We start from the raw sequence: 144,179 nt of genomic DNA on the forward strand, positions 1-144,179 counted from the left end.
TCAGAGATGGGATGTTTCTCTAACACAGCTCCAGGTTTTTTAATGTTTTGATCTCGGTTGTTGTGCTAATTTCTCATTCTATACAGAAAGCTGACATATGGCAATATAAGATGTCAAAATATATGACATATATTATGGACTTCCCTTATATCCAACTTACATTTGTGACTTATGGACGTATATGTGACATATAATGGCCATTTTCAAATATGGGACATATATTTCAGTATTAGGGCACCTATACATTAAACTTACAGGAGCTTTTATGGCACCCTATTCTAAATCCTTCGGCATCAATATAGAGTTGGTCCCATTTTGCAGCTGTAACAACTTCCACTCTTTTGAGAAGCTTTCAACAAGATTTGTTTGTAGGAATTTTTGTCCATTCATACAGAAGAGCATTTGTGGGGTCAGACACTGATGTTGGATGAGAGGGCCTGGCTCACAATCTCTGTTCTAGTTCATCCCAGAGGTGTTTGATGGGGTTGAGGTCAGGACTCTGAACAGACTAGTCAAGTTCTTCCACACCAAACTCACCCAGTTGTGCCTTTATGGAGCTGCTTTGTGCACTGGGGCTCAGTCATGCTGGAACAGGAAAGGTTCTTCCCCAAACTGTTCCCACATTAGAAGCATAAAATTGTCCAAAATGTCTTGGTCTGCTGAAGCATTATGATTTCCCTACACTGGAATTAAGGGGCCTAGACCATAGCATTATCCCTCCTCCACCAAACTTTACAGTTGACACAGTGCAGTCAGGCAGGTAATGTTCTCCTGTCATTCACCAAACCCAGACTCATCCATCAGATTGTCAGATAGAGAAGCATGATTCATCACTTCACAGAACACGTTTCCACTGCTCCAGAGTCCAGTGATGGTCAGCTGATGCAGATGCTTGGCATTTTGCTTGGTGATGTAAGGCCTGCATGCAGCTGCTCGGCCATGGGAACCCATACCATGAAGCTCCAGGCGCACAGTTCTTGTGCTGATGTTAGGGCCAGAAAAAGTTTGGGACTCAGTTATTGAGTCAGCAGAGTGGTGGTGACTTTAAAGCCCTATGGGCATCAGCACTCAGTGATCCACTCTGTAACTTTATGCGGTCTGACACTGAATGAGTTGCAGTGGCTCCTAAATGCTTCAGTTTTTCAATAATATCACTCACAGTTAATCGTGGGATATCTAGGAGGGAATAAACGGTGCAACAGTGGCATGCTATTACAGTGCCAAACCCAAAGTCATTGAGCTCTGTAGATCAGCCCATTCTTTCACAAATGTGTGTAAAGGCAGACTGCATGGCTAGGTGCTTGATTTTATACACCTCTGACAATGGGACTGAATGAAAGACCTGAATTCAATGATTAATAGATGTGTTCCAATACGTTTGTCCATGTAATGTATACGAGGACACTGACAAATCCATTATTTTAGCTGTGTACATCATTGTATTGCAATTGAAATTGAATTAAATGATTAGAAGCGTCATCAATTTAGTGAGTAAGAGGTGTGTCCCAATACTTTTGTCCATATAGTGTATGTGTAACACTATATGCTAGAAACCATCATTCATATATGGATGGCATATATTACTCGATGTGCTAGCTTATGTGTTATGATATATTAGGTTTTTGCTTAAACTGAGGAGCTGACAACTTCTTAATTAAAACTCGGCTGCTCAGCTAGCTAACAGGCTAAAAGATAGCAAACATGCTAAAGAACTCTATCACGAATATAACAGACACTTTAAATGCCCATGCTTCAGTCCCAAACAGTTCCATATTCCCTAAATAGTGTTCTAGCTATGAAAGTTTTGAACCTTTACAGCCAAACAATGCATCATTTTTCAAGTTTGGATGAGTCTGAGTCCCAAATGACTATTTCTTAGCTGTATTTTGCTCCATTGGGCTGCAGGATCCAGTAGTTAAATTCCTACGTAGTGCATTATGTAGGGAGCAAGGAGCCGTTTGAGATTCAGCCCCAACAGAAGAAGAACCACTGGACTGGTGCTAAATAAGACTTGTGATGGTAATTTGGTAACCAAAAAGTACTTAAAAAGCGAAAGTTTTTGCTTTAAACAGTGTCGCTTTTTCATATGTTCACTGTTAGTTAAAAATTCATGAAATGACCGCAGTTTACCGTGATGGGTGACCGAACATTCTCCTTATTCAGCAGTCCATGGCTGCTTGGTGATGATACCAGACTCTAAAAGAAGCTAAATTTCTTGGCCGAATGCTTGTTTAAGTCCATTATTATAACAACAACTAAAATTATCTTCTGAAAAATTGTGTATTTTATCATATTTTATGATGCACTGTGATAAAACTGCTATACCTCACTGCCTCTCGTAGCTTATTGCTTGAATATATGCCTGACCCTGTCTGTTTGGGTCCATACAATGTCCAAAACCAAAGAAGCAAGTCTATTTGAGAGCGAGTGCCTCGTATCTCCTTTACAAAACTATTGTCTTCTCACATCAGATATGTCTTGACTAACTAAGTACATTTAGGGCTAAATGGTGCAAATGTGTTTTTTTAGCAAACAAATTCAAAGGCCATTTGTAATTGTACCTCAGCATGGAGCTAAGGTTTTTCAGAGGGCACAGCATAGACTCTTCCTCCAAAGCCATTCAGAGCATGACGCATTGTGAGTTCTGGAAAGTTGATAATAACAGCAGAACCTTTCCCTGAATTGTGACTCGGTCTTCTGAATAAAACGGCATCCATACGATTCCAATAAATCATACAATAATGATGTGGATTGATCAACCATTAGTTGACTCAGTGACTTTGCCATTAACTAATCCGGATGTGCAGTGGCTTGTCTGAGTAATGCTTAGGCCTGAACGCAAAACCATCTACCCTGTTCACTCTTGAGTGCATTACGCAATCGCTTAGGGTAGCTTTTAGTGTTGTTACGTAAAGCTTGTTTGAAATACAAGGACATCCAGGAAAGTTCAGTTAGCTGAGTTAGAGTAGATTGTGGCACTGGGTACATGGAAGTAACTGCCTGTAAACTGTGAGCCTCTTCTAGATCATATCATTTGCACTACTGCTGATGTGTGGCAATAGAGAATCTTCAATCTTGAATAAAATACAGAGTTTTTAACTAGAATTTAAACCGTCTCTTTCAGACAACATCATGTGTTCATCTTTTACATATGGATGAAATACAACCCCAATTGCAAAAAAGTTGGGACGCTGTGTAAAATGTAAATGCAATGATTTGCAAATCTCATAGACTCATTTTATTCACAATAGAACATAGAATACGCATCAGATGTTGAAAGTGAGACATTTTACCATCTCATGAAAAACATGAACTCATTTAGAACTTAATGGCAGCAACGCATCTCAAAAAAGTTGGGACAGGGCTGTGTCTGCCACTGTGTAGTGTCCCCTCTTCAAGTAAAGTACATTAGTGAGTAAAGAATCTTTTTACTCCATTACATTTTAGCCCTTTATAGTTTGAAACTAATTCCTTTATTTGTGTTTCATTCAGAGTGATTTCCCTCGTACTGCTTTGTGGTTTGTTACATCTCTGACTTTGGAGCTTCGTATTTAAGACCAAGAAAATCCCAAAAAGAGAAGAACAGACCTGCACAATCTTCAGTTCCTATGCTAATGAACACCGGATGTACTGAAAAGTTCCGCTTAGTACTTACGTAGCTTGTCGCCCTGTTTTGCTCACAGCATTCTGTTCATTTATGGCATTTGGCTGACGCTCTTATCCAGAGCGACTTACAATTTGATCATTTTTACATAGGTAGGCCAAGGAGTCTTGCCCAAGGACTCTTAGTGGTATGGTGTAGGGTGCTTGCCCAGGTGGGGATTGAACCCCAGTCTACAGTGTAGAAGGCAGAGGTGTTAACCACTACACTACCCAACCATAAATGATTCTCTAAGCCACTCCTGAGTCACCATGCCGTACTAAACCCTTGCAAGAAATAAACTGCAAGAAAGCTCACAACTTTCATAAAGCAATGTCTCAAGCATCGGGCACCATTTTCATTTTCATTTCATGCATTAACTTTCTGTGAGATACTATAGGCTTTAAAGGGTTTAAACACATTTGGTTGCTATCACCACCGCTATGAATAAGCTGCTCTAACCAAATCTGACTAGAGGAAATAATGATAGAGTGGCCTGAAGTCACTGTTGAAAGTTGAATGAATCAGAAATGGTTGAAATGGACGGTTTGAAAAAATCTAATTGGTTAAATTAATTGAACTTAAATGTAACTAGAGCCACTGTGTCAGTTCAGTTCTTTCAACATTGTCAGTAAGTTTGAAAAATGCTCTCAGCACTGTGGTCAGTACAGTACATCTGTATTGCGTGTGGAAGTTCTTCTCTAGTATGTGAACTATATAGTATTGTGGACCCTTGAGATTAGGTTGTACGCAAGCTAAGTAAGTTACAGTACCATTCCAGGACTAGCAGCCTGAGGGCACATCTCCAAAATATGCACCCAAATACATCTGGTTCAGTTCCTCCTCAAATTCATATTGTGGCCCTGAAACAATGGAAAGTGAACTGGGGGGAAACCCACTTATGCATGTATGTAATAATCCAATCAGTGGCAAAGCGAAGATTTACAGCTTTCTTGAACCTTTCCCGGTGTTGAGTTGAGACCCTTGCTGGGTGGAACCTGCCCCCAGACAACCAGACGAACCCAACTGGTGGTGGTGAGGAGGAAGGAGGGGACTGTCAAAAACGTGGGCACCTGAAAGCAGCAGAATAGGTATGAAAGTTGAATCATTTTAAAGACAGGTGTAGGCCCGTCATTGGTCAGAACCAATGAATGATTGGCATACCGTTAGTGTTCCTGGCAGAACTTTCGCCAATGCTTCCACTTATGGCTTTGGGTTTTAGTGTGCCACCCCAAGAGTTTCAGTAGCTCCATCTGGCCACCCCTATGAAAAATATCTGCAGGTACCACAGTACATTAAGCAGGTGGTCATAATCAGTGTATGTCTCATGATTTCTACCACTTTATCATAATGATTGACTTGCCTTGTTATTTTTTTCTCTGAAATTAGGGAAACTTTGGCAGAGATGCCTAGAAATTGCTTGTCACCTTCAGCTTCATACTGTATTGTAAAGGTAGTGTTGTGTAGGTATAGCCAATGTAAGAGCAGTATGGAGCAATGAATCATAATAATACAGTTTCAAAGGACTACACAGAGCCAGTAAGCAGCATTGATGTTCAAACTCAAATGCTACATAGATTTAAATAGAAATGAATAGATGGCATGAGTGGTTTGTTATTGCCAATTTCTTCAAGGATCATCTTGGATCATAGATGAGCAACATTTTATTTTGGCCGGTGAATGGGACCTGACCTTGGACTTTGTAACGGCGAGTTCTAATCCATGATGTCCTCAAATGTCCATTTCTCCAGAGGGCCTTGAGCCCTATTGCACTCCTTTATTCCAAAGTACTGCAATTTTTTCTTCAATGATTTAACCAATTAGAAATGTTTCCTTTTAGTAGCGAAGGACCGAGAGAGTCAGAACTTGCACCAGAATTTACACAACTTGCAGGCAGTTGTAGCTTTCGGTTTCTGTGAAGTAAATATATACACTATATTTCCAAATGTATTCATTTACCCATCCAAATCATTGAATTCAGATTGGGAGCGACAGCAACTAAGCCACAAAGTGCAGAGGTCACCAACTTTCTGCAGAGTCAATCGCTACAGACCTATAAACTTCATGTGGCCTTCACATCAGCTCAAGAACAGCACAGAGAGCTTCATGGAATGGGTTTCAATGGCTGAGCAGCTGCATCCAAGCCTTACATCACCAAGCACAACGCAAAGTCTGGAATGCAGTGGTGTAAAGCGCCGCCTCTGGACTCTAGAGCAGTGAAGACTCTGGAGTTCTCTGGAGTGACCAATCACGCTTCTCCGTCTGGCAATCCAATGGAGTCCAACCGTCCATCAGACTGTCAGATAGAGAAGCATAACGGATCACAGCGGTGAAAATGTTTCTACTGCTCCAGAGTTCAGTAGCAGCATGCTTTACATCACTTTAACTGATGCTTGCTGTTGTGTATAGTGATCTTGGGCTTGTGTGCAGCTGCTTGGCCTGCTTTGTAGTGATTAATGTAACAGAGAATAGACGTTTTTAACAAGCTGCATACTTCAGTGCTTGGCAGCCCTGCATTTTGAGTTTGCTATGCTGCTGTTGCTCCTAGCACTTACAGTTGACCAGGGCAGATCCAGCAGGACAGGAGATGCATGGCTATGTGCTTGATTTTATGTCTCACTTTCAACATCTGATATGTGTTCTATGTACTATGGTGAATAAAATATGGATCTTTGAGAAAAATCAGTGGAATTGCCCGAAAACAACTGAATGTGGTGTGAGACAACTGTGTGATCGGGGCTGCATGACTATTACACTAGAATAGTGTTACAGACAGCAGTAAAGAGTATTTACTGACTTGTAGTATAACTGAGTATACTCATTTATACTCAGTTATAAAAGAGTATAACTGACTTGGACCTCAGATGTAAATCTTTGTTCTGAGTGACTCAACATCTTAATTATGTTTATTCTATTAAAAAATAGTGAACATTCTATTTTGTCATCACCAAAACTATCATAACACGACTGAAACTTTACCCAGTGGTAGAGTGGCTGTTTCGGTGGTGACAATTTTTAGCTTATTTTGGGCAGAACTTGAAAAACACTAGCCAGGACATGACTAGCAATCACGGCTTTGAACACTTGAACTCACATAAAATCATAGTAAGTTTCATTAAAAGAAAAAAGTGTACTTGTTTGCAGAAAAGATGTGTTTCGGTAGTGACAGTCCTGATTTTCAGACTTTGGGACACATTTAGTTCAAAACAGTGGGATCACCATGTGGCCATGAGTGACCACTTCCACCTTTAAAATGTGGGGGAGTGGCTAAAAGTAAGCCCCGCCCACACACAGTATTATATGTGGTTAAAAAGCAGCTCCTGGTTTGAATCAGTGCTTCAGTAAATTGAGCTCATGATGTAATTGATGATATTAACAAGTCTCTGTGGCTGTGAAGGTGTCCAGGAAAAATATGGACCCAAGAAATTCTTGTTACTTTTTATTGTTTTTATGTTTATTTGAATTATGAATACGACTTTATTCTAATGCATATTGCGATAAACTCACTGCTGAGGTAAAACTTTCACACAGCACTGTATGTTCATGGTGGAGTGATACATGCAGGGTGTTATAAGGCAACCACTATTTTACCATCATCAACATTACACATAAAACTCAGAAGACATGTGCAGGTCATTAAGGATAGTAAATAAATTGGCTGTATTAGTGTTGTAGACATAGTGACCTCTGGTTCCTATCACTACCACATGAAATGGTAGGATTCTCTACATATGACCCATTTGACAGCAGACTGCTCTGAACGACTTACATTCCAACCACTAACTGATTAATGTTTGAAAAATCGGATGGATTTTCCTCTTTAAGAGAGGGATAAGGAGCAAAAAAACTCTGAAAGTAAAGAGGAGAGGTAAAAACGAGCAGGGGAGAAAAGCGAGAGAACCAGCCAAGAAAGAGAAGCAGAGAGAGGGAGAGATTGTTCATTAGTCTTGCTCTTACTGTCCCCCTCACAAGCTCCTCGGGTTTCGGCTCATCTGCATGAAGGCGGGCTTCTCAAGCCCCCGAGCCTGGCCAGAGCAGGCTGCTAATGAGCAAGCCTGGATTCAGTTACATTACCGAAACCCCCCAGCAGCACGGGCCTATCGATCAGGTTTACCCCTGTGAGTTTCACTATCACTGCCTGTTAGCTGCTCTAAATATTACTATTTGGGTGTCGATGGGCTTTTTTTCCTGGTACAGAGGAGATGCAAATGGAAAATAGGGCTTGAGACGGGGGAAAAAAAACACTTGTGAAATGGAGACAGCTCCATCCTACACCCCTCTTACGTAGTCGATCGATCTGAGGAGGGGCTTTAGCACCAGTGAACAAAACATCTTCCTTTTTAATGCCGTTGTTTAGCCTTTCAAAGCAGAATTGTTTCTTGTAGCCCAGTCTAATCTACCTGAACTTCAAGTGTTTTCATGTCCAGATGCAATCTTGAAAAACATCTTCACTTGAAGTACTTTATTTTCATAGTGCGCTGCAGATGTTTTGAACTGGAGCGTAGCCACGGGTAGGTACCCAATCAAGAAGGGAAAGAATGTTTATGAAGCTACGATTTGTTGTCTCTGAACGCAGTCCTTGTACAAGGGCTTGATTGGCCATAATACAGTTCTATTTTCAAGTTGGTACAATGCAAATAAAAAGAAAATGCAATTATGTGCAAATCATTTTGATTGTATATTTAATCTAAAATAACACAAAGACGACATTCAGTGGTTGAAACTGAGATTTGATGCCAGCAACACATTTTAAAAAACTTGGGACGGGTTGCCTGTTTACCACTGTGTTTTCTCTTTTAGTGTTTGGGAATTGACAGGACCAATTGCTGTAGTTTTGAGAATAAAATATTTTCCCATTTTTGCATAATATATGACCTCAGCTGCTCAACAGTTTGCTCAACTCTTTTCATTTCATAAGGCACCAAGTCTTTTCAATGGGTTACCTATCTGGGTTGCAGGCAGGCCGGTTTAGCACCTGGACTCTTTTACTACAGAGCCATGCTGTTGTAATACATGCAGAATGTGGTTTGGCCTTGTCTTGCTGAAATAAGGCCTTCTCTGAAAAAGACGTCATCTGGAAGGCAGCATATTCTGCTCCAAAACTTGTATATATCATTCAGCATGAACAGTGCTTTCATAGATGTACAAGTCCCCTTATACCATAATGGTTTTTGAACTGTGAGCTGATGACAAGCTGGATGTTCCCTCTCCTTTGTAGCCAGGAGGATGCAGCATCCATGATTTCCGAATCCACAGGACACTTTTACACTTCACCTCAATCCATCTTAAATGAGCTTGGGTCCAGAAAAGGAGGTGATGTTTCTGAGTCCTGTTTATATATAGTTCATTCTTTGCATGGTAGAGTTTTAACTTGCATTTGTTAATTGAATTGAAATACCCCATGGTATTGGAGGGGGTGGAGGGGGGTGGGGAGTGTCCCTTGTTGGCTGGCTACTCTAGCATTGGCTGGCTGCTAAATCACTCACCATAGTGGCAATGATGCTAACTTCAGTGATTTTTAGTTGCTGTTGTGTTGGTTGGTTAATTGCTATTGTTCTGAATTAGCATAGGGTGGAAGTGTAGGAATAGGGTGATGACTGCACTGCTGTAAAGAATAGGCTACAGCTTGATGTTATAACATTTCTGGAGATAATGTGTTTAGAAATTTTATTTATATCAAAGTACCCACTTTTTCACAGGCCTTCCCAGGTATTAATTTCTGCTCATGACCCTGATTTTGGGGATGCTTACCTTGCCTTTAAAGCCCCTCTTCTTCTTTCGGCTGCTCCCTTTAGGGGTCGCCACAGCGGATCATCTGCCTCCATCTTGCCCTATCCACTGCCTCCTCTACTTTTACACCAACCATCTCCATGTCCACCTTCACTACATCCATAAACCTTCTCTGAGGTCTACCTCTTCTCCTTCTACCTGGCAGCTCCATCTCCAACATTCTTTGCCCAATATATCCACTATTCCTCCTCAACACATGTCCAAACCATCTCAACCTGGCCCCAGGGAGCCTAAATTAACCAGATTTTACTAGTCATTGAAACAGATGGAATCTGTGAAAGAGCTCATTCTAGCGGCAGGGCTGCAGGTTGAGATGTGAAATGTGCACTGCAGGAAAGTTTTTTGCTGTATTTCATGGGTTTCAGTGTGTTTTTTTTCTGACTAAATGGTTCCTAAGTGTGCTGTTAATCTGACATGTCAGGCCTTCAGTTCAGCTCCTGAAGCTCATTTTGTTGCTCTCTACCAGAAAACAGAGCAGAAAAATATCGCTGCCGTCGTATCTCCAAAAAGGTAATTTTACAAGACAAGAAAAAGCGTTCTTGACTCTTAATGGAAGGAAATGGACAGTTTCTTTTTGTCCACTCATCAGGAAATTTTGAAACAACAAAAAGGGCAACTGCTTTCTTCATGTCACAAATGATGTCACAAAATGAAAAGCAACAAATATGGAGATACGATTTATTTGTCCAGACAGCAACGATATCTTGATTGGATCGTTTTCTGTTGGGCGTTTTAAGTTTTTACCCCAACCAAAATGCAACAATTAAGTACAAGTGTTACTAAAATGCTTGCAGAATTGCCCAAATGATGATTTTATCCAGTAAAATAGAGCAAAAAGGCTTGTATTTTTTCCATCATTAGGCCTTGTAGAAGGTTCTGATCTAATCTAACCCTCAACTTGAACCTTACCCCTAACCTTAACTTCAACCAACATGCAGCTGGTGGGCAGGCCTTTCTGTGAGGTCAGCAGGCCAAAGCGTCACAAGCTAGGCAATAACAAAGATATACTGTCCACCAACCACTGCAGGTGTAAAAGCCTTCACTTGTACTTGTTCCAAAAAGGCTTTTATGTTGGTCCAATCTGCCTCCAGAGTGTTCTGAGGCAGGACGTTAATTTGACAGGCACAGTACTGAGATCGTTTTTAATGTCTGGCAGACAAAACAACTTCAGCCAGGTTCTGTCTCCTGTATATTTTTGTTTTGCAGTAGTGCTGAGATTAATGAAGCTGAAAAGTAATTAAATCTTATGTATACCAACTTTTGCTGCAAGCTGTGTTGAGTTGTTGAGTCATCTCAAGTAGACTTAAACAGACTCAAATAGACAATATCCAGTCAAAATAGCCATTAAGTGCACGTTAATCATTTCTTATGAGATATTTTTAGCAGATTAGATAGAAGATAATCCACTTGCGCACAGTAGGGGGAAATCAAAGTAAAATAAGCGAAAAATAAAAAGGACTTTACAAAACTTTTCAAAAAATGATTAAAAGGTACACAGAAAATGTGCCTCCTAACAACTACCTGCTAGACCTGGTAGACCACCCGAACTACCCCCATCAGATAAACCAAGCTGCTTCAGATCTGAAAACATCCACAGTTTCTGTCCATCCTTCCACTGTGAGGAGATGTCTCAGCGCTACGGGTCTGAAAGGATGTGTAGCTGTCGAGAAGAACCTCACTGAGAAAAGGAGACGGACAAAAAAACAAAAAAAATAAAGAAGCTGCTGGTGTTCTCAGAACAATTCACTGACCACCAGAGAGTCCAGACCTCAACATCATTTCATGCTTAAACGCAACCAACTTCTACGAGTGAATTTTGGAGGTGTGAAAAAATATCCTTGCAGATTTCGGTGAAGAACTGAAAGCGAGTCTTTTGAAATGAATAGACACTGTAAAAAAGTGTTTAATAAACCAGTAAAAAAAAAAAAGTTTATTTATTTAGTTTATTTATATATTTATTTATCTTCTTTGCGTGTGAGGTCGCCTCACAGCAAGTGGGGCCTGGGTTCGATTCCAGGGTCCTTTCTGTGGGGGATGGGTCCCCATGTCTGCGTGGGTTTCCTCCAGGTTCTCCAGGTGTGAGTGACTGTGTCTGTCTGTCTGCCCTGCGATGCACTGCCGACCTGTCCAGGGTGTATCCTGCCTTTTGCCCAATGACCGCTGGGATAGGCTCCAGCTCCCCCGCGACCCAGGAGGAGAAGTGGCTTAGAAGAAGATGCTTGTGTCTAATGGCTGTTCTATTTTATCATTATCAACATGAAATATGCACTCAGAAACCGAGAAGGTTCGCTGGTGGTTTTGGATAGTAAATAAAATGCCTATATTTGTGTTGTAGACTATATAACCCCTGGTTCCTATCAGCGCCGCTGTAAAGACACCAGAGTCAGATTCTCTCCAGTCACATCAAACCACATTTAATGCTTTCTACAGGACTGAATGTAGCAGCAGTAATAAAATCAAAATATCAAACATCATCTGCCAAGTGTCAGCGGTGCAGCTCCAGCAGTACTTGACTCAGTACTGTCTACATTAAGAGAAGTCTTTCGTAGCCTTGATGCTACGTGAGTGCAGTCTGTGCCGAGTGTTTGTGTAAAGTGAATAAGCCATAGTCAGCGTAGCTACTCAATCATGCCTGTGCTTATGAAAGAGAGTCCTTGAGACAGACAGACAGTGATTAACAGTCCAATATTCAATCAGCCATGATCAGAAAAGAATTCAAGCATGGGGCCAAACTGTGCTTCTTCACAATGTGAGGCACATTTCTGTAATTAATGTTTTTAAAGAGCAGCTTAATTTAGACACTTTACACTCATAATATATAATAAGACAAACTGCACTAGTCTGGATTTTCCATGAGAGCATCTGGGATAGTTTTGCCATTTTAAACCTTCAATTTTTTTTTAATATTTCTGTCAGTCTGATGGACAAGTCTGGGTTTGGTGAACGCCAGGAAAACATTGCCTGCCTCACTGCATTGTGCCAACTGTAAAGTTTGGTGGAGGAGGCATAATGATATGGGGTTGTTTTTCAGGGGTTGACCTCGGACCCTTAGCTCCAGTGAAGGGAAATAATGCTTCAGTAGATCAAGACATTTTGGACGACTTTATGCTTTCAGCTTTGAGAAGACCCTTTTCTGTTCCAGCATGACTGAGCCCCAGTGCACAAAGCAAGGTCCATGAAGTCATGACGAGCCAGACCCTCTCGTCCAACATCAGAGGCTGACATCCCAAATGCTCTCTTGGATGAAGGGGCAAAAATTCCCACAGACACTCTCCAAAATCCTGTAGAAAGCTTCCCAGAAGATTGGAAGCTGTTACAGCTGCCAAGGGGGGCCAACTCCATATTAAAGCCTATGGATTTAGAATGGGATGGCATAAAAGCTCCTGTAGATGTGATGTGCAGGTGTCCCAATACTTTTGTCCATGCAGTGTAAGTAAATCTTTGGGGATGAAATCAAGAAATCGCACAAATAGGAACGACAGCAGAAACAATAGGCCTAATAAAATAAACATAAGCTAGTTGTTTAAGTCATTTACAATTTTCAGCATAATTCAGCACCGTAAACACCTTTCGGCATCTTAAATGGTTGTTTCCCAGAAGACAGCAAGCGGTGATGAGAAAGGCGGATAAGATTTATTTTGTGCGCATTGAATAAAAGCGCGTGGGCGGATTAAGGGGAAATGGACTGACAGCATGTGACGGGAAATGCAAAATAACAGTCAAGCTAAACTTTGTACATCACTGCAGGCGAAAATATTTGGCTGTTTAAAAAAACCAACACACATTGTGGTGGAGCTATTGAACAGTCTTCTAAATGGACCTGTCCTCTTCACTTTGAGTGGAGGGCTTTTAGAGGCTGGATAGGAGGTCCGATAGGGTCAGTAATGGCATCGCCAAATTGAAAGTTTTGCTCGGAGTGGAGAAGCACCAGAAAAGCAAGCAGTGCTTGAAACAAGCCATTACTTTAGGAAAGGCAGGCTGTTTTTTTTTTTCAATTTTGATTTCCCTGCTAGTTTTTTGTCCCAATAAACTGATATCACTTCAGCTTCAAGGTTCTCAGATTATGGTGCCGTTCTGCATCGCAGAGAACATTATTTAATTTATCTAACAGCCTTTTTATCGTGACCTTCTCATACTTCATGGCGGCATTTCTAAACCGGAGCGTTTTGATGTTTCCTTTGTGAGTGTGGAAAATGAGGCGTGTTGCTGAGAACAATGGCCTAATAGAATAAGGTTTGGTAGCAGGGGGAGATGGCTGAAAGTGGGTGTGGGAAATGTTCTGCCGTTAGCCCGTAATCAAGTTAGTCACTGCTAGGCTTGGTGGCCTTGAACTGTTTGTTAAGACGTCCTGAATTAGCACAGCTTATGTAGTGGCAGTTATAGCTCCTTCACCTTGGAAACACTTATATTAATATTTTTGTTATTTTATATACCTCCCAGCAAATGGCACGTTTTTTTGATTTTCTAAGCGAAGAACACACTTAAGTATGGCATTTTTGTGCAAATGTCAGTGCAGAGTTTCACAGATTAACATACTGGAAAAATAAAACATTAAATATAAAATGTGCAATACATTTAGCACAGGTCACATGACATTTTTTTCTCCAATATATTAAATTCAGCACGTAGTTGTGCATTAAAATGTAGGATATGCAGCTATTTTACTCTTATGTAAAGCATAACATCAAGAAAAATGTAAAATGTAAATTTTGAGACATTCAGGGGCTCCAAAAGGTTAATAAGGTATGTTTCGCACCTTGGTCACAAACAGATACATAAGGCTTTTGTACATACACAGAAGTATAGATTTGGCAACTCCCAGTTTATTTGAATATGATTTTGTCCCAACATCTAAAATACCTTCTCCACACTTCCATGTTTGACGAATGACAGGAGAACATGACTGCATTGTGCCAACTGTAAAGTTTGGTGGAGGAGGGATAATGATATGGGGTTGCTTTTCAGGGGTTGGCCTCAGACCCTTAGCTCCAGTGAAGGAAAGTCTTAATGCATCAGTTGACCAAGACATTTTGGACAACTTTATGCTTCCAGCTTTGTGAAGAACCTTTTCTGTTCCAGCATGACTGAGCCCCAGTGTGCAAGGCAAGACATGGCTGGACAAGTTTGGTGTGAAAGAACTTGCAAGGCCCTCACAAAGCCCTAACCTCAACCCCATCAAACACCTCTGGGAGGAGCTAGAACAGATAGTGTGAGCCAGACCCTCTCATCCAACATCAGTGTCTGGCATCCCAAATGCTCTCTTGGATGAATGGGCAAAAATTCCCACAGACACTCTCCAAAATCCTGAAGAAAACTTCCCAGAAGAGTGGAAGCTGTAATAGCTGCCAAGCGGGGCCAACTCCATATTAATGCCTATGGATTTAGAATGGGATGGCATAAAAGCTCCTGTAGATGTGTTGTGTGGGTGTCCCAGCCGAAGGCGTAATTGTAGGGAAAACATTACAGTAGTGGTGACATTTACAAATAATGCAGTGGACTTTTTTGGTTCCTTATTCAGGACTTCACTTTAATGTTTCCACAAAACATGTCATTCATTAAGTGGAGCTGTTTTCATTTTCAGAGAGGGGCAAGCTTGACCGGCCCTATATTAAAAGCAGCTGCTGATGCTACTGCTACAGTGCTGGGTGGGCAAATGAGATAAAAACCTGCCTGTGATTAGGCGAGAGAATAAGACATGATCTACAAATACAATAAAAACAGTGGTATTACTTGACTTATCTAAAGTTAGGTAGATAAGTCAGTGAACCGTATGGACTCGTCACAGGGTTCTATGTGCAGCGATTGAATTTGGTGTTGGCAATAGTACGAGGCTGAAGTTGGCTTCCTTTTTACCAGCTTCTTTTTTTTTTTTTAATTTTACCATCTTAAATGTTGCAGCACTTTTTGATGCCATAAAGTTTCACCTTAAACCATGCAGCATTTAACCATTCTGAGGCCTAAATTTACCCTTGCTCAAATGGAAATTCTGGCTTTGCCACTTATACAATTATCATACACTCAGCTACAGCTCCATTATAACACATAGACACATCTAGAAACTTTTTTTACAGTATCTTAATTATTTGAATTTTGGAAGTACAGGGAAAACATATTAAAATCATTTTATGCATCAATCTGCTTTTAAACTGCTGTAAATTGCATTGCTTAACAATTTTTACATGACGACTCCAGTGTGGACACCAAAGACACCTGATGTTTGACTCGTATTCTGCTAACCTCAAAAAGTTCTGCATAATGTGACACCACCTATAACGGTTAAATTTTCACGTTTTCACACTCAGTTATGAAAGGATGGCGACACGTCTTGAGAATGATCAGTGTCACACACTCACTCTGCTCAGAAGAATAGCAGTGAACGACGGCATCATCAGAAGAACAGCTCTTTGGTACATATCAGAAATAACACGGCTATTCTGTAGGATAAATGTGGGAGGCTTAACAAGGCCACTCTAGCCCATGCTGCAGGTTTAAGCTATTTCTAAACGAGCCAGGGCCGCATGGAAAAAAAATCGATGGGCTGCAGAAGCGCGGGAACACTGGGTAGATATAAAGAGGTAAACAACTATGGCAATAATAAAGCGAGGCGCAGAATCTATGAAATGGGCTTAAAAGCCTCTTCAGGAGCTTCTGCTTTTAAAGGAGCTGGAGAGATCCATCCAGGCTCCAAAGATGGCGTTTTAGGGCCACAGGATGGAACAGTACCGTAGATGGATTTGTCATTCCTCTCTCTCTCTCTCTCTCTCTCTCTCTCTCTCTCTCTCTATGGCCGTGTATCTATCCTTGCAGGCTCTGATGAAGACAGAAAGAAGCCCTGAACTACCACTGTCCTGATTGAGGCAGAAAAAAGGGGGCAATTCAGCTCCTGCCAGTAATTGTGGTCAGGGCACTATGACCTTACTCCCATGTGTATGGCCACTGAGAGAGCTGGGGGTTGGGCCTCAACGTTTATCCCCAGAGGAGGCCGAGGCTCCACAATGTAAAAACCCTGGCAGGGGCGTTCAGTATCCCAACAGGCATCCTTTCATGAGCACAAAACCTTGTATCTTTGAGTGCTTTTTTGTTGTTGGGCACAAGCCAGGAAGAAAGAACTTCTCACAGTAGGATCCCAATCACCCACTCGTCACTGCAGCTGACACACCGGATATCTCCATCAGCCTACTGCTCTTGAGCAACACTGCTCAAGGGTTGAGGTTGAAAAGTAGACGATGTTTTTTTTCCCCCACTTTTTTTCATGATCAACATTGAGTGCGGTCAATATCCAGTCATAACCGGACTTGGTAACACTTTATTTGGAGTGGTCCTTGACGATTGATCAACTAAATTAACAGATTACCACATTATTAACAACATATCAGTGAAGTAGCAGTAGTGAGGCATCTAAATACGTTGAAGTAAATATCTGGTAGATGTTCTGTTGATACATTACATACTAGAAGTAGACAAAACCTAACCTTACCCAACCTTACTCAACACCTAACCCTAATCCTAACCTTAATCCTAACCTCAACACAAAGGCTAATCTTAACCCTCATATGTTTTTGACATGATACTGAGAGTCTGTTGAGAGTTTGTTGCATCTAAAAGGAAATACAAAATGAAGTTTCACCTCAGATTACTACAGATGTCTGATTATGGTCATGTAAACAGTGTAATCCAATCAATTAGATCCGAGTAAGGTCTAGAAATCTGACTAAGGAATCTGATAAAGACACTGGATTTTAGCTCAGTAGTCAGATTTCTCAGCGCATGTGAACCCTTACTCACATGTGAGAAAACAGACTGCGGTACCAGAAATAAGCAAGCAGTGGTTAAGCCCACGAGACCCACGAGAAGCCTACTACATACTTTTGGAGTGAAGCTGAAACCTACATGAACCTACAAAATACATGCTTGATGAAAATGACTAAAATGTTTTTCATCTTCTAGATGATATATGCTAACTTTTTCGGGTAAAGTGGTGCAATGTTGTAATAAAGCAGCAGTAGAGTTTTTTAGGGTTTTACATTGCATTTATGTCCCGTCTTCTTCTGTGAGTTTATTGGCTGCAAAGCAGAAATCTGATTACTGCCTGACCCATGCAGATCCAGAGTTTTCTCATTATCTGATTCCTCAAGTGCATGTAAACGCGTTGGTCAGATTACTAACAATACCTGATTATTATGTGCATGTAAACGCAGTCAGTGTTGGAAGTGGGCTTCACACATGCAAGAAATATCATTACTATGCAATACAGCCACCTTACATTAAACACCATAGTACTGACTTTGGTCAAAACGGCTACTAAGCATAATTAGTCAGCATCTAAATGATGTACGTATGTGATAACAAACTCCCCTGAATGCAGCGTTAAGTTTGATACATTGTAAAGTCTAAGGGAACAATGTACATTGCCATGAAGGGGTGTACCTGGTCTGGGAATGATGTTTAGATAATTAGCATGTGTCAAACTGATGTCCACATGAGTGCCCGGACCCAGAGTTTCCCAGCAGGACATTGCCAAGAGCATCAAATTCACTCCACCGGCTTGTGGTCTTCCCACAGTGCATCCTGGTGCTATCACTTCCCCAGGTAAATGGTGCAAACATACCTGATCAACCATGTGATGTAAAAGAAAACTGGACTCGTCGGATCAGGCAAACATCTTCTATGGCCAGTTTCAACACTCGTGTGCCCTTTGTCAGGACTTTTGCCAGTGGCAGGAGTTAGCATGGGCACTCTGACCATTCTGAGCTACACAGCATCACACGCAGCAGGGTGCAGTGCACTGTGTTGTGACGCATTCTTCCCATCAAAGCACCAAATACGATAGTCTTTCTGTCTCTTCAGACAAAAGTGATGGCCTTTAATGCCCTTGTGGATCAGTGAGTCCCAGGCTTCCAACACCCTGTTACTGGTTGATGATTCATAACTCCTGAGACCTCTGATGGTAGAGAAATATTCATCAATGAATGCTTTTCACTTTACCTGTGATAATCATGTTTTGGCTCATCATTGTACGTGCGCAAGTTTCTGGTTATATGAGATCATTACTGACTCCAGTGATTAATATAACATGCTGGGTCAACTTACTAATCAAATAAATACATACATAAAATCCAGGCAGACATATTTTAAAACAACAAAAAGTATAATAAAGTTGATATTGTCTTTATATGAAGCCAAAAGAAAGAAATCTACGAGTTCAGGCTTGGGGGACTGGTGGAGGTGGGTTGGCTCAATGATGTTATTTAATTGTACAAGTTTTCTATCATCCATTCCATATTTCTGCGAGGATTAAGTTGACAGGTATGACTTCAGCTGTTTTCTATTTAAAAGTTCATTATACACAAAATTGTTATAAATGGATGCACAGCATTCTGGATAAAAGTCTTCACTCGTTTTATGCGTCTTAGGCTGATTGTGAAAAAATCAGCTGTAATTTAACCCCAAATGCAATGGAGACGGATTGGTAAGCGATTGCTCACACACTTCAGATGCAGCAGAGCCGAGTGTAAATGTATCTGTTTCTTCAAAACCGCATACGTAATCTTTCCTCTTCCCCGATGACGTCAGCACTGTATACAAGTCCACAGTAGATCACGTCAGATCAGATGTTTGACTCGCTTTAGTAAGCTAGTTACTCAGTCGCTGTCAGTGCAAGAGAATTCCTCAGATTTCCAGGTAACAGAAAAAGAAGAAGTAGGGATGCAAACCATATTTCGATCAATCTGAGAGGGGTTTATGTGTCCGGTTAAAAGTGGAATATGATCAAATCGTATCTGGACATTATCAGATGTGTAAATAGATGTGATGTAGAATGAATTGTTTGATGTTATTGCACATCCTGTGTGTATTGTACTAGATATTTTTTACACTCGAAGTGGTATTTTGGTGAAAAATCTTCGTTACTAAATTCTTATCCTGCTATCGGTGTTGGTAGGTACTCAAAATTAGTAATTGCTTACTAACTACTTCTTGGAAAAAGTCATTTCACTACTCGTGCCATCTATGTTACACTCTTAAACCAACCCAAATGTGAACCAAGTGGTAATCCAGTGGTCTATTCATTACTCTATTATAAAGTAGCAGAACTCAGATTTCAGGGGGTATGGATGCAAAGGGGATGACATCTCACCGGTCAAAAAAAATCCCCTTATAAAACCAATTTACCGCAAAGTTGGACTAGTTTGAAAATGCAGTCACAAGTTCAAAATGATAAAGCCGGTGGTTCCAAGGAGTTTGAGAGGGTAACTATGAAGGCACTCGATGAAGCGTTTATTTTTGTTTTCTGTCAAAACGTCAAGCTGATATATGTTCTCCTACATCAAACTCACATGACAGAAAAACGTTTGATTTTATGTGGTGATGTTGAGTTTTGGCTGTGAAGTCCCAAGCTAATGTCAATGCTAATGACAGTACATTTACTGCAGACTAAATTTAACATTTTAACATGTTTTCTACCCTCTTTTTGAGTAAATCAAGCAGCCACTATTTGTCATTTCGTATCCCATGTGAATCATCACAGATATCCTGTGGTAAAAATCCATAACCCTGCTTCCCTATGTAAAAGTAACCCTGTCAAAATAGGTCTTGAGTTAAGTGCATTTGGTCGCTCTGAGAGCACTGGTGACAACTTGGTGAGGCCTTGCTCCTCTAACTGATCCAGCTGTGCTAAAAACCTCTGGCTCATTTTTGACTAGTCCTTTCAATTTGATGGACCAATTAACTAGAGTAGGTTTTTTTTTTTTACACCCAATTTTCTCCCCAATTTAGTCATTTCCAATTCCACCTGCTTGTCACACAATACTACCAGTGCTAGGAAGTTGAAGGCAGCACAGGCTTCCTCCAAGACCTGCGGAACCAGCCACCGCTTCTTTATGAACTGCCGCTCACGCAACGTCACTGGACAGCCGAACGCGCTCGGAGGAAAGCGCCGACCGCCAGATCTGTCACATCAGCTAACAGACGCCTGCGCTGACTAGTATTGCGTTGAGTGATGGGGGAGAAGGGAGGCCATCCTACCCACCCAGAGAGAGCAAGACCAATTGTGCTCTCTTGGACTCCTGGCTACGGACGACTGCAGCATCACCAGGGATCCAACTCGCAATCTCCTGATGACACGGCCAACGCTTAGACGGTTGCGCCGCTTGGGAGCAACTAGAGTAGTTTTAATCAGCTGAGACCTGTTGCCAAACTGAAGAATGAAGTTTTCCCATTTTTACATGCTGTTATTACAAACTAGTTTGATTAACAATTGTCTCTTTAATGGAGTCAGTCAGTCCTTGTTCTCGTCTAAAATGCTGCCGTTAGGCTCCTCACTGGGACAAGGAAAAGAAACACCTGGCATCTGTACACCGGCTTCCAGTCAAGTAAAGAATTGATCTTAAAACTGTGTTGTTTGTTTTTAAGGCGTTAAGAACACGCCTCATTCATCCACTTAGTGTTATGAAAATTTTGTGGGGCAGTCATGGGCTGGAGTTTAGGGAACCGGCCCTGTGACCGGAAGGTCACCGGTTTGATCATCAGAGTCGACAGTCTGTGACAAAGGTCTTGAGCAAGACACCTAACCCCCAACTGTTCCTGGGGTGCTGTGGATAGGGCTGCCCACCGCTCCGGGCAAGTGTGCTCACTGCCCCCTAGTGCATGTGGTCACTAGTGTGTATGTGGTGTTTCACTGGGTTAAATGCGAAGGTGAAATTTCCCTGTTCTGGGACTAATAAGGGTCACTTAATCTTAATTACATGAACTAGGCTCCACAGTACATTTGTGTTATAATACCCTTCTGGCAGGAGCCTCTGATCCACTGCTTACTCTCATCACTCTCTCAATTAAAAGAACAATGATCAGGCGCTTTCAGTAGCTGCTCCACGGTTGAGATCACCTGCATCACTGATGAGCTTAAATCTTGCTTTAAGACTCATTTCTTTCTGTCCCTTTTTCTTCTGCATGATACTATGTAATTGTATTAGTTTTAGCTTGTTTATTTTAATTAGATTTTTGTTCTAACACATTCTGTGTACTGTACTATCAGTGTGTTCTGTGTTTTTACATCACTAATTCTACATCAACCTTGGTTGTTTTTAAAAGTGCCTTAGAAATAAAATTGACTTGATGTGACAATAAATGATTCATATAAAATATAATATTTTTATAAATAAATATGGACCATTCCGTAGAATTAGTGGAGGAAAACTTTTCAAATGGTTGCCAGATATCAGAAATGACTTGATGGCACCTAATAATAATAATAATAATTATAATAATAATAATTATTATTATTATTATTATTATTACCACCACAATGTAGGATGACATCTGAAAAGCCCCCACCCATTTGTTAGTGTATCATAGTACCCTTTACACTGCTTTCTATATTACAATACAACGACATTCCAAAAAGCAGAAAATCCTTTAAGACAAAAGATTAAAAAAAGTTTAGACACCTCGAAGCCCGAATTTGGTCCAAACTTGTGTCCGTTTTATAGATATCAGCATGCCATATGTGTCAGAAGCCACACAAGCAAGTCTATTTCAGATTATTTGCGTCATGATTCAGGCATGCGGTTTGCGCTGTGCTAGGTTATAAGCTTCTATTACTTGTTATCTACGTTTCCCTTGTGGCTCCAGTGTAAAGCTAATCAAACATGTCTTGGATCAACTACATTCAGGCTAAAATGAAAATGATGTACATTTTTTCCAGCTAATTGGTTTAAACTGACCTGGAGATTTTTCGTGAGATTGGGATTTGCTTTATCTACGACCTCTTCAAAGTTAATCCTCACTACTGCCACCTGTGGTCTTCATGTTGGGGACATTTTTTGTGTCTAATCCCTTGGTCTATGACTTGCCTCATCAGGCAGTGCTTGTCTCATCTCTCTTTCTCTCTCTCTCTGTACCTCTTGTTTTCTCTTTAAACATATCTGATCCTTCACTTCCGCACAGTTTGTTGGCTCTAACAGGTGGTGGCCTTGCTCTCGATCCCGTCCACCTGCAGCCTCCTTTCCCTTCTCTTCCCTGCCGCCTCAAATCACATCTGCCCAGCTCCCGCTCTTGTCCGGAGGTGTCTGATGACCACCGCTCTCTCTCGCTCTCCCGTCCCAACAGCTAATGGAGTGCCTTGCCCCTCCCCATCCCACTCTCCACCTCTGACTGGGAAGGCAGCGAGGGGAGGAGAGGAGAGGCAGCAGCAGCCCAACTGTTCCCCTGGGCCCTTGCCTCACTGCTGCTCCTGCAGCTCCATACCTCAGCTCACAAGCCAGACAAGTCTTTGCCAAGAGTGGAACCTGCTGTTAGCTGCTACCTTCCTGATTGCCGGCAAGAAGAGTGGTCACTGAAGAGTGTGCTTGAACTGATTGCTGGTTAAGCTTCACCATGGCTGGGAAGGCTGTGTGCCAGATGGCCTTGGCTCTGGCACTGATGCTGCCCCTGGCTAAGCCTGCTCTTAGTGGCTGCCCAGGAGCCTGCCGCTGTTCCTTCGCCATGCTACAGTGCCTGGAAGAAGATGGCATCACTAGTATCCCAGCGCTGGCACCACAGGAGAGTGAAAACGTCACGGAAATGTGAGTCTAGCTTGGGTTCCTGTGCATGAAGGTGGTGAGAAATTGTCTGTAGAGGGATTTGAATGACTTGTGAGTCAGAAGAGTGTCCAATTCTGGGCCTGAAGAGGGTAGAGTCCAGTGATTTTCTGGTGAATCAGGTGTGTTTGAGCCAGCTGCGCCAGCCTACGACCCTCCAGGACCAGAGCTAGATACCCTTGACTCATACAGATGATCATAGGACTCTAATTGACTAGATCAGGGGCTTTTGGCAGGTTCTGCTGTGAAGCTTTGAGTTTGCTCAGCCATAGTTTGACGTGTTGCTCAGAGTACTTAGACGTCACTTAGAAAGTAGGGCAAATCAAAATTACCAGGGAAAGGGAGAGTTTAATCATGGCAAATGTCCTTCATGCATTCACATGAAGCGAGAGATGCATGCTTGCAGATGGAATCTATACCATTATGCATTAATACATGCGTTTGCGAAGGCTGTGAACTTTGTACTCGGCGACCACTTCAATCAGTGAACAAGAATGAATACATTACCCTGTTGCAAAGCTGACTTTGTAGCTCAGCCAGTCTGATGAATGTGGACCACAGGAAATGTTTATTTTGTGAAGATATGATAGAAACTGAATCACTGGTCACTTGAAAATATGGAACTCCAGAGATAAACTACCAAAAGAGTGCCAGACCTGAGAGAACTGTGTGAGGCTTCACATGTTCACTGTATAAAGTTTAAGGCATAAATCTGTACAATCATTGTTTGTAATGTTAACATCGGTTTGGTTTATGGCTTTAAAAGGTCTTGTTTCCAATCTCCAAAATGTTTGAACATCATGTCCTGAGAACGGATCAGCGGTTAGTGTGACTTTCTGAAGACTGTGAGTTTAGTGCCAACTTCAAGGCTCTTCAGTATTGCTGAAGTTCTGAGACCTGAGCATCTCAAATAACAAACAGTAATGAAAAGCCCTCCTCAGCCTCTTCACAGTAATACAGTAATATCGATACAGCGTGCTCCTCTTCCACAACACATAATCCATCAGGCCATTATGGGAACTTCCACTATCATAGTGCGATAGCCTTGTTTATCTTGAAAGAAGAAGGAAGAAACATTCTCAACCTGAAAGTATGTAAATATAACATGAATTTAGTCCATTTCTGTTGGTCCATTTATGCCGAAATGTTCACTCGATGTAGGCCAGCTGGTGCTTTCAATCGGTATAATGAAATAAATCCCAAAAAGGTTTTAGAGTTTCAAGGTTTTATTATGATGCTGACAATATCCAACATGGTTAAAAACTGTCTCTCTTTTCCATCTTTCCCACTTTCTCTACCATCTCTGACATTTTCTGAACTTCTCAGCCTTTTCTCTATATATCTGCCTGTGTTGGATTCGAGGAAACTCTCACACTGCAGTGATATTTGTACCAACCATTCCGATCAATAGCCCGGAATGCTTTTTAGTCATCTGTTTATACAGAACACTTGTACCACGAATCGCAATGTGTTGGGAAGACGCAGATGCATTTAAACAAAACGGGAACGTAGCTTCTACTAAGCAGAAAGCGGGGGTCCATTACCTCCATACCAGCAGCAGGAATTCATCATGCATCATGCCCATAAATTCAATTCGGTGAATTGCCGACAAATGCCCAGCCGAGAACAATAGATGAAATATTACCCACTTGGCTCAATCAAATAAGAGAGGGCGGTTCAAGATCCTCATCCCACCTCCCCTGTAATTACATTACAGCCCTATGGCTCAATCAGACACAAATAAATATGTGTTTGTGCTCTGGACTGTGTAGCAAAATGCTGGACTGAAGAGTCTTGCTAAGAAACGGCAGCAGATTTTCCATTAGAAGAATGTTCTTCTGTAACTTTGACTGCTGATAAACGAATGATCATATTCTTCTTCATCCACCATCAATACTGACAACATTTTTTTCTTTCTTTGAAGATAAAGTCATAGTCATCATCATTGTTGTCATAGTCACCATTGTCCTTATTATTATATTATAAAGCTTAGCTGGGAGGGTATTTATGCCTTAAGCCTCCAGCGGTAGTACATTTATCCTGCATCCACTACCAACAGGATACGAGGATGGCACTTTTCTTGATGTCCTAAAACAAGTCATTTTTAACAAATGTGTTTGATTATTAGTCCATCTTGAAAAAGGATTCAAGACAAATACTGCTATTAATATTTACAACTCTCAAAACTACCACACTGCATATTGTCAACACTGTATCACTGGAATCAACAATGTCCTCTTTTATGAAAATTAAATACGCCCTCACATGAACCAGACGTTTTAAAGTTGCTATCAAATTGCATCTTAAACACTTAAAGAGTCACATTTTTATGGAAATTTAACAGTTGAGTCAAGCTAACAGGCTAACAGGCTCCTCCAATAATACGCACATTTAGGCTTTTGGCTGGAAAAATTGCTAAAGGATTCACTGTAAAACTCTAATATACAAAGTAAAAATGTGTTTTGCACATCATACAATCTTCAAAAGTCAGTGTTTGAGCTAGAGCTGTACAGTATTAAACACAGTACATCAGCATTAGCTTAGCGTCAACATGGCTAGCTGAACTTAGCATTATCACAGCAGTGGTGAACAGTGGTGAACAAAGTCCACAGGATACACTAAAATGCTGCAACAGCAGCATAAACGACAAAAAGAACAAGTCAATGAACTCACTTCAATATCCAGTGCTTTACTTTATGTCAGTACAGGCCGTGGTAGGTAAGCAAGCATGCTAGCTGGCTGGGTTAATGTTAGCTAGCTTTTCCACTGTTGCTTCACAGGTATTAAAGCAGCTCTCTTAACTTTTGCATATCGGAATAGTGAAAAGTGTTGAGGTGGAGACAGCAGTGCTTCAGAAAAGGACGTCTGTCTACTTCACTTTACTGTTTTACAGTAAAACTGATGTATTATTACTATATTCTTGTTATTCTGTTACAGTAGCCATGCAATGCGGTATTTGACACAGTTAAATCTGCCTTTACTGCATATCTTTTCCCAGAACCCTGCTGCAAAATCAGCACTGACCAGCAAGCAATTGATGCTGGTCTAGTGCTAGTCTGGTTCTGGTTTAACTGGTCATCCCACCCTGGTCATGCTGGTTAACCAGGATACTAGCATCAAAGCACAGCAAAGGCTGGTTTTGCTGGTGATCCTATTAACTTACATTGGTCTTGACCGTCACTCTAGCATCATTCTTACTTGTACTTGTTCATACGATGTTACAAGCAAAAATAGATTGGTGCACATAAGAAGAGCCATTCAAACTAAAACAGCTTAAACGCTCACTGATACTGAGTGGATATGGCTGTAAATGTGTTATAACTAACAGCTATTATTCCAATTCGGGCAGATAGTTAGTTAAATCTGCCTTTGTGGATTCATCAAGGATGTTGTGGTAGATACAGCATGTCAGAAATAAGGAATTGATAGAATCGTAGGATGAATCCACCAAAAACGCAGAATTAAGCACTCTGCCAATACTCGCAAAAACGTCCCTCGATCTCAGCAGGAATGGTAATGCTAAAACAATAAGAGTCCTATATAATATAATCTACTCTTATATAATAGAATCTACTCTTAAATGCAAGTTTTTACAATTTAATTAAATATTACTTCTACTGCTAAAAGTAATATAATAATAATAATAATAATAATAATAATAACAACAATAATAATAATTATTATTATTAGATGTAAAGCAGTAGTTTTTGTGGTGATAAAAGAACGTTGATCAAGATGCACCTAAATGAGTGTATATTTCAACTCACCACCCCCCCACCCCCTTCCCTACAAGGAGACTTGACTATTCACTCCTGGGTAATTTGAGTATGGGACCCCCGCTCTAAAATATTTCCCCTCGTTTGGTTTGTCACTTTTTTCCTGAACAATCCAAGGACGGCTGCAAACATTGAAGTCCATGTTTATTCATGTTCCTGAGGTCAGTGAACTCTGGCCTGTTTACTGCTTTTCTCTATACCAGATTCGTTCTTAGTCTTATTGCTGTGTTTTTATGGACTTCACACTTTGATAGTGCAGCAGGGAAAATAGCCGTTATTTTCATAATATATATCAAAATATATCAACTCGAGGCCTGTTAGTGGGAAAATCTACACTGATGTGCTGCTGCTGAAATGGCGTTACTGTGACTGATGCTTATGCTAACACATCTCTTATTCAGTGCTTGAAGTGATTAAAATATTATAATAATATAAACTTCTTTTTGTCTTTGATTAACCAGCTACATCGAGAACCAGTCCAACCTGGAGAATATCACAGACCTAGATCTTGCTAACTACAGAGAGCTGAAGAACCTGTGAGTATCTGAACAGTTTGGAATAAATCTGTAGCTTCAAGCACATTATCAACTTAGCACCACTGGAAAATCAATGTACAGCAGATCTTCAGCATGACTCAATGTCTTTGACTATACACTATATTTCCAAAAGTTTTCACTCACCCATCCAAATCATTGGATTCAGGTGTTCCAATCACTTCCATGGCCACAGGTGTATAAAGCCGAGCCCCTAGACCTGCAGACTGCTTCTACAGACATTAGTGAAAGAATGGGTCACTCTCAGGAGCTCAGTGAATTCCAGCGTGGTACCGTGATCGGACGCCACCTGTGCAAGAAGTCCAGTCGTGAAATTTCCTCACTACTAAATATTCCACAGTCAACTGTCAGTGGGATTATAACAAAGTGGAAGTGACTGAGAACGACAGCAACTCTGGGAACGACTGCATAAAATGACAGAGTGGGGTCAGCGAATGCTGAGGGGCATAGTGGGCAGAGGTCACCAACTTTTCTGCAGAGTCAATCACTACAGACCTCCAAACTTCATGTGGCCTTCAGATCAGCTCAAGAACTCAACAGCTTCATGGAATGGGTTTCCATAGCCGAGCAGCTGCTTCCAAGCCTTACATCACCAAGCGCAATGCAAAGCGTTGAATGCAGTGGTGGAAAGCACCGCCACTGGACTCTAGAGCAGCGGAGATGTCTTCTCTGGAGTGACCAGTCATGCTTCTCCATCTGGCAATCCGATGGACAAATCTGGGTTTGGCGGTTGCCAGGAGACGCTACTGGTCTGACTGCATTGTGCCAAGTGTAAAGTTTGGTGGAGGGGGGATTATGATGTGGGGTTGTTTCTCAGGAGTTGGGCTCGGCCCCTTAGTTCCAGTGAAAGGAATTCTTAATGCTTCAGCGCCAAGAGATTTTGGACAATTTCATGCTCCCAACTTTGTGGGAACAGTTTGGGGACGGCCTCTTCCTTTTCCGACATGACTGCACACCAGTGCAAAAAGCAGGTCCATTAAGACATGGATGAGCCAGTTTGGTGTGGAAGAATTTGACTGGCCTGCACAGAGTCCTGACCTCAACCCGACAGAACAACCTTTGGGATGAATTAGAGCGGAGACTGTGAGCCAGGCCTTCTCGTCCAACATCATTGTGTCTGACCTCACAAATACACTTTTGAAGAACGGTCAGAAATTCCCATAAACACGCTCCTAACCCTTGTGGAAAGCCTTCCCAGAAGAGCTGAAGCTGTTATAGCTGCAAAGGGTGGGCTGACATTCTATTAACCCCTATGGATTAAGAATGGGATGTCACTCAAATTCATATGCGTGTGAAGCCAGACGAGCGAATACTTTTGCCAATATAGTGTATACTAGTTTGAAGCACAAAAGACATCCAGTCTTGCCAACATGATTTAATGTTTGGTAAAGATAAAGCTCAGAAAAACATATCATAATAAAAACATGATAATGTGGCTAGCAGATGGACACTAGGAGGCATCCGGCTTCTTTGCGTGTCCCTTTAAGCATTGTTTCTTGGGGTTGGTTGAGTCATGAGTCTGTTTGGCCTTACTTACACGATTATGATTAATCAACCTTGATGTATGTCTGTGTCTAAAGATACGATCAGTCGACTGGCTGCCACTCCGTGTAAGATTCCCTTTATTTGCCTTGTGTTTGTGGTTCCTCTTACAGCACAGTCACAGACTGCGGGCTGGTCTTCATCTCTGATAATGCCTTCCAAAACAACTTCAAGCTCCAATATGTGTAAGTTTTTAATGTCTTTATTCAAATGAACGTCCTGCCTTTTCCGTAATCTGCTGTCATGTCATTGTTTGCAACCATCCATCACTGCTGATCATTGCTTTCTGACCCAAGTGGTGACTTGTTCTCAGTCCTCACCCCTTGGAAAATGTGTTTTCCTGAAGATTGTCTCCTGAGAAATCAATATTGTATTAATGAAGGATCAGTGATTTCTGGAAAGAGAAAATAATTTAATTGTGAGAAGTTCTGGCTGTCAATGAGAAAAACCTGAGTTCTTCATCTGCGCTGATGGACTGCTGGAAGATTTTGGAGATTTAACACCTTCATTGAGCTTAAACTGTGGTGAGATGAGTGAGATAGAACATAGTTAAAGCCCTACACTCACAAAAAGGGTATGAAACTCTCACTGATGCAGTACCTCTCGTCACTGGGTACATCTCAGTACCTTTAGTCAGGGAACACAACTGTCAACTAAACTCAACACTCCTAATCTTGGGTAGTGCACACATAGGCAGTGTCCTCATCAAGCACAAAGATGTGGCTCCTCCAACCTACACAACTTTCTCCCTTCTCTCTTTCCTAATCAGAGAAAGTTCGCATGAGAAAGCTACCAATGACCAAAAGCTGGCTTACTGAGTGAGCAAGAGCATCCATTTGTCCATTTGTTCAGTCAACTGTCTAGCATTACTTGGATAAGCATTCAGTAGAAAGTAGTAAAGTGAATAACGTTACCTACTTTAAGACGTTGCCATTAACTGGATAACGTTTTTGGTGTGCTACGGTCACAGTGGGGCCTACAGCACCACTTCTTAGCCCATTTCACTCATTTCTCCCAGACACTGGCTCATGCTGTTTTGTTTAGGTCTGCTTTAGTGGTGTTACAGGCTGGGAATGCTGGGAATGAGGGCTGTCAATCAGGCATGCTCATCAAGCTATTAGGACAGCCAGACGGTTCTCAGATAAGTCTGATAAGTGATTTGTAAGCCATGTTTTATTATATATTATTTTGCTATATTTAGTTTATTGCAAAACTCAATCTTAGTATCACACAAACATTTTGTGTTTCCTGGGACTTTAAGTCATATGCAAAACATCTTCATCAAGGTGAGAAAATTTTAGAGAGATGTGACATCTGCCAAAGTAATGATAATATTATTAAAAAGAACTTAGATCTTGTTACGTCTTATTAAGTCATATCTAGGAGAAGTTAGTGAGATTAAGAAGGCGTCTCATGTAGAATTATTCTTTTCGTTGGGAAATCTGAGTCAGTAATTGTCAGCCCAAATATACAATTAGATTACACATATAGATTGACATCTTGTACATCTCTATCCATATCCTGTACAATCTGGAAGATTTCTATATCAGTATCCTGTCCCTGAGTACCTGCATCCCATTTATTATCTCCCTCGGACCAACTGCACATACAGAATGTGAACAGCAGCACATTTCATAGTTTTATTTCAGCACTTATTACTGTACAACTGTACATTGGAATAGTGCAATACTAGTCTATATTGTGCATAAGGGGCAGTCATGGGTGGAGGTTAGGGAACCAGCCTTGTGACCGGAAGGTCGCCGGTTCGATCCCCAGAGCCGACAGCACATGACTGAGGTGCCCTAGAGCAAGACACCTAACCCCCAACTGCTCCCTGGGCACTGTGGGATAGGGCTGCCCACCGCTCTGGGCAAGTGTGCTCACTGCCCCCTAGTGTGTGTGCTCACTGGTGTGTATGTGGTGGGTTAAATGCGGAAGTGAAATTTCCCCGTTGTGGGACTAATAAGGGTCTCTTAATTAATTAATGTGCATATTTAGAGTCGGTGTATATATATTTTTTTTCTTCTTAGATATTTATACATATATTTGTATTTAAATTCTATAAGGGAGCTACACACCTAAGATTTTCACTCACTTTTCACCAGTGTAAATGTAAATGTGATGTGACAATAAACGTGATTTGATTTGATTTGATTTGACAATACACTATGGAAAATTAAGCCAAGATGATCTGACATAATGCCATTTTAAAGCTTAAAGAAACCTGGGAGCATATACTTCCAGAGATTACAGCATAAGATAATACTTGGCGGTGTTTTAAGGAAACTTCATGTTCAACTTGTGGCCAGGAGTCTGGTCTCGCTCTCTTTGGGTGGGTAGGATGGCCCGCCTTCTCCCTGCATCACCCAGCGTGATGCTAGCCAACATGTCTGTTAACTGACAACAGACATAGCAGTTACGTTAGTGGCAGTTTGAGAAAATGTGGTGGAGCATCCTGTGATGGGGAGACCGAGCTAGCAGGTAGAACAGGATCATGACTGAAATGAGAAGACTGCAAAGAAAAACAGATACTATTTTCAGTGTATTTCATTTGTGGATTTGTCGTTGAATTCATACAAATAAAGGGCTGCTAACCCCAGCCAGCTAGCCCAGGTCAGGGACAGCTATGATGCTACTGTTGCTTAGCAACAGGGAGACGGACAGCTAGAAACAGTGTTTGAAAAACACAGTTATAAATTATGTACTAAACTAACTTATAAAGTATAACTAAAAAAAGGAAGGAAGGGAAAATGAATAAACTGGTCATTTGGACTGGGAGAGGACGAGTGATGATAAGTGGAATTTTATCTGTTATCTGTATTAAATGATGAGCAAAACACCAGTGGACCACCAGCTCTGCCATCAGCGGGCCGAAAGAGGTCCACTATCCTCTTGCTATCAAGGGGCCTTCAGAAAAAAAAAATCAAACAAAAAAAGCAAGTTAAAATACATAATAATAACAACAACAATAAAAATAATGCAAAACAAAGCAATAATAATATAAAATGTAGCAATAATAATAATAACAACAACAACAACAACAATAATAATAATATATAACAAAGCAATAGAAATATAAAAGAGTAGAACCGTGTTTGAGAGAATGTTTGAATGCAGTGCGCAATAGAAGAACCATGTTTGAGGGAACGTTTCAATGCAGTACACCAGAGAAGAACCGTGTTTGAGGGAATGTTTGAATGCAGTACGCAATAGAAGAACCATGTTTGAGGGAATGTTTGAATGCAGTACGCAATAGAAGAACCATGTTTGAGGGAATGTTTGAATGCAGTACGCAATAGAAGAACCATGTTTGAGGGAACGTTTCAATGCAGTACACCAGAGAAGAACCGTGTTTGAGGGAATGTTTGAATGCAGTACGCAATAGAAGAACCATGTTTGAGGGAATGTTTGAATGCAGTACGCAATAGAAGAACCATGTTTGAGGGAACGTTTCAATGCAGTACACCAGAGAAGAACCGTGTTTGAGGGAATGTTTGAATGCAGTACGCAATAGAAGAACCATGTTTGAGGGAATGTTTGAATGCAGTACGCAATAGAAGAACCATGTTTGAGAGAACGTTTGAATGCAGTACGCAATAGAAGAACCATGTTTGAGGGAATGTTTGAATGCAGTACGCAATAGAAGAACCATGTTTGAGAGAACGTTTCAATGCAGTACACCAGAGAAGAACCGTGTTTGAGGGAATGTTTGAATGCAGTACGCAATAGAAGAACCATGTTTGAGGGAACGTTTCAATGCAGTACACCAGAGAAGAACCGTGTTTGAGGGAATGTTTGAATGCAGTACGCAATAGAAGAACCATGTTTGAGAGAACGTTTGAATGCAGTACGCAATAGAAGAACCATGTTTGAGAGAACGTTTGAATGCAGTGCGCAATAGAAGAACCATGTTTGAGAGAATGTTTGAATGCAGTACGCAATAGAAGAACCATGTTTGAGGGAACGTTTCAATGCAGTACACCAGAGAAGAACCTGCGCCAGAGAAGAACCATGTTTGAAATAATCTTTCAATCTATGGTTCTTAAGCAACCCATTTTTGTGACGTGAGATGTGTGAGTGTAAAGAACCTTTTAAAGTTAAAAAAATTTCCGCATAATGTAAAAGTTCTAAGAAGAACCCATTAATCAGTGTAGAACCTTTATTTGAAGGTTCTTCACACTTTCAAATATATTTTTCAACAATGGTTCTTCAGGGAACCAAAAGTGGCTCCTCCGTGGTCTCTTGTGGCATCTTTATTTTTAAGAGTGGACATTATGGGTCAGCCTGCTATTAACGTCCACATGTAAACAAAGGCAGATTTGTGTTGTGAGCCGTCTGTAAGTGACTGACCCTTATCTCGACCATCTTGTCGTCTTCACCCCACTGCCTGTGCGACATGGCTCAGTGTTGTTGATAGGGGTGATAGCGGTCAGAGAGAAGCTGGTGACATGGGGTTTGGGGAGAGTAGCGGTGGAGGGGGGGAATGGTGGAGAATGGTGGGGGGGGTCTCCCCCTGATGAAACCGGAGACGACATCCAGCAGTCACCTTTTACTCGCTCACTTTGGCGTCTTATTGACAGCTGATGCATAATAAATACACTCCACTAAGGGTCCATTATGACTTAATCAATATTTCACAGAGCGATGTGTAGTGGGAGCAGATGTGTCTCTAAGATGGGGGGCATTGCTGTTGGGGGGGGTCATAGGGCTAGGAAAGTGAGGAAGATGGCTGAAGGATTATTTGGATTGTTTCATTTAAATGATCTCCCTGAATCTTTGCAGTGTTAGTAACTGTTCACAAGCCACCAGGGCTCCTCCTTCTTCCAGTACTTGGTGGCAGCTGCTGTCCCCCCTGCAGCCCCCGCCAAACCCCCCTGGCACTGGGGAGGAATCGAGCCAGTAATAGATAGGCCCTGATGGCTAACCCATCTGACATGAACTTTTGGAAACGAGGAAAACAAATATTTGAACCCCTGCTGGCCCCCATTAGTCCTGCCACAGAGAATCTGTATCCCTGAAGCGTGCTCCGTCCCCGGTGCCACCAGCCACTCTGCGCTTAAAGCGATAGTTTGGAATATGTATGCCTGAAATATACAACTATATTCCTGCTCAAAAGTTTGGAATCACTGTTTTATTAACAAGAAACCAATTTTGCTGCAATACATGTATGCAGTGATTTTAATATGATGCAAATATTCTGTGTTTTAAACACTTTGTGACATTTTCAATAATGAGCAGAGCTGTAGATGATTTCACAGTAATTGAGAAAGCTGTGAAGCGTTATGAAGTAACTTATGATAGAATTAATATCAATAATACGTTAGAAACGCAGTGACCAAATTTCCCTGATCAAATAGCTATTCAATGTAATTTTGGGACAAGAAATCACTATAAATAAAAGTTTATTCTCTTAAAATAGCAGCTATTTCCATAAATTCCCCCAGAACACTGTAAACTGTGAATGACTGAAAGGTTTTATGATTTTTTTTTAATGAACATTTAAATCTACACTGTTTAATTTATTATTGAACAACAATTATTAACATAACGGGTGATTCCAAACTATTGAACTGTAGTGTACTTTTAGAGAAGAAAACATTTTCCCAAATCTGGCAACAATTTATTGATTATATGCCTTTGTATATTATATAGATTGCTGAATATCCGTAGTTGGGTTAGTATTCTGTAGTCAGCATCATGCCCACATTAGGAGCTCCAGGTCTAAACTGGTTTTCTCTGTGGGAAAATGAAAGCTGTGTTGAAAAACAGTTGCCATATTCCAAACCCAATACATTTTGCTGTATGTACATTTTATGGTTGTCACTGGATCCTTTGAATTATGAGGGTGTTAAAGAAATGAAATACAAATATTGCTATATGGTAACTGCCTCACAGTAAGAAGGGCCTGGGTTCGAGTCCCCGGCCGGGCGACCAGGGTCTCTCTGTGTGGAGTTTGCATGTTCTCCCCGTGTCTGTGTGCGTTTCTTCCGGGTTCTCCGGTTTCCTCCCACAGTCCAAAGACATGCATTTAGGTCAATTGGACATGCTACATTGCCCCTAGGTGTGAGTTTGTGAGTGATTGTGTGTGTGTGTGTCTGCCCTGCAATGGACTGGCGACCTGTCCAGGGTGTATCCTGCCTTCCGCCCAATGACTGCTGGAATAGTTTCCAGCACCCCCTGCAACCCTGAGGGAGAAGCGGCTTAGAAAGTGTGTGTGTGTGTGTGCGTGTGCACGTTATATGGTAACTGCTGCACACTGAATTGGCATCATAAGACAAGTAAGCTCACCAAAATACCCCAACAAAATCAGCAAGCTAAGACAAATGTGGTGGTTAAGTTGCTTTGACGGTAGTGTCACCAGATGTTATAAATGAGGAGACCAGTCACTGGTTAAAATATGAATGTGAAAGCTCATAATGCTCAACATGGCGCCTGTTTGAGGAGAAAGTCCTGCCCTTCAGTAAAAAGAGCCAATGAACTTGCTGGAGAAGGGTCAATAATGTGACGCATGACAAAAGCCCCCTCGTTGTGGAGATCTGCGCAAGCCGAGTAGCCAGAGCAACCTGAAAAATCATGGTTTTTGTGTATTTTTTGAGTCAAACACTACAAACTATTTAATAAGTTTTTATCAGACTTTACTGATGATTTCAATAATGTTTTTAAACAATAATTTGACCTTCAGTTTAGATTATTTTGGTCTACCCATTTAAAGAGAAAGGAGGCGGTCTTGTATGGCCTGAAATAACTGCCCAGCGGCGTTGCTTGAGTGAACAGACTTTTGAATGGCCACCGACTTTTCCTAAAAGGACTCTCGTAGCTCACAGTTTGAGTAGCTAGTGTTAGAATACAAAAGTGCTGAAGTTTAAATAGTAGACCTACTTTCATGAAACATCATTTCAAAGCGAACACGTGTTGGTCTTGCTTGTAGCAATGTTTGTAGCATTTTTGGTGTTTTGACGGCTAGACAGTGTCAGAGGATCCAGTAACAATCTGTACACAGTACATAATCAGTACATAAGTACACAGGACAAAACATATCGGACAGAGTGTGACGGAGGTGGTTTTTTTTTTCTTCAACCTACGTTCATTTTTCACCAGTTCACTGGACGTCTGCAATGACCAATTCACACAGGATAAGAAATTTCAGTATAAATGACAGACAAATGAGTGGCTACTCAATTTTCACACTAGTTTTATTCCACAAAGTATAGAAAATAAACATTTAATTTAGCCAATACTTCGTACCCTAACTGTTTACCATGCCTTCTTAAGTGACTGCAGTACATCATTAGCATCGACATTAGCTCAAGAATTCACAGCAAACAGTCACCACATAAAATCAGAGGTTTTTCTGTCATTTTTACATGATGTAAGTTGTACTTGTGAGGTAAGACAGTAACATTACCCAGATAGCTAGTTTAGATAGTTTTGGGCCGATTCTGGCTTTCCTACGTGAGTTTTGGTTGACTACAGGGTAGATGTCAGGCATGCGGGCCCGTATAGATCCAGATCCTGGACAGCTTCATACTGTTTTGCCTCATGTCTACATTTGTGGGACAATTCTGGCATGAATATTGTGGACCAACAATGTAGTTGGGCAAGCCTGGGACCAGTTTTGGGCCATATCCTTTATTTCTACTGACTTTACAGAGGACCAAGCCGTATACTGGACCAGAACAAAGCAAGGATGTGGCCCAAGTGAGCCAGACATATTTTGCTAACTGGGTACATGTCAGCATAATTATAGCGGCAAATAACAAAAGAAAACATTTATTCGAGTGCCTCCATACTTAAGAAACTCCTTTTTCACAGGATACAATAGCATTCTCACTGATATGTCGATTTGCATGGGATAATATAACCTGAGTTTATTTCTACTGCTTGTTTAATTGAAGGCAAAAGGAGCTGGAAGTGAAGTGAGAGCACTCAGATAGTAAAAATGACTAAAATGGCGCATTCAGACGGGGCTAAATCACTGAGAAATGCTAGTAAAGTTAATGTAACTCCATCTCCTCATGGAAAGCCAGTCCTGTCCAAATAGGGCTTTAGTCAATAACAGGTTTTTGTTTCATGCTTTCACTCATTCAGTCAATTTCCCCCTTTTCCCAAACATAATCAACCATGCAAGAGGTTTAAAGTTTGCTTCTGTTGTTTACTGGAGCTACAAGGCTAATGTAGCTAACAAGTAATGGACGCTAACACCCCAGTTAGCATCAGACAAGCTAACAGTAGTAGCAGCTTTTATCTGCACTTTTGTCCATTTTTACAGATGACAGTATTTCATATAGTGTCAGAAACCATGTAAGCAAGACTATCTGAGATTATTTATTAACTTACTGTAACGCCAGGGAGCGATGGTGAGGCGGAGGCATATGTGAAGAGAAGCGAGATTTATTAAGGACAAATCCATTATCAGGGTCAAAATGGTCCAGGGTGAGAGAGCCAACACGGATAGATCAAGGTACAGACATGACGAAAAGCAAAACAGACTAAACGCACAATGGAGGCCAGAAGATACGACACCAAACAACACGATACAATATATACAATACACTATAATACATACAATACACTACAAAGAATACACTACAATACAAACAATACACTACAAAGAATACACTACAATATGTACAAAGATCAGCAAACAGCTAGGGAAAAACACAGGGCTTAAATACAGAGTCAATGAGGGTTAACAAGACACAGGTGGTTACAATCAAGGGCAGGGTTTGGAAACAAGGGGGCAGGACCGGGAAGAAACAAAACAAGGTAGCAAAACAAAAGCACATGGGAGACTGGGAGGGGCCAATCATGACACTTACTGACTAGGCTTGAGGTTTGTGCTAATGCTACTGCTAATTTGTACCTGAGCTTCTGTTACTTATCTACATTGGTGTTGTAGCTTAAGTGGAAAGCATGTCTATTCAGGGTAAGGAGAACATTTAGTTTGCCAAAGTGCTGCTTCAAAGCCTTCGTTTTCATGGGCTGATCCCGTTTAGTCAGACGACCACACAGTGTGGTTTAAAATGAACAAAAAATCAAAAGGAGGCCATTCAAAAGTCATAATCAGAAGATTTTAGCATAACAGTAAAAGCTTCTTTGCCGACAACCACAAACGTCATAGTGAGTGATTCTCATATAGTAATGAAAATGACTTGTGGTGTTATTTCTTTTACCCGTAGCATTAAACATGGAGAGTACTTACCGAAAGGAAAACTTGAAGCTGTTTGTTTGCGGCCTGCAGTAAATCACTCTTGGTTGCTTTCGCATGAGGCCTGTTTTGCCTTCAGGACACAAAGCTGTTTCATCCAGCTTATTAAACTCAGCCCAGGCGCGAACTTCTCTGTCTTGCAGTGGCTAATCCACTAATGTGCCATACACCAAGATGCATGCCAATGTTTTTGAAAATGCAGGATATAAATTATTTGCTTTTATCTTTAATGGGAACTATAATGTATAGCACTGTCGGCAGTCCAGGCTGTGATATCACAAAGTCTGACATCCTGGCAGGAGATCATTGCATCATAGCAAATGTTGTGGCATCTTAAGCATTTGTGCATCCTTAGTGAGATATAACGTCTTAGAAACAGGCTGTAGCTGCCTTAAAGGGCCCATGTCTAGAAAAATTTTGCCAGCTTGGTTTTTTGAGGAAAAGATTTTTGATGTACTATGTAAACACTGTTAGTTTCACTTGTACACCCCTCCAGTCCCTACAGCCCACATATGGAAGCAAGTTGCGAAAACATCATGGATTGTTTGAAAACAAACATGGTTGTGATGTCACAGCCATGAATATATTCACATAGGACCGCCTAGTCAGCAGTTTTTTGCAGTTTACCAAGATGGGAGGTGCATGTTTTAGAACTAGGCATAGTATAGAGCAGCCAATCAGAAGAGAGCTCATTTACATTTATTGGTCTTAAAAGCACAGAAACAAAAACAGCCTGTTTAATTCCAAAGGGTTAAAAGAGTTAAAATGGTTATGTAAATATGAAATATGATGACATATAAAACAATAACGGTAGGTTTCTACAGAAGCCCGAAAAGGCCATGAGCTGTTGCTAGAATTTTCTGGATTGGTGTCTTGAGATAACAAGTTAATTATCTTGTGATCTCAAGATAACAAGACACTTAACTTCTTATTTCAAGATAACTATTTTGTAGGTATCCCCGTGGCCTCTCTGGTCTTCCATTGGTTTCAGTAGAGTAAAGAACTGATTATAACTGTTTTAATGCATAAAATTGTTTCCCAATTCTTGGTTTAGAAACCTGGCCATAAACTCACTTGTGCACATCAGCTGGAGAGTGTTCCACTCCCTTCCTCTCCTAAACCTGTGAGTAAAACTCTGTTCACTCTTTCGCTGCTTTCTTTCTTGAATTTGTCTTCCTTACAAGGTCGTTTTCTCCAGAGTTTCACCAAACTGACTTATTTGAATGGTAACTGAAACAAATACTGGCAAACCTTTGTGATAAACCTCAGAGTTAAACTCAATACAGTTCTAATGATGCTCACAATACAATGGTCTTACTGTTTTCTATTGATTAGAGGCAAACCCTGTAAAGACAAAGCCGTATGCAAAAAACCTCCTGGTCAAATTACATGTTGATTTTCTAAATGGAAATAAGTTACACACCCTCTTCAGAGAACAGGCCTCTGCACATTTTATTACTGTTTATTCACTGAATTCAACATATTTACAAAAAACATTAAATGTAACCTGTGTAAAAGATAATGCACTTTTTATATTTTTTTATTTGATTTTTTTTCCAGTGTTAAACTCTATAATATGTGTGTTCTCTGTGAAATTTTTTTAAATTTTTTTATTTTCACTTAGAAAATAAACAAAACGTGGAGTTTGACTGGAGGTACTCAAACTTTTGCAAATGACTGTAATAAAAAGCATAATAATATGTCATAATTAATCAAAACAAGGGGAAATACCTGGGTATTTTAGTATTCCGTATTTGACACATTTGGCACATTGAACAATAGTTTCATCCAGTATATAAAGAATTCAGAACTTGAAATCTCTTTACAAGTGAATCAGTAGTCGGAATAGTGTAGTGGGTAACACTACTGCTTTCCGCGCAGCAGATTATGGTTTGATTCCCCACTTGGGCAGGAATACCTTGCTATACCAGTAAAAGTCCTTGGGCAAGACTCCTAATACTGCAATTGCCTACTTCTGTAATGTTAATAAAATGCTAAAAAAGTTGCTAAAAATTCAGAGCAGCTGCCAAATGAGTAGACTTAAGGTTAAACCTTAGTCTAGAGTTATTACTGTTATGATGAGCGTTCAGTCAGTGTAGCTCAACATGCACCCCAGTCAAAATATTTGATAATAGAACCAATCCAACAGGCGTCTACTTACGTTTTACATGTTCCTTTCCCAGAGTTCTGAGGGATAACCCTCTTGCTTGCTCGTGTGACATCTACTGGCTACAGCAGTGGCAAAGAATGAAGCAAGTGGACATCGACAGTCAGCAGAGCTGCAGATACAACGGCAGCAGCATTCAGCTGGACAGCTTTGTGATGGAGAACTGCAGTAAGTGCACATTATTGCTGGGACAGTATTTAAAATGCAAATAAAAACAGAAAGTAGTGATTAGGGAATCTACTTTGACCTGTATTTGAATGAAAACAGTACAAAGACAAGATATTTAGTGTTTCACCAACTTTGTATTTGTAAATATACGTTGACACAACATTAAAAAAGTTGCGACGAGGCAATTTCACACTTTTGTAACCTAAGAATGGCTCAACCAGTTTGCACTGAAATCCCTGTAGTTACTGAATAATACACCTTAATACGTAATAACACAATCATGCCTGGACAGAAAAGGAGCATCTAGGAAAGGCCTAGTCCTTTATGAGCAAGGATAGGTCGAGGCTCACCACTCGCCAAAAATGCGTCATCAAGAAACCCAACTGTTTAAAAACAATGGGGCTCATTTACAGTCCGTTTTTAAAAATAATTTTCTTCTTAAAAGCCACTTACACAGTTTTCCTGAAGATTCTGATATTCACCAGTGTTATTTGGGATTTGTTTTTAGGTAAGAACAGAATCTACACACACTGTGTAAACAATTATGTGGTTTAAGGATATGTCTTGAATCTGGCGTACACTTTTTCTTAGGACACGTCTCAAAAACAACTTCAGAAAAAAAGCTTTTGGTGAATCAGGCCTGTTTTTCCTCACTGAGGGATTGCAAGGATCATAAGTAGCCCACGCACTACAGTGCATAATATTTTCAACAGGTTCAGGAAATCTGCATAAAGGAAAAAGCTTAAAGCCACAACTGACTGCCTGTGACCTCTCGACCCCTCAGACTGCACTGTATTAAAAATCGACATGCTTCTGTGATGGATGTCACCGCATGGACTCTGTTGTGAATGGTCACCGCTGCATCCACAGATGCAAGCTGTACTATGCACAGTGGAAGCCATAAATTAACAACATCCATAAACACTGCCGATTTCTCTGGGCTCTAGCTCATCTGATTGTATTGTGGTATGACAATAAGTTAAGCCTTTCACAATGCTTATGGAAATAATGAACATCTCCGGAGCAAAGAAGAAAACGACTATCCAGATTGTTACCAGAGTAAAGTTCAAAGGCCATGTGCAGAGCAGTCTGATCCCGAGATCAGTCCTGGTGTTGTCTGAAATGTCCTTCTGTAGCACTGAGGTTTCATTTTATTATTTTTAGATTGTTTTATAATTAAGTCATACTGTGCTCTAAACCATATCAGCAAGTCTGTGCAACCTTCACAAAGGCCTGGATGTGGTTTGAGAAAAGTTTTGGATATGTATTTATACAGAAACAATTTGAGCTATTTGGGTGTCTATTGAGTTCTAGTGTTTGTTAGCAACATTAGCCTCCTAGCTCCAGTTCTAAACAGAAGAAGCAACATTTGAATGGCAAACATGTCTTGGGTGATCGACTGTACCTGGGATAAGGGGGAAATTGCGTACCTTTGATTTTTTTGCCGAACTATTCCTTTAATTTCTAGTCAAAATGCCCTTCATTTTGTTATTCAGTTATCATAAGATGTTTTTTAGGAGAGTAGATGCAACATAATCCACTCATAAAAGGAAGTGGAAAATCAATGAAAAAACAAGATGAAAAAAGTTTTTTGTTTGTGAAACGATTGGACGTTACAGAGAAAATGGGGCTCCTAACAATCACCTGGAAGACCTGGTAGACACCATAACTGTCCCATCAGATGAACAGCACTTAAAGCTTTGAGAGAGAGGAGAAAATCAAGCTCCACTCTGTTCCATGCTGTTCTCAGAAGAATGGACTGACCACCTCAGAGTCCAGACCTTAACATGAGTAAATATGTTTGGATTTCTTGGATTGTGAGAAGCAGAAAGTCAACTATCTTCTAAGACTGAACTCGGGAGGGGTGGAAAAATATCCCTGCAGATTTCTCTGATAAACTGAAGGCAAGTCTCCTGAAAAGTACTGGAGAAGGACCGTAAATCAGATAAATGATGGATGGTGTTAGGTTTTTCCACAGTACTGAGTATCTAATTTCGCCGGGCCAGTTATACTGTCTCAGTCTGTTTTTAATGACATTAAATACGTCCCGTTTTCCCGAGCCCTTTTCTTCGGCACAGTGAAAAAAGCTCTGCATCGAATTTACTTGTTTCAAGTATGTGCATCATTTCCAAATGAATGAAATACATTCCATCAGCACAGTTTCTACCCTATAGTTTACTTACATTTGGCAATAGATTTTGTATTAATATAGTTTATTCATGTGATTCACAGCTGAATCAGGTCAGAGCAGTACATCACTTTAGTCCATGCACAGTGTTCATGTGATATGAATAACAATACAATGCCATCATATCCATCCATCCCCTAATTCTGATGTAATTGTGTGATTTACAGATATGGTCGTGTGCAAAAGTTTGGGCACTCCTGGTAAAATGACATGAAGTTAAACACTTCTGCCTATTTTAACGGTCAATTACTGTTTATTTACTCAATTCATTACAATGGCCCATATGCAAAAGAAATATATTTACATACATTTTCAAAATACAGTTTTATAAATGTAGAGAATAAAATTAAAGCTGAAAAATATTGTTATACATTTCTAAATGTTTGACATAAATAAAAAAAAAACGGAAAATTTGGGAACAAAATTGATGCTTTTCCAGATATTGCGTCTACATATGTGCACACGTTTCTATATGTTTGACGTACAGTATGTGCTGGCTTATATTTAAACATTCAAAAATGGCACAGTTAAATAATTTAGCATGTATATTTTAAAATATCACATATTGCACATATATTTCTTAGATATGAGCAAATACATATTCATATTTATTGTCTTATTTTCACCTATAAAAGTAAAAAAAAGATGCAATTTGACAAGAGGTGTTCAAACTTTTCCATTTGACTTTAATCTGCAATGTCCCCTTTTGTTCAGGTGTTCCAGAGGTCACCGTCAATGCGCCCGTTCGGATCATTAAGGAGGGAGGAAATCTGACATTTGAGTGCCAAGTGACCGGTGCACCGGTCCCCACGATTAGATGGATAACAGAGCAGCTCCGTTCCAACTGGACCTTGCAGGTGCTGTCCAACATTATTGGAGGTTTTAGCCAACTTTTTACAGAAATGCTCATAATATTTTTCAACCTAATATCCATCTGCTGTATGTACAGCTTGAAGCCCTTACCACACTTTGAAAAACACCATGGAATTAGAAAAGAACCGAAACTTTACTGACATATAAAAGGGCACCATTTTACCTAAATTCAAAACTATAGCTATTCCACTTATCAGTGAAGTCTTATTCTAGTTTTAAACACCAGAGCAAAACAGTAAAAAGCAGTTTCAGTTGCTTTTAATTTCTCTGGTATCCATAGCAATCAGGCCATATCAGTATGTCAGTAATTACTAGTCCTTCACTGATTCATGTCCAAACTTTTGACAGAATAATTTAAAGCTACAAATGACTTGTTTTCAATAAACATTCACCGATTGAGTTTAGCTGCCCAAATGCTTTAACTGTAAACAAAGTTTATTGGTTTTCCTAGAACGTTTCCTAGAAATCAAAACATTGCTCATTGCACTAAAAGGCCAGCAGGATCGGAATCAGACGGGTTTTTCTTCAAACTGCAAACAGCAACAGACCAAATGATTATTTTGGGGTTGAGTTTAATGATGTAATTAAGATTAGGCGGGTATGGGCACTGCAGTGGATTTGAGTGCTGATTGAGTACAGTTACACCACAATTTCATATCAGCGTATTTTAGTTTAAATATGGCCCATTAAATACCAAGTAGTGTATATATTGTTTATATTATGACATTGTTTATATTGTGGTTATGTGTTTTTTCAGCCCAGTTATCTTCAGGTTAAAAATTGCTAATATCAGCCACAAAATCATAATCACCAATACAAATTCATGATATGTGCACCCCTCGTCATCGTCTCTCTTGTGTAGATGTGGTAATTAAAGGGGAGCTCTGCTGATTTTTCAAAACGGCTGTTTAATTAAATGGATAAAATGTAAACAGAGTCGTTCTGAGTGGTTTGGTGTGAAATGCTGCGTTCTAGAGAAACTTGCTGAGTCAGAATTGTTCACAATAGTGGTAATAGGAACCAGACGCCCACCTCTAAAAGCTTCCTTAGAGAAAGTTATTACGTGAAATGGTTATGAACGCTGATATCTGAGACATTGATTTTATTTTTGTGATACAGTTTTTAATCCGTTTATTTTGATCCATTCATGGCGGAAGGATACATGACAGGTTTTCTATGACAAAATAGTCCCTAAAGAAAACGTATTTGTTCATATTTCCAACTATTTTATCATCATTAGTGTTACATATAAAACTGGTACATATAAAACCTGATATGTAGGTTTGATGGACATATAATAAAACAATAAAATAAATAATAAAATAATAAATAAAACGGCTATATTTGCGTTGTGAACATCAGGACCCCTTGTTCCTATCACCACCACTGTAAATAAATGAAGTCTGTAAGTTTCTGTACAAATGATATCATATCAAACCACTCTGAATGACTTTTTTTTGACCTCTCATCCACTGAATTTTGAAAAATCAGGGTTTTTTAGTGCTCAAAAGGCAATGATACAAAGGTTCAGAACATTGCAAATGCTGTGGTTGCTCTCATTGGTCAAAACGAGAGTAATTTACCACTACAAATCAAGTCGTGTTCAGTGTTACATGTCTGACATGTCTGATATGTGTGTGTGTGTGTAGCGGGGGATATGGGGCTCCACTCTGGAGCTAGTGCTGCACCTGTGGAACGTGTCATCTGAAGACAACCTGCACAACCTCACCTGTGAGGCAGAGAACCGAGCAGGCCCTGGAAAGGCCATGGTGCAGCTCAACATTGAATGTGAGTCAGCTACTTCGTCCATCGGTTACTGAATCAAAAGTACTTCAACTTAAATGCTAAATCAGCTAAAACCTAGTGCATGATCATGATCTCCTAGCTTTCACAGGCATAGAACATTTTGTGTATCTGCTTCCTGTCATCACCACTGTGAAACATTCTCACTTGGCTTGTTTCTCTTTTACATCTTCATGATGTAATACCGCAAATTTAGTTCCACTGAAAGCTACTGTTAACCCTTCAAATCCCACTCGTACTACATACTAAGGCTTATTATTAAGTAACTACAGTGACTTTAATGCAGACCAGCTGTGCTTTTCTCAGGTTATAGAAGTGTGTAATAAAACTTTGGGCCCAACGGTGGACGCTGGCCATTTAAGGGGTCATGGTACAGCCTGCAAAAGACACTTTTGCCAGTGATACACCTCCAACATGTCCTATAAAGACATGGCTTGACGGGTTTGGTGTGGAGGAACTCCAGTGGCCTGCACAGAGCCCTGACCTCAACCCCACTGAACACCTTTGGGATGAATTGGAACGCTGATCGTGAGCCAGGCCTTCTCATCCAAGATCAGTGCCTGACCTTACAAATTATCTTTCAACTGAATGGGCACAAATTCCCACAGACACACTCCAAAATCTTGTGGAAAGCCTTCCCAGAAGTGAAGTGAAGTGAAGTGAAGGCTGTAATAGCTACAAATAGGAAGGAACAACTCCTGTTAACTGTCAAAGCCTACGATTTTAAAATAGGATGTCCAAAAAAACTGTGTTGGTCAAGTGTCCACATACTTTTGGCCATACAATGCATGACATACAGCAATGGGTACAATGGGTATTGCTAATCTTATTTTCCTCAAAAATCCAGTACGGAGCATGTTTACAATGGAAACGCTCATTGTTTATTGCCTCTTCTTTCTTGCCTTCAGATAAATGTATGGCCATCAGGGGAGCGATAATGACTGTCAGGAAAATGGGATGATAACTGTCGTCAGATCTTGTTTGTTCTCTGCTAATGGACTTCTCTCCCCCATAGTCCGGAAACATAATTGGGAGGATTGATTGGCAGACAGTAAGCGTGCTAGCTGCTAATCCATCAGACTAGCCTCAGTGGTGGACAGAGGCTCATTAACGTCCTCTGCTTAATTACCCCTCAAACCAAGAGGGTGCTCACAGGGGTCTACACACAACCCTAAAGAGCACAGCTCCATGACAAGGTGCTAGCATAGCATTAGCACATAATTCAAGAATATTTCTCAGCACTTAGAAGTCGTAGACTAATAAGGTGGTGATGAATACATGCTGTGATTTTATTTCAATTATTTGTCATTTGTAAGTGAGAGATATATATTGCTTTATGGAATCAAAACAAATGGGAACGATGAGTTTAACTCCACTAAATCTATAAAAGTAAGGGGTAAAATGAACTTGAGCTTCTTGTATATTAGTGCGAAGCATCTTATGTGCTAAGGCTATGCCTTGTAGTATCTGCTGTCTGCCAGACAGCTACTGTAGTCTTTATAGGTGTCTCCCAACACAGGGGCTGCATCCTGAACTGGGACACACCTATAAATACTACAGTAGCTCCACAAGTCTATGCAGCCTTTGAAGGACAGCATTGTAGGCCGCATCCTATGAAGGCTGCATATACCCGTGAAGGCTGAACCGAAATGAGAAGGTCTGCTCTACAGTGGATTTCCTGTTTGCATCATAGCACCACCCTTACTCTTGCATTACTGCTCCTATCAAGTTCTTTTAAACTCTGAGCCAGAAACTTTGATTATAAAGCTTTCTGTGTGCTACTTTCTCCCTAAAATGAAAAGAAACATTAGCATTTTAAGTTTTAAGTGTTGCTTAAGACCACATTGGCTTTTTTTTTTTAACATTCCTGTCGTTAGCTATTCAACAGTTCTCGAATCTACGCCAGCATGTAGTGAGCCTAGGGAACCCATTGGATCCTTCGTTGCCATGGAAAAAAGTGCACATTTCTTCAGCCACATACAAAGGAGCCTCCGAAAGGGACAGCGGCGCTGTGATGCTGTCGACCTTTAAATGCCGCCGCCGAAGGATGCAGCACCTGAATCGGGACACAGCTTATATGTTTCACGCATTGGATTTAACTTAAAGCATAAGATGCAGACCCTTCACTGCCCTCTGCTGGAGCATGCAGTTCATGGTCATAAATATGAGAACATTAAATGTTAGAGAGAAGCTAATTTGCATATCACACACATCTTCTAAGCTGCTTATCTTTCTGGGGGAGCCGGAGCCGATTCCAGCAGGATACACCCTGGACAGGTCACTAATTAGCATATCAAAACTTCAAATTTATTGTTCGACATTTTAAACTTTTATGACTTTTTTCGCACATTCGAAAATCGGTCTCGTCCCTTATAAACATCATAATCAATATATGTAAACAGGACTACAACTCCAGGCCTCTGAGGGTTAGCCAGGTATCAGTCAATTTAAACCGCAGTTAGCTGTGAGCTCTTGCTGGACGGAGGAGATGCTGAAGCCCAATTATACGCCTCCCATTTTAGCAGCAGCTGATTTTTAATCAGTGACTAAATGCACTTGGCAATTTAATTCCACCTCTCTTAACCAGTGAGGGAAGCGTGCAATTATTTCATTCCTTTAACTCCATGTACTTATTGGAGTTCACGGGCAGTTCGGAAAACTTGATGAACTATTAGCATCAGCTCTAGCAATGAGGAACCTTGTCAGAAGCAATCTCTGCAGGACGACACAAATGGCCACGTTTCTCTCTGCCGAAGCACTTTCTGGAGGCAGGGTCACAGGTTAAGAGCAGTGAAATGGTTATGGCAGAGTGACCGTGCTGTGTGCATCAGCATGTTCCTCGCAGCTAAAAGAGTCATTTCCTGCATGCTACATCTGCTCGGCTCGCAGGTGCTTCTTGTGGTTAGGTCCCCTAAACGGGGAGGGATTTATTATTCATGTTAGGTCAACGGGTTTACCGTGTTGATGGAACCCATCGATTCATGAGGCAATTATAACACGGCTGTTGAGCACCTGAGCAAGCTTTCGGCCATTAGCTCTCCTGAATTAGCTTGAAATTGTTGTTGTACGCCACTGTGTCTTCAGCTTTGCACTGGAGCTACAGGGCTAATGTAGCAAGTAATGGAAGTTCATAGCTCACCCAGTGGCACTGTGCACAGTACATGCCTTAATCATCACAATCTGGCCTCAATCCATGTGGAGTTGCTGAGTTTGTATAGAATGTACGTCATAAGGCTAAAAGCAGCAGCAGAAGCCACCTTGAGGCCTGAATTTTGTCCATAGCTTTGTCCAATGCCTGAAACTACATGATCCAGACTATTTGGGACATGAAAACAGCATGAAGTATTACAGCAAAACGCTGTCAGTGCTCTTTACTTACGTTGAATACTGGAAAACTGCTGCAAACCCTGCTGAAAAAAAACATTGAAACCATTAGGATTAAAACTTTTAATGGTTTCTATGATTTTTTTTTCAAGCAGGGTACATAAAATGTATGTTAATTTGCAGAAAGGAACCCTCAGGGCCTTATAGGCCTTCAGAGAAAAAAGCATGCCTGTCATTTTTAGTGGCTTTGCATTCATGAGAGTCATGCTTGTATCAAAACTGCGCAAGGATTATAGTGCTAGTCTAAAGTTTTGGATGGAAAAGTTTTGAATATACAGTAGTTTAATTCTTGAAAGGCTTAGTGGAAAATGATCAAATCAAGAACTGTTTTTCTCTGTTTTATCTAGGTCAATATAGCTAAGTGAGATGTTCTAAGAGCTTCAGGAGCTGAAGAGAAGTCTTAATATATTAGACTAACTATCAGCATAATTACGAAGTGACTGGGAATCGACAAATCATATTTTGATTTCCAATTAATTACTTTAGTAATTTAGTGAGCAAAAACATAATTCTAGGAAGCCTTCTGGAAGTGCTAGATACGTCACTGACTATGTACACCGATCAGGCATAATATCATGACCACCTCCTTTTTTTCTACGCTCACTGTCCATTTGATCAGCTCCACTTAATATAGAGGAGCACATTGTAGTTTTACAGTTACAGACTGTAGTCCATCTGTTTCTATGAATGCTTTGTTAGCCCCCTTTTACCCTGTTCTTCAATAATCAGGACCCTCCCAGAGCAGGTACTATTTGGGTGGTGGATCATTCTCAGCACCTCAGTAATACTGATGTGGTAGCGGTGTGTTAGTGTGTGTTGTGCTGGTCTGAGTGGCTCAGACACAGCAGTGGAGTTTTTAAACACTGTGTCCACTCACTGTCCACTCTATTAGACACTCCAACCTTGTTGGTCCACCTTGTAGATGTAAAGTCAGAGATGATAGCTCATCTGCTGCTGCACAGTTTGTGTTGGTCACTATCCTTCATCAGTGGTCACAGGATGCTGCCTACAGGACACTGTTGGCTGGATATTTTTGGTTGGTGGACTATTCTCAGTCCTGGACAGGCCACCAGTCCATCGCAGGGCAGACAGACAGACATTTACACTCACACACCTAGGGGTAATTTAGCATGTCCAGTCCGTCTGACTACATGTCTTTGGACTGTGGGAGAAAAACAGAGCATCTGGAAGAAACCCACACTGACACAGGGAGAATATGCAAACCAATCATGTCTGTTCAGTGCACAGCAGTGTTACCTTACGTGTAGTAATATTCAAATTTGGTAACTAATGACAACACGACTTCAGAGGTTTATTTTCAAAAGTAAGGCATCTCATATACTTGTAACTCACTTGCCCACTCACTCACTCATGTTTAGCAGGTGGACAATTATCCCGAAGGGGGTGCCATTAGTTACCAATTAGCATTGTAGCTCCATTGCAAATCTAAAGAAACAAACTTCAGACACCAAACAGGTCATAGCTACATTTAGGGTGTATATATATATATATATATATATATATATATAAATTTAATTGTTCAGTTTGTGAGTAAACTGTAATGAATCTGTCACTCTGTATTTAGTCCCAGTGAGGATCCTGTTCTTGAGGGAGGCAGAGCCGCAGCATCACTGGTGTTTCCCCTTCGCAGTGGATGGTAATCCAGCCCCCACTATTAGATGGCTGTACAACAGCATGCCACTCAGTGAGACCAAATATACCTACACCCAGCTGATCACGGACCAGGGCGATGGCTCCGTCCAGCACGGCTGCCTGTTCCTCAACAAGCCCACCCACCTCAACAATGGCAAATATACACTCATAGTGGAGAACAAATATGGCAGAGATGAGGCCACGGCCAATGGCATGTTCATGGACAATCCTTTTGACCCGTTAGACCCAGAAGGCGTCATTCTTGGTAAGTGTTGGTCTGTATTGTCCATTGTATTGTATGCATGCAGACGCTGGCTATAAAAGGTTTGTCTGATATGAGTATTAGAAGTAAAATCAATACAAAAGTTAAGTCTTAGATGGACTTATATTCTTCCATACAGGCTTTCTGAGCAATTTGTAACATATATATATATATATATATATATATATATATACATGTGTAGAACAATATATACACAGTCACATCCATTATTATTGGCACCCTTGGGAAAGATGTATAGAAAAGTCATAAAAAATGTCTTTGTGGTGAATTAGCTCAGTTACACGAAATGTTTGAGAGAAATCTAACCTTTAATTAAAGCAAATTTAGTCTAAGAAAGCAAAAAACCTTTATCCAAAACAAAACCCCAAAAACCAAGTATCACAATTATTGGCAAACTCTTGTTGTGATTCTTGTTGTAACGTTTGGGAGCGATGATGAGGCAGATGCATACGCTGAGATAATCAAGATTTATTAAGAGCAAATCCAGAGTCAGGATCAAAACAGTCCAGGGTCATAGAGCCAACTCGGGGAATGGGGAAAAGACATGACGAAAATGAACACAGGGTAAACAAACAATGGAGACCGGAAGAACAAATACCAAACAATCCACTCTGAAGACCAAATACTTCAAACAATACCAACAGCACAAACAAAGACCAGCAAACTCACAGTGGAACACACAGGGCTTAACTACAGGTAACAATGAGGGATAACAAGGCACAGGTGGCTAACCAGACACAGGTGGAAGTAATTAAGGGCAGGGTCTGAAAACAAGGGGGCAGGACCAGGAAGAACTCAAAGAAAACAAAAAGCACATGACAGGACTAAAAGGTAAACAAAAGCACATGGATGACTGGGAGGGGCCAATCGTGACACAAAAATGTTCATGTTCCCTAAAGCATGTTCCAATTTGTATTTCGTTATGTCCATGTGAGCATTCAGGAGCTCTGAAAACACAAATTAAATACACAAATGAAATGAAACAAAAGTGTGTGGACTTGCAATGCTATTTTGCCGATATTCGCTGTTAGGACAATATTTGAGATTAAAACAACCGGAACTGTAGTAAACCTGCTGCAAAGGGGATGCATGTTTATTTTTGTATATTTTACCTGGTTGGAAATTTGCAGAAGAAGGTAGAATTTTTGGGTCAGCGATTCTCCAAAACTACAATTAGATGCCGCTTCCATGCCAACAAACTATTTGGAAGACATTCACTTGACACAAATCCACACAAAAATGGTTCAAAGACCACAGAATCAAACTTCTGATGTCACTGTGCAAGACCCTTAACCTCTTATTCTCCAGGGTATATTTTGGTTTTTCCATCTGAATTTACATGAACAAATCATAAGGCAAATTATTCAGTAACTGCATGAAATAAATACACATTTTTATTTTATTTTATTCATTAGTTCCCCTCAAATTAACAGAACATGCGTTTTATGATCACACATAATGCTATGTACTTACAATGTACTGCGGATGCTCTTTGTACTATTTTATGAAAGTGATGTTTCCAGAGCAGATCACTGAAGAGACGCCGTCTGTTTATAGTTTAGAGCCCAGATTTGGGGAAAAACGGGTCGACTTTCAGTAGAAAAACAAAGTTCAGCTTCTTTTATTATAAGGGTTTAAAATGACATCACCGTCTATTAGACTGGAGAGAAGAGCTACAGCCTCACACGACGCCCAGCTTCTGAATGGAGCTTATGAAATATGAAAGTTATGAAGAACATGACCAAGTGCGGTTTGGAACCACCGGTGGTCTCAAGGAGTTTAAGAGGCTGCACTGAACGCCACTGAAAACCTTTGGGTGAGTTAAAGAGGCGAGTCCTAAGACCCTGAAGGATCTGCATTTAGGAGTGGACTCAGATTTCTTAAAGCTTATTACTGTTATGTTGGTCAGTGGTGGTTACACCAAGTACTAAATGAAGGGGTGCTAATAACTGTGACACATATGGTTTGGTTAAAATATATATATATATATATATATATATATATATATATATATATTCAGTGTGAGATCGTAACCACAAAGACATTCATGACCTTTTTCCCCCGTCTTTACCAAGGGTGCCAAAAATTATAGAGCATAATTATGTACATATAAATGTATACATGTACACTTATTACATAAAATGTGCAAGAAAAGCAAAAAAGTATTTTGCCTTCCAAATATACTGAACCTACAACCACGAAAACATTTTCACTCATCGACTGAAATCCTTGAAAAGGTAATGAAGAACAGAACCAGATTTACTTTTACAACTTTCCAACCTCTCCATCTCTTGAACCAGTGCAATGCATTATAATTACACAGGGTAACTGTAAGTAGGGATGGTTATTATTTCATGTATTAATCTTTTTTTTCTTTCTCAACACGCACCAGTGTCAAGCAATACCCCGAGTAAGTTCTTTGAATTCACCTCCAAATTCAATTATTTTCTAATCCATTATATTTGAAGCTCTCATATGAGAATATGTTAAGAGACTCTTCAGCTACATTTCCATTCAGAAAATCTGAATACTGAAATCTCATCTCTTGATGAATCCTCATGACTGACAAAGAGCTTTTATGTTCCAGCAGTACCAACCAACCAGTCCACGGAGAATGTCACAGAGAAGCTGGAAACCAGATTGTTTGGGGTAAGAGGATGATGTTAATGAACAATAATGGCTTCTCAGTGACTGGGCATGGGTGAAGGGCTGTCCAATTAATCGATTCAGCTCAATTAATTGACTCAAAATCAGTTAATTGGAATCAAGAATCAACAGCTGAATTGGCACTGATTTGTTCACAGTTTGCATGACGATAATGCATATTGTAATTGTAATGCTCACAGTTACAATAAGAAACAGAGCTCGGTGGACACACTCATATGCCATTATACACACACACACACACACACACACACACACACACACACACACATATATGCCATTTTCTGCCACACAGTGTTTCATACACTATAAGGGCAAAATTATATGGATAGCCATGTATTGAATTATTGATTCAAGTGTTTCAGCCACACCCATTGCCAACAAGTATAAAAAATCAAGCATACAACCATGCAGTCTCCACCAACACTGGCAGTAGAATGGGCCATACTGAAGAATTCAATGACTTTAAATGTGGCACTGTCATAGGATGCCAGCTTTGACATAATTTCACACAAAGCAATCGAGACTGTTCTCATACTTGATTCCCCAATGGTGGAACAAGCTACCTTCCGCTGTCAGAGCAGCGGCGTCCCTCGCTATTTTTAAGAAACTCCTGAAGACAGAGCTCTTCAGGGAGCACTTGCTCTAATCGCCTCTTGCAAATCTAGCCACTACCAACCTCATCTTCTTCTTGCCCTCCTTCCCTTCTCTACCCTGCTATTACCCCTTGGCCTCCTTTAAGGCCTGACTATGTTTGTTCTATGTACCACATTATTTGTAAGTCGCTTTGGATAAAAGCGTCTGCTAAATGTAATGTAATGTAATGTAATGTAATAAGTCGGTTTGTGACATTTCTGTCCTGCTAGATCTGCCCCAGACAACTGTAAGTGCTATTATCGAGAAACAGAAGCATCTAGGAGCTACAACAACTACCTACTAGAATGCATTGTGCCAACAGTAAAGTTTGGTAGAGGAGGGATAATGACCTGGGCTGTTTTCAGAGTTTGGGCCTTGTTGTTCCAGTGAAGGGGGATGTTGGTGCTACAGCTCACAAAGACATTTGAGACTATTATATACTTCCAAGTTCGTGGCAACAGTTTGGGCCATTTCCTGTTCTAGCATGACCATGGCCCTGTGCACAAAGTGAGTCCTATAAAACATGATTTGTCAAGTTTAGTGTGTAGGAACTCCACTGGCCTGCACAGAACGCTGACCTCAACCCCACTGACCACCTTTGGGATGACTTGTACCACGGATTGAGAGCCAGGCTTTTCATCTAACATCAGTGCCTGACCTCACAAATGTTCTTTTTACTGAATAGGCACACAATCCAAAATCAGGCACACTCCAAAATCTTCCGGGAGGCCTTCTCAGAAGAGTGGAATTGCAAAGGAAGGGCCATATCCATATTAATGCCCATGGTTTTGGAATTTGTCCAACAAGCTCAAATAGGTGTGATGGTCAGGTGTCCATGTACTATTGTACATAGGCTATATTTTAATTTAATTTAAAGGCCTTTTTAAAATAAAGTTTTCCCAAATCTTTATGCATGTTTTATTTCTTCAGATAAATGTAGTTTTTTAACATTCTGATTACTCACTTTATCAGTGAAATATCAGTAGGTGATTATTAATATAATCAATATCTCTACATGCTTTTATGTTCCTGTCTGCAGGTGTCTGTTGCTGTAGGCCTTGCTGTATTCGCTTGCACATTCCTCCTCATCATGGTGCTGGTCATCAATAAGTGCGGGCAGCACTCCAAGTTTGGCATCCACCGTAAGTCTTGACTGCACTCCAATGCTGCACTTTGATGCAGCAATTTATCCAACAGCTATATTTATCAGAAGCTTTAGTATGCATGATTTTCAACAATGTTATCAGTCATTTGGATCATTTGTAAGTGATAGTTAAGAGGAAAATCAAATGCACCCAGTTTCTCCCTTTACCCCAGATGTATCGATCAGCCAAGGCCTGTTCGGGGTCAGAAGTTTACTTCTTTAGTTTTATACTGGAGCTACAAGGCTAATGAAGCTGGCAAGTAATGGAAGCTAATATTTAGCAATTAGCATGGTTCTAACTACATGGCTCTAACTATTTGAGATCACAACTAGTGATCCCTCTTAAAATTATGTTTTACATATTTTGGTGCACAGTCTCTATTTATTTGCTGAGTTTAACATATTGGAAAAAAATGAAGTATAAAACGTGCCATAGATTTTGCACATGCCAGATATTATGTTTTATTTTTTCCCCAATATTTTAAAATCATTAAAACAGTAACTGTGTATTAAAATGTGCAGACGTGTGTTCTCTGTAGAAGATGTGTTCACTTAACCACACTTAGAAAATCTAGCATGTAATTTGACCATGAGAGCCCAAACGTTTGCATATGACAGTATGAGACTGAATGACGTACTGCCTTCTATAAAAATGGACAAAAGTATATCACAGAGCTAAGGAGTAGTAGCATCTTAATAAACTCATATATATATATATATATATATATATATATATATATATATATATATATATATATATATACTAAAATATAGGAAAAATCTTTTACTGAAATAAATCTTTGACTGAAGTAAAAAAAAAAGTCAGTGTTACAGTGTCACAGTTATTGGCACCCCTGCATTTACTCCTTTGTGGCCTGGGATTGCCATGTCAAAAGCATGAGTCTGTGCTCATTGAACCATCTTTGTGTGGATTTGGAGTTTTGTTTTGGATCATTGTCCTGCTGGAAGACCCTTCCATGAAGCAGAAGCAGCCAGATTCTAAGTCAAAATCTCTTGGAGGTTCATGGAGTCCATGTATCTTAATAAGGTTCCCAGAGCTGCTGGAGAAAAAAACAGCCCCAAACCAGCACAGATCCCCCACCATATTTAACAGTGGGGATAGGGTTCATTTCTGTAGAGCCATTCTTCCTTTTATGCCAAGACGTTGTTGCCAAGACGCTCTACTTTTGTCTCATCTGACCCTAGAACCTTTGAGTACCAGCAGCATCTGGAGAAAGTTAGATGAAAGAAAAGGCTTTCTTTTGGCAGATCTTCCAAATACATTCCTGCAATGGAAGTTTCGTCTAGCTTCAAGGAAGTTCGGAAGATCTGCAGAAGATGTTTAGCATCTTGGGGTCACCAAGTCTCCAAAACTTCTATCAAACTAGATGCATAGTAGTAAAATGAACATGCGTCCTCTTCCAGGCTTGTTCACTACAGCTCCAGTTGTTCTAAACTTCTTAATTATTGCCCTAACAGTGAATATGGTGAATGAGTTATGTTTTATAGCCATTGCCTGCTTTATGAAGATTAACGCACCTTTGTGTGTATTAATCTTCTCTATGTTGATGTACTACAAAGGTAAAGTCATGGATGATCATTTCTGAATGCTCACATGTACTTTAAGTGAAATATACATGGGAATAGTAGTGGTGCCAATAATTGTGGTTTTGTTTAAAAACATTTCTTAGTAATATAATAAAGTAAATTTTGTCTGTGTTATTAAGTTTAGACGTTTGTCATGACTATTACCAGTAATGGTAACATGACACAGTTATATTACTGGACATACTCTGGCTTGTCAATTTTCGTATTTTGCATTTGATATTATTAGTGTGTGTTTGGCATAATGACCCACCAATTATTTTGGACATGACTGTACCTATTTAGACATAACATATCATTTTAAGTAAAGAATTATTGTGGAACAGATAGAAATGAGTGCCAGTGAAGACCACACCTCAAAGACATAAAATGAAGCAAATCTGAGAAGGTTACAATACATCTCTAAGGACATAGTTAATATGTAGGCCTAGAGACTTTAATTGCATTGCATTAACTGCATGTTATGAAAGCAACAGCACACAGAATCTCACATTCACTAGGAAAAAAAACAACCAAGTCCTGTCAAAGTACATCGTCAAAACACTTTTTGCCCTTATGGTTTCAGAACCTGAGCTTTGTGGCTGGGCATTGTGTTGCTTTTAAGTATAGCACAGGAGGTGGTGATAGGCTATACAGTTTCCTCTAGGGCTGTAACTTTGCACAGCGTCAGCCTAACAGCCTGGAGAAAGTGCTGCCAGGTCTTAATTACAGTTTGCAAAAGTAAATAGCACAAGCGGTGCCGGCCTTGTGCCGGCCATTAAAGAAGAGTGATGGAGCCGGGGCTTTTCTGGCCCCTCTTGTTTCCCTCACAAAGAGGCTAAATGGACCTGATTGCCTCCCTCCAGCTTTCTTTTTTTTCACCATGTTTCTCCATCTTTGCATGATTCAGGGTCTCTGCTGAACTCCAAGCCCTTCTCTGGTTAGTAATTTTTTTAAATAACAGTTCAGTGAAGCCATTTGCCCTCTGAAGTTGAAGTGCTTCTTTTGTTTTGCACTGGAGCAATGAGGCTAAGAGTTTTGGTAGCAAGTAGCACAGTAGCACCCCTTCAAATTCAGGCTTCAAGACGGCCGCTAGTACTGTTTTTAGCTATGCAACCTCTCCATTTTCATAGACAACAGTGTCTCATGACAGTGTGTGAAAGTCAGAAACCACATAAACGAGCGCATTTGAGATTATTAGACATGGTATTTAGTTTGTATGATGCCAAATGGTATGGACTACATTTGCTTCCACTTCTTGTTTGCTGTGCCGGCCTTGTAGTGCGAAGCAAAAGAGGCAAACAAGATATCAAACATGTCTTGGCTGGTTAATTTGGGTGGGGGTCATCCCAATTTCTCATTGCCCTCTGTTTCCCTGGTCCTTATATCCTCACCCTTATATTGCCAGGGTCCCTTGTTTAATTTTTTTTGAGAAAATGGTTATGTTCCCATGTTGCCTCAATTATATATCCTCAATAAGAGAGATGGTAATAAGAGTAACTTCCATGTCTCTGGTATATATTCTGATTTATATATTCAGTAAATAATAACTTTCAGATAGATTCTTGTATTAAAACACACTCTAACTGAACACTTCAGCGATAGGCGGGATTTAAATATTTTACTCCGAATTTTCTGTGAACTTCACAAAATTAACCACAGCGCAAAGCATTACCAAAGTTAGCATTCATGCTAACGGCGGTATCATTGAGCACATCTTCAGCAACAGCATGTATCGTGTATTTCAGTGGTCTTTTTAACATGGCCTCGTACCCTCACCGCTTCCTCTTCAGGGAGTCCCTGATCTTAACTTTGATAACCTACTCTGCTAACTTCCTAATTGGCAAGCTATGGGCTAAACCAGACAACACAACACTTAAACCAGACAAAACAGTTATTTAAATTTGTGTATTTTACACTCCTTGTAGTGCCCTTTATGACTGTAACCATGAGCTATCATAGGTTCGTTTAATGCACGAGTGGGAAAGTGTGAGGTGTGAGCCAGAGTCCAGTACAGTTTGGTGATTTTACTGCTTTAGCCCACCAACCAAACCTGGTAATTCACCAATAAGTTGAATACGGTGTGTTTGAGCAGGACAATCACCAAAGTGTGCAGGAATCCAGTCCTGCTTTTAAGGAAAACTCCACTGATTTTTCAAAACTGCTGCATAATTAAATGGTTAAAAATGTAAACAAAGTCATTTGGAGTGATTTGGTGTGCTTCATTCTAGAGAAACTTCATTCTAGAGAAACTTGCTGAGTCAGAATTGCTTAAAGCGGTGGTGATAGGAACCAGGCGTCCACCTCTAAGGAAGTTATTGCATGAAAGGGTTATGAAAACTCATGATGTCTGAGACATTGATTTTAGTTTTGTGATAAAGCTTTTGGATTAAAAATGTATTTCAATTCGTTTATTTGAAACCATTCGTGGTGAAAGGATACGAGAGGGATGTTCTAAGGCAAAACAGTCCCCAAAGAAAACTTATTTTTCCTGATTTTCCTACTATTTTACCATCTCCAAAATTACATATAAACACTCAGAAGATGAGTAGGTTCACTGGTGGTTTTGAATAGTAAATAAAATTTGAGTTTTAGATATCAGGACCCCTGGTTTCTGTCACCACCACTGTGTAGAAATCTGAGTCTGTGAGTTTCTATACGAATGAACTATTTCACTTTAGTCCTGGGCTACCTCAGGTGCAGAGGTCTGGGAATAGAGGCACTCAAGAGGCAGAACTCACCATGATGATGTGACTTTGATAGTCTGAAAAGAAATCTCAAGCGAGATGGATGCAGTTTTTCAATGTATCTTAGATTTGAATGAGCTTTGAATATGTTCCAATGTGCTTGACATGTACAGTCGGTGAAATTCAGTCACTGCCAAGTTCTGGTGATGCGTAAAGCAGTGATTTAGTGTAAGTTGCATTGGAGTACGAGAAAAGCCACAGTTTTCCTACTCCTCCTATATGTCAACAGGGTCATCTGTTCTAGGCACGGAAGATGACCTCGCTGTCTCTCTGCGTTTTATGAACTTCGGTGCCAGTCCTCCTTCCTCGGATGAAGGCACACTGGACTCTGGGCTGTCCAGCTTTGTGGAGAACCCTCAGTATTTCTGCGGCATCATCAAAGACAAGGACATGTGTGAGTAGGAAGCAAACTAAAAGGATTTCAGATCCAATTAGGGCTTAGTTTTCAAAGGTATTGTAACACTAAGATCATTGCAAGATGGTAACCTGAGTTTGACTGATTTGCAAGTCCCAGGGAATGCAGTGTAAAATGTTAAAACTGTTCTTGTATAATTCCAGTGCTGTGCCTTATAAGCCTTTTTTTGTTAAAAACTGAACAACGATTGAACATTCAAATTAAAAACAGCAGTTTTTTGGACCACGCCAAAGAAATTTATGTATTAACGTCACAAGCACAGGCTCGAAACAGAAAGTCCGGCTTGATGTTTAGGTCTCAGTTGCAAAATTAACATTATAAAAAAGGAAAGTTCTGGTCCTAAAATTTGATTGGCTGAGCCACGTTCACAGCCATTGTAAAATACACGATGTACGCAAACCTGCAACCGCTCTTGCTGCTCACATTGACCTCCATGTACTGAGAAATTAACCTCATATATATCCAATATCACAGGCTTGAATTATTCATGATATGATTTACTGTAAAACTGCAATATAAATCTCTAAAGAATGCCACTTGAATGTCTTACATGCTTTAAATGTCTATGTTTCAGTCAGAAGTAGCATCAAAGCCAGGCTGAATCCCAAACAGCTCTGTATCACTGCCAAACAGTGTATCATTTATTGAGTATGAATATGGTTGAGTCCCAAATGACTATTCCTTAGATGCACCGTCGTGCTGCAGGATCTAGTATTTAAATGTAGGGAGATTTGACTGAGTGAAGGGGTACAGGGGTCTGCACCCGGAAGTTGCACATAGAAGTTAAACATCGCAACGGCTGTCCAGCGCCTACCTAATCACCCCGATGCTGGAGCATCCCAGCTTGTTCGAAGCTCCATACACTGAGGAGCACATTGCACGTTGTTTCGTTCAGATGGCTTCGCCCTAGCGAGAGTTATTACAGAATATTCGGGGCCTCTTTCAAGTGAATCTCCCTGTATATTCATTGAATATGCACTGATTGGTGACCAAACGTTTTTCTCCTCATTCAGCAGTTCATGGTTGCTGCATTTATTTTTCAGAATACTTGTTTTGTCGATTATTATTAATAATCACTTAAATTAATTTCTGAAAAAATGTGTGTTTTATTATATTTTATGTTGGCTACCATTTTTAAAAGCAATAGGCCACTTGAGGCCGTGCATTACTGTGATTATATCACGGGAAGGCAGTTTTAGGCACTCTGCTTCATGTCTTGCCTAAGAAAACCTTTCCTGTGATACAGCCACAGTAATGCATGGGCTCTTGTGGCTTATTGGTTTATTAGGCGAATGCAGATGTGATGACAGTGGCGGATAATTCACTTCACCTGCTGTGCCTCTCAAACAGTAAATGCCACAGTCTGTAATGTCTAAGCCTATATGTATGAACATACCGATGCTGAATGAGAGTATTAGAGGGTCCGCCAACAGATAACCCACATTCACATTGCTTCATTTATTTCATTTCCAGGCAAAACCACCATTTCAAGTTCAATGTTATTCATTTTCCAGGAGGAATTTCTGAGGAGATTAAATATGGGACAATTTGCTTGCATAAGGAAGTGAAAAAATTGAAGTTAAGAAAACTTTAGTTAAAGATGAAGAGAAAATACGACTCCTAATAACCACTATGAAAAGAAACTGAACACTATGGGTCTGAAAGCATGTGTAGCTGGTAAGAAGCCCGTTCTGAGAACAGGAAATAGGCAAGAAAAGGCTAAAACTTTTAAACTTTGGAGACGTGGAAAAATATCTCTTTGAAAAACTGAAAGCAGGTCTCCTGAAAAGAATTGAATTGGATTGAAGGCCAAATACTGAAAAAATACATGAAGATGTGAAAAAAATGAATAACCTGTACTTAATGGCTGTTTTGACTGGGAATTCAAAGTGACGTAAGTATAGTCTCTGACTGTACGTACAGTGCAAAATCCCAATTATAGATTCCCTGGGGCTTGAAGATAATAGGGTTCAAATTTTAAAACACTGTAAATAATCAAACTATGCTAAATATAAACCATCAAATGCTTTGGAGATACAGGACACCAGGTTAGTTTTGAATGAAGATGAAAGGTATTGGATCACTTTATACTGGAGATGATACGCCCTTTGATGGAAGGAATGACCATGGCTGTTTCAGGTGTGCAGCACATTAAGAGACAGGACATCATGCTGAAGTGGGAGTTGGGAGAGGGAGCCTTTGGCAAGGTTTACCTGGCTGAGTGCGCCAATCTCTGTCCGGATACAGACAAGATGCTGGTGGCCATTAAGGTAGAGTCCACAAGTTAGTCGTAATCTACACACCGTCCAAGATGGTATTTGCGATGTACACCAACTATACAAGCCAGCTGACATAGCTACCAGCTACCTCACACATGAAGTGCGGTAAAAGTTCTTATGCATTGGGTTACCTACAGATTTAAACAGGCTCAGGTTTGGCACGGAAAATATTAAATGGGAAATTCCATGGTTATTCCAAAATTTTAGCATTATTCAGTTGTTGAGACATAAGTCATTCAGAGTGGTTTGATGTGAAATGATGAAATGTAGAAAAACGTACTGAAACAAATGCCTTTACAATGATGTTGGTAGGAACCATGGGTTGCCATGACTACAACACAAATATAGACATTTTATTTACTATCCAAAATGGACAGTGAACCAACACATGTCTTCCGAGTTTTACACGCAGTGTTAATGATAGCATAGTGTTAAATCTGAAATCTTTTTCTGGGGAATATTTTGCCTCACAACACGCTGCATGTATCTCTCCACCATGAATGGTTTGTAAAATATTGTAGCGTTTAAAGCTATTAAAGACGTTAAAATAAGTTGCTGTGCTTTATTAACAGCTGTAAAGAAAAAGAAAAGAAAGCAAGGCCTTGGGCTAACAGCCAGCTCTAACATTAACTAATGTCTGCACCTCATCTGAGCCCAGACTGACTAGTTCCTTCTGTTGTATGGGCATACAGTGAAGAAAGACGAGCCCCACCTTCACAATAAGAGTCTTTGTCCAAATAATCCCGGAGAATAAATGCTGGAGAGCAATAACCCAGAATTAACACGCAGAACATTTGTTGGACTTGCTTCAATATGTTTTTTAATTCTAAAAAAAAACTATCATAAAACTTGGTCTCAGGCATCACTAAACATCATTAAAACTATTCCACATAACTTTCTGTGAGGGAACTTTTAAACGTGGACGTCTGGTTACTATCGCCGCCACTGTGAACAGTTCTGACCTGGTCAGTTTCTATAGAACAGGGCATTTACACCAAACCACTCTGAATGATTTTGTTGACATGTTTTTGATTTAATTATGCAGAAATGTGGACATATTATTGGAACCCCCCTGTTATGACCTCATGCAGCACAAAATATTACTTAATAATAATAACTAAATAATAATAATAATAGATAATAAAGACATATAAATGCCTCTCAAGAAATAAGCCTTCACCAGACAACAAATGTTCTTGACCAATGGCTAAAAAAAACAAACAAAAAAAACAGTTATCCAGTTGTGCACTTCCAACATTTCATACAGCTTAACTTCACTGTGTTTTCTGGCCAGACGCTGAAGGACGCCAACGAGTCAACTCGTCAGGATTTCCAGCGAGAGGCCGAACTCCTGACCGTTCTCCAGCACGAGCACATTGTCCGCTTCTACGGAGTGTGTACGGATGGAGAGCCTCTCGCTATGGTGTTTGAGTACATGAGGCACGGTGACCTCAACCGCTTCCTCAGGTCAGTCTCGAGAAGTTCCGTTCACTCAGCGATGGATGTCGCTTGGCTATAACACTGTAGCATTCAGCTAAACTGAAAGAGACAGCTTTTGCACAAGTTGTGGTGCTTTGTTTTCCAGCTGTTCTCGGCCGCAGCCACGCCGCACGACAGTTCACTCTCTGATTCAGCTCACGTCTGAACAACACGCACAATGGGCGACAGTTCCCAGCACCACCCCCCAAAATAGTCCATGGCAAACAAACAAAGTGAAATAAATGTTAAAGAACACTTAAAATGTAAAAACATTTCTTGGACATGCTACAGTGGTTTTCTTGAACAGATGATCAAAAGCACATTTACGTATGAGCGAGAACGTCCCAGTGTAATATGGAATAATGCCATTACAGCATACTCCCTACATGACTATGGGCAGTTCTGGCCAGTTTTGGTGGCAGTTAGTGTTCTCATAGCATGTTCAGCATGTCCAATGAGCTTGTGTTATAAGCACCATTATGTCACATTGTCAATGGACTTTTATATTTTCTCCATTAGTTTTGTTTGCATCTAGATCATTTTCATCTTTCCAGTACTTTGACACATTGCCAACATTAAAAACGCGAACAAGCTAGATTTAAGCTGGCTCTTCAAACGAAAGCAAGATTACATACAATAACGTTATTGGCATTTTTATGTACCAAAGACAGTCATAATTCATTTCTCTCTTTATCCATTACAATAAAACAGGCTGTTTTTGTTACTATGCCTTTTAGACTGACATATACGAGCTGGACTGCTGCAGGCTGAACAGATGGATATATGTAAATGGGATAGTTTTTATGACATTACAGAAGCAATTGGTTCAAAACAGGCTGCTTTTGCAACTCAGTTTCTGTAAATGAACTGTACGGACTGGGGAGTAATTGGTAGGTTTTGCAGATTTCTGGTACCAGAATTCTGGTAGGTTAGCAGAATTTATGTACTACATCAAAATCTTTTATTTCAAAAATGAGGAAGATTCAGTTTTGAACAATATGGCCCCTTATTAAAGGATGTTCGGCAGTAGTTCCCCCTAATTACACTGCTGGCTATAATCTCTGTCTTTCGGTCTAATGAGACGCTGTAGATCTGCTGCCCCAGAACAAACTATGCAGGCAGTGTGATTGGCTGTTCAACTATCAGTTTATTGAAATGATCACTTTAGATTAAGGCTCCCTAATAGAAAGGTAGGCCTGGTGGTTCCACAGTGGCGCGAATGTCTATTGTTCAGTCCCTGGTGACTCTACAGCAATCTATGGCCAAGAGTCCGAGAGAGCGCAATTGGTCTTGCTCTCTCTGGGTGGGTAGGGTGGCCCACTCTCTCCCCTCATCACTTCACTCCATTCTAGCTAGTTTTGGCATTAGCATTCTCCTCCAAACATTTTGAGCTCTCCAGTGAGGTTGCAAAACCAGCCGTTTGAAAGGTGGCACTTCACATGATTTGTGTGCTAGCCTTCAGCCTCCTAGTGCTGGTAGCATTGTGTGATTATGGGTGACCTAACTAGTGTGTTTAACTGGACATGGCTAAATTGGAGAGAAAACTGGGGGTAAACTGCCAAAAAAGTAGGTCTGGCCTAAAAAAGCACTTAACTGACTTTAAATACTTCTTCTCAAAACCCTCAATAATATATCAAAACATATCCAATAAGCAGCAGCAAGGCATGTAACCTACCAAGCAGAACTCAGATATGAATCACTGTCCAATGACTCAGACTTTGGCTCAGAATTGAGCCTCATGACTTGGAAAGACTCAAGACCCAAAGTGGAAGAAACGCGCAGAGGCTTCTGACCACAGTCAGGGCTCCACACAGCTGCTAACTCTTCAGGTGAACGGAATGTTCCTTGCCATGAATTTGATAAACAGCTGCATCGTTGAACGTGTGTTACTGTGTTTATGCTCGTATTTTATGTTGTAAGACAAGTGAAGTGTTAGAGCTTAAGTTCACCTCCATAAGCTAGAAACAAGCAGTCAGGCCCCGGGATGTAATTGCATTTTGATCTTAAATTAGATGAAGAATGCATACTGACTTGTTTAGGACTTGGGACTTGCTTGTATTGTCTCAGAACTTGAATTGAGACTCGATTGTTTTGACTTGGGGCTTGTCTCTGGACTCTTGGGAGTGTCAAGACCTGAGACTTAGGCCCAAACCCATTGGACCCCTCGCCCCTACCACTTAGCCCTGAGCCCTCTGTTTTGCGTGTTCACAGCTAGGGGTAAAGTATCCTGATTTCTGTTGAGATAGAGGGGTTGGGCGAAATGTTAGGGCTACTTGACCCTCCAGAGGGTTTTCAGAGACACACTCCAAACAGAGTGTGGAAAAAATAAAAGAGGAATAAAAGAAAAAAGGGCGAGATGGCTACAAAGAGACCAAAGAAACCCACAAATGTGAGAATTTTCTCTGTTAAAAAGTATAATAACCACTGCATTATCTTAGTTTAATGATGTTTCAGTGTATTTTGGTCCTTTTCCAGTGGTGGACAGTAACTGAGTAAATGTAATTGGTTTCTGTACTTTAGTATTTTTGGTGTATCTGTACTGAAGTTTCTCCGTTCTGGGCGACTTTTTCCTTTCACTCCACTACATTTCAGAGTCTAATATCCGACTTTTTCCTCCTACATTTTGAGAAATCTGTGGTTCCTTTTGGTTTCTGTGTGTATAAAAACGTAACATGTCAAAACGAAAGAAGCGCAAAGCCAGAGCACCAATCAGGGCCCAGCGGTCACTTTGTTTAGAGCTGGTTTTGACCTGTTGGTCATACCGACCCAGTGCAGCACGCGGTTCAACGTCAGCGCAGCAGCGTAAAACTTTGGGAGAGTCTGTTCAACATAAATGATGAACTAACCTAACTTTGTGTAAATAGAGCTCAATATAGAAATATGTCCACATATGCAGTCGAGACTGACGCGGCTTTTTTCTGAATTTCTACAAACACCATTTCATTTTATAGTAAATGAGTTTGGGCTGGTTTATGTTTATGAACAGACGCCTACAGATCAACATAGTAAAGGAGCTCATCTGTGATCCTGAGTTTAAAGCCAGTTTTCATTAAACTTAAACTTGGAACTAAGTTGCATTAAGTTAATTACTCTTTTAGTACTTTTACTTTTGATACTTTACATTTGAAAGTAAATAGTTTAGTACTTTTACTCAAGTGGAGGTCTAAAGGGAGGAACTTCTACTTTTACTGGAGGAATATTTTACCTTGAGTGTCTCAACTTTAACTCAAGTACATAGTTTGTGTACTTCATCCACCACTGTCCTTTTCCTCATAACAAGCTTAAAAAATTGTTAATAGTTAAAATAAGAATTTGAACCTGTTTAACCTGTTACTTACAACTTAGTGACTTGTTCCCATCTCTGCTCCATGGTACGTCAGCATATTATCGCAAATATAAGCATTTTTTATTATCTGCTGATTTAAAGTGTTCCAGCATGTGAATACTGCAGCATCTCTGCTCTTTCAGCTTTAAGGGTCATGTGAAGTGGTGCCGTGTGTTGCGATCTGATGTGAGGTGATGTGGATGTCAGGCATGAATTTAGGTTCCCAGCCCTGTGAAGTATCTCTCTACGCAGCAGCCTAGTCTGTGGTAAAGGCAGCCTCGCCTCAGGCCAGTGCAGTGGCTCAGGGTCATGTGTAAATGCACATTCTGATGCACCCACAAAATGATATGAGGGTTTTTAATTTAAGGCCACATTGAAGTACCATAGGCTTGAGTCAAAAAGTCACAGGCACAACCCACTGCCTCACCTTACAAACCACACGGTACAGCAGTGCTGTCGAGCGGTCAGGACACTGGCCATGCTAAAAGTCTTAATGCATCCTGGGGTTTAAAAACCCACAAAATCATTTGTTCTTTTCTAATGCATTGGCATATCGAACAGTGCACTCAGTCCTCTTACAATCTTGATAGACAGTGCACAATATTCTTTGACCAATTTCACTGATCTTCTGCGTCCAACTGAATTGCTGCACGCCTTATGGAATATAAAGCCATTAGCGAGTGCGCTAATAGACTTGAAGTACTGTAGATGATTAGTTAAAGCGGACAAAGCCTCCGTCAAAGGCGCACGTCAAAAGAACTTTTTAGTGCTGCCTATTAAAATATATTGGCATTGTGTCTGCCACGTTTTCAGAGTTTCTTCAGAACACCTTTCACAAAGAAATCATGGCAGTAGCGCAGTTTGGATTGCCAACTAATGAGTTAATCAGAAATGTTCAGACAGTTAATCCCGCATCTATTCTTAAGCTCAACTGTTCAGAAGCTTTTATATGAGTTAGATTTTGCAGATTTCTGCAGATTTTGTAATGGCAAGATCCTACGGCTTCACGGGTTCACAGCCCAACAGTAGCGAATGCCACGATACTACTTTTCTTTTCTAGTACTGATACTGAAAGAACTGCGTATCAGCTCACACTGATTAGCCCTGTAGTTACGAGAGTGCAAGTTCAATCCCTGATGATGCCACATCCACCCGTCCCAAAGAGCACTGCCCTCGCTCTCTCTGGGTTAAAGGTCTGCACTACAACATCTTGCAGCGCGGGACAAATTTTCAGTGTTGTGCATGGGAGCAGGCAGGAATCAAGCCCACTGCAGGCATGAAGAGGAATCCTGCAAATTCACGACTGGCCCAAATAAAGTACAGCTGTCCCTAAATCATATGGATCGGAACAAAACCTCATATCTCCAAAACTGTAACTTTACATACTTTTAATGTAAGTCAATGGAACCAGACTTTTTTCTAAGTCATTTCAGGTTATTTTGGTCTTTTGGTCCGTTCATCAGAGAATTTACACACAACATAAAGGGCAACAAGCATTACGTAAAAGACTGAAAAATGGAGATACGAGGTTTTGATCTGACAGCAGCGATATAGTCAATATAAAATGATAACAGTAAAACAGTTAAAGTCTTCCTAAAGCGATCAGGTGAACAACATTCTCAAAGCTTACAAAGATGGTGGAGCCCTCTGATGGCTGCAGCTACCAAGCAGAGGAAAACACCAAAAATGACCACTCTGTGGCTTAATAAATATTAAATGCTGGGAATAAATGCCGTTTGGTGAAGTTACTTCACAGTTAGCCTGATGACCATGACTACCATGTTATTGTAGCAGGGAATAATGTATGTGTGACGATTTGTGATGTATGCCTGATACTGGATGTCAGTTTGCCTTGCGTAAGCAAGAGCGAGCCAAAATGTTTTGATTGCGGCCGGGAGCGGGATAAATGACTCCGATTTTCTGCAGAAGAGGGATGAAATCTTGCGGGAGCGGAACTGAAAAACAACTACCACTAAGACCTCTACTCTGAGTATGTTGGATGGCTCTCCATGTCACTCAGCACAAGTCTGTTAGGAGGAAGGAAGCTCATGCTAGCCTTCACCTTCCCAGCTTGGTAGCATCATGTAACACTTCTCCTTTAGCCTGAAATGTACACTCACCAGCAACTTCAGTTGCTTGTTAACACAAATAGCTAATCAGCCAATCACAGGGCTGCAACTCAGTGCATTTAGGCATGTAGAGGTGGTCAAGACAACCTGCTGAAGTGCAGACCGAGCATCAGAACGGGGAAGAAAGGGGATTTAAGTGGCTTTGAACGTGGCGTGGTTGTTGGTGCCAGACGGGCTGGTCTGAGTATTTCAGAAACTGCTGATCTGCTGGGATTTTCACGCTCAACCATCTCTAGGGTTTACAGAGAACAGTCAGAAAAAGAGGAAATATCCAGTGAGCGGTCAGTTGTGTGGACGAAAATGCCTTGTTGATGTTAGGGGTCAGAGGAGAATGGGCAGTCTGGGTCCAGATGATAGAAAGACAACAGGAACTCAAATAACCAACCAGAATCTCTGAGGAACGTTTCCAACACCTTGTTGAAAGTCTGCCACGAAGAATTAAGACAGTTCTGAAGGCAAAAGGGGGTCCAACCTTTTACTAGCAACTTTTACTGTTGTTTTCGCATGATCTTTACTTTGCTTTAGGTTATTTTGCACTACACGCAAAGTGATATTTCAGGCTGGATTTGTTACAGAATCAGATTCTTTTCCCCCTGATTTTTGATCCGCGTTTTCTGTGAATCTTTGTCCAAAACCATTCCCCTATGTGTAGCCCACTGTATACTGAAGCTGTCCTCGTCTCTTAAAGATGATGAAAAGTTCTCCAAACTGTAAGCCTGCTGGACGATGTGAAAGGAGAGACCATATGTCCAGCAGAGTGGAGTCTCAGTGACATGTCCAGTGCGCAAGGAGCCGGTCCGCCAGGTGGTGGGGAGGCCAGATTGGGAGTGGAAATCACATTTCCAGTAGATAGTCTATGGATGGAGTCTCCAGTCTGAGCAGCAGCTGCTGCTCTCCTGCCACCTGCCTGATAAACTAATAGTAATCACACTGGGAACCTCTCAACAGCATGGAAAAAGCCAGCGAGTGACAGAGCGGATAGGCGCAAATATTAGGATGAATGGAGACGGGCTTTGCGCTCTGGAGCCTGCACATGACAAGAGTGACTTTATGACATTAGAGAATGGAAGCCAAAGTGGGGGATTGTTTGGGAAGAGCTTGTTTACTTCCTAAACTTGATGGATTGCGGTGTATGAATAGTCAGACGTTGCACGCATGGTCATAGTTGTGGTGAATCTGCCAGCTGATGGAGCGCTTCCTGGCTGACGTGGTTCCTCTGTGCCACTGCTGTTCAGGCTTGACAGTCAAACCATTCTCTGAACTTTCATTGCCTGCCCACTTCATTAAAAACCCCTTCCTTTTACTGGTATAAAGTTAAGACACTGTAGTCCATCTGTTGTTGCACAGTTTGTTATCCATCCTCTAGGCCTTCATCTATGGTCAGTTTGTGACCACAGGGCTATTCTGGGGAACTATAACAGACACAGTCTTTAACTGAACACCTACATAGTGGATCTATGAGGTAGGTAGAGCTCATAAAATGACCAAAGAGTGCTAAGACGTTCTAATAAAGTGGACAGTATGTGTACTCCCGTCAATAAAATCTTATACATGGTCATATGTGCAGTATATTGTATCATAAACAGATGCTGCAGGTTTTCCACCCTTACTTTAGGGCCGAATCCCATCTTTCTATTTTTACCCCTGCCCCTTGTTTTCGGATGCCATCTCACCTATTGGACCTGAGTTACAAGGCTTAGTTGTTGGCATCTTCCCTCAAAATGGGTCCCTCAAATAAAAACAGCATCTCTTCATTATCAGCTACTAGCGCTGCTCTGTAGACGACCCTGCCCGTCTGCAGTGACCGCAGAGGAGGGGAAAGTTCAGCTCCTCACTGCTGGGCTTTAGTTACATTTAGGGCCTTCAAAGAGGGGATGAGACAGTTGTTCATCACCCCCCAGTGCTTCAGTGATGTGATGCTGAAGTCAGCTGTTGTTCAAATTTTCCCATCCCACCTTAAATGGAACAGCAGTTTTGACACCTGAAGCACCAGAATGTAACTGCTGCACCGTTAAAGGTTGAAAGGGGAGATTTAGCTTGCCAGCTGCCGAGACATTAGCATACTATTAGCGATTTTTATGCTTGTTATGAAGAAAACGACCACAATACACTAAAATGACAATAAACTAACACCAGTGGTGGACAGTAACTGAGTAACTGAGTAAATGTAATTAGTTTCTGTACTTTAGTATTTTTGGTGTATCTGTACTGAAGTTTCTCCGTTCTGAGCGACTTTTTCCTTTCACTCCACTACATTTCAGAGTCTAATATCCGACTTTTTCCTCCTACATTTTGAGAAATCTGTGGTTCCTTTTGGTTTCTGTGTGTATAAAAACGTAACATGTCAAAACGAAAGAAGCGCAAAGCCAGAGCACCAATCAGGGCCCAGCGGTCACTTTGTTTAGAGCTGGTTTTGACCTGTTGGTCATACCGACCCAGTGCAGCACACGGTTCAACGTCAGCGCAGCAGCGTAAAACTTTGGGAGAGTCTGTTCAACATAAATGATGAACTAACCTAACTTTGTGTAAATAGAGCTCAATATAGAAATATGTCCACATATGCAGTCGAGACTGACGCGGCTTTTTTCTGAATTTCTACAAACACCATTTCATTTTATAGTAAATTAGTTTGGGCTGGTTTATGTTTATGAACAGAGGCCTACAGATCAACATAGTAAAGGAGCTCATCTGTGATCCTGAGTTTAAAGCCAGTTTTTATTCAACTTAAACTTGGAACCAAGTTGTAAATAATTCTGAAACTGAAACTTTGCTTGTGTGTAAAAAGTGATTTCAGAGCCACTCGGTTCTCCCTGATGGAAACTGTTTACCTTCAGTGTTTTGTGCTTCTGATCATTTTAATAGATGTCAGCGTCACTAATTAATGACGTTCTATTAAAAGACTGGTTTACCAAGAGAGACGCTGGAGGACTTTCACCTGAAATGAGTTCATGAAGCCAGTCTGGTTATAAAAATGATAACAGGACATCAGAGCCAGAATTCCTCTTTTAGTACTTTTACTTTATACTTAAGTACATTTGAAGGGAAATACTTTAGTACTTTTACTCAAGTGGAAGACTAAAGGGAGGAACTTCTACTTTTACTGGAGTGATATTTTACCTTGGGTATCTCAACTTTAACTCAAGTATATGGTTTGTGTACTTCGTCCACCTCTGCACAACACAATGGTTATCGTGATTTTTTAATGGAGAAAATACACTTGTGGGTTTTCTTCCATCCATCTTGCCGGTTTTACTTTTTTTCTCATAGCACTCCGTTTGGAGGCGCATGTAGCCCTAACACTTCACCCTGGCCCTCTATCTCAACAACAATCAGTACTCCTAGGCATTAATGCGCAAAACGGAGGGGTAAGGGCTAAGAGATAGGGGCAAGAGGTGAAATTAAATTGGGCCTAGGAGTCAGTGGCTAATCCTTGGTTAATTTCACACACTGATCATTTAACCCCTTCTACCCCTAAAGCAAACTTTAACCATCTCAGCATCTGTTGGAGACGTGCTCATTCACATCCTACAGTGGAGCCACAGTAGCACAGCAAGATTTTCAATTCAAAATGACGAATAGATGACGAATGTGAGAGACTCATCATTAAGAGGAAGACAACATGACATAACATGACAAACTCTAGTTATGGGTCACAATGCTCTTTATCCTCTCCTTGTGCGTATGCCAAAGTTTATTATTCATTACCTGATGGAATAGACTTTACAACACACCTTTATGTGTGTCTTAGCTGTACTTTATGGACAAATATCATACTGCTATGATCTTGGTTCTATTTATATTGTATAATCATAATTAACACCCTTTGAACCTCATAAATATCTGGATGCTCATAGTACACAATAACCAATTTCATAAGGAGGGGTCCGGTTAGATTGGCATTGCAAAGAGCCAATACCGCAGTACAGACAATTTATGGGCCTTTGGGCCTTAATCCAGGTGACCAGATCTGCTGAACTCCTCCTGTCCTCTTTGCACAGGGCTCATGGTCCAGATGCTCGGATCCTGGATGAGGTTAAGATGCCCCCGACGGGTCAGCTGACTCTGCCACAGATGCTCCAGATAGCAGCCCAGATTGCCTCGGGCATGGTGTATCTGGCCTCGCTCCACTTTGTGCACAGGGACCTAGCCACCAGGAACTGCCTGGTCGGGGAAGGTCTTGTGGTCAAGATTGGAGACTTTGGAATGTCCAGAGACATCTACAGCACTGATTACTACAGGGTTGGTTCAAATTGTTAGAAATATTTATTCCTGGCCAGAACTGGGTGAAATCTGTGTGTCATTGCTTTACAGAATCAGTCAAAAGTCTGGACTATTTTTTTATTTTTACAACTATTTTTACACAGTATAATGCAGTAGTGAGGATATCAAAATTATACAATTGCAGAGACAAATTTAGAATTTTTTTGAAGTGGCACCTCTTTGCCTCGCTGTGGTCTTGGCATTCTTTTACATTTTACGGCATTTGGCTGACGCTCTTATCCAGAGCGACTTATAATTTGATCAATTTACACAAGTGTTAGGAGTCTTGCCTAAGGACTCTTGGGCAGAGGTGTTACCCACTACATTATACCAACCACATTCTTTCAAAAAGCTTCATGAGGAGCCACCTAAGATGGAAAAATATATATGGTTTTTATACTACTTGCCAGATGCTCTCACCCAGAGCAACATAACAATGTAATGGGGGTAGGTGAATGTAGTGTTAGGAGTCTTGCCCAAGGACACTTATATAGCATGGTGTGCTTGTTATTATCCACTGCGCTATGCCAACCAGCTTAGGAATTATTATTAAACATTTAAGATTATGAAAAACATACATTTAATCAGCTGTCCTAACCTCCGACTGCTACTCTAGGTGGTTGGAAGCATCCTATAATATGGCATTTAAAACTCTGCATCTCTCTCTCTTTCTCTCCACCACTCTCTCTTTCTCAGGTTGGGGGCAGAACCATGTTACCTATTCGTTGGATGCCACCTGAAAGCATCATGTACAGAAAGTTCACCACAGAGAGTGATATCTGGAGCTTTGGGGTTGTACTTTGGGAAATCTTCACATATGGCAAACAGCCCTGGTACCAGTTGTCCAACAGTGAGGTACATAATAAACCTCATGGCCTACATAAACACCGGTCTTACAACATGCAAATATCTGCGAGGAAATGTAGTTTCTTTGTTTGTGCAAATTTCATATTGATAGCATCACAATAAAGACCTCAAAATTGTAGATATTAATCTATTTACACAATTGTTGAAAAGTGTTATTTACACTAGTGTTTAAAAATGGGTTATGATAGTTAGTCTTGTGCAACTTGATAGGTTTCAAATCATTTGTAGGAAACTGTAAATATGAAAAAAAGGCTAGATGTGTCCAGCGTGATGAACTGAGCTGTAGATCATTCTAAACTTACTGAGAAAGCTGTATAACAATGAGAGTGAACAATAAGAGCTTTTGAACAGTGATGCTGTAATGTGGAGCGATGAGGCGACGGACACATGTGCGGAGACAAGTGAGGTTTATTATGGGCAAATCCAAAATCAGGGTCATGACAGTCCATGTTCAAATGGTCAATAGGGAGAGCAGGAGGGACAGACATGACAAAATGAACACAGAACTCCAAACAGACCAGAAATAAACAAAACTCTTCAGACAATACGTACACGTCGAACAGTACATCCAACAGAACGCACAAACAAATAAAGACAAGCAAACACAGGGTTTAAATACAAACCAGGACAACAAGGGACAGGTGGGAAACAGGTGGAAACAATCAGGGGTGGAGCCATGAATGAGCACATGGACAGGACTGGGAGGGGCCACTCGTGACATATGCTCAAATCTCAAGGAACATAACAAACTGTAAATAGATCATCTCTATTATTTGTCATTGAGAACTTTTTGTTATCTGAACAATGTCTAAAATACTGCAGAGAATTGTATTAAATACCCTTTGATTACTAGTTTCTGATATTTAAATCTACAGTTTTAAATATTAGTGCTGTACACAGAAAATCCCAAAAACATGCGGCCTGAATCTGAGTTTGAATCAAAACTGTATGTATCCCTGAATTCTGTCTAAACCCTACTTTGGCCGAACAAAATTTTGTCTGAACCAAATGTAGCCCAGCATGTTTTGATCTAGACCTGAATATTGCCCAAACATATTATGTCTGAACTCAACTATAGCCCAACAAAATTGTATTGGAACCCACCGCTGTAGCTCAGCAAAATTGTCTGAACTTGACCGTATCTTGACAGAAGTCTGCCTCAACCTGAATCTAGCTCAATTATATTCTGAACCCAAATATAGTTTGATGAAATTCCATCTGAATCTGAATATAGTTTCATTTTGAATCCAAATACAGCTCAATAAAATTTTGTCTATACTCAAATATAGCTCCCTAAAATTCCATCTGAAACCGAATACACCTCGATAAAATTCTGAACCCCTTCCCCTGTCTCCAGCCTTACTTTTACTTCTTGATGACTCTAATTTGACGCTTACTGTACAACAAAGAAAAGTCATGATGGCGGCCTTAACTGTGGCCAAGAAATCAATCATGAAAGGCTGGTCTCAGTCTCGCCTTTCTTTATCTCAGTTATGGAGTGGATATTTTCTGGATATTCTTATTGTAGAACGGGCAACTGTCAGATTCCACAATGCCCAGGCAGCAACGATTCGCTTTTGGACTGAGGCCATTCATTATGTTAAGACTCTCTAATCATAGACATCTTGCTTTTGTAGAATGTGTATAAATGTGTATAAATATACCCTGACAAAATTCTGTTTTAGTCCGATTGTAGCCAGATAACCATAGCGACAATTACAGCTGTCACCACATCATTTATTAGCAATTATCAAATTTTAATAAAGCCTAAATATCAGTTTAACTACATGAATAAATAGGTTTTATTAAATTAGATCAATCACTGCCTTTGAATAACTTTCCAGTGATTTTTGCTGTGGATAATCTACACAATGCATCATTTTCACGCTTGTCTTGTAGCCCTTGGTGGACCTTGCTGCAGTAACATGAGTGACTACAGCATGCTACATTAGAAAAAATAAGAAATATGAGTAAGAAGAAGAATAGCATGGTTTAAAGGTGGGAGCTCAGTCTAAACTTGAGAAATCTCTGAAAAATGATGTTGAATTTGGGTTTGGGGAATATTCTGTAGAACTGTGTTGAAACAACGCACAAAGCAACACTCTGACAGTGATGTAAGCTGTAAACATTCTCTTTGAAAGAGATCAGTCTGTGCTTTCATGCACTTATGATAGAGGGATCAATAGATTTATAGGTACTATAAGTGGTCCAGACTTTTCAGATTAAGGACCGAGAAGTGGACTCTGGGTGTGACCGCAACTGCGCCATTAAGGGAGAGAAGCCTCTCCTCTTTCAAGAGCAGGGTAGATCACTTTTCCTATCTACTCGATTTTAACCCGATTAGGCCTCATCTTCGCCCTGGGCCGACGTTGTTTAACCTCGTTAACCTAATCCTCACTGGCTTGTAATGGACAGGGCTAATTATGGGCAGACTAATTGTATAGGTCATAGACAGATTGACCATGACTCCTCCTGGCGTTGGAAAGGCTGGGAGAATTTTGGAAAGGGTCAATGTGAATCTTTGTTAATTCATGAGAGTGATTGATAGGCCATTTCAGCATGATGTAGTGAAGCAATGACAGCAGATTACTATACCATTCATTTAGGTGGAAGACAATGCCTACAGGGCCTGGAGTCACTGGCTGTTTAATGGATGACCGGTGGCCATGGAGAGAGAGCTTTCCTTATCAGTTCATGACAGTGATCAATGCACTAGTAGTGTCTGAGAAATACTCCAGCCTGTTAAACGATATTCCATAGGGCGGTGTCCATTTGAACTCTTATACACAAAAGAATATTCCGGAGTTTATCAAGCTAATCTGCAGCACACAGTCGATTACCACAGACAGCACTTTCAGTGTGTTACACTGTCTCAGCATCTGTCCATTGGCTTCCATTATAAGTGGGTTTATGTTCTTTTTCTTAAAAATAGGGAAGTTACTGCCCACTTTTACTGTCCAATATAACACTGACCAGTTGTACAATTAAAAACACCACCTTGTTTCTACACTCATTTTATCAGCTCCACTTACTATATAGGTTCACTTTGTAGTTCTACAGTTTCAGACAGTAGTCCAGCTGTTTCTCTGATACTTTGTTACCCTGTTCTTCAGTGGTCAGGACCCCCATGGACCCTCACAGAGCAGGTACTATTTGGGTGGTGGATCATTCTCAGCACTGCAGTAACACTGACGTGGTGGTGGTGTGTTAGTGTGTGTTGCGCCAGTCTAAGTGGATCAGACACAGCAGTGCTGCTGGAGCTTTTAAACAGCTTAGTGTCACTGCTGGACCGAATAGTCCACCAACCAAAAATCTCCAGCCAACAGCGTCCTGTGACAATAGATGATCCTTCTTGAAACGAGGAAACCGATCTGCCAATGGAATAAGACACTTTCACTCGATAAAATGACTTAAAACATGTAGAAAATGTGAAGAAATAGGTTGAATAATCTTGGAATAATCTTACAACAATCTCATAATGAGATATTTTACATGTATCGACTACATTTAAGACCTTTTCACTATTTTTTGCAGTGAAAACTCCAGCAGCACTGTTGTGCCTGATCCACTCGTACCGACGAAACACACACTAACACACCACCACCACATCAGTTTTACAGCAGTGCTGAGAATGATCCATCACCCAAATGATACCTGCTCTGTGGTGGTCCTGTGGGGGTCCTGAACATTGAAGAACTGGGTAATAAAGTGTCAGAGAAACAGATGGACTGCAGTGTGTAATTGTAGAAGTATAAAGTGCTGATAAAATGGACAGAGTGTAGATTTAAGGAAGCAGTTTGAATATTATAGCTGATCTGTTTAGAGCTGATTAGGAATCAACAATAGAAAACTGAGCAGAAGACTACACTAAGGGTGTTAAAATGAACCCGGTGTAATCGCTTTGTTAGTGAGGTTCATCAGAGCAAGTGAGAACGCTGCCATCCGAGCTCTGGTGCAGACCAAGTTTCTGATCCTGTTTTGACATGAGCATGTGTTTTTTCATCAACTCCTAAGCTCTGAACTCGAACTGGCCATTGTTTATTCAAAAACTTCAACAGTAACACTTGTAAAAGACCTTAAACTATTACATGAATGCTTGAAATCTTTGAAACGTCCCCAGGTGCTCAGTCTTATTTAAACCTGCCTATTTGCTTCATCTAGACACCTGGCATCCTTTCTTTGCTGCACGTTCATTATAACCTATTCTCAACTTCTGAGCTGCTGAATTAACGTTGAGTATGTTGGCTGAACTGGAGCTGAAATGCAATGGGTGTGTTTGGTGACATGACTGGTGTGGAACTGTGTAGAACTGTGTAGAATTGAGGTGTAACCGCTGTCCCATAGACCGTTGTTGGGGTAGGAGAGTTGAAGCACATTATGTGGCAGTGTATGCTGGAGACTGTATTGCAGCGCACTCTGAAACAGGCTAATATTAATACACACTCACACACTCACACACACACACACACACACACACACACACACACACACACACACACACACACACACACACACACACACACACACACACACATCATCTAAACCGCTTATGGTCCTGGAGCCTATCCCAGCTGTCATTGGGCGGAAGGTTGCCAGTCCATCACAGGGCACTAATATTAATAGAAAATTAAAATACTTCTGAGGGCCAGACAGGATTGTGCCATGGGCCTGATGTGGCTTGTGGGCCTTGTGTTTGACACATAGGCTCTAATATCACCAAACAGATAAAATGACAAAACTTTAACTTGTGTGACTTTTGTTTACATCTTTTGGCTCTAGGTTAAATATGTCAGTATGAACACTAAGCGAACCAGAACTAAAACGCAACAACATTGGACTAAGAGAATCTTTTTGTCTTAGGATCTGACAGGTCAAGATAAGATTTTCCCCAAATTCGTTTTAGAGAAGCAAATCTTAATTTATGAATCTGAATGTATTTATGTCACAGCATCTTATTTCAAGTCACGAAATGTCAACTTGATTGAAGTCGACAATCAACTATCATGTCTGCTTCCTAGCAACCGACCATACACGCAATAAAGCAGTAAAGCTAGTTAGCCACACAGCTAACGTTAGCTAGCTTACCGTTACTGACGTGAAAAAGGGCCAAATGAAAACTGAAAGTTCAGAATATTGCGAGAGCGCTTTGTGGTGTTTATCAGACCGTCGCTGTTCCGCACTTTCAGTTTCAGTTTCCCAAATGCTTTAGTTAGCCGAGCGCGCTAACGTTCCTCCTAATAAACAGACACACGTTCAGCTCTGTCTCCTCATTATTCACCACCATCACTGTAATATTTTTTCTGACGAGTTTTTATCAACATGAGCACATAAAGTAACAACACTGGACGTTGAAGATCGTGTCTGCAGTGTCTGGGGTTTTTAAAACTCTGTTAAAAGCTCGAGTCAAAGCACCGTTTTCAGTGTAGATAAATGTAGCATCATTATGCCAGTTATAGTGAACTGTGCTGCCTGACCCTGCACAAAACAATAGAAAGTTAAAACAGAAGTTAAGATGCCTCTGGGTTTATTTTATTTTATTTATTTTATGAGTTTACTATATTTATTTATTTTAGGACCAAATTTAGGAGATTTCGTCTGGTTAGCTTGTTTCTGTAATACTGTTTTTGTTATCTGTAGTTAAGGCATAAGATTATGAACTTAACTGTTCTGTAATAGCTTCTGTCCTTAAATCAGTCCTAATTAAAGTTGTCATGGTGACTAAACAGAAAATATTTCAGACTTGAGTTTCTGTAATACGGCCCCTGAGCTTCAAGGATAAGCACACTCTAAGAAAAATTAACTAGAAAAGCAGAATAACTAGAAACTAAACTGGAAACAACCAGAACCACCATTCAGTGGTTAAAACAAAACCAGCACAACACAACCACACAACAAAGCCAAGCAAACAACAAGACAAAGGCATGAGGTATATACAAACCCAATTTCAAAGAAGTTGGGATGCTGTGTAAAATGTAAATAAATGTGAATAAAAACTGAATGTAATGGTTTGTAAATCTCATAGATATTTTATTCACATTAGAAGCTAGAACACATATCAGATGTTGAAAGTGAGCCATTTTACCATTTCATGAAAAACACTGACTCATTTAGAACTTGATGGCAGCAACGCATCTCAAAAAAGTTGGGACAAGGGCAACAAAAGGCTGGAAAAGTAAGTGGTACTAATAAAAAAAAAAAGCTGGAGGAGCAATTTGCAACTAACTCAAAGGACTGGGTATAAAAAGAGCATTTTAGAGAGGCAGAGTCTCTCAGAAAAAAAGATGGGCGGAGGTTCACCGATCTGCAAAAAAAATGCATCTAAAAGTTGTAGAACAGATTTCAGAAAAATGTTCCTCAACATAAAATTGCAAAGACTTTGGAAATCCCACCATCTACAGTTCAAAATATCAAAAGATTCAGAGAATCTGAGAAATCCCTGTATGCAAGGGACCAGGCTGACAATATTGGATGCTTGTGATCTTCAGGCAGCACTGCTTTGAAAACAGGCATGATTGTGTACTGGAAATCACTGCATGGGCTCAGAAACACTTCCAGAAATCACTGTGTGTGAACACAGTTCGCCATGTAACCCACAAATGCAAGTTAAAGCTGTATCATGCAAAGAGGAAATCATATATAAACGGGATCCAGAAACGCTGCCAACTTCTCTGGGCCCAAGCTCATTTAAGATGGACTGATGTGAAGTGGAAAAGTGTCCTGTGGTCCAATGAATCAAAATTTTAAATTCTTTTTGGAAATAATGGACACTGCATCCTCCAGGCTAAAGACCTCCCAACTTACTATTAGCACACAGTTCAAAAGCCAGCATCTGTGATAGTATGAAGGAGCATTAGTGCACATGGCATGGCTGTCTTGCACTGTGTGCATCTCTGAAGGCACCATAAATGCTAAATATAGGTTTTGGCAACATATGCTGACATCCAGATGTCTTTTTCAGGAAAGGCCTTGTTTCTTTCAGCAAGACAATACTAAAGTACACTAGCACCCACCACAACAGCATGGCTTTGCAGAAGAAGAGTCCAGGTGTTCCATTGGCCTGCCTTTCTCTTATAGAAAGCATTTGGCGCATCATGAAATGAAAAATACGGCAAACAAGACCCAGGACTGTTGAGCAGTTAGAATCCACATCAGACAGGAATGGGACAACATTCCTCTCCCAAAACTCCAGCAATCGGTGTCCCCATTTCCCTGATGTTTACAGACTGTTGTTAAATGAAGAGGGGATGCTACACAGTGGTGGACACGGCCCTGTCCCAACTTTTTTGAGATACGTTGCTGCCATCAAGTTCTAAATGAGTTAACGTTTTCCATGAAATGGTGAAATGTCTCACTTTCATATCTCATCTGAAATATGTTCTATGTTCTTTTGTGAATAAAATATGAGATTTGTAAATCATAGCATTCTGTTTTTATTTACATTTATTTGCATTTTGCACAGCCTCCCAACTTTTTTGGAATTGGGGTTATATCCAAGGGAAGAACATCTGGGGACAACAGCACGGCTTGGCAATAGACAAGACACAGGTGCAAAACATGAGACAAAGGGGCAGAGAGGCAAAACAAAAACAAGAGGGAGAATGTAAGCTTGGAGGGAACAGACAAGGACAAGGCGTATTACAGGTAATCAACTGTGGCTACAGATGCAGTAAACAGAGATTAGGTAGACAAACAGTGGGGTATTGCTGTAAGTGTGTGATTTAGCAGCATAGGAACATGGCATCGCTACCAGTGATTGAGGATTCTTTGATCTTTCTCGTCTTACCTTTCACTGCCTTTGCTTTATGTAAAACGAATGAAATGTAAAAAAAAAAATTAGTTTCCTTCATTCATTCTCACTTGCAACAGGCTGTTCACCTCCATAATGGACTTATCAACCTTCACAAAGGCTGTGTGTGATCACACTGGGAAATGCACCTTAAAACCAATCACAAATTGAAACCGGACTCTGCAGGCACATATCTTTCAAAATCACCAGAATCAGCATCAGCAGCTATTTTAACTCTCAGCTTTCTCCATTAATGGAGGGCCTCACCCAAAGATACAAACTTCACACTGAGTAAAAGCTAACGAAGAGCCAAAAAAAAGAGTAGCCCCTCTTAGTCCTCTTAGTGTACCATTTTAATGCAGTACCAATCTGCAATGTATGAAAATGGCCAAAAAGTGTGTGTGTAGTTTTAGCAAAGGTTACAGAACTAAATGGTACTGACTTTTTGTGGTTTGCATTGTGCTTTTCATTAATCGTGTACGTATACAGCCCCATACACCTCGCATACATACCCTCACGCAAAATGTACTTCAAATAAACAGGTTATCAAATCAGTATATATCAAAGATATGAAATAAGTGCATGGAACCAGAATGTTTTCCAATAATTTTGGGCCATTTCTGTTGGTACATTCATATATAATGTTGAAGGTGAAAGAATACTAAAGCTTGTTTTACTACTATTGCATGTTAAAGCATTAAAGCTTGGGCTCCTCTGCAGGCGATCGAGTGCATCACGCAGGGCCGAGAGCTGGAGAGGCCACGGACGTGTCCCAAAGAGGTTCACCTCCTCATGCAAGGCTGCTGGCAGAGGGAGCCACAGCAGCGCCTCGTCATCAAGGACATCTACAGCCGCCTTGTGGCCTTGGTCAAGAACCCTCCGGTCTATCTGGACATCCTGGAGTGAGGTGAGATAAAGGCCCGGCCTGAAGCAGGTTTGGGTTGAAGAGATGAATCATGTGGAACACTGGAAATGGAGACAGAGCCAAAGGAACTGTAAAAAAAAGAAGTTTGTATAGTAGAGCTCCCGCACTAACATTGCTATGCCACGCTTGGTCACTCTTCAATGGAGCATCCATCAAGCCTTTATTTTTGTGGGAAGGACAACGATGGCGGTCAGCTAAGTGCAATTCCTTCAAGTGTTCAGCAGTTCCGAGAAGCTCAAATTCATCCAGGAATGAAGCGTCCAGGAATAGTCGGAATACAAAAGACCAGGTCCACTCCATTCAAGCTTTTCTTTAATCCAACCCGGGAGGATGTCCGTATTCAGTTATTGTGTTTAACTCCTACATTATGTAAAAACGTAATCATCCTTTTACGTGATCTTTTGGTGTCTTTGTCTTGTCATAGAAAAAGTCGAGTTTGCAGTGTTTTCCATGTCGTGCCAAGTCGATTGCACTATTTGAAACTTCACACCTCCCTTTGTCTTGCAATTATAAATAATAAGTGTATTATATAGAGATGTATTATGAGTGCACTGAAACTGCATGTATTGGTCTTTACTTATTCTTAAATGCCACCGCCGGTGCTTTGTGAGGCCCTGTAATTACCTCTTCTCAGCAAACCTCCACGAAGCCCCTCTTTATCAGAGTGCATTTCGGAGAATCAGACATGACTGGGGAACAGAGAACAGCTTCTCGACGTGACGCTGCATGTGAGAGCGTAGACGCTGTTAATCAGATATTCATGTCAGTGCCTACGCATTAGTTAGTTCTGTCAATTATATGTTTTTCCTTTCCATTTATTTGAGGTTAATTTAACTTATTTAACGTCTTATAAACTACATCATATAAGGAGTAGCATTTAAGCACAGCAGGTTTGATGAAAGAGCCAGTCGTACAAACACACTCATTCTCAATTAGCTGATATGAGAGACCAGTTCTCTGAAATATACGACGAATCTGCCATTCTTCATTTTTGACTAAGAAGTTGTCATTTTAATACACAGTCATATGCAAAAATTTGGGCTCCCCAGTCAAATGACATGTTTTGTTGATTTTTTTCAGTGGAAATAAGTTAAAACATCTTGCAAAATGTGGCACATTTAATATTTTATGTGTTTTCTTCTGACAATAAATAAAAACTGGGCACTAAAACTGACCATTTTGAACTGCAGCGCAGTGGATTTCAAAACTGGGGTCACAACCGGTTGGTGGACCACAGTTTGGGAGCAAGTGGGTCGAATGAGTCGCCCCTGCCTCTAGAAAAAAAGACAACATACTCTAAATAATAATTCATATTGACACCACGCCGCATCAAAAACAAGCATGAGTTAGCCTAATTAATCAGCCATGATCAGAGTACAGTGCCTGATCCAACTAAATATTAAAATTATTATTACAATAAATATTACATGATTTCATTCAGTTCTATTCAATTCGATTCAATTCTAATCAGTGTAGGCCTATGTGTGCTTCTTTCTTTGAAATGTTTGCCTTATTTCTCTTTACAGAATGTTGGGTGGGCCGCAGGGCAAACACTACCTCTATATGAGGGGCCTGGCATGAAAAACAGACCCCCTGCTTTAGAGGAGCTTATTTCCACACAGAAAATCAACAAAAGATCTTTTAATGAGTGTCAAATCTTTGCATACAAGTGTTTAAATTAACCATTGTGATGTTTGGTTATTTGACTTTTTTACTGCAAATTCTGATATAATTAAAATCTGCTTATGAATCTAAATTCAATCTCATGTATGATATCAATATAATATCAGCAACTGCAGAATTACTTAGGGATCCCATTTTGTTTAGCTTTTGTTTTTTTTGGTATTTTGGGGCGTCAATTATGCAAATTCTGACTATGCACACCTGAACCGGTGACCTTCTTGTGGACCATTTAGGAAGTTGTTTGGAGCTACAAGTGTGTATCATGACAAAGTCATGTGAGCCAGCTTCACAGAAAAAGTAGAATGAAGATTCCGCGGGGCCCATTGTATAGATCATTCTGACCAGTTCGACTATATGGTTATCACAGTTTCACAGGGAATTCTTCCTTAAACCACTTTAAATGGGAATCACAATGATTATTTCAAGATCATGCGTAATTCATTCACTGAGATGTAAACAGAGTCATTCCGGGTGGTTTGGTGTGAAATGGTTTGCTGTAGAGAAACATACCAACTCAGATTTCGTTACTGTGGTGGTGATAGGAACCAGGGGTTGCCATGTCTACAACACAAATGTGAACCTACATGTGTTTTCTGAGTGTTTATATGCTGATGATGGTAAAATAACAGTAAATCTGAAGAAAAAAAATACTATTTGCCTTGTATTTCTCTGCTGATAGAAATCCTTTTAGTCCTAAAACTACAGTAAAACAGTGTCTCGGGCTTCAGGCAGTGTATTCATAACCATGTCGTGTAACAGGTTTCTGTGAAGGAGCTTTTAGAAGCATTACACTCTTCAGATGACCGGTTTCTATCCCACCACTCTGGCTTGAATTATGCCTAAATTTTGAAAAAAATGAAAAATTTCAACTTTGAGTTTGAGTCAAATTGCTGGGAAAAGTATCTTTGCTTGCAAATGTTAAAGTTGCTGACTGAGAAATAATTTCCAGTAAGCACTGGCAAATAAAACCATTCTAACTGGTTCCACTAGGTTTCATGAACTGTTATCCACATTGGCATTTTCAAGCCTGTTTAGCCTTCGCATTAATTGCAGTGTGTCTTCAGAAGCATTTTTGCTTGGAAATTGCTTTAAAATCACTATAAGAATGACACGATTTTAGGTCAGCAGGCTATCATTTGTGATTACTGTACAAATAAATATTGCAGTTTGAATAAAGCCGTCCTCAGTGCTCGTGTATTAATGAGGACTTCTATTCAAGCACATTTTATCACCTTTCACAAGGAAACTTCTGCCTTGGACGCACACACACGATCAGCGAGTGTGACGTGAATAGACTCAGTGGATACTAATTACACGCTGTTACTGAACACGGCTCTGTCTTATCACAGTATAATTAGATTACAGGACACTGGTCACAATCTGCTGCATTAGATTCCATCAATATTGATAAAAAGAGGCCTAATTATTTATTTACATGGATTTCTTCCATGCAAATTCGCTCTCAGGGCTGTTTTTCCATATTCGGGGATCCTCACTCACCACCTTGATCAGAAGTAAAAAGATTATTAAATGTTTTCATGCAACTAGTTGCATGTTGGGAGTTGATAGTGATATTTTCACTAAGCAATTCAATCCTTTGTATTGTTCTCGTATATTAAGTCGCCTGCATTTATTATTTACATTTGCATATTAGCATTTTAATTGTCTTTGTATAATGTTTCCAGCCGTCTTTGCTGTTCTTTATATCTGTCTGTTATATAGATATTTGTCTTTTATCTAGATGTGTGTCTTGTTTACTGTATATCTGAGTGTATAATCTCTTCTACATGTATGCAGGGCTTCCTGATTTTGAATGAAAGTGGAGGAGCATTTTTTTTTCTGGGTGTGTGGATGTGTGTGTGTGAGTGTGTGTGTGCGTGAGTATGTGGGTGTGTGTGTGTGAGTGTGTGTGTGCGTGAGTATGTGGGTGTGTGTGTGTGTGTGTGAGTGTGTGGGTGTGTGGGTGTGTGAGTGTGTGTGTGCGTGAGTGTGTGGGTGTGTGGGTATGTGAGTGTGTGTGTGCGTGAGTGTGTGGGTGTGTGCTTGTGGGTGGGTTGGGGTGAGGTGTTGGTTCCTGAGGCGAAAATGTGTTGACTATCGAACGTTAGTCAGCTACAATCCTTTGTACATGCATATGTTTAATGATATGGGGTGTAACTGGACAAGGGCCACGTAACATTGCAAACATGTCTTGTTGCAAATGAGATTCAACATAATCAGTCAAAATATTGAGAAAATAAGACAGGATTACTACATAATCAGTAAAATATTGAGGAAATAAGACAGGATTACTACATAATCAGTCAAAATATTGAGAAAATAAGAGGATTACAACATAATCAGTCAAAATATTGAGAAATTATGTCAACACAGTCAAAAGCTCAACAAAATATATCTTTAGAAGTAAACCATTATTTTGACATAATCAGTTAAAATCACAATAGAGTAAAACATTATTTTGATAAAATGAGTCAAACTCTTGGGAAAATAAATCATTATTTGACCAAATTAGTCAAAATCCTCAAAAAATAAATTATTATTTTGTCAATATCTTAAGTAAAAAAAACATTATTTTGTCATAAATAAGTGTCAAAATCTTTGTAAATTAATCTATTATTTTGACATAATCAGTGAAAATCTTGATAAATTACTATTTTGACAATCAGTCAAAATCACAATGAAATAGAGCATCATTCTGACATAATCAGTCAAAAAAAATATTTCCAACATTATTTCAACACAGCCAAAATGTAAAATGTTGAGTGTTTCGAGTTTTCTCCTTCATATTTTACGCAGTGGCTGGTCTCATTTATAACGTCTTTGTTAGAAGTTACTAGTTACAACAGTTTATAACAGATTGCTGATGCCGCCAGATTCAGTAAATGTTCAGTCTGCAATTTAGTTGTGTTAATTAAAGGTTCACAAGCTTCAGTACAAGCTCACACAAAACCAGTGCAACCCAGTCTAGAGCTGTTATCATGCTAGCAATCAGTGTTTGACATTGACTGATTGATGGCTTGGAAGTCATACAGTGTGTTGACCAGTTTGGTGACCATGTAGGTCGAACTTAACTTCCGTAACTTTTTAATATAAATCTTCATTTTACTCAGGATGGTACACGTCACGCAGCCCCAACCCGTTAACACTGTACACATAAACCATGGAGAAACAGAGTTTAGCTTAGTTCTGTTAGTCATGATCTTAGACAGTAACTGGGTCTATTGGCGTTGTATATAAACAGGAAGGAAAAGAGGATGAAAATAAAAAAACACAAGACACAAAAACATGTTTCCACAGCACACAAGCTTTAGTGAGGTAAACCCCTACTTTACTGAGGCACTCGCTCATCAAGACACGGCTGACGTGGTGAGATGTTTTGGGAGGTTGGAGGACCTACAGAAGAGGTCAGCAGACGGACAAACCTGATAGGGACAGTTAGACTCTAATTGTGAACTGAATGTAGTTGTAATTGTATCTGTGCATCATTTCCACATCAATAAAATGTGGAATAAAATTCATTACTCTTATAGCATTGAGTCACTGCAGAAAGCTATTATTATTATCCATCCATCCATTTTCTAAGCCGCTTCGCCCAGGGCTGCTGGGATAGGCTCCAGCACCACCACCCCCAACCCTGACGGGGAAGCGGTATTATTATTATTATTATTATTATTATTATTATTATTATTATATAATTATTGGAGCTTATTGTTGTTTTTTCTTATCTTTTTTTTATTCCCATACTAACATAATCAGTAAAAATCACAATAGAATAAAACATTATTTTGATAAAATGAGTCAAAATCTTGGGAAAATAAATCATTATTTGACAAAATCAGTCGCATTTTTTTTGGACATAATTAGTTAAAATCTTGAAAACATAAATCATTATTTTGACAGTCAATATCTTGAGAAAATAAACTATTATTTTGACAAAGTCGAACCATCATGTTGACATAATCTGTCAAAATCTTTGTAAATTCAACTGTTATTTTGACAATCAAAACCTACAGAAGAGGTCAGCAGAGGGACAAACCTGATAGGGGCAGTTTGACTCTAGTTGTGTAATTATATCTGTGCATTATTTCCACATCAATAAAATGTATTACAGTAACAGGCATTTCTAAAAGGAAGTGAACAGAAAAACAAAACTGTTCAAAACAAGTGAATTCAGTTCATTACTCTTACAGCACTGAGTCACTGCAGCACTGCACTGCAGCTCAATAGCTTTAATCATTTATTATTATTATCATTTATATTAGTATTATTTATATCATTATTTGTAAATGAGATGTGCGACTGTGAAAAACCTTCACGAAGTTTTGTGTGAAGGTCAGTTCTGCTGTAAATGTAAATGTTTTGTTTAAGGTGTCAAAAAGGTTCTTTGATACAAAGAACTCCTTTTGGTTCCCTAAGGATCCATGCTCGAGATCCAAGAAGGTGTTAAAGGTTCCATGCTGATGTTCCGACTTTGGGACACATTTCTTCAAAAGAGTGGGATCTGCTCACCATGTGGTCATGAGGGACAGGGATGCAGTCTCACTTCCTGCTCTAAAACACAGGGGCGTGGCTAAAATAAGGCTCCGCCCATATGAAAAAACTCTTTGGGTACTGATATGAAAACGTGGGACACCATTATTTATCAATAAACTTTCATATTTAAACAAACTCATGATAAATCTAAATCTTTCAGCTTCCCTTTAAAGGAAATCGTAACGTTTATATTGCAAATATAAAAAATATAAGTATTAAAAACTGTAAGCATTATTGTAAATTTAAATAAGTGTAAATTTAGGAGTGAGGCTTTGGAACAGTCACCAACTAAGAGTCACTATAAATGATGATTTTGTATGTCGCTGTGGTCAGAAATAATCCTTGTATCTCCAAAACGGTAACTTTACAGGAGAGGGAAAAAACATACTTAACTTTTATAGTAAGTCAATGGAACCAGACATTTTTCCACGTCATTCTGGGTCATTTCTCTTGGTCCGTTCTTCATAAAATGTATATACAATGTAAAGGGCAGCAGGTATTTCCAAATTAGGTCAAAAACTGAAAAATGAAAAAATGAACTGAAAAATATTTACTTAATATTAATAATAATATCTCAATTAATGCTTTAAATACATCATAACATAGTCATTCTAAATATCTACGGTCTGAATGCTTAATTCTTTTTTGAAATAGTTTGTTTTACTGTAGGACCCCAGTTTGAACTAATTCAGTAGAATGGTGTTTATAAGCAATTAACATGGTTATGTTACCATGATTAATTGATTTGATTTTATAATCCAACAAGAATCACACCAAATCTTTTCTCTCTCAAAAATTTGCATCATTCTGAAAATTCTGACTTCTGATTACTGACCACACGCAGCTCCGGGTTGATTTCTCTTTACATTGTAAAACTCTCCGCCCACCCGTCACTCAGCTCGGAGTTCTTAAGCCCTCTTTATCTGAATAAAGTGGAGAGACAATTGACAGGAAATAAATCTAATCTTCCAGATCATCTCCCAGAAACACAAACAGCATTTTCACGCCACCGACACGCTCTCCACTCCGCTCCTTCATTTAGCTCCGGCTGGCTGTGAGGGCCGAGCCCCCCAGGGAGGGGTAATGGACGGGGGTAATGCTACTGCTGGCTCGCGCACAGCTTCTCTCTGAGGTGTTTGAAGGAATACTCCAGCGTTTCTGACTTGATCTCAACGTGCTGCATCCGTCGATTATCAGCATCAATGATTCTGACACATTTCCCTGTAACAAATCCCAGAAAAGCACTGAAAACCTGCTGAATGGGCAGCTGTAGAATTCATCAGTGAATAAATTAATGCAAAAATTCTGAAGTCAAAGGAATTTGTCGATTTAGCTGTAGAATTCTTCTCTTGAGGTGGGACAAGTTTTCCAGAGGGAAGAATTTGCAAGCTTAGTGATGTGGGTGCAGTTTTAAAATGAATGTAGAATAAAAAAAAAAAGATATAATGTTATACAGGAGAAATTATTTGATCAACCTGGGATATAATAGAAAACATAATGATAAACATAATCGATCAGTCTATCCTATCAATCGATAGGATATTTAGTCAAGAGAGTGTGTTATTGCGAATAACATCACGGCTGTGATTCACAACACTGTATGAGGTTAATTGGTCTATAGCTTTTATAGAGTTCTGAGAGAAAAAAAGAAAAAGTAAAGAAGCCCTAAACATTGAATCAAATGTGCTGTAATGTTGCCAATTCCTTCCAATTCTGTAGTCCTCGTTACGCCCATACAGACCGCTGTAGTCATGCGTCATTCTGTAGTCCTCGTTACGCCCATACAGACCGCTGTAGTCATGCGTCATTCTGTAGTCCTCGTTACGCCCATACAGACCGCTGTAGTCTTGCGTCATTCTGTAGTCCTCGTTACGCCCATACAGACCGCTGTAGTCGTGCGTCATTCTGTAGTCCTCGTTACGCCCATACAGACCGCTGTAGTCTGCGTCATTCGGTAGTCCTCGTTACGCCCATACAGACCGCTGTAGTCTTGCGTCATTCTGTAGTCCTCGTTACGCCCATACAGACCGCTGTAGTCATGCGTCATTCTGTAGTCCTCGTTACGCCCATACAGACCGCTGTAGTCATGCGTCATTCTGTAGTCCTCGTTACGCCCATACAGACCGCTGTAGGCTTGCGTCATTCTGTAGTCCTCATTACGCCCATACAGACCGCTGTAGTCTTGCGTCATTCTGTAGTCCTCGTTACGCCCATACAGACCGCTGTAGTCATGCGTCATTCTGTAGTCCTCGTTACGCCCATACAGACCGCTGTAGTCATGCGTCATTCTGTAGTCCTCGTTACGCCCATACAGACCGCTGTAGTCATGCGTCATTCTGTAGTCCTCGTTACGCCCATACAGACCGCTGTAGTCTTGCGTCATTCTGTAGTCCTCGTTACGCCCATACAGACCGCTGTAGTCGTGCGTCATTCTGTAGTCCTCGTTACGCCCATACAGACCGCTGTAGTCTTGCGTCATTCTGTAGTCCTCGTTACGCCCATACAGACCGCTGTAGTCATGCGTCATTCTGTAGTCCTCGTTACGCCCATACAGACCGCTGTAGTCGTGCGTCATTCTGTAGTCCTCGTTACGCCCATACAGACCGCTGTAGTCATGCGTCATTCTGTAGTCCTCGTTACGCCCATATAGACCGCTGTAGTCATGCGTCATTCTGTAGTCCTCGTTACGCCCATACAGACCGCTGTAGTCGTGCGTCATTCTGTAGTCCTCGTTACGCCCATACAGACCGCTGTAGTCGTGCGTCATTCTGTAGTCCTCGTTACGCCCATACAGACCGCTGTAGTCGTGCGTCATTCTGTAGTCCTCGTTACGCCCATACAGACCGCTGTAGTCTTGCGTCATTCTGTAGTCCTCGTTACGCCCATACAGACCGCTGTAGTCTTGCGTCATTCTGTAGTCCTCGTTACGCCCATACAGACCGCTGTAGTCTTGCGTCATTCTGTAGTCCTCGTTACGCCCATACAGACTGCTGTAGTCGTGTGTCATTCTGTAGTCCTCGTTACGCCCATACAGACCGCTGTAGTCGTGCGTCATTCTGTAGTCCTCGTTACGCCCATACAGACCGCTGTAGTCATGCGTCATTCTGTAGTCCTCGTTACGCCCATACAGACTGCTGTAGTCGTGCGTCATTCTGTAGTCCTCGTTACGCCCATACAGACCGCTGTAGTCGTGCGTCATTCTGTAGTCCTCGTTATGTCCATATTAGAAACTCCGGGTCTAAGCTTCATCTCTCTATGGCCAGAATGAATAGGGTTTTCTAAAAATCAGCTCTATCACCCCCTGTGTTAAACTAAAAATCTTCAGAACCCGACACATTTTGTCCTGTGAACGTTCTTCTCCCAAATACCACTGGATGACTCTGAATTACGAGGTCGTAAAGAGGTATAAGCTACTGCGCATCAATTTGATGTCACTAAGCTACAGGAAACTAAGGCGGGCTGTAGCGGTGCTCTGGCGAGCTGTGCTCTCTTATCTAATGTTTTACGGTATACCTGTAAATAAAACCCCTGGGTGGGATATTTTGATAAGCTAAAACTCCTTATCAAACATACTAACTACCTGTGTTAAAACTACAAGGCTGAATTTAGCTTCTTTTTTTTTTGCAGCTTCCTGTTTGAATATCCCCGTTCCACCTTAAATAGGGCAGCGGCTGTGACTAGCTATCAAAAACATTAGCAAACGCCAAAAACTGACCTGAAACAGCAAAAATAAAAAAAATATTACTCAGCTGTTCAGCGGAAATAGAAAAACCTCCTCATATCAGGCCTTTTCTCCGGCTGCTTGTTCGAATTTTCCTCTTCCACCTTAAATGGCACAGCACTTCAGAATGTGACAGCTGTGCCATTTAAGGTGGAATGGGAAAAGTCGAACAAAAAGCTGGCGCATGTCCTGAGAAAATGTCCTCAGTAAAATGTTACTGGCATTAAAATGATAATCAGGATATTCTGAGAGCCGAAATCAGTTCATCAGCGGTCAGCAGTGATTATTGTCTGTACTGGATCAGCCTGAGTGCAGGTCTGTTTGTAGATCACTTCAAATCCAGCTAAAAGGAGAGATCTATGGTGTTTCAGGGAGCATCAGATGAAGAACAGAGAACTGCAGTGAAACCTGCTGATGTTGTTCTGACTCCTGTTCATTTCCCCTCAGTCTGAACATGGAAATGTTTACTGCCAAAACCCGCTTAAGGCGGCTGCCAGTCTAATGAGGTGAATTCATTAGGCAGTAGCTTTAGTTCACATTCTAGCAATATTCATATTTCAGCTCTTTAACAACCTCATAATTCGGAGGATCCAGTGGTATTTGGGAGAAGAATGTTCACAGGACAAAATGTTTTAGGTTCTGAATATTTTTGTTTAGCACAGGGGGCGATAGAGGCGATTTTTTGAAAACCCTATTCATTCTGGCCATAGAGAGATGAAGCTTAGACCCGGAGTTCCTAATGTGGGCGCCGACTAAACAATGACGACACGACCACAACGGTCTATGGCTGTTTCTCCCACACAGTGGTCGGCAAAATGTGGCTATTTTATTGCCCTGCTGCCTCTCCACAACAGAATTAGATACTTAGGTAAAAAATAAAATAATCCTCCTTCGCAGTAAAATAAAGCTCTGCTGGTCATTTTAACAGTAAATGGTCTTAAACGCCGGAGTTAATGTAGAAATTGCTGGTCACCATAGCAACCATCTCACCTAGCTAGCAGCTAACAAAATAGCAAAGAAAAGGTTTAAGACAAACAGCGATAATTTTGAGATGAATTGACTTATTTGCATTTATAATCTCTCAAGCTGATCTCCTGATATGTTTAATCTACATCGAGAAACTGTAAAACACAAAAAGCCACGAGGCTGAAGTCGCTTCTCGTTTGGCACCTTCTTATACAAATTTTCCCGTTCCACCTTAAATGGCGCCCGAGGCGCCAGAATGTAACTGCTGCGCCATTTAAGGTGGAACGACAAAATTCGAACAAGAAGCTAAATTCAGCTTTGTAAAGAGGTTTACATTGAGATACGTTTTACATAAAACTATTCTACTTTTAAGGAAATGTTTCCTGACTAAGAAAAGTGTCTGAGCCAAAGCTTAAAGCAGAGCAAAGCAAGTCTGTGTTTTTGTTTATATTAAATTTGTTAGGCTTTACTAGCACATTAGCGCATACTGAGACATATTTACAGCCGAGATGACAAAATGGACATAAAATATTGTGGCTCTTCTTAACATTTGGGTTGCCAAGACCTGCTGTGAAAGTGCTGTGAAAGTGCTGTACTGTAAAAGCACAGTACTGTAAGAAATATCATAGCAGCCTGTTTAAAATGTATCTGGGCCAAAACTGTGTGCCAATAAAAACACCATTTAACCTAAGAAAAAAAAAACAGCCAAAAGTTTACATCATACAAAATAAGGACTAATTTCTTGTTTTCAGAAATGTGTGGATGTCTTGGGAGGTAGTTAGAACACCTGAAGATTTCTCCTCAACAATTCCAGCCATCACATAGATTTATTAAAGAGCCTTTATCCTACTCATAAAGATATTATGCACCAAACACACACACACACACACACACACACACAGACACACACACACACTTTCTAAGCCGCTTCTCCCTCAGGGTCGCGGGGGGTTTGAAGCCTATGCACCAAAAACAGCTGTTTTTAATTTTTACACGACCATTTTAGAACCTACATTCTAAATCCCTTAGAACTAAACAGCGTCTTTAGGATTGTTGTAGGTAAATGAGCTATCTGTTCTGATTGCCCTGTATTAAGCCTCATTCAAACAGTCTGGGCTGAAAAACTCCTTAGAGGTTCAGTATAAATAAAAGGCTGAATAGGTGTATATGTAAATCATTCATTCATAAAGTGGACTATTTTAGTTTATATGAGCTGTATGGACTGGGGATAGAGCGGTTTGGAAACTTTAACAGTGTTTACATACTACATCAAACTTATTGTAAAAAAGAAATTAGAAAATTCCATCCATCCATCCATCCATCCATCATCTTCCGCTTCTCCGGGGTTCGGGTCACGGGGGCAGCATCCTAAGCAAAGAGGCCCAGACCTCCCTTTCCCCAGCCACTTCCACTAGCTCCCTGGGGGGGATTCTGAGGCGCTCCCAGGCCAGCTGGGTCATATAGTCACACCAGCATGTCCTGGGTCTTCCCCTCCCTTCCCAAGGGAGGCTTCCAGGAGGCATCCTAACCAGATGCCTGAACCACCTCAGCTGGCTCCTCTCGACGTGGAGAAGCAGCGGCTCTACCGCAGGAGTCCCTCCCGGATGACCAAACTTCTCACCCTATCTCTAAGGGAGAGTCCAGACACCCTGCGGAGGAAACTCATTTCGGCCGCTTGTATTCGTGATCTCATTCTTTCGGTCATTACCCAAAGCTCATGACCATAGGTGAGGGTGGGAACGTAGATCGACCAGTAAATCGAGAGCCTTGCCTTATGGCTCAGCTCTTTCTTTACCACAACAGACCGGTAAAGAGCCCGCATCACTGCTGACCTTGTACCATCACTCGTGAACAAGACCCCGAGATACTTAAACTCTTCCACTTAAGGCAAGAGCTCATCCCCGACCCAGAGAGGGCTATCCACCCTTTCCCGCCTGAGAACCATGGCCTCGGATTTGGAGGTACTGATCCTCATCCCGGTCGCTTCACACTCGGCTGCAAACCGATCCAGCGAAAGCTGAAGTTCACGGCCTGATGTCCCCAATAGGACCACATCATCTGCAAACAGCAGCGATGTGACCTTGAGGTCACCAAACCGGACACCCTCCATCCCCTGACTGCACCTAGAAATTCTATCCATAAAAATTATGAATAGAATCAGTGACAAAGGGCAGCCCTGACGGAGTCCAACTCTCACTGGGAACAAGTCTGACATACTGCCAGCCATGTGAACCAAACTCCTGCTTTGTTTGTACAGGGCCTGAATGGCTTGTAGCAAAGAGCCATGTACTCCATACTCCCGAAGCACCTCCCACAGAATACCTCGGGGAACACAGTCAAATGCCTTCTCCAAATCCACAAAGCACATGTGGACTGGTTGGGCAAACTCCCATGAAACCTGGAGAGGGTAAAGAGTTGGTCCAGTGTTCCACGACCAGGGTGGAACCTCCTGCTCCTCCTGAATCCGAGGTGAGACTATAAGCCAGACTCTCTTCTCCAGTACCCCTGCATAGACCTTACCAGGGAGGCTGAGGAGTGTGATTCCCCTGTAGTTGGAACACACCCTCCGGTCCCCCTTTTTAAAAAGAGGCACCACCACCCCAGTCTGCCAATCTAGTGGCACCGTCCCCGATGTCCATGCAATGTTGAAAAGGCGTGTCAGCCAAGACAGCCCCAAAACATCCAGAGCCTTGAGGAACTCGGGACAGATCTCATCCACCCCTGGAGCCCTGCCGCCAAGGAGCTTTTTAACTACCTTAGCGACTTTGGCCTCAGTAATGGACAAGCCTATTCCCGTGTCCCCAGACTCTGCCTCCTCACTGGAGAATGTGTCGGTGGGATTGAGAAGGTCCTCAAAGTATTCCTTCCACCGCCCAATGACGTCTTCAGTTGAAGTCAGCAGCACACCATCTCCACTATATACAGTGATAGTGGCACACTGCTTTCCCCTTCTGAGTTGCCTGACGGTTTGCCAGAATCTTTTCGGAGCCGACTTAAAGTCACTTTCCAAGGCCTCACCAAACTCTTCCCACACCCGGGTTTTTGCCTTGGCAACGACTGAAGCCGCAGATCACTTGGCCTGTCAATACCTGCCAGCTGCCTCTGGTGTCCTACAGGCCAACCATGCCCGGTAGGACTCCTTCTTCAGCTTGACGGCATCTCTCACCTGAGGTGTCCACCACCGGGTTCGAGGATTACTGCCCCGAAAGGCACCAACTACCTTACGGCCACAGCTACAGACAGCCTCTTCAACAATGTAGGAGCGGAACATGGCCCATTCTGAGTTAATGTCCCCCACCTCCCCCAATATTTTGTCAAAGTTCTGACGGAGGTGCGAGTTGAAGCTCAATCTGACAGGTTCTTCTGCCAGACGTTCCCAGCAAACCCTCACTATACGTTTGGGTTTGCCTGGTCTGACCGGCATCTTCCCCCACCACCTGATCCAACTCACCACCAGGTGGTGATCAGTTGACAGCTCAGCTCCTCTCTTTACCTGAGTGTCCAAAACACATGGCCGCAGGTCCGATGACACGACTACAAAGTCAATCATTGAACTGCGGCCGAGGGTTTCCTGGTGCCATGTGCACTTATGGACATCCTTGTGTTCAAACATGGTGTTCGTTATGGACAAACTGTGGTTTGCACAGAAGTCCAAAAACGGAACACCACTCGGGTTCAGATCAGAGAGGCCATTCCTCCCAATCACACCCTTCCAGGTCTCACTGTCATTGCCCACGAGAGCATTGAAGTCCCCCAGTAGGACAATAGAGTCTCCAGGAGGAGCACTTTCAAGCACCCTTCCCAAGGACTCTAGGAAGGCTGGGTACTCTGAACTGCTGTTCAGTGCATAAGCACAGACAACAGTCAGGACCCCTTCCCCAACCCGAAGGCGTAGGGAAGCTCTCGTCCACCGGAGAAAACCCCACATACAGGCGCCGAGTCAAGGGGCTAAGAGAAAGCCCACACCTGCCCGTCGCCTCTTACCATGGGCAACTCCAGAAAAGAATAAAGTCCAGCCCCTCTCAAGGAGACTGGACCCAGAGCCCAAGCTGTGTGTTGAGGTGAGCCCGACTATATCTAGCCGGTATCTCTCAACCTCGCGGACCAACTCAGGTTCCTTCCCTGCCAGTGAGGTAACATTCCTAGTTCCAAAAGCCAGTTTCAGCAACCGAGGATCAGAACGCCTAGGCCCACACCTTCGAACACTGCCCGGTCCACAATGCACCGAACCCCTACTACTGTCCCTCCCATCGGTGGTGGGTCAATGGGAGGGGGGACTCATGTAGCTCCTTCGGGCTGGGCCTGGCCGGGCACCATGAGTGAATGCCCGGCCACCAGACGCTCGCTGGCGAGCCCCTCCCCCAGGCCTGGCTCCAGGGTGGGGCCCCCAGGCCTTTTGCTCCAGACAACAAAGCTCCTAGTATCATTCAAGCACACAAACCCCTCCACCACGATAAGGTGGTGATCCATGGAGAGGAAATTAGAAAATTAATTTTCAGAAATTAAAAATGCTTAAAGAAGCACTAATTAGCTAAACATGGTCATGGATGATAACTACAAGTAAGGCTGGGCTGATATGATGAAAGGCTTAAAAATGGTTCCAAGATAAAACATAAAATCATAAATTCATTACTTATTGTTTTGTTACCTAATGCTACTTAGTTTATTAATATTCTAATAGTTAGGATAATAGTATAATATTCTAATAGTTAATAGGAGTTTTTCCATGCAAATAAATGCTTACTGACCAGATATACAGCTTTTTAAGGATAATTTTCTCAGCCTTTTTGCATAATACTGTACTCCTAATATATACAATATAAAGTCCTGTAAATCTATATACACATATAAAGTACGGCATATTTACAGATATCACTTAAGCTCAGTTTGTCTACTCAGTATTGCCTTTTTTATATATTTTTTGCCTCTACTACACATACAGCTCATCTGAAATGTGGGACTCACCTCTGTACTGCCAGCTGAAGCTTTTCTCAGATGCATTAAAATCATCCGGATGTCATCAGGTACCTTTACTCTCATTAACACAAAACAGCTGATAAAAAAAATCCCTTCATGAGTGAAAGGCACACATGAGCATTCAGCAAATTCACTTAACAGTGCTGCTTTTCATTTGCTCATGAGGAATATTAGCAGCCGAAGGAAAAGAACAAGTGTTTGGTGGCTTACAGGCTGTAACTGGGCCTCTTTTCCAGTCTTAGTGCAGAAACAGTCTATAATTATTTAATAAAACTGTGTACAGTCACTTACAGAATGAAGAATGCTGCCACTTACATAACAGCAATTTGGTTATTGTAAATAGTGACAGTAAACTGTGCGAGAAAATAATTCTCTACTGTACACAACATCTATTCACTTCATCTTTCTTCGGCTTCACAGTGAAAATGTCGCTGGTCCACTCATGCCCCCTTCTGACCACAGTCAGTTTCTATTTTACAAACAGATGGAAAGAAAAATTTCCACTGCTTCACGTTTTTGATTATATAATGTAAAAAGTATATATACACACACACACACATTATATATATATATATATATATATATATATATATATATATATATATATATATATATATATATATATATACACATACATACACACATACTCACAAATGGTAGCAAACATTATAAAAACACTTTATTGACAGTGGTAAATGGGCCAACAGTCACTGTTATAGTTGATAGTTTATCATAATGGCTACCCTTTTAGTTTGAAAAACATTACATTCTTACATGGTTAACAGTGAATAAACAACAATTCATTGTTATGTGGCTAACAATGCAAAACAATACATTTTAATACGATTAGCAATGAACAATATGACCATTCTGGATCTGTTGGATGTAACATCATCTTGCCTACGTTCCCTTTAGCTCCCCCTCCCCAACACACACACACAATCCATTATGTCCTAAAACGAAGCGCGACATGAAGAAATATCAAACGCAGTTCCTTTGTCGAAGCTTTATAAGCTGCTCAGATAAACACGGAGGAATTACTGTTCTTATGAAAGACTTGGATAGACTATAGATAGAAAGACTCCATTAAAAAAGAAACTCTTTTCTTAATAAAAAGAAATCTTTGACTTCCAAATGCTGACAATGCTAACATCAAAATGTACATACAATACTCACAATCTTGACGTGCACAAACGCAGTGACAGAAATGTTTCTTTTTTTGGGGTATTGCTAATATAGGAACTATTTTTCTATCATTGCTAATATTAAAATCTTGCAATATTGCAATATGCACTGTTTTCGTAGCATTACTAACATTGAAAATCTGTTTTATACAGCACTGCTAATATAGGGACTGTTTTGGTGGCATTGCTACTACTGAAAATAATTTTTTGTAGCATTGCTTGTACAGAAAATCTCCTTTTGTGACTCTGTTAATTTTAAAAATCTGTTTTTGCAGCATTACTAATATAGAAAATCTGTTTTGCAGCACTGCTAGTATTAAAAATCTGTTTTTGTAGCACTGCTAATATTAAAAATCTGTTTTTGCAGCATTGCTAATATTAAAAATCTGTATTTGTGGCACAGCTAATATTACAAATCTGTTTTTGTGGCACGGCTAATATTAAAAATCTGTTTTTGCAACATTGCTAATATTAAAAATCTGTTTTTGCAGCACTGATAATATTAAAAATCTGTTTTTGCAACACTGCTAATATTAAAAATCTGTATTTGTGGCACGGCCAATATTAAAAATCTTTTTTTGTGACACTGCTAATATTAAAAATCTGTTTTTGTGGCACGGCTAATATTAAAAATCTGTTTTTGCAGCATTGCTAATATAGTAAATCTGTTTTTATGACACTGGTAATACATAAAATCTGTTTTTATGACATTTATAACATAGAGAATCTGTTTTACTGCTTTTGTAGCACTGCTAATGAAGGAACTGTTTTGTAGCATTGCTATTATTCTAGAACTGCACCATAACATCCAGTCGCATTCATTCCTTAACCATCGTCTTCATCTATGAGCAACATGTGTGCATCTATGAGCAACATTGTCATTACTTCAGCTAGGCTGCTGCTTAAGCAATACAGAACCATTCCCTCACGGACCATTAGAGCACTTACTATTCCTTCAAGACCCCCTAATCTCTTTTGGCAACCTAAATCAACATTTAGCTTTAAACCCACCAGAAACATGTTAGAGAAGGTTCCACTAGAGTATATTATGGTACAAACCGCTTTAATGTGCCTGATTATACCTAAATAACCTCTAACAAAAGCACATTAGTGACTAATGTAATTTCCTTCAGGTTGAATTGTCTTTTTTGATGGACCTTCACGCTATTAAGGCATGACTTGTGTGGTTTGGACCCTCTGCAGAAGCTTCAGCAATGCTGGAAACATGGCTGGCACTAATATCCATCAAATGATGTGGTTTCTTATATGACTAGTTGTATTAATTGGTCTATAATAAATGACAACTGCACAATATATCGTTTGCTAATTATTATTGCGATAGTTGCCTTTGCAATACTGATAGCTAAGACTGTAACCTGCAAATGAGCCATCAATCCAATCATAATGTATTTTTTTTATTGTGAGCTGTAAAAACCTTGACAGATCCTAGTTTCTGCGGGTGTTCTGATCAATCAAGGCATAATTCTCATAATAGCAATATCTCGCTGCTGCCAGAACAAAACCTTGTATCTCCATTCTTGTTGTTTTTCAGTTTTTGACATAATTTGAAAATACCTGTTGCCCTTTAAATTGTGTGTAAATTTCATGGTGAATGGACCAAAAGAAATGACCAAATGGTTCCATTGACTTACATTAAAGCAAAAGTATGTATAAAGTTACCGATTTAGAGATACTAAGTTTTGTTCTGACAGCAGTGGTGCGGTACTGCGCAACAGAGACGACCCTAATTTACTTAATTTTCAATCAAAATTGCCAAGTTGTTTATTTTTTCGGATATTTCTGAGCAGAAATTTAATAATAATACACTTACAAATAGCCAAGTAATGGCAAATTAAGAGGGAAAATAAATTCAAATGAAAAGAGAAAATGAGACTCCTAACAACCACCTGGAAGACCTGGTATATCAGATAAGCAGCACTTAAAGCTCTCATCTTTGAGAGAGAGAGAACATCAAGCTGCTTCAGATCTGAAAACATCCACAGGTGTTTCTGTCCATCCTTCCACTGTGGGAAGAACTGGCAACCCAACTTCTATGACTGAACTTTGGAGGTATAGAAAAATATTCCTGCAGATTTCTTTGAAAAAATGAAAGAGAGTCCTGAAAAGAATGGAAGGTAAAGAGTGGACAAAGTAAATACTGAAAAATGAATATATATATACTATACGTATTTGTTAAGGAGTCATTTTCTATAAATACACACTTTCTGAAAAAAAAACCCAGACTGGAAATTGAATAAATGAAGGGTGGCCTCTGATTTTTGCACCGTTCTGTATGATGCAATATTCCTTCTTTCTTATCATGCAGTCGTGCACCCACTGCTGTCAAAGTAACTGCAGAATACAGTAAACAATTAAGTACAAATGCAAAGCGCATATCTGAGATGAATAGATGCTGAAAGCTGGATCGCTGATAAGAGCAGAAATCCAGCAAAACGGTAAATAAAGTGTGTGTTGTGTGCAATAAATCAGTAGGTTATGAGGATAACCTTGGATGTCTTTGGGGTTGAAACACAAACGCAGTGGTGCACTGGATGCAAGAAACCTTCCTTTCATTGTGAGCTGTGTCAAAGCGGCAAAGAGAGGAAAAAAAACACAACAAAAACAACAACATTGTAGTGTCTCTGCCTGCTCCTCAGACATGCTCACGTATTGATGCGTGTATAAAAATGTGCCTACACAGCACAGAGAAATCAAGGACACTTCGGGTTTACTCAGAAAATACACAACGACAAGAAGATCTCGCATTTGCAGGCAGGCTGGAGTACGACGAGCTCGTCATCTGCTATTGTTTTCTACCAAAAATGAATTCCGTAGTGGAAATATTTGTGAATTCATTAGTGTTACGGTACCTATAGAAAACATTGGTCCAGTCAGTCCAAATGAGGCTCTGTTTTGATGTGAATCTGCATCGATGTATATGCACTGCTATGTAACCACAGTTGCATTAGCTGGTATTAATACTGTGTATCAGTATTACCCATTAGTGCTATCAGTACTGATTATCTCATAATGCTAACATTGTTTTCTCTGTTCCTAACTATTAAATATACACAAGTATGTCATCTTAAAGAAATCTGGTAACAGTCGACTGCAAACATTCACTGAGAAACTTTAGTGCTGTATGAATGAAATCCCTGACCAAAGCTACACTGACTGTTTTCCAGTTTGTTATGAAGAGCACATTCATAGAGTAGTGAAATACAGTCTTAATATTCTGTATATAAAAATCCCTAAAAGGCACTTATGTTAAAATGCTACTTAACATTCAGTAATATTCGCTTCATTCAACCCCGGACCTTTCGTAAGTCGTAAAAGAAGAACATCAGACTGTTTTAGTTTAGTACCACAGAACAAAGAACTACAGAAAGGTCTTAAAACCATCAGGGTTTTCAGCCGAAAGAACACAAAATAAATCGGCGCTGTTGTAGCAAAACTTCATACCCCTTAAACGGAAACGGAGAAGGAAGTTCTTAAAGGAGAATTGCACTGATCTGTTTCCAGCAAACGTCCTGCATAATGACATGGTTAAAATTGTAGTGCTTTGATGTGAAGCGCCTCGTTCTGGTGGTGATAGGAACCAGACGTCTAAAGAGTTTAATACCGCTAAAGTCTACGTCGCAGTGAGTTTTTACATGAAATGGCTATGAATACGCTGCCTGACACCGTTTCATGATAGTTTTGAGATATTGTTTGGCCTGAAATATGTTTTTTTCGAAAGCATTCATGGCGGAGAAGCACATGTAGGGCGTTTAAAAGAAAAAATGGTCCCCAGAGCAAATGTATTTTATAGATTTACCACTATTTTACTGTTATTACCATCATACAAACCCAGGACACGCACAGCCATATGCAAAAGTTTGATGCCCCGGCTAAAAATACATGAACTACTGTTTTTTTTATTTGCGTGGAAATAAGTTCACATCCTCTACAGACAACACACTTTCTTCTGCGAATGTTAATGCTCAGATTTCTATTTATTGGAAAAACAATAAAACCTGAAGTATAAAATGCGCCTTAAGTTTTGCAAAGGCCACATTTTATGTTTTATTTTCTCCCCCCAATATATTCAATTCCACAAATAAAGAGTAATTGTGTATTAAACTGAGCAGAAGTGTGTTCTCTGTAGAGGTTATGTTGAGTCAGTCTCTCTTAGAAAATCAACTAAAGCTGAAAGCAGTTGAAAGGGGTGCTCAAACTTTTGCACATGGCTGTTGGCTGACTTGCAGTAAATAAAATAGCTATCACCACCATCAAAAAAAATAAAAAATAAAAACATGAAACAGTCACTGTGAAAAATCAGTGGAATTCCCCTTTAACTTTCACGGACGTTAATGTAACGAGATTTTATTCCAAGTACGTTTGAACCATTTCTGTTGGTCCAATCATCATGAAATAGAGTTTTGATATTACAGCGACGAAATGCAAAAAACGTTATACGTTACATACAGTATGCGTACAGTTTAGGTTAAAAAAGAAAAAAGAAAGAAAAAAGAAGTGACAGGTATCCAGATACTCATCTCTAGGTGAAGTAGACTGGATGGTAAGTGCTAAGTTGTTTGCAAATGGTTCACTGAACCATATTTAAACTCTGACAGGTTGTGCGATGATGCAGGCACCTCCACGCTGCGTCCTCACTCATCCTTGGCCGTGGCTGGGGCCTGCAGTGTGGGTGTGGAGGTGAAGCCTGAAGTGCTGAGGTTGGGCGTGCGCAGCAGACAAGCGCTGAAGAGGCCGATGACACCCAGGTTGAGCAGGAAAGCCAAGGCGAGAGCGCCCAGAGTGCCCAGGAAGGAGGGCCCGGCCGAGTGGGCCATCAGCCAGCTCCGGCGCGAGCTCATATCGGCCAGCACTGCCTCCATCTGGAAGTGGGTGCCCACTACTGCGCAGATGTGGAACAGCTGGTGGCTGTGGCCTGGCAGAGGTTTAGCAGAGAACTGTCAGTAAACTGTGCAAATGTACGCATGGAAAGACTCAACAACCCAGTCATGTTAATGTGTTTAAATAAATTACATGTTGTTTGTTTTGCTTGATATTTAATGACTTTTCTTAATTAAATGGGGACAACTAAGAAATGTAAAATAAACACAATTTGTACTCAGTGTGCAGTTTGACCCCAGACTGTTTAAACCATATAAAACAGAAGGAATTCCAACATTTTACACACAGTTGTTTGGGTATAGTGATACTGAGGTCACTATAAAATACAGTTTTATAATATTTAAAAAAACCCTGTTTTAGCACCTTAACTTAATACACTATATTTCCAAACGTTTTCACTCGTCTGCCTTCACACACATATGAACTTGAGACACATCCAATTCTTAATCCCTAGGGTTTAATATGATGTCGGTCCACCCTTTGCAGCTATAACAGCTTCAATTCTTCCGGGAAGGCTTTCCACAAGGGGTAGGAGTGTGTTTATGGGAATTTTTGACCGTTCTTCCAGAAGCGCATTTGCGAGGTCAGACACTGATGTTGGACGAGAAGGCCTGGCTCACAGTTTCCGCTCTAATTCATCTCAAAGGTGTTCTATGGGGTTGAGGTCAGGACTCTGTGCAGGCCAGTCAAGTTCTTCTACACCAAACTGGCTTATCCGTGTCTTTATGGACCTGCTTTGTGCACTGGTGCGCAGTCATGTTGGAACAGGAAGGGGCCGTCCCCAAACTTCCCACAAAGTTGGGAGCATGAAATTGTCCAAAATCTCTTGGTGCTGAAGCTTTAAGAGTTCCTTTCACTGGAACTAAGGGGCCGAGCCCAACTCCTGAAAAACAGCCCCACACCATGATCCCCCCTGAGATTTGTTCCCACAGCTATGTTATGTAGTTTCTGACACTGTACACTCTAAAAAACAACGGTTCTTCACGGGTTCTAAATAGAACTGTGCACACAAAGAACCCTTTGCATGATTAAATGGTTCTTTGCATGTTGAAATGATTCTTCAGATTGATGAAGAATGTGTTGCATATGGTTCTATATAGTATGAAAAAAGGTTCTGCTATTGTTACAATACAAACTTCTTACAACAGAAGAACCCTATTTGGTGCTACATAGAACCCTTTTCAAAAAGGTTTTATAAAGAACCATCTAGAACACTTTCTCCTCCAGCAATCTGAAGAATCATTTTACGATTCAAAGAACCCTATGATCAGGGTTCTATATAGAACCATTTTCTTTACTTGACAGCATAACAATAGAAGAACACTATTGGGTGCTGCATAAAACCATTTTCAAAAAGGTTCTATGTAGAATCATCTATAGCACGCTCGGAAAAAGAACCCTCGAACAAGCATCTCTTTTCAAAGTGAATGTAGGTTGACAGTTGATTGTTGTCTGTTGCCGGGCAACTGGTGAGACGCTCAGACATAAACAAATAATCAAAACAACGTACACAAAAACGGAGGTTTAGTATAGACAGCTGGGTGTGATGAAGCATATTGTGACTACGCCCCCTGCTGTTTACCATGGGCATCGCCCCCGTTTCAGTTTTCTTTCAGGGCTTTCATGGCATCCTAATAACCCACCACATAATTAAATGTATCTTCTCATTCTTCGCTGCAATATTTTCCTGAGCAAGTTATCATCTACGTTCGTGGAGACACAGATAATGAGAGGGAATTAGATAACAGGGTTTGTGTGGGGGTCTTTTTGAACTACAGTGATTCAACCTCATTCATAACTGAAACCTGCATTGTATTGTGTGAATGAATGTAGCCACGGTATTAAGGCAGTATTAATTAGTGAACTTGCTACGTCTGTCAAAACAATGACGTTCTCTTTTCATTAGAAAAGAAGTGGACAGTTAAAACAGTAGTTAGAGCGCTGTTAGGGTTATCCTAAGGTTAGGACAGCATCTAGGGAATGTCGTCTCTTGAACTGCCCTGTGATGGAGTATAGAGCTCAGACATTTCAAGGTTTTTAAATATAGGAACGTATGAAGTTAGAGGAAAAAATATAATTCGCTATAACGTTTTTTAGACTTTCATGACTATTTGAAATTTCTGACTCATTCTTGTTATACACAGGAGAATGGTAACTGTATAAGCCTCATATCCCCACTGCAAAACTGAAAAAGCCAACACGTCTTAGCCGATCACCCAAACTCATAGTAAGTGGCAAAGAGTAGGACTGTTTTTGCAGAACTATTCCTTCAACGTTTTCAGATAAACGGCCAATTAATCTACTCTTCCCCATTAATTATGTGATTTATTTGACAAGATATGATCTAACAAAATAAAAAAAAAAGATTTTATTTGTGTCCTGAACCATCTTGTGAAACAAGCAAAACTATGAACAGGAATACGTCAAATCTCAGTCACAGTTTATTGCTACTCTGAGTAAACATATTAATAATAATCATATCCCTATCACTGTGAATTGCGTTCTCAATGTGTGCGCATTCTCGCTCAGAAACTATCACAATGTGTTCAATGATAAAAGCAGCATCGGACTTCTTTACACAGTGATAGAAAACAACACAGTGGCACACAGAAAGCTCCAATTCCTCAGGCTGATCTATTTTATTTTAGGGCGGCAGGGTGGCAGGGCAGCAGGGTGGCGTGGTGGGTAGCGCTGTCGCCTCACAGCGAGGAGGGCCTGGATTCGATTCCCCGGCCGGGTGACCTCTCTGTGTGGAGTTTGCTCCGGTTTCCTCCCACAGTGCAAAGACATGCAGTCAGGGCGGTTGGGCATGCTAAACTGCCCCTGGGTGTGAGTGCCTGCCTGTCTGCCCTGCGATGGACTGGTGACCTGTCCAGGGTGTACCCTGCCTTCCGCCCATTCACTGCTGGGATAGGCTCCAGCACCCCCCGCGACCCTGATGGAGAAGCGGCTTAGAAAATGGATGGATGATCTACTTTACTATGACCATTTTTATGTGACTGGACTTCTCTGGGGTCAGATTTCAATGACAGGGCGTGGATTTCACAGGCCTCACTTGTTCTGAGGCTGACTGCATTTTTTAGCTGTACTTATTGTTTCTATTTGACCACAGATTTTTATGGTACAAGGTGAAAATTTCTTGACTTATAGGTGTCACTTTTAAAGGGATAACCAGTCCAAAAAGAACTCCGTCTAAAAGAAGGGCATAAATAATAAGTGATGTGGTGTTAAACGTCCTGCCAGGCTGAGCTGATTCCTAACAAATTGGGTGGATTTGGCTGTGGGGGAAGTGCTTTTGCAATCAAATGAAACTATATGAACTACATAAGTATGAACTCCATAACTTAATAATGCAGCTTATTTCATTTGGAGGCTGCCAATGAAATGTGATTAGGCCTAACTTCTCCCTACAGCCAATCCATTATAAAACTCCACTGACATACATTGTAGTCATTCCACCGTTCTTGATATGAAACGCTGTCTTATTTCATATTATGGTAAAAATGATCTTGAAAATCAGTTTTTGATATTTTTTGCCTGGAACTGTAGAGACTATAGCAGAATACCTCTGAACACAGCTATGAAGCAGACAAATGTAAAGTCTCTTAGTGTATGACCAGCTGAACTTTAAGTTTGATAGGTGTAGCAAAAAAGTTCAAATGTATCCAAGCTCTTTACCGATGTAGTCAAAGCGTCCCGGAGCCAGTCTTTCGGGAAGGTGGGAAGCGAACAGGAAACCCGTCAGGAAGGCAAAAAGCAGGTGGTAACAGTGACTGCTCACAGCTTCAGTGTGATTACAACTCCCGCTGAAACACAGCAGCAGCTACACACGGAACAGAAAGAGAATTACGGGCATGTATACATTATATGCCAGACTATAGGCTTATTCTTTGCTTACACAGCCATCACAGAGCAGCTGCCACAGCTTTGCATAGTCATCTGAGTGACTGATACTTACTCTGTAGAAAAGGGGGATGTTATCAAAGATAAACGGTACAACAAAGGCGCTTGTCCGCACGATTTTACTCCTGTGTGGAAACTGCAGTTCTAGAAACCTGAAAAAAAGGAGAAGAACAATGTAGAGTCATGGAAGCCCAGTATTTCCCTGCAGACCAGTCAGCTGACACACCACAGCACACAGGACCACGTGGAGTGACTCGTGTTATATACCGTAGTTAATGTCCTGAATGGGTCACCATCATGACATTTTACCTGACCATTAAATAGAGATTTTTTGGTCATTGCATGTCGACCGTTAAAGTAAAAAAAGTGCCAAAATGTGGCCAAATTAGTTATTAGCTATCTTACTTCATAGCAGCCCACAGTTACTAACCTCAAAAAAACATAAAATATTACTCACAGCTGCTCTCTAAACATGTTCAAGCTGCAGAAAGAAGTTAGAACGTGTTGTTTTCATGACGTCTCAATAAACGTGTTTTCTGATTCATTTAATGTAATGTAATTATGCAGTTGCATCAACCTAACAGCCAACACCAATTTACATTCTATATCTTGCTACATAAATTAGGGATCAGTGATGGGAACAAGTCAGTCTCGAGTCTTAATTCAAGTCCCAAGTCAGCGAAGGCGAGTCTTAAGTCGAGTCCCTAGTGAATAGTCCTAATCTTCGAGTCCTAAACAAGTCAGTCTGGATTCTTCAGCTAATTTAAGAACTAAATGACACTTAATAATGGTAACTGTACTGTAGACTTTTAATGACAGCACGTTAGCAGTGTGTGGCTATATACTGATTTATTATTAATATTATTTTACCCTTCCAACTAAAATACACGATCTATGGTACACAGATCACCATGGCATACACAGATTACTGCACTACATATGAAAAGAATGTGAAAAAGTACTTAAATAATAAAAAAAACAACAAAAAAAAGTCATAACTGTCAATTTTCTCGAGTCGAGTCTCAAGTCATCAAAGTCGGACTCAAGTCCAAGTTAAATGACTTGAGTCCACACCTCTGCTAGGGATGCACTGATTTGATACGGATTTACACATTAACAAAACGTAGGCCCCTGTAAAATTTATTTGTAGAGGTTAATTTACATTATGTGGCCAAAAGTATGTGGACATCTATTTCAGCTTGCCGGACATCCCAGTTCAAAACCATGAGCATTGATATAGAGTTGCCTCCTTTTGGCATTTTTCTGGGAAGGCTTTCCACAATTCTGGAATGTGTTTGGGGGAAATTTGTGCCCATTCAGTCAAAAGAGCATTTCTGAAGGCCTGACTCTCAATCAGCGTTCCAATTCATCCCAAAGGTGTGCAGTTGGGTTGAGGTCAGGGCTCTGCGGAGGCCACTGGAGTTCCTTCACACCAGACTCATCAAACCATGCCTTTCTGCAGCTCCTGATGCACAGTACTCATACTAACGTTGCTTCTAGAGGCAGTTTGAAACTCTCTAACTCATGCAACAGAGGACAGATTTTACATGCTACACACTTCAGCACTTGGTGGCCCTGCTTTATGAGTCTGCATGGTCTACTGCTTTGTAGTTGAGCCATTGTTGCTCCTAGATGCTTTCCTTTCACAATAATAGGTTGTGAAACTTACGGTTGACCAGGGCAGATCTAGCAGGGCACACATTTGACAAACTGATCTGGCATGTTTAAAGCTACTGAGCTCCATTTTTCTCTATGGATTGCACGACTATGTGCTAACACCTGTTAGTAAGGCTGAAACACGAACTCAATCATGTGCAGTGTTCACATACTGTTGTTCATTTAGTGTGTTTTAGAGTACAATAATTAGGTCATCTGTCCGATACCGGTAAAAATATACAACTATCTGCCGATACCAATTTGATTCTGATATAACTTTGCATCTCTAAGGTAGACATGTGATTGTAAATGTCAATAGCAGTAGAAAATAACTGTGATTGGGTCAGATAACTGTGACGAGGCGATGATAAAATAATGATGGTGATATTTCCTTATATTTCAATGAACTTGCATTATGTGCGATGATTTATTTCAATAGGCATTGTAAATCACACAGTGTACATCTGAAACACATATTACTGGAGCACAGTTAGAGACCATGGCTAAGCCACAGTGGTCAGTTTGTGACCACAAAGCCCCTCTAGGCTGGATTTTTTGGGGTGGTGAAGCACTCAAGCTAGCAGCAACAGCTCTGAGCAGGGGGGATCTGACTAATTGTGTATTACAGGCAAGGCAGGTGTTTCTAATAAAGTGGACGCAGCAGGTTCAGCATGCTATTACGTTCTATCTGCGAATTATTAGCCATCATTTGGCTCAGCAGTCTCAGCAGTTTTTCAGAATTGCCTTCAGGCTTGAAGTCATTCCTGAGCCTCATGTGAATGCCAGACAAATTAAACATGGGGCTGCACATCCCTTCCTCAGACTGCTGTTCTAACCAGCCTGCAACCACTTCCCTTCTTACACAACGCCCCTGGGTTGTACTATTACTGAGCGTGATTAGCTGCTGTAACGTTGAGGATGTAAGCACATATACAAAATGTGCTGTTATGAAACATGTTTACTGTTTTGTTACTAAATAACATAATGCTTTAATTATTTCCTTTTAACTGGGATGTGGGGGTGGGAGATATGACAAAAATCTAATGTAACAATACTTCAGGAACATTTTCAGGTTATATGCGCAATATTTAATAACTTGGAACAGGAAAAAAAACAACCTGATGTGCCACATTTTAAAAATGCCATGAAAAACAACGGGAAGAAATTTTCACAAACATTTTCTAAGCCAGTCATTAAGGACGCTGATCACCTGGCTGGGCAATCAAACCCGGGCCCTTCTTGCTATGAGGTGATAGCGCTACCCAGTGTGAAATATTAAATTATTTTAACCCCATAACAATAAACAATGTTTTTTTAACACAAAGCATTCACAACAATCTACATCATCGTCATCATCATCATCATCATCATTAACTGCTTAGTCCAGATAGGGTCGCGGTAGCAGTTGGGAGAGCAGAGAATCCCAGATGACTCTGTCCCCCGCAACTTCCTCCAGCTCATTCCCGGGGACCCCAAGCCGCTCCCAGGCCAACTTGGAGATGTAATCCCTCCAGCGGTCCTAGGACGACCACGGGTTTTTATCCCGGGAGGCTGTGCCTGGTGCACCCCCACCGGGAGGCGTCCAGGGGACGAACCACCTCAGCTGGCTTCTCTCAATGCGGAGGAGTAGCAGCTCTACTCCGAGCTCCTCACCCTATCAAATAGAGTGTAGCCGCCACCCTGAGAAGAGGCTCATTTCCACTGCTTGTATTCACGATCTCGTTTTGTCGGTCATTACCCACAGCTCATGACCATAGGTGAGGGTTGGGATGTAGACCGTGCCTTATGGCTCAGCTCCCTCTTCACCACTACAGTTTGGTACAGTGACCGCATTACTGCTGCCGCCTGTCCCAGCCTGCGGCCGATCTCACGATCCCTCTTCCCGTCACTCGTGAACAAGACCCCGAGATACTTAAACTCCTCCACCTGGGGCAGGTCCTTTCCCCTTACCTGGAGTGGGCATGCCATCCTTCACATTTACTGCTTCATTATATTTACATTGCTGCTTCTAAAATGAGCAAATGCAGAGCTACTTATTTTCTCTGTCTTCCTGTGATGAAGAATAATGAAAACCCAATGAGTGATTTCAGTTTCCGAATGGTGGAACCTCAAATGGTGCTCTAGTTCAAAGCTTGAAGTCAGCTCTTGATTCTCAAAAGTCTGGAGTTTTTGGATTCCAGGTCTAGTGCGCAGGCTCAGTGCATCCAACAATAAAGGCAGCATGGAGCTTCTTTTATACAGTGACAGAAAATGCGGTACCACACAGAAACAGGCTTAATGAGAACAGACAAACCACCACAACTTACTCTGTTATGTCTGTGAAAACCAAAGTGTTAGAACCAGAAGACTCAGAGTGTTCCTCACCTGGAGTAGCAGGACATGCTGGTGCAGAAGATCGTGTTAGCAATGGCGATGGGCACAAAATGCTGGTGGAGCCAACTGTTGACCCAACATTCAGGCATCACGTAGGAACCGTATGTGATAGCACAACCTGCAGGAACATGGGAGATTGGAATCATGTTCTAAAACAATGAGATACTAAAACATAAACGCTAAACATCAGAAACAACTATAAAACTTACATAAATCAGCAGATGTAGAATATGTCACTGGGCTAGTCTAAAGCAGACATCTGAAACAATGGCTGCAGAGGATTAGCTCAAATCTGAGAGATCTGGACTATTAGCCTGGTATTTAGAGTTTCTTGTGAGCAGATTTTAAGGGATTTTGAGGCAGCAGGGAGGATTTTCAGTTTATCAAATTACTGCAAACTAAGGTCTTGTCCCAGTTACAATTCTAAACCCCAAGACACCACTTAAAATCCACTTCCACTGTTTTTTTTTGCAAGAATGCAAGTTCTTAAAGTGCATAGGTTTATTTATGTAACCCTATAGTTATGCCAGTTATGTAATAAAGGAGGCAGCGACTGCAATCGCACAGCCAGCTCATTTGAATGGCAGCTTCTCAAGCTGTCAGGTGTGGCAGAAAATGCATTTGCATGAAGAGCAGCAAGGATAATTATCCCATCATGCAAATAGGTTTTCGTGTGAAAACAAGCAGGATTCTTTTTAAGCGATAATTTGGTAAAAAAATTCAAATGTAGTCGAACAGCCAAGACTTATTTTTGCTTCTGTAGTTTTAAGTGCATACGTGACTCATCACACACCTTAACCAAAACGGTCAAATCGTTAAAAAGGGAACTGCGCCTATTTTTCTAACTTTCTGCATTGGTAAAGTTTCTGAGATGTAAAAACCTTGTTCAGAGTGGTTTGATGTGAAATGGTTGGGAACCAGAGATCACAATACCTACAATGTAAATATAGCCATTTTATTTATTATCCAAAAGCACCAATGAACCTACACATCTGGATTTTATAAGCAATGTCAAAGTAAATCTTCAAATCTAAGCTTTATTAGATGGCCTGTGTGTACCTCTCCACCATGAATGGACTTTAAAAAAGACATCTTTGGCCAAATAACAATCTCAAAACTATTGTAAGGGTGTCTCAGGCATTAGGCAACTCTTTTGTTGGAATAACTTTCTGTGAAGGAGCTTTTACAGGCATTAAACTCCAAGCTGAGAACAATCAGACGTCTGGTTCCTATCACCAACATTGTCAACAATACTGAGTTTTAAGTTCTAAACTCTTAGAACTCTTAGGGGGAAAAAAATCAGCAGAAAAGTGATAACACTTTGAGAAGATTACTTAGGCAAGTCCTTCATGACACATGCATAAGCATTTGAGCATTTATGAACAGCTTAAGTCAGTATTCACAAGATGACATAAGACCTTTTTTATAAAGTAACTGACTTTGTATTGATGTAAGGGGACTTCAACTAAAGTGACAGAGATTTGTTCCGTCTATAGGATTGCTATGAAGAACTTATGAGGCTGAGGCCTAGTTAAGATCACTTAACTAAGGTGATACAAGACAATATACAGAGAAATGTATTAAAGTAGAAAATATTTAGTGATAATAATGAAGGTATAGAATCTGCCATAGAGCTGAGATATGGTGCTCTTAACTAGGCTCCTCTCTTAATAGTCACATGTGTAAAATTACATGGGAATGATGCCTTACAACAGTTTTACATATGGTACAAATGCCAGCCACTTTAGATTAGGGCCCCTTATGTTCAAGCTGGGCGATATGACAATATTTATGGTTATCATGATAAATTAAATATGCTTTTCTGAGCGTATTGTGGAAATCAACAGTACTTCAAAATCACTTCACAACAGCACGTCTGCCTAAAAAGAGCATAATTAGTCCTGTTTAATTGGATTTTATTGCAGCACAGTGTGTGATATGTTGAAAATAAGTTGGATTCATAGTTTTTGATTGATTTTTCTTTTTGTACCACCACTTTGTTTGTTATAACTTATCAGGCATCAGACTTCAAAACATCTGATGTCATCTTGCAAATAATGACATAAGCGGTTCATAAATACTCAAGTGTACCTTTTTAAACATATGAAGTGCTTATGCATGTGTTGCGTACTTATGGTGGAGGTAGCATTCAAATAAGTGCTATCATAAAAATGGACAAACGTAGATGCATAGTTAAGCCTGAATTTTATGCTGTTTTTTTTTTTCCAATGTGTTTCTTGATGTAGAAACACACAGAAAAAGTCAGATTCCTGTTTGATTTTTGATACAGAATGCAAGTTAAATTAGTAAATCAACTGAAGAGAAAGTAAGAAAAAATGTTATACATAACTGACTATGCATTTATTTATGTATTTGCATAATCATGTTTTAAATAATTACGTAATGTAAACTGAAAGTACAACAAAACAACAATAACAACTCCAGACTTTAAGGGAGAAGTGAAAAGTTCTTTTAACTGCTGCCAGACTGTACTGCCTCTGACTTCTGAAGTAGCTGGAACAATGCTCGTAGCATGTTTTGTTTTAAGCGCTGACCGTCCAGGCCTTCCTCTTCAGCCTTCAGCCTTCTGTTTTCCTTCTTTTGAAACTCCAGAAAGCACAAAGGCTTCAGTGTGTTAGGCTGCTCCTTTCTACTGCTGCTCAGGCAGGTCAGAGAGAGTTCCATGGACTCACGCTGTTTACTTCTGAGCTCAGTCTGTGTACATTTTTGTGAGCTTCCTACATGTTATGTAAAAACCCTTCCCCGCCCTTCACACCCAGCGACACTCAGGCTTTCAGCGCTGAAGGAAAATTCTGCACAAAACTCATAATTTAATAAGGGATTCCTTGCTATGAGGTCAGTTTGGAAAAATTCAACCCTTTACACGCTGAACAGCTCAGCTCCTCATCCACTCATTCGTTTGTAAGTGTATGTTGGCTATACTATTACCTAATGACCACAGACTGTACAGTTTGACGTACTGATTTACATGTACAGTCATAAGCCAAACCCCCCCTGACCAAACTAGATGTTTTATTCATCCTCTAAGTGAAAATAAGTTAATACATCCTCTAAAGAGAGCACACTTAAACACGACGTTTTCTGGAAATTCAAAAGCAAAATTTCATTTTTAACATGTTGGAAAAAGGGTGCCATAACTTTTGCACAGGCCACATTTTATATTTCATTTTTTCTCCAATATGTTAAATTCAGTAAACAAACAGTAGCAGTGCATTAAAATGTGCAGAAGTATGCTGTCTGTAGAGGATGTGTCCACTTATTTTTACTCAGAAGATGAATAAAACATGTAGACCGGGCGCCCAAACGTCTGCAAACGACTGTACGTGTTACTTAGAACAACCAACATCTAAAATACTTTTGCTGTTACCGGATAAAGGGTCTAATAATGAAAACTAATCTAAACTAAACTACTAATCAAGAAGCTTTGCTGGTGCTTTAAGGTGACCTGACTGAGGCTGTAGGTCACTCCTGTCCAATCACATTGCCACATAAACATGACCATGATCTACACCTTTCCACCGTTAATGTTCTTTAGCCGGATCTACTCGATGACTCCAATGCAAGCATGACCCCACAGTGAGCTCGCCGCTAAGGCTAGGTTTTAAATTGAACATGATTGGCTTCCTCAGTGAAGCCATGTTACCACGCCAAGCAAAGCAAAAGCCCTGTAAGAGGAGTTCCTCCACAGAGAGGGGCATCCTGATTAGGGGGTGCTATAAATCATTTTAATTGAATTTTCCCCTTTGTCCCAATATGGTAAAGCAGCCAAGAGAGTTTGGTGTTTTTACATTTGGGGTGCTGGAATTTTAAGCAGTGTGATGTGACCGATGACATCATGCAATACGCTTTGACATTTTTCATTTGACTGTCTTTTTTTTGGGGGTAAATGAATTTTTAATTTTTAGTGTTTTTAGTGTTTTACACAGTGCTATATTGAGGCGAGAGCAGACGGTATCGGCATCTAACCGACACACCAAAGCCCTGACACACATCAGCACTCTGCTCTCTAGTTCTGGACAAACTTTATGCAAATGAGCTGAGCTGCAAACCAATCAGACTGTTATTATGTGGCACTATAACCGACTGTCAGGTCCACAAACACACATTGAGACACAGAGCAAGGGAATAACGATTGATACCAACTACGTTAGACGACTCTTTAAAAAGGCCGCTTTGGGGTTCATTAGGCGGCCAGCTATTTTCGGTGGACTGTAGCAATGAAAACTCAAGTGTCCACTTAAACAGCGCAGCTACCGCAGATTTTTAAAGCATAAAAATATAAACTCCACTCTAAAACAAGCACACATGGCCCAACACTACACTCAAACATTTATTAATATCATTACTTTTAACAGCTGCTATCCTGAAATCAGTGCACCCACCCCTCTTCCCACATCCCTGCTAGCTAACAAGCAATTAAGCTTCTACAGTTGGTGGTGGGTGGATGAGGGAGTAAGCACAGGGGCTTAAGCCCTTGTCCCTTTTGTCTCAAACTTAATCGCGCCATTTTTGATGAATTTTAATTGCATTATATGCTGCTGCACAAAACCTGCGTAATCCAAAGAAAAATTCAGACTCAGTTCTAGTTCAGAATTTTGATTATCTTTGTTTCTTCGTTTTCATTTCTTTTGGCAGGCCAAGCGGTGCTCCACTTGGCCTGGGTCTATATCATATATATAATCTCATTTATAACCTCGTGTCCAAAAATGTTGGGACGCTTGCAAAACATAAACAAAAACAAAATTCAATAATCATTTCAAATAATCAAATCATTTTAACCCTATATTTCACTGAAAATAATACAAAAACAACATATCAGATGTTGAAACTGAGAAATGTGATTGTTTTGAATTTGATGTCAACAACACGTTCCGAAAAAGTTGGGATGGGGGCGGCAAAAGGCTGGTAAAGTTGTGTAATGCTTAAAAACACCTGGTGGTTAATTGACAACAGATCAATAACATGATTGGGTGTAAAAAGAGCATCTTAGAGAGGCGGAGTCTTTCTGAAGCAGAGATGAAGAGGGGGTCACCACTCTGTGTGCAACAATAGTGCAACAATTCAATAACATTTCTCAACATAAAATAGCAAAGAACTTTTGCTTTTCATCATGTACGATACATAATAACATTAAAAGAAAAAGGAATCTCTGTAGGAAAAGGACCAGCCACTGTATTAAAAACACATGATTCTGCATTAATGCTGAACGATATATACGTTTTGGCAACATATGCTGCCGTCCAGACGACGTCTTTTTCAGGGAAAGCCTTGATTATTTCAGCAAGATGATGTAAAACCACATTCTGCATGTATTACAGCAGCACTGCTCCATATTAAAAGAGCCTGGGTGATAAATTGACCTGCCTGCTGTCCAGACCTGTCACCAGTGATAAACTTTGGTGCATTAAGAAATGAAAAATATGGCAAATGAGCCCCTGAATTGTTGAGCAGCTGAAATCCTATATCAAGTAAGAGTGGGAAAACATTTCACTTTCACAACTACAGGTGTCTCCTCAGTTCCCAAACACTTACAGAGTGTTGTTAAAGGAAGAGGAGATGAAACACAGCGATAAACTTGTTGGTATAAAATACAAAATGTGCTGATATTTTTCAAAAAACAACAAAATTTCTCAGTTTCAACATCTAATATTCTGTCTTACCTCTTCCACCTTACATCTATTATGCTGTAGTATTTTCCTCTAAAAATATGGTTTACTTGATCTGTACATCATTGCATCCTATTTTTATTTACATTCTGCGCAGCGTCCCAACATTTTTGGAAATGGGGTTGTACATGTGGATTTTATTTGGTTCTTGCCAAGACACCGATGAAAACACAGCAGTGTTAAAAGACATCAGCGCGGTCATCACTGTCACTGTGACTTTAGGAGTAGGTCTTATTTAGCTCGGCGCAGCACTGTTACCACCAACCTTTATCATTTGTCTTTAATGCTATTATCATAAACTGAATAATCCTAAAGCATCCCCAACAAAATGACCTCAGATTGGGTCATACCCAGGCTGTAAAGGCTGAGGGCTCCGTAGTCGAAGAAGTAGCAGATGTGGCGGGCCTCTGAGGACATGGTGCTGAAGGTGTGTGCACAGCTGGAGGTGAACGGGTACAGGCAGATCAGTAGCATGTAGACTAGCAGTGGCCACGTGTAGCTCTCGGTCAGGAAGTTCTCTGTTGAACACAGCACGCAGAAACACCACAGGAAGTACCTGCAAGAGCCAAGACAGAGGGAACAAAGCCGAGGCTCTCTTTCATCTCCTTTTCACCAGATCTTCCCAAGTTCAACAGGACTCAAATCAATCGCTTTGGTACTATCCATTATTTAAAAGAATACAATGAAAATACAGACGTGACTGGAGGAACTACACAGTAGTGAATGTTTAATTTTCATTTTCAGCAAAAAAAATGAGCTCATGCTTGAATATGTGAATATAACTATAAGGCAAAATCCATGAGAGGCTGTGCATTACAGTGATTTTACCAAGCGGAGTTGTTATGCACAATGCCAAGCTTTTGTAAACGAAGAAAAAATTCAATATGATAAAAAGAACTGAGTGTAAAATGTTCAAGAATTATTACATATGAATAATAAAACCACAACATTACATAATCAGACTTTCTTTTATTGACAGCACAATGTTTTTACTTACCTGCTGCATGGATATAGAACTTAAAGGATGTGTGCAGTAAGATACAGTAAAGCAAGAGTGAGTCATTTATTCATTTCCGGTCAAAACAGTCATTATTTTTTTTCTTTTTAGGAAAATTAAAAACTGGAGTTCAAAATGTGTTTAAAAGCTACAGATAACACCGGATTCCTAACAACAACATGCAGTAAAACTGATATTATAATTACTTGTTCAAACTCCTTTTTTATTTTTATGCTTTTTTTATATAAACATAAATATAAAAGTGCTTATTCTAAATATAAAAAAAAAAACAAAAACAGCAATGAACTGAACAGCTGAACAGCAATGGCCATTTTGACAAGAAATTAAACAAATGAAAGGTGGTCTCTTCGTTCGCACAGTACTATATGCATATATGGAGCCCAATAACTTTAAACATGGCATGCATTTGAATCGTCATATTCATGATGCATACATTTAATCAGGATATCAAACGATTCTCCACAATTTGACCCACTTATTATTGGCACACATAATAAACTGCTACTTTACTGTTTCTGTCAAGTAATGCAGTAACAGCCTCAGCAAATCAGATATTACCTTATTAAGACTGTAAACCTTTACTGACCCTTGTCTCTCATATAAGCCAGTGAGCACTGTAGTACTATAAACTACACTATTGCATAACTTACTTCTCTCTAAAGCCTCTAAGCTGACTATCCAAGTGCTAAGCCAAGAATGAAAAGCACATGCTGGACTGGGTTTCTCACCAGGTTGGCAGGAAGTGGGTCCAGATATTGACTGTTTCATTGGTCATCTGAAAGCTGCTGAGGATGCAGTCCAGGGCGGAGCTTTGAGGGTGCCGGTAGCCAGATATGATGCTATCTTCCCGAAATACCTGAAACACATGTGTTCGTGCTGTAAAGAACATGGCAATCTGTCAAAATATGCTTGCAGATCATTTGATACGCAATCGGATATAATCGTGGCACTGTACCAAATCCCTTAAAGAAGATTGTTATTATGGTAATAGTGGCCAAATAATGTTGGCTTTCACTGCTTGGCTTGTTTTTTCAACCCCTTCGTTCTATGAAGCCTAAGAGTTTCTCAGGGGTGGCTTCAATTCCAGTCCATTCCAAAATTTTTCAGAATTCCTGCATAATCCAGTCATTCAGTTGTGTATGGTATGTAGGGTATGGTGGCTTAAAGGGAAACTGATGAGCACTTCAGAGAAACTTAGCAACGTACAGTGGATGATGAATGAAACCGGGGATCATGATGTCTGTACTGTAAATACAGTCACTATTTAATACTATTTACTACCCAAAATGACCAGTAAGCATAAACGAGTTCTATATATAGTGTTGATTAAGGTAAAATACTGGTAAATCTAAAAGATCTTTTCTTTGGGTACTATTTTGCTTTACAACTCTCTGCATGTACTTCTCCACCACGAATGTACTAAAAATATGCCAGAGTGTTTCATGTAATAACTTTCTGTGAAGGAGCTTGTGAAGGACGCACTGAGTTCTTCAGATGTGTGGTTCCTATCACCACCACTGACTGGGTAAGTTTCTCTAGAACAGAGCACCATGTTTCCCAGCAGCCCACCCTGACTTTGGGTAACACTTTGCTTTCGAGTGGTTATTTGTAGATGATTAATAAACTCTTAACAGATTATCAGTAACACCAACAACATATCAGTGTAGTAACTGTAGTGAAGCATTTGAATATACTGAAGTAAATATCTTATAGATGTTCTGTTGATACATTACTTATGATACTTACATATGATACTTCTATTACAGAAAACCTAACCTTGCCCAACCTTAACCACCACCTAACCCTAACCCTGGCCCTAACCCTAACCCTGGCCTTAACCCTAACCCTGGCCCTAATCCCAACTCTAACCCTGGCCCTAACCCTAACCCTGGCCCTAATCCTAACCCTGGCCCTAACCCTAACCCTGGCCTTAACCCTAACCCTGGCCCTAATCCCAACTCTAACCCTGGCCCTAACCCTAACCCTGGCCCTAATCCCAACCCTAACCCTGGCTCTAATCCTAACCTTGACCCTTAATGGAACAGTTTGGTGAAAATTTCTATAGATATATACAGAGAAGTCGTACAGTGCCAGAAACCACTTAGGCACCTCTGTTGGAATTAAGATCTAGAAGAAAAAAAAAACATCTTGGCTGATGGACTGTATTGGGTGTAAGGGGTGCATTGTGTACATTTGATAGTGCGATACACTAAAGCAGGAGTGTAGCAATTAGTGTAGGACAATCATGAGTGAAGCCCACCTTAGGCACCTGGTGGTTGTCGAAGAGGCGGGGTAGTTTGATTCGCAGCATGTTTGCGGGCAGCCGGAGCGCCCCTCTCCCTCTCTGGCAGGCCTGCTTCAGTCGCTCCCTCCCTCCACTGCACAGCACGCACCAGACGGGGCAGTCAAAGCCCCACGGCTCAGCCTCCCCTTCCCCGGCCTCCCATCCTATATAGCGAGGCCAGCCCCAACCTGGGCCCCCGCCAGACCCTCTCCACACAGGAAACACTGCACAGAGAGAGAGAGAGACAGAGAGAGAGAGAGAGAGAGAGACAGACAGAGAGAGACAGAGAGAGAGAGAGAGAGAGAGAGAGAGAGAGAGAGAGAGAGAGAGAGAGAGAGAGAGAGACAGACAGAGAGAGAGAGAGAGAGAGAGAGAGAGAGAGAGAGAGAGAGAGACAGACAGAGAGAGACAGAGAGAGAGAGAGAGAGAGAGAGAGACAGAGAGAGAGAGAGAGAGAGAGAGAGACAGACAGAGAGAGAGAGAGAGAGAGAGAGAGAGAGAGAGACAGACAGAGAGAGAGAGAGAGAGAGAGAGAGAGACAGAGAGAGACAGAGAGAGAGAGAGAGAGAGAGAGACAGACAGAGAGAGAGAGAGAGAGAGAGAGAGAGAGACAGACAGAGAGAGAGAGAGAGAGAGACAGAGAGAGAGAGAGAGAGAGAGAGAGAGAGACAGACAGAGAGAGAGAGAGAGAGAGAGAGAGAGAGAGAGAGAGACAGACAGAGAGAGAGAGAGAGAGAGACAGACAGAGAGAGAGAGAGAGAGAGAGAGAGAGAGAGAGAGATCCTTGACCTGTGCTGATGTATAGAAACGCCTGTAAGACTGTAAAGTAAATCACCGCCCAGAACTACAATTATTCTATATATAGTCTTAAAAAAGTGCTTCATGGGTTTTTAGTAAAGAAAATGGTTCTTTATAAACCCATGAACACTCAAAGAACCCATTACATGATTAAAGCGTTCCTTGCTTCATGAAAGGGTTCTTCGAAGTGATGGGAAATGTGCATGAATGTGCTGTAGACACACGTTCTACATGGAATCTTGTTGTATAGAATCTACATTCGTCTATTGTTACAATCTTGACATCGTAACAAGAAGAACGTTTTTGGGTGCTATTTAGAACCATTTTCAAAAAGGTTCTATACAGGAGAATCTACAGCACATTCTCCATCAATCTGAAGCACCATTTCATGATGCAAAAAACCCTTTAGTCACGCAGAGTGTTTTTTGAGTGTTCATGGTTCTAAATAGAACCATTTTCTTTACTGAAGAACCCTTGAAGAACCATCTTTTGTAAGAGTGTAGGAAAGCCCCCCTCTGAGGTTGTATCCTGAAGGTAGGAGCTGAAAGTTGGAAAACCACAATTATTTTGGGGCTGATATTTTGATTATTGATATTTAGAGGTAGGTTCTTTTGTTATGTTTTGTTTTTGGGGAATGCAGAGGGATCACAGATCGCTAATATTTCTGCTGATCTCTTGCCAGATATCATCTAACTTTTGGAATTGTCTTCCAATCCTCAGTCGAAAATGTTATCTAGCTAGCAAGCTGGCTAGACGCCTTACCTCAGGCTTCTTTTCCCGCCTGAAAGGGTAAAAACGTATGTCTGGAGTCAGTTTTGTTCTGAATAAGGACAGAATTAATGTTTTATTTCCAATTTTGTTCAGAGACTGAGGTAAGAGCTACACAAATGCTAGCTTGGTTGTATTTGTAAGCCTGTAAATCAGTGGCTAAGCTAGCAGTCAGGACCGACACCACTGGGATTCCCAATGGTCGTTGGGTACTATATAAAAGGAGATTTTTGAATGGACAGTGACAGTGATCCAAAAAATTGTGAATTCTTTTGTACTGTTAAGGCTGAGGGATACAATGTTGCGCTTGAATACTGCGTCACATGAAATTTACGATAAACAACATATTTAGTGCTAGTTTTGTTCATGAATGTCACAATTTTTCTCAAAAAATAAGTCAAAAGTGTCAAAGCAACACCTCTCTGTTCAAATCAACACCCAGAAATGAGGAACAGTGTCCTAAAGTAACCAGACAGCCGCTCTAATTCATTAATTTAGCTACTTTGATGTGACCCATTATTACCAGAGTCATTGGTAATAGAATGGGACACTCTGGAGAAGCTGCACATAAGCCCAAAGTGACCATGGCCAATACCAAGTGTCTTCTAAAGGGGCATGAAGCCCCCTCAGCATTCTGTGGTGGAGCAGTGGAACTGTACTCTGGAGGGATGGAACTCCATCCCGTACCTTTGAGGTGAACTGATCCAAAACTGATCATTTAACATCTTTATCTGACCTCATTTATGCTCTGGTGGCTGCAATCAAACCCTCACAGCAATAGAATTCCACTTTATTTTCTGCATAATTAATACCTCTTAATTAATTAATACTTCTAAAACCACAGGAAATCGTTACGAATACCCTGCCAGATGCCTGACAAAGTTGTTTGTTTTTTTTTTATTCTACCTATATATGCATTGACCGCTGGCTCCTATCCCAACCATTGTAAATAAAAAGCTTAAATGATTAAATTACACAAAATTTTGAAAAGTTGGAGGATTTTCCTCAAGATGGGAGTAGGAGGTGAAATCATAAATCATACATACTTTAGAAAATATTTTGACCTCTTAATATGCAGCAGATCTACTTTGCGATTCTTACTCAAGAGCCTTTGTTTGCTGGACACATTAGAATAAAGCAGTAGCCTGATGTGTCCAGACACAGCTGGATAGAGGTTAGCATTGTTGATAGGCCTGAAACAATGCATGCACACCAAAACAGCATTCTGTGCCTGCCATGCAGTTCCAGATACACAAGAATCTTTTTGTATGCTGGGTGAGGTTTTATTTCAACAGACCCAACATTCATTGACAATAAGCACTAGGGTCAAGTATTAACCACTTCATGGAGCTGTTCAATGAGCAGCAGTCCATGACCGATGTTAACGCTTCGGGCTGAGGACTGTTTAACTATTGTATTCTCTTTCCTGTTATCGTCTATTTTAGGCCGTCCATATTTATACCCAAACCGTCCTCATACATGTTCCAGAGCCTGGATCATACGCCAGCAGTCAAAAGTTTGGACACACATTGGCATACACTGAATGCAAAAGCTTGAAACCCCCTGGTCAAATAACTTATGTGTTAAGAGAAATTAAGTGAACACATCCTCTATAGAGAACCCAATTTTTCTGCATATGTTAGCGCACAGTTTCTATTTATTCGCTCAATTTAAAATATTAGAAACGTTCAACTTGAAATGTGCCAATACTTTTGTACAAAGTACAATGTTTTGCCAAAGTTTGTCACCTCATCCCTCACAGCCTTTTCTTCAGTCTAGCCAAGAAACAGTAATTGTGCATCGAAATGTGCAGAAGTGTGTTCTACGTAGAGGACGTGAACATAAACGCAGCATTGTTTACAGTGGTGGTGATGGGAACCAGACGTCTGAAGAGCTCAATGCCTCTAAAAGCTACATCAGAGAAATGATCTATTTTAATATATAGTATTAATGTAAGAATGTGAGGGTACATGCAGGGCGTAATTGTCCCTATTAGTCCCTATTAGACGAAATAGTCCCTAAACTTTTCTACAACTATTTTATTATCATCAACACTACATAAACACCCAGAAGAAAAGTTGGTTTTTTTTTTATTAGATGATATTTCTCATTTGTTTAAAGGCGAATGCCACTGATTGTCCACAATTTCTGCATAATTCAGTAGCTGAGATGTAAACAAAGTCATTCAGGGTGGTTTGATGTGAAATGTGCCATTCTAGAGAAGGTGGCCAGCCTTCTTTACAGTGGTGGTGATAGGAACCGGGGTTGCCATGTCTGCACCACAGCTTAGTCGTTTTATTTACAATCAATAAACATATAGTGAATCTACAGTCTTCTGAGTTTTCATATGCAGTGTTGATGAGGGCAAAATAAGGTTTCATCTGAAAAAATATGTTTTATTGGGAACTATTTTGTCTTACAACATCCTGCATGTACCTCTCCATCATTAATAGATTTTTCAAAAATATGTTTTAGACCAAAAAACTTCTCTTAAAACTACTGTAAAACAATGGCAGCATGTTCATAAACATTTCATACAATAGAGGCATTAAACGCTTCAGACGTCTGGTTCCTATCAGAACCACTGTGACCTCTTCTGACTTTGTACGTTTCTCTAGAACAGAGCATTTCACTTCACATTTAACAAGGTGTTAAAAACAGTAAAAATAAGGGAAATGAAAAACGGCTGCTGCCATACACCTTATGCAAGTTTACCCTCAGTGACCAACACGTGTTAAATATTCAGTTCAGTTATCATGTAGGGACAGCAGATCTATACACCCAGTGACCTCTATAGGGTGAGGCACTGAGGTAATATTTGCAACCCAGAACCCATCAGACACGTGAAGACATGCAGGACGAAAAACAGGTCAGACCAAACCTTCAGTTCCCTCATCCAACAGTTCCAGGAGGGGCGTGCCTGCATTAGCTGTGTGGAGCTACACAGCTAATGCAGCTAACTTTCAATGGAAGGTTAGAATCATTAATTACCAAAGTTTTTTCGCAATCACTATCAATCCACTGTGCTCCTAAAATGTATAATTTTTTATAATAAACAATGAAAATGCATTGCAGCAGACAAAGAGACAACAATGAGGCCTCCATAGGAATCTGGCCTAACCACAATTTACATTCTTACACAGGTTAAAAAAGGCATGGAATGCATCCCATAACAAGTCTTCACACCATATCTTTAAATCTACAAGCAAGGCCTAAGCTGGCAGTGAAAACAGCCACAAAAGTTATTCCTTTTTTCAGGAGATTTTTCTGAGGAGATTAGATATAATATAATCCACTTGCAGAAGAAAGAAGAAAATAAGCAAGAAACAGGCGTTTCCAAAAACCGAGGTTCAAAAATGATTAAAAGATACAGAGAAATGGGATTGCTAACAACCACCTGGAAGACCTGGTAGACCAGAACTGTCCTTAACGCTTTCATCTCTGAGAGAGGAGAAAATCAAGCAGCTTCAGATCTGAACCACAGGTGTTTCTGTCCATCCTTCCACTGTGAGGAGGCAATGTTATGATGTGTGGCTGTCAAGAAGCCTTTACTCAGAAGGGGGGTGGGGGGGTTGAGGGGTTGCGGGGCATTCACAAATCAATCAAAGAAGCTGCTGGTGTTCTCAGAACAATGGACTGACCACCCCAGACCTCAACATCACTGAATGTGTTTGGGTGTTTGGGAGGTGTGGAAAAATGTCCCTGCAGATTTCTCTGGAAAACTGAAAGCGAGTCTCTTAAAAAGAACAGAAGCTGTAATAAATGCAAAAGGTGGACACTTTAAACACTGAAATCATCAAGAATGAAGGAATAACTTTTCACAGACGGGCTGGTGGTCTCTGACTTTTGTGCAGTACTGTACATACACAAAGAGCTAACACGACACAGCTTGCAGTCAATGTGCAGCATATTCTCAGCAGGTCAGAGTGAGGACAGTTACAAATGAAGTAATATGAAAATGAGGACGGCGACTGTGGCAGAGGTGAACATTCACAAACAAAGCAGATGGAAATGTTCTTTAATCTTTGTTCACAGAAACATGAGAGGATCAGCTTTTGTTTGGCTGGATGGGTCAATGTGACATTCGTTGTAGTGAATGAGGAGCATGATGGAGAAATATGAAGCCTCTTTTTGGTCAAGGAGAGAGCCAGGAGGCCGAGATGAAAAACGATGTTCTTTACTGTGTGCCAAGGTCATAGGCTTGGCCTCAACATTGGTAGGGACGCAACAACCAACCTTCTGCACTCCCCCCCAGGGCTGTATACACTGCACAACATGTAATGCAAAAACAATAATAATAATAATAATAATAGCACATGTTTAATGTCCAGGATCATTTTATCACCTCACCTGAAGCCCTGAAGGTCCACCTGCTTCCGCCTCAACCTGCCCTACGACATCTTTACTTGATTTCTGGGTTTCCTATGTGCAATAAAATGATGCACTGATGAATAAGATACAAACACATGATCAACCTGAGGTCCCATTGATTTTTGAGGGCAGTTTTAAATTTTGAGTGAATAGGATCTTCCAAAATAAACTCCTGACCAAATATGTTGACTTTCTAAGGTTATATTTGCTGAACATCCTAAGACTCACTGTAACGTAGATGCCTCCCTATAAGTCCAAACTATAATTCATAACTTTGACCTCACCTGAAACCCTACTGACGCACCTGTTTCCTCATTAACCTGCTCTACTTCTCTAGCCTGCTGCTGTTTTCCCTGCAATGCACAGAAACTAATACATTAATGATGACGTTTTCATGGGATCTTCAGACTGAAATTCAACACTTTATGTTTACACCTGTTACCAACCTGACAGCTAGCCCACGGATGACAGAAGCCAAGGTTAATGCTAGCTAACATGGTTAACTAACATGTCTAACTCTTTTGTGGTGGCTTGGTATCTACAAAGTATACGAGACTTGTTGACATTATGTGTCCTGTGCAGTTCAGGCACCAGAAGAAAAGGAAGGGTGTCGTGTGAAAGACTCAGTTTTCACCCAAGCTTTTTGGTACGGACTGACGACTTACTGTTGTCAGCACACTGATCAGCTCTCACCTCCTCTCTGTCTGGCAGCAAGACTGATATTTGCAAGTCGTGACGTGAGCCTTCAGATATAACCCTTCAGACAATCAAATGCTAGCATGTCTAATTTGGTCATATTGGTAATGTAGCCTCTGGGAGGCACATCAGAATTACCCAATAATGCTTCACACCAAAGACAATACCAACCAGTTCGCTCAAATATTGGTGGGGACCCATTTTGTGTGTAGATACGCATCCAACCAGTCCAGTGGTCTGGTCAGTCTGGTCAGTTGAACGGTTCTAACATACAGGCTTTTACACATTTCCCTGGCAGCTACTACACAATAGTGTGGTTGCAAGATGAATTATCTTTACATCAAAATCACAATTTTAATTACAGCCTACATTATCAAGAACGTTGTCTTAAGTGGAACCTAATTACTTGGAGCTACTCAACCCCTGTAGTTTAGACCAACTGTAAGCAACCAAACATCCATGTGCTGTGATATCACAACCACAATTAACTAGCAGTCTGGCACACGGCATTTAATTCAAGCCAAAGGCCAAAAAAGTGCAGGAGTTCTTGGCCAAAACAACAAGCCTGAACCCTAATTTGTAGAAAATAGTTGCAGTTTTGTCACCATATTGGTCAGAAAAGCTGCAATTAGATATTTTTTCTCCAATTTGTTCAGCCATACTCTTATTGTAAGATGAGTGGAGACCAGTATAAATAGGGGAAAACCTTCTATGAGTAAGTGTTTCTAAACTAGGTACCATAATCCAACCATGCGAGTCCTTCCAGTCAGCAAATGCCCCGATACTAGCTCCAAGTTTGTCCCGCAGCGCAGGCTAATGGCTGCTGGAACATCCATTCCCTTTGCAATAACCATGGAGATCAAATATTTAAGCATGCTTCAGCTGATGATGAGCGGGAGACTCCCCCGACTTGGCCTGCTGGTAAACACAGTGGATTATAAACAACTCATTAGCAGTTAGCTTCCCTCATTCCTCTGTGTTCTCATAGGAAGAAGTGAACAGCGGTTTGGTTTGGATGGCTGGCGGCCTCACTGACCGGCTGAACCTCATGATGTTTATCCATCAGAGGGCAGCAAGTTCAGACGTGGTATGACAGGTCCACACGGTGCAGCTATAATCACATGTGTACATTAGCCTTGCAGCTCCAGTGCTAAACTTGACAAACACCTTCTGGGCTGCAAAACATGCCTGTGCTGTTTGACTTCTGGACTACAAGGCCGAACCATCGCTGTCATCAATGTGTGCAGCCCTATTATACATATAAGCGCATGTACAGTGGCTTTTCCACCCAAAATTCACAATTCATTTCTTTCGTGCCTTTGCACAGTTCCCTGAACACCAGCCTCTCTCTGTAGGCCATGCTGAGCGAATCCTAAACTCATCTACCTCCTTCTCCATTCTGACATTCTTTCCCTGGCTCGTGACCTCATCACATGATCATCCTCAATAGGCGTCTTTATTATCACTTGCCCTTGACAATAACAAGCCTATGTTTGTATGTAGTGGCAGCAATGCAGGCCAAATGCAGACACTGGGCATTCCATACTCATGAACAGACATGATTCTATATAGAGTAATTCCTGCGAAAGGCATTAAAAAGCACATTTACTCTATTAAACTTTTACAGGGAAAGATGCCGACATAGCAAGGGGGTAAATGTCTTATGATTCTTTAGTAAACAATCTAGCATCGTGAAATCTCAAATCTCTACCTCACTTTGATTTGAATATATTGGCACAATTTGGAATTATTTTGAAAAATTCACAAGACTGGAACAGATATTGACACACCGTGGGAAGCAGATGATTTCTTTAGATCTTTAAGTTGTAAAAAACGAAAAACAAAAATGAGTGCATACTGTATTCATTATAATAATCGATTATTAAAGTAATCCTGCCTTCCGCCCGATGACCACTGGGATAGGCTCCAGCACCCCCCCCGCGACCCTGAGGGAGAAGCGGCTTGGAAAATGTGTGTGTGTGTGCGTGTGTGTGTGAGAGAGAGAGATTATTAAAGTAACTGGTTGGGATAGTGTAGTAGTGTAGTGGATAACACCTCTGCCTTCTACGCTGTAGAATGGGGTTCAATCCCCACCTGGGCAAAGCACCCTACACTATACCAATAAGAGTCCTTGGGCAAGACTCCTAACACCGCCTTGGCCTGCCTGTGTAAAATGATCAAATTGTAAGTCGCTCTGGATAAGAGCGTCAGCCAAATGCCGTAAATGTAATAACCAGCGAAAGAATAATTGTGATAATTCTTTCACCAAGAAAGGCAGTTGTGTGTTCCAGTCATTTCAGTTCACAGCCTAACACTGCACATTAATGGAGTAGGGCTTTAGCCTGTTAGCTGTCTTTTAGCCTAACACATAAGAAATAAGTTGTTAGCACCTCAGTTTAAACAAACCCACATAACAGAAATAGCTGCTGACAGTCAGTTACACAGAAAAGCCAAAAACACAGAAAGGGAAAAAAATGAAGTGCTAAAACTATTTTTGTGTGTATTTTCTGTAGTTTCTGAAACACTTTTTAACACATTTTAATGTGTATTTTAGGCAAAGATGAGGCAAAACGCCGATTAGCAGGTTAGCCTTGTTCGCGTTTTTAACACTTTCACAGCCAAAATAATGTAAAGACTTAAGAAAAAAGATGTCAGGTTAAATGTGTGAGTGTGAATAACTAACGGTTGAGCAGGAGATGAACTTTGTGTGCATATCACTCCATTTTTAGCTTTTTTAGACATCCTCACAGCCTCTCCGTCTCTTAGCGCGGCAGAAAGCCGTTAGAAAACAGCGCAGATACTGCCAGATATCAGAACTCTCTCACTTCTGTTAACATCAGCGGAAAAGAGCTGAAATACTAGGTGGTCCCTGTGGGCAGCACAGCAGTCCACTCACAGCACAATGTTCTTTAATGAACTGGCGCATTAATACATATACATATAAGTTGTTGTGAGGCTGCCACAGGTGTACATATATACAGTATTTCACAAAAGTGATTACAACCCTCACATTTCTGCAAATATTTTATTATATCTTTACATGGGACATCATAGAAATGAGACCTGGATATAAAGTAGTCAGTGTGCAGCTTGTATAGCAGTTCAGATTTACTGTCCTCTGAAAAGAACTCAACACACAGCCATTAACGTCTAAATAGCCTAATAATAATGTCTAATAGAGTCAGAACACCTCACACCTCATTATGCACTTTTTCTTTTCCAATACTGATACTGAAATCTTAATTATTGGCTGATACTAATATTAATATGATACGTTTATCTTTAAAAACTACTAACCTTTAAAAGGAGGCATTCATAATTGAAGCACTTCAATTACACAGATTTCTCAAAACTGCTTAATTCAACCACTGATAATGTAAAGAAAGTACTTTAGAGTGGTTTGATGTGAATTCTACATTGTAGAGAAAACTACCAACTACGTTCTTTATAATAGTAGCAACAGTAGCATCTTAAGTTTCTTTAGAACTGAATTAAACCCACTCTAAATAACTTCAATTATGCAGAACTTTTGGTAGAATTTCCTTATAATGTACATCTCACATTAATGTACATCACTGTACATCTCAGTCACGTTCAAATTATGTAAACTACTACTAATTTAGCTATTTCTAGCTAGATTTGTTACAGGATAGGAGATGGGGTATTCATTATCCCATCCAGCATTTTCTGTTGATATCAGCCCAGTATCGGTACCTGGTATCAGTGCCATATCTAATCATTACTATCAGGGGAAAACCAGAATTTTAGCAACAGACCTGCATTTCTCCAGAGTAAAATGAGCATATTTCCTCATAGCTTCAATCACTGTACAAACAACATCATAAATATTGAGCATGATCAACACAATAAGGCCAGAACTAAAAAAAATAAAAGTCACAATCAAGCTACAATGAAACTGCTGCTTTAATAATGAATCAGACAACCTCCCAAATCTACAGAGAAGGACAAATCCAGACTGCCTGCTTTCAGAGAGCTGAACGTGGCTTACGCAAGTATCAGTTTGGGAAGTTACACGAAAACGAAAGAAACCAAAATGACAAAGTTCAGAAGTTGTGCTCCTGTGAAGATCCCTCACACTGAGCCAACTGGAGAAGTGCAACGGAGCATGTGGTGCAAAGTGTGGATGCAAATGATCAAATGATTTCTGAGAAAAGCAAACAGAATGTCTCCATTGTTCCTCAAACATGTTGCCCCTGAAGCTGAAACAAAAACTCACCGGGTTGAAAGAGGCTGTTATCATGCATCATCTCTCCCGGGTTAACACAAACTCATTCCCCGATATCTAGGCCCGCTGCTATCAGCTGAATTAGTGAGTAAGTACCAAATGTTTCAATGATCAGCTGAGTAATCTGGTTTTAAATGATTAAGCTGAAGGGAAATTATGACTGAAGATTTTTTTAAATTGAGAATCGACTTTAATCGGGTAAAAGTGACCTTATCGTTCCTACAAGTGTCATGTCAATTAAAGAAAGCACTAAACACATTCCACACGTATTTAATGTGTGTTTACATGTAATGCGTAATGCACAGACTTCTGTCCAAGTGCATTTTTTGTTGATTTTCTAATTGCATACATCCTCAACACACTCAAACATGCGCATTTAGTACATAATGTCTACTTATTTGTTGGGTTTAACATACTGAAAAACTTTAGCAAATTTAGTTTTTTTATTAAATTTAGAAAATAAGTTACTGTATTGTATCATATTGTACTGTTGCATTGAGTCTAGCAGTGCTAACATTATCTTGAGGCCAGAGCGCAGTGTTGTTTAAAATGCTGTACTTTTACAAACACTGGCTGCTTCAAACTCGAACTGAAGACACAATAACGTAAAGCTTGTTTTCAGCCACTGTTTATATTTTGCTGCATCGAAAAATGATCGACTGTGTCAAGTCAAATCATTAATTCGTGAATTGTTACACCCCGGAAAACAAAGCAGAGCAAAGCATGCCTTTCAACCCAGGGAAACAAAGATTTTGCACAGGCCTGTGTGCAGCAAAAACAAACTTGAGCACTCGTCTGAAAGCACCGTGTCACTGTTATAAGCCCCTAAACAGAAAACTAGCAGGTAAACACGCCGTGCTTCTTGTTGTTGTCTCACGCATGCCTTAACAAATGTAACTGAACAGTTTCACTTTTTGCCAAACGCAACCCTTTTTTCCTCGTCAACATGTGGAAACTGTTCATGTGCTGCTGCTCAAAGCCAAAATATTTGCAGCAATAAGCAACTGCACACATGCCAACTCTACTTTTCCCACTGTACTGTAAAACATGCACAGTGCAGGCTTCGCTACAGCAAAGAGCCTCCAGTGTAAGTACAGAGAGAGGCCATCATGAACAACAGTATCATTAATACTCTCACTTGGTCCAGAGGGCTTTCAGCACCTCTCTGTACATCAGCGCAAACATTTTGGGCTAAATGTTCTATCACATTCCAAAGAAACAGCCAGTGAGCCAATGACCTCTTCAGGCTTAGAAGATACATAACAATAAAGTTCCCTCAGAGGTCAAATTCACTGACATACAACAAACATTCCACACAATACCCCTCCGAAACCCTCTATACGTACAGTGCTGCGGGCTTTTCTTCATGTCTTCTGTTGAAAAAGCAGTTACAGTAGGCGGGATAAAAAAGTTTGGCTGGGGGGGAGGAGTGAGGGGCTTTTCTGCTGAACGGCTGAGCGAGGCTTAGGGGTAGCAGCCCTATGGCCATATATTCGTGCCAAAAAGCCCTACGGCTGTATATCTGCGCCAGAAAGTCCCCCTCCCTCCCTCAGCCCGCCCCTGGGTTACAGCATGCGCTGGAGGAAGGGCCAGTAGCTTCTGCTAACTCCATCCACAACTTGTTCAGTGGAGCAGCAGCAGTAACACAAGACTAGACTAGAGCAGATCCTACGAAGGCAGAGATGATCTACCCAGCGTAGGCCTATGTTTACTCCGTAAAGAAAAGGGGAGGGGAGAGGAGGCTCCATTATGGTCGTTCTTCCTCTCCAGGCTGAAGCTGGACTAAATGGCCCAAACCTGTGCAGTTATTTCTGTCACTAATGGCTGCTAATGAGCTGCCAGCTGCTAACAGCTTTGCTTACAGTAGTGGCACACGGACCGAGTGGGTCCGAAACTTGATTTATTATTAAAAAAGAACAGAGAAAAAATAGAAAAACAATAGTATCAGAAGATTCACTGAGGAAAGGTCCAGTGCTATAGTTCACTTTTAGAGTATTCAGTTCAAACATGCAGCACTGAATTCAAACCGGCAAAGGGGAATTACAGAGGAGTCTGATTTTCAGTCTGTCTGCCCAATTCAGTCGGTGAGATCTAAACAGAGTCATTTATGGTTCAGTGTGGATCATTAATGTTCATTGTTGAGAATCTTACCAACTCAGATTTTTTACAGTGGTGGTGACAGGAACCAGAGGTTGCAAAAATAATACATTTTAAAAACTTGCTTTACAACACCCTGTAAGTACGTTTAGGAGTGTGTTTATGGGAATTTTTGACCGTTCTTCCAGAAGCGTATTTGTGAGGTCAGACACTGATGTTGGACGAGAAGACCTGGCTCGCAGTCTCCACTCTAAGGTGTTCTGTTGGGTTGAGGTCAGGACTCTGTGCAGGCCAGTCAAGTTCTTCCACACCAAACTGGCTCATCCGTGTCTTTATGGACCTGCTTTGTGCACTGGTGCGCAGTCATGGTGGAACAGGAAGGGGCCGTCCCCAAACTGCTCCCACAAAGTTGGGAGCACGAAATTGTCCAAAATCTCTTGGTGCTGAAGCTTTAAGAGTTAATTTCACTGGAACTAAGGGGCCGAGCCCAACTCCTGAAAAACAACCCCACACCATGATCCCCCCTCCACCAAACTTTACACTCGGCACAATGCAGTCAGACAAGTACCGTCTCCTGGAAACCGCCAAACCCAGACTCATCCATCGGATTCCCAGACGGAGAAGCCTTATTCGTCACTCTAGAAAACACTCTAGAGTCCAGTGGCGGCGCTTTACACCACTGCATTCCACGCTTTGCATTGCGCTTGGTGATGTAAGGCTTGGATGCAGCTGCTCGGCCATGGAAACCCATTCCATGAAGCTCTCTACGCTGTTCTTGAGCTGATCTGAAGGCTACATGAAGTTTGGAGGTCTGTAGTGATCGACTCTGCAAAAAGTCGGTGACCTCTGCACAATATGACCCTCAGCATCCGCTGACCGCTCTGTCATTTTACGTAGCCGACCACTTTGTGGCTGAGTTGCTGTCGTTCCCAATCGCTTCCACTTTATAAGCCCACTGACAGTTGACTGTGGAATATTTAGTAGTGAGGAAATTTCACGACTGCACAGGTGGTGTCCGATCACGGTACCACGCTGGAATTCACTGAGCTCCTGAGAGCGACCCATTCTTTCACTAATGTCTGTAGAAGCAGTCTGCAGGCCTAGTTTATACACCTGTGGCCATGGAAGTGATTGGAACACCTGAATTCAATGATTTGGATGGATGAGTGAAGACTTTTGGCAACATAAAGTACATTTTAAACCAAAACATCATCTCAAAACTGTCATAGAACAATGTTTCAGGCAGCACAGATTTTAGTCTTCAGACGTCCGGTTCCTATCACCACCACTGTGAATACTTCAGACTGGGTACGTTTCTATCAAACAGAGCGCTTAGTTTACATTATAACTGTTTAATTGCGCAGAAACAGGAAAATAGGTGGAGTTCCCCTCTAACACTTATACGGTGTTCAGGTTGAGCTTGAGCATAAATAAACTGTTGAGTATCTTCTTCTGCTTCAGCTCAGCTGTATTTATAATCAATCTTGTTTTTTCAGTTCTGTTTTAGTCGCTAACATTTATGTACTAATTTCATTTTTGTGGTTAACTTTATTAAGTTGTGTTGGTGACTTCATCTGCACTGCTTTGCAGTTTGGCACACGTTGTATGCTGGAGCTTCAGCACCTGCATTTTAGACCAAAATGACCCATTAGAGAAGAACAGGGCCTGAAAGACTTCAGCTCCTAATGCTGATACACGCTGGATGTACTAAGACGTTCCACTGCGGTTCTATAAGTTACTCGGCTCTTTACCTGGTACTATGTCTTCAGTCATTCTACCTCTCAAGACAAGACCCTTCTTGTACCCTTCCTTCTGATTAAAATATGTTTTATACTAAAAACTGTATCATAAAACAGCGTCTCAGACATCAGGCCATTCATAACCATCTCATGTAACGACTTTCTGTGAGGGAGCTTTTAGAGGTGGACGCCTGGTTCCATTCACCACAACTGTGAACAGCTCTGACTCTGTACGTTTCTCTAGAATGAAGCACTCCACACCAAACCGCTCGGAATGACTTTGCTTACATCTCAACTCTTTAATTATGCAGAAATTTGGAAAAATCGCCGGGGTTGCCCTTTAACTGAACAACACTAGGTGTTACTTCAGCACTTGGGGATCTCGGGGATTTGGAAGTGTACGTTAAATCGTTCAGGCTCCTCAAGTCTTTCGACAGCAAAGACAAGCTGAAAGCTCACCCGCAGGCCGAGGACAGTCTCAGTCCACTGCAGATGCACTGTCCACTGTCTCAGAGCAGCGCTGCTGTACAACAGCTGCACTTCAAGTTCAGTTAAGCCATAACAAAAAACCTCAACAGCCAGAATGGAGGAAAAGCCCAAACCTCTTGATCTGATATTGTCTATGAGATCATTTGTGCCTCTCAGTCGGGGTGGTGGCGTCTCCAGTTTGAAATCCGGCTCTTTTCTGAGTTTGGGGTGAATGTGCGGCTCTGGCTAAAGCTCCATGGCTAAGCTAAACTCCAGCAGCAGCCCGTTTGCTGGCATTCCAGCGGAGAGGAATGAAAACAGCGGCTCCGGCCCTCCCACGGGCTGCCCTCCCTCGGGCTGCCTCTCACTGCCTCGCACTGTCCCCATTGGACAGGCGCAAGAAAGGAGCTTTGTTGTTCTCAGTCAGGAGACGGGACGAGCACAAAGCTGCGGAGAAACCTCTGCTTTCAGCCCGCTTTGGAACCCCGGTTCGAGGTTCTACAGGACTCCTGTTAGAACCTTAAAGGTTTACTACAGGAGCTACTATAACGCAGTACTAACATACGGAGCCCCTGAAGGCGACATGGTTATTATATTTTAATAAGGCGTGGCCTCGAAATATTCATCTGTGGACTTGATATAATACACTGCTCAAAAAAATAAAGGGAACACTTAATCAACAATATGACTCCAAGTAAATCAAACTTCTGTGAAATCAAACTGTCCACTTAGGAAGCAACACTGACAATCAGTTTCACAGCTGTTGTGCAAATGGAACAGACAACAGGTGGAAATCACTGGCAATTAGCAAGACACACTCAATAAAGGAGTGGTTCTGCAGGTGGGACCACAGACCACTTCTCAGTACCTTTCTGCTTTCTGGCTGATGTTTTGGTCACTTTTGAATGTTGGTGCTGCTTTCACACTCGTGGTAGCAGGAGACGGACACACGTGGCTCAGGTAGTGCAGCTCATCCAGGATGGCACATCAATGCGAGATGTGGCAAGAAGGTTTGCTGTGTCTGTCAGCGTAGTGTCCAGAGGCTGGAGGCACTATCAGGAGACAGGCCAGTACACCAGGAGACGTGGAGGAGGCCGTAGGAGGGCAACAACCCAGCAGCAGGACCGCTACCTCCGCCTTTGTGCAAGGAGGAACAGGAGGAGCCCTGCAAAATGACCTCCAGCAGGCCACAAATGTGCATGTGTCTCCACAAACGGTTAGAAACCGACTCCATGAGGATGGTATGAGCGCCCGACGTCCACAGATGGGGGTTGTGCTCACAGCCCAACACTGTGCAGGACGCTTGGCATTTGCCAGAGAACACCAGGATGGACAAATTCGCCACTGGCGCCCTGTGATCTTCACAGATGAAAGCAGGTTCACACTGAGCACATGTGACAGATGTGACTGGAGACGCCGTGGAGAGCGATCTGCTGCCTGCAACATCCTTCAGCATGACCGGTTTGGCAGTGGGTCAGTAATGGTGTGGGGTGGCGTTTCTTTGGAGGGCCCTCCATGTGCTCGCCAGAGGGAGCCTGACTGCCATTAGGTACCGAGATGAGATCCTCAGACCCCTTGTGAGACCATATGCTGGTGCAGTTGGCCCTGGGTTCCTCCTAATGCAGGACAATGCTAGACCTCATGTGGCTGGAGTGTGTCAGCAGTTCCTACAAGATGAAGGCATTGAAGCTATGGACCGGCCCGCCCGTTCCCCAGACCTGAATACGATTGAGCACATCTGGGACATCATGTCTCGCTCCATCCACCAACGCCACGTTGCACCACAGACTGTCCAGGTCTGGGAGGAGATCCCTCAGGAGACCATCCGCCACCTCATCAGGAGCATGCCCAGGCATTGTAGGGAGGTCATACAGGCACGTGGAGGCCACACACAGTACTGAGCCTCATTTTGACTTGTTTTAAGGACATTACATCAAAGTTGGATCAGCCTGTCGTGTGTTTTTCCACTTTAATTTTGTGTGTGACTTCAAATCCAGGCCTCCATTGGTTAATAAATTTGACTTCGATTGATGATTTTTGTGTGATTTTGTTGTCAGCCCATTCAACTTTGTACAGAACAAAGTATTCAATGAGAATTTCATTCATTCAGATCTAGGATGTTATTTGAGTGTTCCCTTTATTTTTTTGAGCAGTGTAATTTATGTCCTCCATTCATGGCCTCGATATAGTAACGCGTGACCTCGTTTTGTGACCAAAACAGTGTCATTTTTGGCCACAATATATGAATCCCTACGTCAACTTAGGGAGATGTTATAGAGGCTGAAACTGTTATAACTTAGAGCAGTAACTGCTATAGAAACGTGTCACTCTGTCCTTGCAGTGAAGTTTTGTGGAGAACTGATCATTTCAGTGCCACCAACAGGCTGACGAGGTCATTAAGACGTTATAATGGTCATTTGTTCGCCCAGTGAAAATGAAGTGACGTAAACGCTTTGCTCTGCACTTTATAACCTGTTTATTACAGGTATCATTCTTGAAAACGGAATGAATCAAGTCACTGAGTATTTGGTCTTGACCACACAAGCACTTTCAAAGGTCATTAATGAGCATGCTTGAGGGGTCAAATCAATTATCAAATTGGAAAGCGTATAAAAACGTAATTGTTTTTGTTGTAACTGTAATCATTTCATTATAAAGCTGTTTGAGCTATTCTATTCAATGAGAAACTAATTTTAAAAAATCGTTCTACTCTATGACCTGTGAACAACAGAGGCCTGCGTAACTGTACTGATCAACACTGTAGACGCCTGTAGCTTCACCAGAAGGTGCTCAAAGGAGCTGCATGTTAACTTAAACGACTTGAATATGCATTAGAGTACACATTAGAAGTAGTCCGAAAAATACATCAACTAAAAAATATGTATGGCTTGGACACATTATGACTAAATTTATAATTCAGAAAACGTTGAGGTTGTTTATGGAATTGCTGGCACTATTTATTGCCCCTATAATTATGTTATTAATAGGTAAATTAAGGAAGGAGTATTTCCAGCCTGCTATAATAATACTAAGGTTTAAATTAGGTAGGTTTTAATTACAGTAATTACAGGTCCATTCATAACGCTCTCCTTGCTGCGTCCAAGACAGCAGAAGAGCAGGGTCAAGAAACACTCTTCCTACATCTTCCTCTACATGCTATGTAGTCTGCTCTTCAGAAAGCATTCTTCTGAGACTGCCAAGGGCTTTTTCTCTGAAAATGGGAGAGGAGCGTTAGCATGGTCAGGCTATAAAAGCTGGCTATAACATTCTTACTGATAAACCATGAAGTTTCAGTTGTTCATGCAGAACAAGTAAATATTACTGTATCTCAAAAACTTCGAAACATGTGTATGAGGAAACGGACGGGTGTCGGAAGCTATAGGACAAAAACTTGGTGTGCCTCAGGACCCAATCCTGGGGCCTCTTCAGTTCAGCCTGTTAAGGCCTGGAGCAAATTTTCAGGTGAGTAAAAACAGCACTGTCAAACGTCACGATACCTGCAACTCAATATGCATAAAAGAGTCAATATATTCATTGGTAATGAAGGTAATTACTGAGAAAGTCCCAGGTTTATTTGTAACGGTAAAGACAATCGTAGTTTGATTTTAAATGTTTTGTAATTATATCTGACTTTGTTAAATATCTCCTATTATGCATGCTTGTGATAACACAAACAGGTAATTGGTCAGGGTACATTTTCTGGTGAAACTTTTTTTTTTTTTAAATCCTCCTTTGTCCATTCCTCTGAAGCTGCTGGGTTCATCTGGGCATGGGGACAACGATGAGAGTAATTTGCCCCCAAAAGTAGGGCAAAGCCTGACCATCTTTTGACTGGGTGACATAGGAGCCAGAGCCATGATGAGATCCGGGCAGAGGGCCCAGAACAGTTGAGGGCACGAGACTAGAATAGTGTTGAGGGGATGGGGACACAGGGACCTAGTTAAGCTAACTGGACAATGCGAGATTGGTCGGCTTGAGAAAAGGGAGGCTTTTTGTATGCTATTAGTGTTAGTGATAGCTACCCCAGTCCCATGGGACTGAGGTTGTGTTTTAAACAGGGGAGCATTAGATTTGTCAATGTTTTATCAAGATAACATCATATTCATCCACTTTCTGTTGGTTGGTGGAGAAAATTTCTCAAAAAATGCTTCTGCTCCATCCACTCGTGGTGTATCTGCTGCTTAGCAACACCAAAACACAAGCAGTACCACAACACTGGCAAAAAGGAGGGTATTCCACAACTTGTTCCATGAGATTTCTTTCATCTTTTATTGTTTAATGCATGGCCTCACACATACACTGATTTCCTTAGCACTGTGCAGTACGGAACAACTACTATGGATAGTGATGGTAAACGGGCGAGAAGTTCATGTTTAGAGTTGAACAAAACTACCTTCACGTATGTTAGCAATAAAGGCTGGAGTCATGATCGGGGCCAGATGACTCTCGCTACACCCCACCTTTAACAGCTAATGAAAGTATGAGATGGAGGATGATCGGAACTTCTTTTGGGCTTCTACGAGGCCGCGGTCGTTCCCGTGACTTCAGCACAGCATACAAAAGCAATAATACAATACAACATACAAAAATAAAATCAAATAAAACCAGCCATCTGCCTTACATAATCCATCCTTTTCATATACAGATGAACACAATACATTAGTCACAAAAAAAACACAGCAAAAAACAAAAGAAAAAAGCAGCCACGTAGGAAAGAAAAACCATCCAAAAAAAAAAAAAATGTACATCCAATGATCTGAATCCTTTGTGAACTCAGGAGCCAAGAGTCCCTGTGAATTTAGCAAAAGACCTAATATTCAATGGCCTTGCTCTTCCGGTCAGGGATGAGTGCTCTTGCTCTGTGGTTACCCTGTCCTTGCTGCCATCCTACCAGTTAAACACAACTCCCTCTCAACAAGAACACAGGAAAAGGAGGAAATTAAAGTGGAAACCTTGCTCTATATATTTATACTTATCGGTTTGTTGTGTGTGTGTGTGTGTGTGTATGCATGTGTTGCGTATTTCTCTCGCCACACGTATATACTCACTTCATCAGTATACACCTGGCTATAGTAAAACCAGGCACACTTAAACCAGTGTCGCATCTCCCTACCTTCCTCCAACCCTTCAGGAGTTTTCTTCCTACTATGTTGGGGTCGAGGAGCCACTGCTTTCATGTTTAAGCCCCTATGCCTCTGACCATCCCTTTCTCCGTATGTACCCTCAATCTTTCCATCTCTCCATCCTCAAGTAGTTAGATTTTTTTTTTTTGTAATAATCCTGGAGACGCAGATACAGACAGAGTAATAGAATGGGAGAGAGAGAGAGAGAAAGAGAGAGGGAGTGAATGTGTGATCAGCTGAGCGCCGGGCTGGTCCCCTGTCCCTCTGCCTCTTTCAGCCCATTTCCTTCCACTGCCGGTAGAACTCCACAATGTTCTTCAGCTCCATGCCTGCCGCTGCCACTGCCTGGATGGCCGACTGTGAAGAAGAAACAAGAGGGCCGTGTTAAACCATACGGCAAACTTCAGTACAAACCAACACGGAAGCACAATTTTCCTTTTACCTCAGATATTCAGGCAAAGAAATATTTGGCATCTAAAGTTTACACTGCAGCTACAAGGCTAACACAGCTAATAACAAATGCCCCTGCATTTAGCACTGCATGCCTAAATTATCACACATTTTCCACAATCCGCGCTAAGCCAAGTAGTTTAAAATAGACTTGCTAATGTGGTTCCTAACATCATGTGATATCCAGTGACGAACCATGGCTAGAGCTAGGCCTTCAATTTGGGCCATTAATACCAAAACACTAAAACACGAGGAAAATATATAGTACTTTATAGCATTGCTATGTGAAGTGACCTTGGGTTTGTGAAAGGCGCTATATAAATGTAACTTCTTCTTCTTATTATTATTATTATTATTATTATAAGTTTGTTAGCACTTTCTGACTATCCTGAAGCTTCTTATTCAAATTTCTGGTCAACCCTAAATGGTGCAGCAGCTTCATTCTAGCACACCTTCTCCAGCAGCAAGAGCTATTAGCCCATAAGCTGGCATTAATCTCCACCAGAAGAAGTTCATGAATGCACATGTTCGCAGTAACATTAGAACAGTAAATGTTAAAAAAAAAAAAAAAAAATCATTAAACTAAAAACAGAATAAGAAATCACAGCTGCAGCAGAATGGGTGCGCTTCCTCTGCAATTTCTCAGGCAGAGGATGCTATTAGCAGGAAAGTCACTTATTTGGAGAAAAACAAGCATAAACCCCAGCAGGGTCTAACACACACACACACACACACACACACACACACACACACACACACACACGTTTAGAGCACAACTTTCAAAAGGAGATGTAAAATATAGATTTTTTTAATTATCCAAAAATAATAAAGTCCAAATTAATAATGCGATTGCCTTTTACACTGAACTAAATCGGTTACTGCTAAAACTCACGTAAGCTAAAGACTATAAAGAACGCATGTTCCGAGTTTCAGTGTTGATCTGCTACTGACCGAACCTGTTTGAAAGAGTCTGTGTTGACCAGTGGAGAGCAAAAGGAACAAACGTTTTTGATCAGTATTTTTCATTTTCATATCAATTACTTGCCAATTGTTAGATTTTGACTGTAGACCCAAGTCAAATTTGTATTTTTTATATTTTTAGAATAATATTTTACAAATTTAAATATTGAATTTGATTGAAATGCCCAGCTTTTAGTTCCTCTGCACTTTCCTGCACAGTAGAAGATCCTTTAGAGACTCCTGGGACGGTCATATCAGCTGGACCATCCTGCAGTACTGATCAGCACTAACTGGACTGTATTAGTGTTACTACAATAGCGTTATCTAAGCTCCGGCCACAGTTTAAATTGGATTTGGATCTGGCCTGAGTTTCGGGGTCTTGACTACAACGCTAATTATGTGTCAACCCTCTAGAGCCTCTAAAAATAGGCAGGTAGACAGACATCCAGAGATCTTTTTTTCTTTTAGACAGCTGCACATGCCACCCAATTTAGCATGTATGAAGCAGAGCACGCACAGCGCTGGCATCCCACAGCTAAACGCTTCAGCACTAGCAGCACTACTGCTCTGGGCTGGTCCCTTCCACAAACCGACAAACCTTCATTGGGGCTGATCTCTCAGCCAGTTCCGTGAGTGTGTGTCCGGTCAGAATGGTCACCATGCCAGCCGTGTCTTCATCTCCACTGTTCTGAGTGCCTGTCAGCTGACGGCAGCTGTCTACCATCTTGTAAAGGTG

The 144,179-nt window shown here is 40.8% G+C and overlaps 3 protein-coding genes across 6 annotated transcripts in view; 1 reads left to right on the forward strand and 2 right to left on the reverse strand.

Annotated features, from left to right (window-relative positions):
- Positions 1-22,711: 22,711 nt before the first annotated feature.
- Positions 22,712-84,599, forward strand: ntrk1 (neurotrophic tyrosine kinase, receptor, type 1). 3 transcript variants are annotated; one of them, XM_017708743.2, is made up of 17 exons: positions 22,712-22,989; positions 27,242-27,316; positions 28,990-29,061; positions 39,139-39,207; positions 40,268-40,419; positions 43,322-43,464; positions 45,130-45,268; positions 50,253-50,585; positions 52,996-53,013; positions 53,191-53,252; positions 54,943-55,045; positions 59,608-59,772; positions 61,933-62,063; positions 63,367-63,539; positions 73,004-73,244; positions 73,962-74,120; positions 82,639-84,599. In XM_017708743.2, the coding sequence occupies exons 1-17, from the start codon at positions 22,802-22,804 to the stop codon at positions 82,822-82,824; spliced, it is 2,409 nt and encodes an 802-aa protein (XP_017564232.1). In that variant the 5' UTR covers positions 22,712-22,801; the 3' UTR covers positions 82,825-84,599. The 3 variants fall into 3 exon arrangements, with proteins under 3 accessions (XP_017564232.1, XP_037389942.1, XP_037389941.1); XM_037534045.1 differs by having other exon boundaries at positions 59,623-59,772; XM_037534044.1 differs by having other exon boundaries at positions 53,194-53,252.
- Positions 84,600-101,970: 17,371 nt separating this feature from the next.
- paqr6 (progestin and adipoQ receptor family member VI) lies at positions 101,971-137,233 on the reverse strand. 2 transcript variants are annotated; one of them, XM_017708745.2, is made up of 8 exons: positions 137,045-137,233; positions 121,704-121,951; positions 120,172-120,299; positions 118,776-118,981; positions 112,730-112,856; positions 108,765-108,861; positions 108,485-108,629; positions 101,971-104,840 (listed from the first exon to the last, which is right to left on the reverse strand). In XM_017708745.2, the coding sequence occupies exons 2-8, from the start codon at positions 121,752-121,754 to the stop codon at positions 104,560-104,562; spliced, it is 1,035 nt and encodes a 344-aa protein (XP_017564234.1). In that variant the 5' UTR covers positions 121,755-121,951; positions 137,045-137,233; the 3' UTR covers positions 101,971-104,559. The 2 variants fall into 2 exon arrangements, with proteins under 2 accessions (XP_017564234.1, XP_017564233.1); XM_017708744.2 differs by lacking the exon at positions 137,045-137,233 and adding an exon at positions 133,953-134,082.
- A 3,922-nt stretch (positions 137,234-141,155) lies between these two features.
- The window catches only part of smg5 (SMG5 nonsense mediated mRNA decay factor), a 21,703-nt gene continuing 18,679 nt past the window's right edge, over positions 141,156-144,179 (reverse strand). The window contains exons 21-22 of the mRNA XM_017708746.2: positions 144,042-144,179; positions 141,156-142,390 (exon numbers count right to left, since the gene is read on the reverse strand). The exon at positions 144,042-144,179 is cut by the window's right edge and continues 1 nt beyond it. Coding sequence (XP_017564235.1) covers positions 142,307-142,390; positions 144,042-144,179 — 222 coding nt within the window. The 3' untranslated portion in view covers positions 141,156-142,306. The remainder of the gene's footprint in view (positions 142,391-144,041) is intronic.

Source organism: Pygocentrus nattereri, chromosome 24, assembly GCF_015220715.1.
Source record: "Pygocentrus nattereri isolate fPygNat1 chromosome 24, fPygNat1.pri, whole genome shotgun sequence".
NCBI lineage: Eukaryota > Metazoa > Chordata > Actinopteri > Characiformes > Serrasalmidae > Pygocentrus > Pygocentrus nattereri.

Coding starts and splice junctions, on each gene's coding strand:
- ntrk1 (XM_017708743.2), top strand. CDS start 22,802: ATGGCTGGGAAGGCTGTGTGCCAGATGGCCTTGGCTCTGGCACTGATG. Junction 27,317..28,989: donor TACAGAGAGCTGAAGAACCT/GTGAGTATCTGA, acceptor TTCCTCTTACAG/CACAGTCACAGACTGCGGGC. Junction 62,064..63,366: donor AGATGCTGGTGGCCATTAAG/GTAGAGTCCACA, acceptor TTTTCTGGCCAG/ACGCTGAAGGACGCCAACGA.
- paqr6 (XM_017708744.2), bottom strand. CDS start 133,974: ATGAAGAAAAGCCCGCAGCACT. Junction 120,300..121,703: donor ACAACCACCAGGTGCCTAAG/GTGGGCTTCACT, acceptor CATGTGTTTCAG/GTATTTCGGGAAGATAGCAT. Junction 108,862..112,729: donor AGCATGTCCTGCTACTCCAG/GTGAGGAACACT, acceptor CCTTTTTTTCAG/GTTTCTAGAACTGCAGTTTC.